Source organism: Chelon labrosus (assembly GCF_963514085.1).
Source record: "Chelon labrosus genome assembly, chromosome: 4".
In the NCBI taxonomy this organism is placed as follows: domain Eukaryota; kingdom Metazoa; phylum Chordata; class Actinopteri; order Mugiliformes; family Mugilidae; genus Chelon; species Chelon labrosus.
The window spans coordinates 16106030-16250208 of NC_140340.1; the positions used below are offsets into that span (position 1 = coordinate 16106030).

Sequence of the window (144179 nt, forward strand, 5' to 3'; positions counted from 1 at the left end):
GTTATTCTGCAGTTCCTCTGTTTCCAAATTAGGAGGAGAAGACCTCCATCTATTAATTTTCCTAAACTTCTTTGTTCTTTGTAATCTGTCCAAACCCTCTTTGACTTTATCTTTTCACCCTTAAATGTCTGCAGTGAGGATGGATCTGAAGCAGTAGAGGATCTGGAAGCCTAGCATATTTACTTGTTTGTGTGTGTTCATGTATCATGGGATTAACGTATCTCTGTTTTGTGCAGAGTGGTGTATATCTCTGATTTGCTGTTTTCCGTTATAGTCAGGAAACCAGCCGTCTTATGGCCCTGCTCGGGTGACTCAAATTAAGCGCAACACTTATCTGTCTCTGCCGACTGCCTGTTTGAACCTTCCGATACTGATCGTCGTTTTATTCAAAGGATTGTCCTGATCTACCAGAGAACCAAATCCAAGCTGGCTGATGAATTACAAACAAGTCCTGACTAACCGTTATGAAAAAAAACGACCCGTTATCATGACCTGCCATTTGACACAGCAAGAGAATTTTCAGTTAAATTCTGAAATTCGAACCTGTAGAATAAAGACGTCCAAGTACGCATAAATCAGGACACTTCACATTTGCGTGTAGCAGTCGGTCCCAGTGAGGTGTACACCGTAAGCGGCGATGTAACCTCCATCACTCACAACACAGACACTTCTGGAGATGAATGGCGGTGTTTAACAGAAGAACTACACGGTGTAATCCCTGCAGGGGATGAGTTGTGTTGCTTAAGCATGAGTGTATAAGCTCAGCATGACTTAGATTCTCATTAAAAGAGGCTTATTTATCTCTGCACCTCCTAAAGAATCAAGGCTGGCGTCTTCAAGTCTTTGGGCTGGCAGCAATTACCATACCTATCAAGTTGCTTTTATAACGCCTGTTCGGTGTCATAAGAGAGACGCGCCAAGCCATTACTCACTTTTTCACAAGGTGTAAGTGCTGAATGCACTCTCATAATGGATTTATGTACAGGGATCAGGTTCTGTGCATGGTAAAAAAAGAAAACTTCCATTTTAGAAGCTAAAAATATAGCTTTGCCATCTTTGCCTGTCTGGAGAAAAGGGAATGTTAGCTTGTTGTTGTAATTTGTTTAAACTTCAGTTATTTAAACCTCTTGTGCAGGGGATTCTAGCTGCAGCAAGCATGGTTTGGTTTTCAGCACAGTGTTGAGAAAATGTTTCTCTAAACTTGATACTTATCTTACTTACTTCCATATCCTTAAACCGCTATTTAATCGCACCAGGATGGACGTAGAGAGAGAGAGCAAATTAAAAATAAGAAATTTAGCAATTTACACAATCTCCACCGAGATAACAACCAAATTAAAACTAACCCTGCTTACCATGGGGCTCAGTGATATGTCCACCAATGACGTGAGCATTGCAGGACCATAAGATCACTCATTCTCCATTGAACACTTTCACTCTGAGCTGGAAATGATTCTTGCCGGCTTCTTAAACAACCGACATCATACTGGTATAACATCTTCAGTCCTGGCTCAAATCGTAGTGCAGTTCCCAAGAGAACTTGCAGAATGCTTGATAAATACGGGCTGTGATCCTATATGATGAAACTCAAAGCAACTCCTTGAGTGCTGGGTATCCAGTACCCAATTTAGCATATGAAAAGATAAATCCATTTATTAGCCTTAGCTGAGCTATATCTCTTTAATAATGCATACGATCCTCTAAATGTTCAGCCAGTGTCAGGGTCTGGTTGCAGAAAATTCCTCTGCCGATTGTGTTGTGTGACTTGCCAAAATACCCCACTGTTGCTTGGAGGGCTATTACTGTCATAGTAACCCAACAGGGTGTCATTATATGGCCAGCAGCTGCGACTCTTTGTATTTTTCTACATTATGAAAAGGAGCATGGACATGTTTTCATGTGCAGGCTTATGCGTGTGTGTGTGTTTATCATGCCTGCGCAGCATGTGTCTTTTCGTGCGTGCTACGTGGCTGCGTGTGATCTGCAATGCTCTTTTCTCCGAGGGTCCATAACTTCCCATTGGTCTATGATAAATGTGTTGTACTGCGGAGCATGTGTGGCCTTAAAACGAAACAGTCGGCTGGCCCCTGCGGGAGCGGTGCACTGCACGCTGTGGTCAGACACATCATTACTGGTATGGATCTATTGATGCTTCGTTTGTGTGTTTTCTCTTTCTTTGTGTTGTTTTGTATTCTCAGTTAGCTGCACCTCACCATGAATTAAACACATCACAAATCTATTTCTTTAAACTATCCAACTGAATGTGAAGCAATTTTATTTATTTATTTTTTTTTAATGTGATAGACAACCTGCGCAATTTTTTAGTGTAGAAATAAAAGTCTGCTTTGGTTGTTTTAAAATTAAACACATTTAATATCGCAGATGGAACAAGTCTTCCTGGGTAGCAGGTCAGGGTCAATGTGTGCACATTAAGATGGGACCTCCAGGACTGAGAAGTGCCAAAAACTACAGCTGGCCATTTGAGATTGGCTCCAAAATAGAGTTAATCCCCACAGACCTCCATGTTAAAAAGACCAAACTTTACAACAGAAATAAACATCCTTACAGTCAAGAACAAAAACACTTCTTTCATGTGAGTTTTGTGTATTACCCCCAAGTTTAAATTATATCAAGGCTATATCAAGTTATGATTAATGAATAATGAATTAAGTCATGCTTTATTACCCTCACAGGTCCTTCCCTGTGTCTTCAGGCACGACCCACCTGCCTGTGGTCCATTTACCTTTCATCTTTTTGCCCATTTTTTGGATTAGCCAAGATGGCGATGACGAGACCCACCCACATTGGACTAGAAAACCATTCTAAAGTAAATTTATGAGTGCCGTCAACACGGTTTCATCCAGCTTTATACGCAATCAATGATGGGAATACTAGACCGTTCGTGCTGTGCTATGTCGCAGACTATATAGATTTTATGCGTAATCATAACCATTGTCCTTCCTCAAAGGATTTATAAATCTCAAACAGTGATGTCCGTATCCCTTATATTCACACTCTTCACATTTTTTTTATCAAAGTCATATTTTGTAACCATGCTTTTCACCCCAAAAGCTCACCAGGTTGAGCAGGTGCCCCCATGAACTTCTTGTTTCTCACTGCTAACAGAAAGCCATTTCCCATGAATAATCAAGAATAAGCAAGAAAAAACAAACAAACCCGGCAATAAAGCGATAGCCGGGCCACGAGGATGACTACAGAAAGCACTTCTGCGCTGGCTGTACTTGTTGTTCTGTCACTCATCACTAGGTAGGGCAAGGCTGGGGCCAGAAGCAGCCAGTTACTCACTGCCTTGGATAGCAAAAGTCAACCCACACACTCTACTAACACCTGAACACCTTCAGGGCCTTACTGTCTCCAGCTTAACACAACTGCTTGGAACTGATAAATCATTTTTTTCTCCGCAAGAATGCAAGTGTCTCCATCGTTTCTTTAGAAGTATTTTCTCATTGCATGTGACATCCAAGATTTGAAAGTTCTGTTATAGTAAGTCTTTTATTGAGGGTTATCCATGAATGCTGTATATACATATACTTGAGAACCCTTAATGTATTTTTCTTGTTAAACAGATAATAAAACAGGACAAATTTCCCATTAATACAAAGCCAATCTTGCATCTCTTATCAAGCCTTCGTTCTTCCACCCCACCCTCCCAAAAAAAAAAAAAAACCTCCTGAACCTTGACAAGAGATTTTCAATTTCCAGCAGCAATCTCTGCTAACAACCCTGGCCTACCAGGATATATAAGGGCATTACCATTCATGGGAACAACAAGAAACACGGCAGAGCACAGGTCCCATAAGACTAACAGCGAATGCATGGTCTTGTCTCCTTGTGTTAAATCAGCATCACGCTCTGTTTAAAAATAATTTTTCTTGAAGCTTTGCTCCGGCTGTTTGTATCTTTGCTGCGTGTGAAATGTGTTTCTTTTTTCCTCAAGTAGGATCAGACGAGTCCTAATTCTTTATTTTGGCAGGGCGGCACGGCAAACTTAGAGGACACTGATTACTTGTGTCCTCCACTCTAATGCTCTTGTTAATTCTCCAATGATGTTGATTGCCACATTCAGATGAGCAGAGGGGGTTAGAATGGAAAACTGTTAGCGGTGCAACGAGGAGGTCTTGCGGCAACCTGACATTAATTCAGCTACGGAGTTGCTTCACCCCTCGTCTTTCCCGCTCGCTCTTGCCCTCTCTCCTCCTGCTCTGTCCCTTAGCCGCTTCACATAACGCTTTAGGAATTAAATTAGAGCTTGCAAAATCTACAGACATGCTTATTACCGGGCTGGCATTGTTGTAATGTGTCTGACCTTGACCTGTTAAGGATTAATCCAAGCAGACAGGGCTGAGCAGGCACCCCAGCTGATTCCCATGCAGAGCACAGACGCCCACTGTGTTTACCAATCTGAGATAGAAGCAGAGAACAAACAACAAGTACCAGCTCCTCATTCAGAAAGAGAAGTACGAACTCAACTCACTGTGCAACATCAGACAGCGGCAGAGGGACATTAAGTGTGTGTGTGTGTGTGTGTGTGTATGTGTGCGTTTGTTAATTATTTCAATTATACTTAGTATTGCCAAGAGTAAAACTAAAAGAACAGAGAGTCACATACATCCCAGACAACACATCCAAGTGAGCCACACTTTGGTTTTTGAGGGGCTGGCATTTAGACATGTATTTCTGGAAATGTGGTTTGATAATTGGCCCAGTGGGCCACAACTAAGAATCATTCTTACTTCCATAGTATTTACAGATACTTGATTTAAATCTGGAAGCAAGCTCAGCCCGAAAGTCAAGAAGGCTGATGACAATGATCAGGAGATGTATTTTGAACCATAAAAAACCCCCCAGACTTCCTGAACTGGATGGATGCACTCAGCTTTCTTGGTCTTTGTTAACACTAGAGTATACTGAACCATCTCTAGTTGTCTGGGAGTTTTACAGTAAAATAAAAAATAAAGACTTGTTCTTTTTTCCAAATCTCTGTTGGGCTTACATTCTTCAATATTTACTATATTTTGAACTTGCAAGGATTTAGTTTTGTTTTTGTTATTGTCTCTTGAAAGTTCATCAGTGGCACTGGGGTTGATGATTCATTGTTTCACCTGGGACCAGGAGATGTCAGACTTTCATTCTATCTTCTTTGGCAACAAAGATGTGATATAAGTTATCTCGTTATGCTGCAGTATGGTGAGAAGTTTCCTCTCACGTCAGGCTTTTGCTGCTTTTTCTTGCAAGCTGGAAGAAAGTATGTTCTGTCTCATTTTTCACAGCCTACCAAGCCACATAGCAGTCTGAGAGAGCATCAACTACTGTCTGATGATTTAGTCTCGGAGGTTTCAGTGTTCTTTGGTGCGTCCGGTTTAGCCAGCGGATGTCCGAACAGCAGCAGTGCAGTTGGAGTTGAGAGACGATGTCTAGGACAGGACAATCAGTTAACCGTTTAAATCCGCAGCATCACAAATTATGACAGGACGTTCTGCCCGTTTCGCCATCCCCGTGGGATGTTAACCTTGTATCATCAAACAGCGTACGAATAGCACGGCACATTATGTGGCACGTTATCACCACACATTTAGTGGTGTCCATGTTAAATCTTGTCCATAACTCCAACCCGAAACTTTTTGCGTGTCGTTTAATACCAAAAAATTGGCACACAAAAAGCTTAAAATGTGCAGTACGAGGGTGTCTTAATATATGTGTAACTCTAACTGTATTTAACCAAAGCCCACTCAAACATATTTATTCATTTATTCAGTATGTTACACGGAATAAGACCGGAAACCAGAGAGCTTCCACTACCCAAATCTTTTCCCTTACCTAGAGGTTTATAGTGATTGGATTATTGCTGTATATAAAGGAATTAAAGTAATAAAACAGTGACTGAACTTGCTTGATATAATCCTGGGTCCTTTTTTTTTGCTTCTACTGTGCTGTGTAAAGATCCCCATGGCTGCTCTTTTGTCATCAGGGGACATTCTGGCACACTACAGGAGGGAAGCTCATAGTACACAAGCAACCATGATCCACCGCTCCAAAAGCCCAGGCCCACACACACACACACACACAGAGAGAGAGAGAAAAGCACGACCTGTGGAAAAGCTTTTCACTCTATGTAATATTCGTGTAGAGGGTGTGCCAACATATTTTCCAGTCTCATCCTCGCGTTGGTCTCCGAATCTTATCTACGGCAAGCTTAATATAGCCTGACAAAGAAGATTGCCTTCCCTTAGTTTATTCTCTTTGTCCATAACTGTTTTCTGCAGATCAAAACCTTCCATTTTTGAGCCTGCCTCGTCTTCAATATCATCTCCGTCATTGCCATCCTTCTATTTTGTCCACGCGCACTCACAGCCTGCTGTTCTCTCTCCGTCTCTCAACCAACCCTTTCGAATGCCAGCACATGATCCAGTCTCGTTATCGAAGGTCCTCTAATTGAGTGCAGGCGATCTGGTTCCTAATTATTTCAGCTACACACAATGAACACCAACACAATGCTGGAAAGCTTGCATGCCATGTTAAATACATACAGTTCGTATTTAAAGTATTAGATGAGTCTGCATTACTTGAGTAGACTTATACGCCAAGTGCACAGGTGATGTTCAGCAGAACATGTGGCTCAGTGTCTGGAATCATTTCTTTTTGAGGATGGGGTTACTCAGATGGGTTTGGGATTATTAGGTCGTGAAGCAAAGTCTTTTAATTATTCTTTCAGTTATTATATTTATATTCCATTTGTATTCAGGCAAACCAAACCAGGTGAACACTACACATTTTGCTTTCTTGCCACGGCACGCAGTGGGCAACATGTTGGCACACACTCTCCTATGTGCTGAATACAGAGGAAACCAAAGCGGTTACAGAGGAACTCATTCTGTTACTGAATGCAAATTCCATTAATGATTTGAATATTGACAGTTCAGTATATGATACTGTAGAGTATACTGTAGAGATAGTGTGGAGTCTGGTTGTCTTTGGTTACTGTTAATCCCTAACTAAGGGTGCAAGGTGATGAGTTTCCCAAAGGGGACCGTATACTCTGCTTCTATATAGGTCGTCAGTTCTCAAAATCCTCTGCTCTCAACGTTTCTAATCGCTTGCCTAAATTTAGTAATCCAGTTGGCAGTGAGGGCATTTTCAGAGATTTCCAGAGTTTGGCTTCTGAGGAGCCAACGGAAATGTTGTCTCATTGGCTTAGCTATTTGCAGCAGCGTTAAATAAAAAATAAATAAATAAATAAATTACATATTAAAAAAAATAACAGCTGAATGAGTTTTGTTGTTTTGTTACCACGGATGAACTCTGCTCAGCACCTAGTGCTGTACACTGAACAACCTTTTTTGTGGTTTTGTAAGTGGCACAGCGGCTGCTGTGGTGACTGAACACATCAATACAATAGGTGTAAATTAAAAATCAAGACGATTGTCACGGCCAGCTTGAAGGGTCACGGCAAATAAAGGAAGAAACTACAAAGAGTCACTCGAATTGACAGGTCTGTTTAGAAAAATTGAATTAAATTGTAAAAAATAAATGATACGTGGAAGTCAGTGGCCAATGAAGTGGGTGGAAGCTGGTAGGAAGAATCTCTTTGAGAGGGCTGTGTTTTATAGTATCTGGCCACAATTATCGCTGAGCTCCACCCACAAGTTGCATGTCCTGGCAAGGGACAACCAAACAGGGAAGAGTTTTGTCACATAATAAACTTAAACATACTGACATTGTATGATGGGACACACATACGTGAGCTGAATTCAGTATTCATATTCGTAGCCTTAAGCAATTTAATATTACATCCTGAGGGTTAGAAAATCCGTTTGGGAGTACAAGAGGTGTAGATACAAGTTGATAAGTCTGAGGATGCGCTTGAGGGAATTCAAACAGTGGCATCTCGTAGTGCAATTAAAAAAAACACCAGTGTTGGTTTTAATTAGACCGTACGGGTGAGTGTGCCACACCATTTGGCACGAGGCAGTCCGTAACGGCTTAAAAACTGAAAATAACTTTTAACTGCTGGCTGTTCAAACGCGTTTTCAGTCATTGGATTTCACACTATTTAGTTGCATTCACATTTTCCTTAAGGTTTATCTGTTTAGCTCTGTGTTAAGTTTAGCTGTTGTGAACACTTATAATAAGTGCTTCCTATACAGGAAAAAAAATCTCATGTGAGTCAAATGTTGATTTAGAAAACTAAACGGCTGTGCCTATCACTTGTCTGCCGTTTCCAACCTACCCTTGCATGGTGTTAGTGTTTAAGTCTTCATCCTTTCTCCCAAACGCTCAGGCTCCAATTAGTATAGAATATTCCTAGGGTTTCCGTGCCGAGTCCTATCTGTAGACATATGGAAAAGGAATGGAGTTATCTCCTTTTCCATTCATTCCAACAGCAGCCAGTAAACTCGAGTCCCTGACCCCTCATTTAGACTCTCGTTTGGCCCTATAGCCCCTATTAGCCCTAAAAGAGTCTTTTCTCGTCTCTGTATCTTATGTTCGCCTTCCTCTTCTGTCTCATTGTCTCCCATTCCTCCCTGTAACTGCAGTGATTAATCCTCGCCGTCTCACTTTTCCATTTGTATTTCTTGACCACATTTCTGCGTCCCCGTGTCTCCGTGTCTCCGTGTCTATTTCTTTGTCTCCATTCCTCTTTTCTCCCTCAGCCGTGTTTTGTGATTGGCAGCTGAAGCTTGACTGCAGTGGAGTTAATAGAGAATAGAGAGGAATACCTAGAGGATTTACAGCTGAGTGGAGACGCACAAATAAGATAATGACTTGGGAATAACAATTTCGCTGCACTGTTTGGGAAGGCACTGGAGAGGGAGAAAGAAAGCGACGGAGGGAAAGGGGGGGGAGAAGGAAGAGGGGGACAAAGACAAAGTCTCAAAGACAGTGAGGAAGAGACGGAGGAAGAGAGGCAGACATAAGCGAACAAATTCCAGGGGCAGACGACTTAACAAGATTTCTCCAAATTGGAGAAAATAGTCAGCATCCCTGTAGGTTTTCTGAAAAGATAAAGCTTTGTATTTTCAGGCGAGTGGCTCTGATGAATGAAAAGACCCATTCGCCTTCCTGATGCATGTGTCGTGGTATGGCTTTGGCTGATTTCTGACCATATCTTTTGTTTCCTGATGAGACAGAACAGACACGCTGAATATTAATTTTTCTTAGCCGTGTTTGGTGATGTTTACATTCCTCATCTAAAACAATGGGTAAGTACCAATATGAAGACATTTTTTTCCCGACAATGGGAGAGGTGCCTGGAGAGGAGAGATAACCCAGTAAAATTCATAATGCCCAAGCATCCCTTTAACTTTGCCAGACATGAGTGGGTCACACATCAAAACCGTAATCTATAGTCGTTTGGTTGTCAGAGTTGTCGGTTGAGTTATGGAGGCTGGCAGCACTCAGAAGGCCTTCTTAAGGGACCTAATCTCAGACTGAAGACAAGGGCTCTTGGTGATATCATTTTCCCCCTCTTGCTTCACTGCTCTGTCCCTCCATCATCTATTTGACATCATTCAACGCTCAACAAAGTAGCTAATGAAGCAGAAGTGGAGAGAATATTTGCCCGGTAATTAAGAAAAATGAAAGGAAGTGGAGTTTGAAAGCTGACACGGATGCACGCTATAATTATCCTCTCCTTGACGTGGTAGTGTGTCCTAGGCTATATTTTTTCAGTTAACACTAAGTGTTTTTTTCTTTTTTTGGCCGAGGAGGTGTCTCTATCTCGCGGTTCCCCCATCTGCCTCTGTTACCTGCATTTATTTCATGCATTTGTCAACAAATTTGAGAGTGTAAAAATCAACTAATGCAGTCAGCTATTTTCTGCTGAACCTGTTCGTCTTTAACAGTCACTCAGGTTTTGATCGGTTTCTTCCGTAAGGAGTGACTGCTGAAATGTGACTTAAAGGTATTTCGTAGGGTTTCAGGTGTTTCCTCATAAACGGTAAACGGGGCACTGTTTCAAAGCCTTTACTTTAAAACCAGTTCTGGCGAAATTCACATAAAAGTCTGAAATGCTTACCTCAGATTATTAGTAATATACTACTCTTTATGCCCAGCATAAAGAGTAGCAGCAGGAAACTTCACTCTTGTCAAGAACACAGCTGGAAGTCTTGAAAAACGGTCTGGGAATGTACTATTACTAAGTGAGCCCCAGGTAACAGTTTTTCCACAACATTTCCTGACAATGCTGGGCGCACATTTTATGTGGATACAGACTCAGTTTCAAACACATACAAAATTGGTAAGAAATAAGCTACAATTTAGGGCAAATGCTGAAAGAAGTGCTATAAATCACCTGGGGCTGTGCCTGTATAGACTGCAGCTGAAGTTTTAGGTTTTTCTCTTTTCCTTCCAATCAGAATCCATCTATTAGTAGTCGACCAGAGGATTTAAGAGGCAAGTAAGGGATTTGATTTGATTCATCAGCTTACCTGGCCTTCATTAGAAATACGTGGGATATGTTTGGGCACTTTTATAAAGCGCACTAAATGTATGCAACACAGTCTAATTTAAAGCTACAGTGCGGAATGTTTTTTTTTCTCCCCCTTCTGGCAGAGAAAGGAATTACACAAACACTTGCAACACCTGCAAATGTGTTTGAAATATGGCTAAAATTCCCTATCTGTTCTCTTCATTTGGTGCTTTCCAGTGCGAAAAAGAACACCAGTCAAGAACACCAATGGGAATGTGCTATGTTTCCCATTACCATTTTAACCTTTTTTTTTTTTTTCTTCCCCCCCCCTCCTGGGACCTTCATAAAGTTTTCTTGGATGTATCTACGGAGATGTCAAATCCATCCACTCTCTTCTTCCGTTCTGGCAAACAGTCGTGGCTGTGGTGGATATAAAACACATTTACCAGTGCACCAGAGCAGAAATGTCACCACAGATGCCCACTTGTAAACTTTTGATAAACATGATAAACTTTTGATACAATTTGAATGTAACAGATATTAATGTATCTGTAAAAGTGCCATCTACTAACTTATATTAAGCAGTTAAAATGTGTGTTTTGACTAGTTTAAAATATGTGTCTGTGAATTTGAAACACGAGAGATTAGTCTGTATCCTCTTAGATTTGGAACAATTACCAGGTGCTGTGAGTCACATTGGTTATTAGTCTGTTATGGTTTATTTAGTCTGTGATTTTTATAGAGAGTGCCATTTTTGGCAGCGTTAAGGAGAAGATGGTACAGAGATAGTGAGAAGTTGTCATGGGATGCTGGGAAATCAAAGCAATTAATAATGAAGAAAAATCCCGGCCACATTAGTATATTCCAAAGGGAATGGTTTACCATTGGAATCTCCATTATGAAGAGGTTTTAATCAGATGACTAATTCACTATCAAGAGCAGAATTTGAACTTAGGTTTATACATTTATTAGCAATATATTCACATCTTAATTTAGCTTGATTGGACTCGTTTCAGGGTATTAGTCTGCAAATTGTGATTAATTATTTTTTTCTATTTGCATGCCTGTTATTAAGTAATGTCTGCAGTTCTTTTCCTCTTATCTGCTCATGAATCTTGTTAATACTAGTAAGTAGCATGTCATACAGACAAATATTTGTATTATTTTACACCTTCGTTTAAAAAAAACATACCAAGCATTGTCGGCAAGCTATTCTATTCTATTCTATTTTTACAAACCAGAGGTATTTTTACTTTATGTCCATATAAAATATGGATATAAGTATATCCAAGGAACTTACGCTCCTAAATATGTCCCCACCTTCTTCCCAGCACTGCCGCTGTCCTCCTGCTGGTCCACTCCTGGCCACATGCCGTGATTGTGATTGACTTCTGATAGACATTACTCCTTTACGATGGTAATAATAACTTCAATGCTGCCCAAATGATAGTGATCATAATGCTGGGAACTCACTCTCCCAATAGTGCGCTGATAGCTATGCAACTGCCTCAGCAGGGAGGGAGTCTTCAAAGGTGTGATTTACGTCACAGTGGAGTGCAGGTCCGTGCACCACATGTGGGTGGCTGTCATTTTCTTAGTGTACTTCTGTTTGATCCTGTAGTTCAGTATCAGTGCTACTCACTGACCAGGCGCTTGAGAAGTATGAAAAAGCCCCTAAAAGTCTTTTTTTTTTTTTTTTTAACTTTTTTTTTTTCACCCCTCTAGGGCATCAGTATATCTGTATAGTCCATTCAATAACACCATTAGGACAATCTTGGCCTTGCACTTTATTGCCAATTTGGATTAGACAGAGAAGGAAAGTTACACACACCTCATCTTGACATTAATATTGATCATTTTCGCCAGTAAACGGCTACTACTTTGCTCAGCTGCAAATTGAACCCTAACACTCCACTCCCTGCCCATCTCCTTGCAATGCTTCCTGTAATGTGCTGGTCATTTTCATGCAAAAGATGGCCTTTTTTCCCACGAGAAGAATACAATGAATAGATTGATTAGGCAATATCGTAATGGGGATAGTGTAATGAGCCTGTCAATCATACGCCTAGAGAGAAAATACGCCCAGGCAGCAGAATTACTTTGCCAAGTAGTGTCGGCATGAAGGGGGTCAAAAGAGGCTGTTAGGACAAGTCAAAGAAGAAACAGAAAAGTACACATATCCACGTCAGGGTGTTTTAATTCCTCGTCATTTATAATTCTTTTTGATCGCGTAAACCAGGAGGATTTGTATTCATGGAGAATATATTTATTAACTATATTAATTTCAAGTAAATAAACACTGATCTCTACCTAAATACCCAAAATGCACATCAAAGCACAACGCTTTTGAAATTCGCTACCAGTGTAATTAGGAGATTGTTAATCCTCTCGTGAAAACAAAGACTTCCCGCTGACAGGAAAGAAGACTTATTATTTAGAGGGGAATAAACTGACGAGTAGGAAAGGCGCCACGAGTGGATTTGCATGTCGGTTGCCTGTGTTTCGCTCTCCGTCCTTTTCTGAGACGTGAGCTAACCCAGAGGTCTAATGTAGTCAGTTTGCGTCATAAGAAGTGCATGAAGTCTCACAAGAAAGACAATAGTGGAAAAAAAAAAGTGGACCTGGAAGAAAATAAAGAGACAAAAGGCAGAACGTGCAATACAATTATACAGGAGTGTTAGTTTTCACCTATTGGTCAGCTATTTTTCTGTCACTTGTGATAAGTCAATGGGCCAGAAGTGCAATGTCATAGTGAGATTTTTATTTTTCACTTTCATTTTATTCAGATTTTTTCTTAAATTATTATAACCTCATGAAAGCTGGGATTCTCAACTGTGCATCTCGCTTTTAATCAATGACTTCCCCCTGCAAATACAAAGTCACAGGTGTGGGATAGACACAGATATGAATGATATAAAATGCCATCTGCGGTGCCAAGTCATTTCCAGTGTGAACGAGTGCATTAAAAAACCTGAAAGGAAAGAAGCCTTCTCCATGCCATCCCATTTGTTTTGCTGTTGGGCAGGAAGAGCAAACTCTCTTGTGTCTGAAGCTGAGGCAATTTGTTTTATTTGACTTTTTGCCCCATAAACTGTCAAATCTGGTTCCCCTAACCCAGAAGTGGTTTGCTGCAGAAAACAAATGGGCACCATAATGGCCCTCACCAGCAGAGTTCAGTTTTGGGGTGTGATCTATGTATTTATCCAAGAGCGTTTACAGTGTTTATCTATGCCTGGGAGGATAACTAGTGAGTTTCTCCTTGTGTGTCTCAGAGGCTTGCCCTTAATATATGTTCATGGATCCCATCATTTCCTTAGAGGGTTGTTTAAAATTGGAAACAACTTAAAATATTTGCACGGCTTCAGAAAACCTATTATAAAACTCAGTTTTTCAGATCCTGCCGTTTGTGTGCATATGTGTGTGTCTGTGTGTGCTGCAGAGAGACAACCGGAGAGGCTTTTTTTGTGCCTGTGTGTGTAACTATGAAGAAGTGAATGTTCAGCCAACTATTGATTTTGGAAAAGGCTCTCACCGAGATGATGAGGAGGTGTGTCCTGTGAAGTGGCTATTATGTGAAATCAGTTGCCGTTGGCTGATTTCTGTGCGCTCTATATTCATTGCTTCCAGCTCCCCAAAAAACAGCTTAGGCTGCATCTCCTCAGGATCCACCCAACTGCACTGAAATCCCCTAGTTTATAGAACACCCCACTGCTAATGGCCTGGCCTATGGTTTGCAGGTGCAACCACAAATGTAACTGTCACAGCTCTAACAAAGTCTAATTGTTTTGTTTTTCTTGGCCTGTTGGAAGTTAGGTTTGTATTGATAGCAGTCCTCTGTTCTTAAATTATTGAAAGAATACATGTGAAAGTGGTAATCTTTAGCAGTTACTGGAGATTTTCCATGATTACCAACTTTAAATACAGAATGAGAGGACATTTCTGTATTTTTTCAGATCATGATGCAAGAGGCACTATTCACTGAATAATAACTTTCATTCATTTTCTATAAGCGCTTGTCCTCTGGAGGGATGCGAGGGGGAGGGGGCTGGAGCCTATCCCAGCTGTCATTGGGCGAGAGGCGGGGTACATCCTGGACAGGTCGCCAGTCTATCGCAGGGCTAACACAGCGAGACAGACAACCATTCACACTCACACAATTTAGAATCACCAGTTAACCTAATGAGCATGTCTTTGGACAGAACCCAGAGAGAACCCACACAAACTCCACACAGAAAGGCCCTTGTTGGCCCCAGATTCGGCGCATACGTTAATGCTAAGTGTGAGTCAAGTCTTTCTCAACAAGCTAAAATCCATTCAGTAGAATGTAAATGAAGTGATGAAAATGCTTCTCACATGCTACAATGGTATGAATTTATAAAGTAAATAGTGTCAGTAACCGAGTTAAGTAATTGTATTTAATGAATTTTCTTCTCAAGAAACTTCCACACTGACATTTGAAAATCCCATAGATGAGGATTCAGACATCCTGTGTCTTGGCTGTTGACATTTGACATGAAATTCCTTCTAATTCCTGAGCAGCTACATAATAATTACTGCAGTTATACAACCTGTCCCCGAGCTCGGAGTCTTGACCTTTCGGCAAATAACACGTTCATTTGCCTTAATTTGAAAACAGGGATGTCATTTCCTATTGTGCTGCACAAAAATACAGACATCATCTCGCCAGTATTGCGTACTTGTCAGTGTGATAACATATTGTGGCAAAACCTTCCCATAAGCCATGTGTTTCTAAGGTGTAGTTTTTTTTTTCCCCCTTTAGTACTTTCTACTTTAGACTCTAATAATCATCCAGCCTTGGCCACCAGGCACTTAGAAAGAGAGGTATTTGAGGAGGTCTCCACATGCCATTTCACAACGCCATACACACAACCAGGGTTGTGGAGACTGAGAAGAAAACACAGACTTAGGCTTGGACCTTTCTGACCACAATCTTGCCTAATAGGAATGGCATGGCTGAGTGCACCGCACATCACATGGAGTCGGGATGTATGGCCACCTTGTGAAAGCATTCCACCTCCCAAAATAAACTACACTGAGAAGAAAACTAAGGGCATATCATGGTGTGGCACCATGTTAGTCAAAAGGATGTTAAAAGCAGAACACGTTTGGTGCATTTTTTGATGAAAATGGCAAAATACAAAAATAAAAAAACGTCTTTGCCCATCATATTATTATCAGCTGATGTGTGCATTAACATTTTTGCATTTCTGTCCTTGTTCCTTGAAACTCTCGAAGGACTCTAAGGCTAAGAGGTGGCTGATTTTAGTTCCTTCCTCTTCACAGACTTTCTTTTTGTGACCTCTAATACTTGCACTCAGTTTATTAAAGCGATGCATGCAAAGTACTTGCCACCTTCTGAAGGAAGCAATGAAACACGTCTACTGAGCTTCTTTCCTCTTTAAGAGGCATAAGAGTCCACAGTCTCAGATTTTCACACATATTCCCACTGTATGCATTCAGCTGGTAAATAACTGGCTGCGATATTCTGATTTTTGCACTAACATTTCTGGAACACGACTATTTTTGATTTCGCTGGCAGAAGAAGCGTCAGAATGCGGCGGAGGGGTAGCGGCGCACAATGTGTTCCTTGTTTTTACTTTGTACATATTTGCTGCCTGCTTTTGAGGCTCGAGACGCGCGGTTGTCACACAACATGTCAGGATGTACCCGGTGATAAAGACGAACGGAAAACAAACATGCTACCGCCTCTGAAGTCTCCTTGAAATGTTTATTCCTCTGAATATATTAAGGGCTTAGAGATCGTATGTAACATGATTACGGACAAAGCAGCTGAAGTGTGATCAAAGTGAGGTAAAAGCGCAAAAACAAACGCTCACACTTGCAGACATATACACAAGAGATGGAAAAGGTGAGGGATAAACAGAAATTATGAGGCGGATTAAGAGATTACTCCAGTGCAAGGTTTTTTGTTTTTTTTTTCGTTAATGAAAGCAAAATATTAGTAAGATACTGTACTTTGGAATGGGAAAAACATCAAATCCGAAAAAACACTTCTGCACTTTTGAGGTTTTGCCCATTTTAAGTTGTGAGAGCTGCTTAATAAATATCCATGGGACTCTCTGATGTGCTCTCACCCTGCAGTAAACAGTGCAAGCATTCATTTAAGTGTCAAAACATGATATGCTTGGCAAACCGTAATTAAGTGTCCAGTTTTGCTTTCATCAATATTTATCATTTCGAACGTGAATTAGCGGTTTATGATGGTATCCATAACAGCATGCTTGAATAGGATGAGGTTCAAATGCTAGAGCGGATTGGCCAAAGGAACACACGGATGGTCTTTTTTCAGCATGTTAAAGAAATACCATTCTGTTGTCTTTTGTGTTATTTCAGATCCCTCAGATGGTGATGTTTAAGAGTACAAAATGAAATGAAGTTCACTTTTCTTGGGTTTTAATAATTTTTAAGTGAACCACTCTTGTGATTTACACAAGCATGCTCTGTTTAGTTATGCTTGAAAATTTAATTGGCCGGCTAATGAAGGAAATGTCCGATGGGTTTCAATCTCTTAATTTGCATTTATTCACTTATCGGTTAGAGCCCAGTGGTGAATGTGTTTGGTATATTCATATTTTAGGCCAAAGGTTATCAGTTCCTCCCTGATATGAAATTACAGATGGAGAAGGCTGCGAGTGTCAGCTGCTGGGTTAGTCTCATCGAAGCCATTTCTCAGAATCCTGCACCGTTTACCACGGGCGTGATCATTCTCATCCATACAGTGTGAGCTTATGACTGGGAACTGACTTTGTGATACTTGAGCTTATGAGGATATGCCTGTAAATAGTATAAGCTGTGGGATTTGACTTCATTTACTTGAAAAAAAAAAAAAAAAGATGCAACTCTTTAAAGCCCTCTCTCTTTGGCTGTTCAATGCATGGCAGTTTCCCCAAACACACTTGTGAATGTATCATGTGATTATAGAAGGGATGAGCAAATTGGGAAAGGGAACAAATTGGATAATATAGTGTGCAAAGCCGAATTTACCCTCTTTACCAACATGTCTATTTTTAATATAGTTGAAAAATGCATCCTCAATAAACTACCTATCCACCTTGTTGAGTGTTTTCTGCACAACAAAACACCAGAACAGATTGCGCGGGACTCCGTTGCTCGCATACAACCCGAGGCTGGTGCACAAATCCACTGGTCTGAGTCCCTTCTTATCCATGATGCATCGAGCCTCCTTTCATAAAAAGCGCAAAGGAACCTGTCATACTTGCACTGCGAGACACTCAACTAGTTGACATCATTGCCATCTGTCCAGCTTGCTTAGATTTGTATTTGCATCGGCAAGGAGCACTTCTGCAGGCACCAGTGGTCTCTATTTGTCCTTAGAGGGCCCCGAGTATAGTCAGCCTGGAGCGAAGGGCAGAGCCGGAGCAGTGTGTTGACAGACACCGGCGCGCTTCTTCCATCCTGGGCCCATGTGCACTGACAGCTGTCAGCTACCTTGGCCATCACCTGTCTTTCACGAAGACACACGCATGCACCTACATGTATAGCGTGAAGGCCCACACTGACACGCGTAATGGCTCCTTTGCGCACATGCATGCACGCGAGCACACGTGTGTAAGCAGGAACACACTCGGAGTCACAAAGGAGCAAGCTGGATTTGGCTTTTACTCCAGCCTACCCCTTCTTTTTATTTGTTTCATTTATATGCCCCCACTCTCGCTCCCTCTTTTTCTTGCCATCTCTCTCTCTCTCTCTCTACTAGCCAAAGCCGGGGATACTGAGCACCAGCCACCCGTGAGATGAGCGATTTAGTAATTGTGCAGCTGGCAGTCCAGGCATGGGGGCCTGTGCAGTAGTGGTGGACACTGTGGCATGTATGGGCACAAAGGCCAATGGGGAGAGGGGGAGAGAAAGAGAGGCAGAAAGACTAGGCAGAGGCAGATAGACAGAAAGAATTTAATGGAACGGGGGTAGTCCTTGAAAGCGAAATTTAAGGAAAATTAATGGATGTGAGGACAGAACGAAAAAGAAAAAAAAGAGAGAGTGGGTGCAGGCTCATCTTGGTATGTGGGTGGAAGCTTTTGAGTTTTAAAGAGTAGCAGCAGTGTTGGCATGGGAGAGAGGGAACAAGGGAAAAAGTGGCGGGGGGGTGGGGTGCTAGAGATTTAAAGAGAAAGGCAGGGAGCGAGGGACGGGGGCGGAAAAGCAGCAATTAGTGTAATTAGGAGACCAGCTTTAGCAAGGCACTGACAATATGTCACCTCTCATTATAACCCATAAGCAAACACAGCAGCCTAATTCAAGGCAGCACCCATTCTCTAGACAGTTCCCTGTGTCAATGCAGATTGTTCTCCCCAGTCACGCTCAGCTGCATATCATTGACTTGCCAATACAACATGGGTTTTTGGACTCGGAATATAGAGTCCGGTCGAGGGGAGAGACACAAACAATAGCCAGGTCCAACTAGCATGCCGCAGGAGTGCGAGGCGTTTGGCAGGAAAACAGAAAGGGGTCCGAACCCTTGTTAAACGACAGTGGGATTGATTAATTTAGATGGATAGGATGCGTTAGATGTTTGTGCAGAGGTGCTTTGATTATACAGCGTGTTGGTGTGATTTGGAATTAATATTTGGACAGCGACAGCATAAGGACATTTTGTAAACACAGTGTATGATTACACTTTGAACATAACAATTCCCTATTTCTGTTTTTTTTTTTTTTTTCCTTCCCTAAAACAAGTACTGACGGCATGCGCTGCATAGTATAACAGATAACTCTGCAGTCGCATTTAACTGGAAAAATCAATATGCCGGTCAAGTTTACAGTTGGACAGCTGTGCACACAATGTATAGTCAAACATCTTTGTCATTATTAAATATTTGCCTCAATAGCAGGCTCATCATTTCTGCACAGTTCTGAATACTGAGTACTGCTGTTCCCTTGTTTACACAGCAGCCGTACTGTACCCGATAGCAAACTCGTATTTCTTCACGTTTCTCCGTCTCCCGGCACACGGCCCATTAAAACTTTACCATTGCTACGTAAACTCATTACAAACACAGGCATGTTTCCTGTTTTTCCTCTGGTTCTTCTATTTTTTATTTATTTATTTTTTTTTTCACCTTTCCGTGACATGACACCGTGCTGCTGAGCCAACTGACTGTGACAAATTGGGATTGAAAATGACAAAATAGGCTATTTAATAAGCATGGCGGAGGGGATTGGACTCTGGTGTCGGGTTCACTCGAATAAGCAGACTGTCTGAACTCCTCCTGGGCCCGGCTTTGATGGCAGCTTTCATCCTTCTGATGGGGAGATTCTGGCAACGGAAGATGGAGCCGCGCATGTCTCGCTATCTACAGCGCCCGTGTGTGTCTGTGTGTGTATGTGTGCATAGGGGAAGCTTTGAGTAAAATGCAAAATCAGCGCACACATCAGTCTGAGGCACAGATACACTGTGGCGAGTGAGTGGGCCCAGGGGGAGCAAATGTGGCCACGTGTTAACCTCAGGCTATTAACTTCCAAATATAAACTCCTTGCATCAGATAGTATCACTTGTGCGTGTTATCTCTCTTTTTTTTTTCTCGTCACTACAGCCCTGGGAATAAGAAGCTGTTATTAGAGAGAGATGCTGCGATATTCCCTAATGATACCAGGTTCCATAGAGTTGTCACATTTTTCCACTGGTGTGTGTTGATGCAGAGAGAAACAATACGATGTGTAGACATGTGGATTGTGAAGAAAACACGAGGTTAATCAAAAGGTGCGTGGCCGCTTAAATACACTGTTCATTTATTTGGAGACACTAGCAATATACATCAATCAGCCACAACATTATGACCGGTGACGTGAACGCCATTGACCATCTTGTGACAATTCAATGTTCTGATGGGAAACGTTTGGACTTGGTATTCGTGTGGATGTTACTTAGACATGTACCACCCACCTAGACCAGACAAGGCCAGGCATCCCCACGCCATAGCAACGACACTCCTTGATGGCAGCAGCCATCCCCAGCAGGATGCAGCCTGACACAGGCACACACACAAAAACGGTTTAGGAACAACTCAAAAAACGTGAAAAACAGCACAAGGTGTTGACCTGGCCTCCAAATTCACTGGATCCCAAACTGATCAAGTATCTGTGGGATGCACTGGAACAAGCCTGATCCACAGAGGCCCCTCCCCTCAACCCATAGGACCCAAAGGCCCCCACTAACAACATTCTGTTGCCAAACACCACAGGACATCCTCAGAAGGCCCATGTCCATTCTCTGATGAGTCACAACTGTTTTGGAGGCACAAGGGAGACCTACACAATATTAGGAAGGTGGTCATAATGTTATGCCTGATCGGTGTACGACATAATAAAATGTATTTCAAATAATAAAAGACTAAACTGATCAATACAGACAATTAGAAAACCACGACAAACCTGCAGAGGGAGCGATTGTCGAGCAGAAAATGAGCAACACCAAAACCAAAGAACAAATAAAAGTGACAGCGGCGCGCGCAAAGGCGAACCGAAGTGAAAGATGATGTGCATGGGCCGACAGCATGGAGAAGGTGTAACGACAGAGTGACAGAGGAAAGGAACGAGTAGAAGCCAAAAGAAAAGACATCAAAACAAACTGACAAAGGGAAAGAGGAGTGAGCGGAGGGCGGAAAAGCAATAGGTTTTAGAACTTGCTGACAGTGAGTTAGACACAGAGAGACACAGAGAAGGCAAAAGGTGGTGGATGGAATAGAGAATAAGGTGGTGAAGGAAAAGTGAGAAAGGGAACTAATGGTAGGATGAGTGACTAAGGAAAAGGCAAGGTGAGTGTTTGTGGTGTGGTATTCAAGCTTGAATACGTTGACAAAATCATCAGTCTATAGTTAAGTTTTGTACACATTTGTGTGGAAAAAGAGTATTTTTTTTATGTATGCATATTTTATATTGAGTGAATATACGTGCACTTGCATGCGTTACTTCTTATCTGGTGACCAGGAAGTGGAAAAAGTGGAAAGTGGAAAAGTTTCCGCCCAGTAGGAGTTTGGTGCAGTTCTGACCAGCTCCAACACACACTAATGCCTGTGAAAACATGAATTATGAATTAAAGCATGATATTTTATACTAATGCGCAAATTCAGTGCAGTGAGGCATTTACTTCCCTGCTTCAAACCATTGCATGGTTCAAAATTTGGTTGTGGGCTATGTATTTCTCAGCTGCATTCTTGGACAAATCCCGCTGAACTGTTAGTGGCTGCCATTTTGGGACTCAGACCTATACCTTCTTCTGCTATGAAGAGCTGACTACAGACTCTGTGCTTATAGTGCTATATAATATCAAAAGGCAGGCATGTTTGCTTGCCCATGAAGCTCAGTGGACCCGCAGGGATACTACAGCGATTCCAAACCCTGAACCATACTATTAGCAACAGTATGTTTTCCTTATAAGTGAAGGGATACAATTAATAATTCAGACACATTTACCTTCATTTCTCTCTTGAGTGAACCTCTTCGATAGCTCCTGTGGCTTTATATCAAAGCGATTAATCCGGTTTGTCCAAACTTTATATTGACAACCATGATTGTGCTGCAGAAATTTCATAGTTTTTAAAGAAACATGGCTACTGCTTCCAATGTTGTTTAGAAAAACAAAATAGCAGAGTGTGTATTCGTGAGGCTGCATTGAACCAAAAAGGACGGCTTTCAGCTAAACTCTGACGTCAGCGTGATGAAATGCTCATTGTGACAATGCTACGTACAAACTAATCTTCGATTGCAACACAGGTGTTATATTTACCACTGTCGCTATCATTTGCTATTTGGCAAATCTGCAATCACAAAGTGCAGCTTTTATAAAAGGCCGTAAAGATGTAGAGATGAAAACACGTAAGCTCCACAAAGTTATAACAGTTTATCCAACAGCTATGGAGACATTTCAGACTATGTGGTGCTGGATCAGAATTCCCAACTCCTAACCAAAGTCGCTGGAGTCCATTTGTGAATATATTTACCAAATCTTTACATTCTGTCCTTCGCCATAAGAAAAATCAAAAGGCTTTATTGTACTGGGATAAGGAACACCACAAAAATCTACTTCAGTTTGCGTTTGCCTTTATTTATACTGCACCTTCCCAAAAGCAAAGGCAATTTGGTGTCCCGTACACATGCAGCAAAGAATTATGCATCGTTGGGATTTAAAATATACGAATACAGAGGAAATCAAAAAAGGGGGGAATTTTCAAGGTGCTGGTAGGACTCTACTCATCTATCCGGATCTGATGAGTTGTTGTCAGCTACCTGCTTCGAGAGCTTTTGTTGTAGCCATGGAGTCTGTGCATTCATTAATTGCCACAGTCTTAAAAATGAGCCGGCTTGATCTGCTTCACTCTGAAGTCACTGACACAGCAGAGTGAGGTGTTTCCCTGGAAAACAAAGAAAAAAATTATATATATATATATATATATATATATAATTGTTTTCTTTGCTATACTGCGTGCACTCCACACAACTGTCTAAAATGGTATCTAATCTGATTGGTCAGGGAACAATAGATGCGGGGGAGGGCTAATGGCAGAGCACAGAGGGAACGATCACAAGCTTATCACAGAGTGGAAAAAAAGTGAGAAAAAACTTGTTTTGTAGACAAACTCTAATGAGCTGCTGACCAGTTATTTGGCCCGTTTTGACACATTTCTGCAGGTAACCCTTACTGTTGAGCGCTGTGGTAGCTGCAGGAGAATTACAGCAACAGCAAAATCTGAAAAGAAGTTCCATTCGGTTGTCAAACACTATATTTTCTGTGCTGTAATTAGGATTATTTATTTAATGTCTAATACAGTTTACGTACAAACCATCCAGATTTGGCTTTTTTTTTTTTTATTCAATGTTCACTTTAATTCAAAACTAATTAAACACACACTTCATGAGGGATCCATAGGACAATAATTTCCATATATTCTCCTCACTTCCCTGTATCTGTACTGTCCCCAATCTTCACTTTAAACCATATGCAACAACTTTCATGAAGTTTCATTTGTAAAGCTACATTAATTTTGTCAGACCATAGTGAGCATTATTACGACTAAACGGTTTCTGGCAAATATCTAAAGATCATCTGCCGTAGGGAAGGGAGAAAATGTTAATAGGCAAAAAGGAATAATTTCATGAATCATAAGACTGCTCACTGAAAGTTCAACAGAAATGTAACAGCAAGTCAGGGCAACCCAGGCCGCAAAACCAGTGATTGCTCCAAAATGCATTTCTGTCTTACCCTGGCTGCATAGAAAATTCACCCTCCCTCTGCCTCCCACACACCACCTACTCACATCTCTTCTCGCTTTTGTGCGTTGCAGTGATTTTAGTAGAGGTAACTGTTCATTAGCTCTCAACGACGAAAACTTCGGTCTCAGCCGCCATTACCTGACGTACACAGACAGACTCAAAACAGATGACTGGCTGCCAACAGACGTTTTTAGCAACATAATTACAGAATGACGCTGACGCGCCGGTGAATGAGTATAAATGCTTACAACGGCCTAAGTGTAGACAGCGGTAATCCAAGGAACAGAGGAAAGAGCTGTGTGTTCAAACTAGCGAAGTCTGTCATACGGTAGAAAGAAGGTGGTCCCTAGGGCGGTTGTGAAGTATTGTAATGATCAAACTGTAGGGTTGTACCAAAAGGTATCCGTCTGAGGGCCCTCTTTCTCATTATTTGTTTCACCAGGTCCCAAACAATTGCTTGGTTTGCCTGTCATGTCTGTGCACCCTTGTGTGCAGCCTATGGTGTGCAGATCCGCTGCAAAAGTAGTTGGTCATTCCACAGCATCACTGCTGAGCAAATCTTTCTGTAGACTGACTTACATCCCGTCATGTTACACAATTACTTTCCATCACAGCTTGATAAAAGGCTACCCCGCAAAATAATGAAGATAGTACTAGTTTATTTATATTTTAAGCCATTTTAATTGCCTATATTATCTGCCATATTTTTGTTTCTTTATTGTCACCATATTAATAAGTATGGTCAAAGCAGCATGTCAAACATGGGGGGCAAAAGGCCACTGATTTGAGCTGCTATGGCTACTCCCTGATTAAATGCATTGTAATGCGCGCACACACAGCTACGCTGCATGTTTGCAATGTGCGTGTACGTGTGTGTGTACGTGTGTGTGTATGTGTGTGTCACAGAGACAGAGAGGGCTGTCTGCTGGTCATTGGCCCCATGCCTATCAGTTTGCAGTGATCAGTCTTGCCTGGCTGTCGTCTGTCCGCTGCCAGCTGTCAAAGGGCTTGCTCTGGGCATGCCCACTGATGAGAGGCTGCAGCCATGCTCTAGAATCAATCCAGCACTCTAATAGGTCACGAATGGTTGCACAGTGTTTGCCAATAGCTTTGGACCGGAGACTGAGTAGAGCAGGGAGTGGAAAGAGATAGGAGGAGGAGGAGGAGGAGGAGGAGAGAGAAACACGAGAGATACGTCAGCCATATTTTTTTAATCATCAGCAACAACTTTTACAGCCTGCTACTGAAAAGAAAAGGGCAATAATTGACATGCCGCTAATTTGCCCGTGCCAGCAAAGGTTTCCGACTCCACTGCAGTGGTGGCCAAGTTTCACCGAAACCAGAACGCACTAGCTTAAATCACTCCTTCTCTGTTTCTCTCTCCAACTCATTAGAGTTACCCACTTTTAGGGCTAATTACAAGTAAATATGTACACACTTAATGAAACTCCCTCAGTACAGAGGCAGAACAGAAAAGGGAAGGAATGCATTCATGAAAATAGTGCGGATTTGGTTTTTAGATGTCGAGCAGTTGGTGTTCAGCAAATGTTTCAGTTTGCAAAGCAACTACAGAGCCAGAGAAATATTTGATACGAATGTTCTCCCGATTAAACAAATTCACACCGCCTTCCGTACTGTTAAGTCATCTACTGTGGGGAACGGAGAAAGTGTAGATAGGAAAAATGGAATTAATTCTATCCTCCCAGTTTGCCTTTGAGGCATGGAGGAATAAACAGTATGTTTTTATTTCTTTGAAGTTATCACTCTGTAGCTCAAACATATCTAATTGGAAACTTGAAAATAAGTATTTTCGATCAATTTAAGTCAAATGGGGACTTAAAATATATATTTTTAATCAACAGTTCAATCAACACTAGAGATTAATACCTTTTTACCTCATTAAACATGTATGTGTTAGATGTTTATTTGAACTGAGATGTCTCCTCCACAGTTTTCTGAAGCATGTTATAGTTGATTACAGAATGGATCTAATCTATTCAGTAATGATTATGGTTTGGGTGAAAAACTGCACCAACCTGCAAGAAGATATTGTTTTATAAAGTCTGAACCTTCTGTCTGAACCACTGTGACCGGCTAACACCAAGCAGATTACCTGGCATCTGTGATACTCAAAATAGCACTGTGTTAAAAACACTCAATAGAATACGCTGCTGTGGGCGTGCTTCCACAGGTAGCAGTGAGAAAATAAAATAACAGCCAGGAACAGATGCAAGAGATGGCTAAGCCTCTGGGTTTATCGCGTCCCTTAAGGGAGGCCACGCAGCAGGAAGACAGTCAGTGACGGATGGTCAGACTTTTTCAGACAGCTACAATGTTGGCGTATGGCAACTGTGGAGCTGGGGATGCCTAAATGTTGGAACTTGCTCTTCAGCCCGTTCACGGGTGTGGCATGGTTGCAGAGGGATGATAATATCGTGTCATCCTCATTGACAGGCAACAGGGATTGGCCATTATCCTCTGCAGGGGCAAGTGTTGGATTTTAGAGAGGGGCAGAGGGCAAAGTCAGACAAGCTTGGTCACATTCTGCCTCGCCACTGTCTGAGTGAAGCTCCATCTGATGAGAATGCTGGAAAATAAGCTTATCACTGCCAACAAGCAAACTCCTACTGTTAGTGCACATGCATAGTGCCAGTACACACAGTGCACCACCGGCGCTGGTCCGCCGTGCCAGACCAGTCTAGGGCACAGAGGGGAGAGTCTATCTGTGTCAAGAGACAAAGATTTCTTGACTCCTGAATTGTTTTTGTGGAATTCAGTGTCATGTCAAGTGCAGAGGGAAAGTTACTGGGTCAGGGCAGCCTATTTCTGCCCCCATGATTACCATTGATCGGCAGACAGTGAATGTGCAAAATCCACTTAATGGTTCCTGTGGTCAGGCAAGGTCGTAAGGCAGCACCACAAAGTGTCTGCAGCTGAAAAAGGATTCTCAAGCAAGTAATGTTTTAGGCTTGGTGAGTCCCGTATTGCCTTTGAAAGAGTATGATGTAATGCAACAGAAAAGACAAGAGGTGTTGGGTTTGAAGACCACTTTCCTTTGGTAGAAGCCCAACTAGCAATCTCGGGACATAGTTTTAGAAGGATTTGTGTGGTCTGGTTAAAAGATGCTCCAAATATGCTGCCTTACATGGAACTGTACGTGTTTCTGCAGCGTGACCTTTAATAGGATCTAAAAGTCTAGTAATCTAGTAATAATATTTGTGCTTTCATTTTTATAATTTCAGAATGAATTTCAATTTCAGCGTTGGACTGCTTTGTAAACCATGTTTATGTTCAGGCTACAATATGTATTTAATAATTTAGTACGTAATTGTTTTGTCAAGAAACATACATCCACAGTACTTTCACTTTGGTGATTCTCTTAACTTTCCCATAGATATCTCACCAGTGTTGCCAGATGGGAAATGAAGAAATACAGATTTATCAAAATATCATCGAAATGCAGTAACCTAAGGAATAAACGTGGAGGTTTGGTCATTTGAATGAAACAACTGCTTTATTCGTTGTCAGTCAAATGGCAAACTATCATATATTCTATATCTTATAGGGCCTCAGGATAAATTATGATACCAGGGGCAATCCACAAACATTTTAATTTGCACCATATTACAGGTCAATTTATATGTCATGTATTTTTGCTTATGACCAAATACCTGCTTTTTCAAAACATAATGTTAAGATCCTAACTTTATGGCCTTCTGTAGTTGTGTACGTTTGTCTCTTGCAAATTAAATAATAATGTTTCTTCAGGAGCTTTTCTTCGCGTGGTGAAGCAATCTTGCTTTCTTGAGGTTGTAAGTCCCCAACTCTATCAACCCCTGAATCACATGAATGAGTACACTGCAAGTACAATAACAATCTCAATATATTGCATGTGAAAATCCCCATATAGTTCCTCCATTAATAACACTGACTGTGCTGAAATGAATGAAGAGGTTGGAGCAGTTTAACTTGCTCCTGAACTGTTTACTCTGGAGATTGAACACCCCCAGAGCAGTTTCCAATACCACGGACATTGCCTTGACCAACAGTCTGAGAAGGAATTATTTCCGGAAGCTCCAAGCTTGCTGCCGGGAAGGAGCAGAGTGAGATTAGAAGTCCTCTCCCAGCCAGCAGAAACACAATAGGTTAAACCACCTGCTGGCCTGAGGAGCTTTTCTTCGCCTGGTGTTGCAATCTTCCTTTCTTGGGGTTGTAAGGCCAGAGACATACTAAATGTTATTGTTTCTCTACTTTTTGTCATCCGCCTTTTGTTCTGAATGTTTGAAAGAGACCATTAATCACGCCGAAAGCCACACACAACGCGGTGTTTTTCATTCCCCCTTTAAGTCTTTGACTCATTTCATTTTTCAGTTCTTTCTTTCTCTTTTTGTCTGGCGCTCTCTCCTTTCTCCTCTACCCCCATCTCCGTTTCTGCTCCGTCAGCTCTGTCTAACCTCTGTGCATGTTTCACAACAGCAAAGGACCGTGTCTGCTACCCCCTCCTACTCTCCAGTGTTTGTCAGAAGTATTAGGGGGATGTTGCCTCATTGGATAGAATTAATTGATTAATACTTTTATCCAATTAGTGTTCCCTCATGCAATTAATCAGCTGGCTGAGGTTAGGGCCGCTCCATCAGTCGGACGAAAGGCAGACAGATGCTGTGGGTCTGGTGTGTGATGAACAATGATCTCTCTCACTCTCTCTCTCTCTCTCTCCTTCCTATTTTCCACACACCTGGTTTCCTGTCCTGTTTTCACCATCCTGCCATCACTCTACTTCTTATAGCACATTGTTACAATTCTTGCTGAACACAAGAATTGCCGGTGGAAAACAGTTTCCTGCAGATAATCCCGACTAAATCAACACATGGTGGGTTTTGGGGGCTCAGGAAAACGGAGGTGAAAGAAAGGCAACAGTTTCCAATTTGTGCATTAAAGAGTTAATGTTAGGAAACGTAGGCCACTGTATGTTTAAGTTTGCTACTCAGGCAGCCCTTTCAAAAAAAACCTTTCCAGCTCCAGGTCAACTTACGGCGATGATAACAGCAATTTTCTCTTCTGTCTACAGGTTCCGTGTCTGTGCATCGCTGACGAAGCCGTCATAATTGTGAAAAAAATACCGAAGGACCTTTGAAGAATGAACTTTCCAAACCAATGGATTGTTTTGAAGGGCAAAGCCATCCAAGATCAAACGTAATCAAGGAGAGTAAAATCGCTTGGCCTTTTCCCAGTTCAAGGCTTCTGCTTCAGGAGGTAAAACCAATTTTGGCTTTTCAAGGAAGTGGACTACAGAAGAGTTTTCTACTCAGAAAACTTTAATCGAGTCACTTTTGGACAACTTAGCATTGAACCATCTGGAGGTGATATGGCAAAGAGCGAAAGTGGAAGCAAAGCAAGCAGTAAAAACTAGTCAAGAATGGATGGAAGCCATCACTCTTCTTTGGCAAGCTCCTCAATGCCACTGTATAACCATCATTGAGCCAATCTAGTTAAAAAACGTTCCTTTTGTTGCCTTTAAACTTTACTTTCAAAAAATACTAAATATCAGGAACCTTTCTACTACAAACAATCAGAATGACTGACTTTGTTGAAGTACATGTTCTCTCCAGTTGGTACAAATCCAGTATGGTTCATGACCTACCGTGTATTCAACAGATAACTTCAGCTTGATTTGTGACTCCATGGATTAACGTTTAAGTTCTGTCACAAAGACCTTTTACATTTTGCACCCTGCTGGAGTTGCGTTTGACATAAAACTACATTTTTTCCTTTCCTTTTTTAAAATCAAAATGGCTCCCGTTTGGACAACAGGAGCTCGGGCACTATTAGCAGGACTGGGTCTTCTTAGCTGCTATGCTTTTACTTGGTGTGAGGCCTCAAGGACTAGTGGTACTACCGCTGGAGGGAGCAGACAGGAAGATGGACCCTCGTCACTTGAACGAGTAAAGAGAGGATGGGTTTGGAACCAGTTCTTTGTGGTGGAGGAGTACACGGGCACAGAGCCACTATACGTAGGAAAGGTAAGATATATTTTGAAAGTAAGTGCTGATACAGTGAATCCAGTTGCAAGACTGTTACGACAGACACTATTCAGAGGGATTTTGTACAACAAATTTCCAAGTTGTGGTAAAATGACATTAACAGGAAGATGCTTTCCCAATCACATCAACTCCACATAACAGCAGACATTTTTTGTAATGAGCAGTTCAGATCAGTTCCTAGCAAAAACTGTTCTTTTCATTGAGGAACAGAGTAAATATAGCATGCAAATGAAAACATGTTCCACATATATATGCAAAGGAGCATTTAAATATTAGCTTACTATTTTAGGGGCTAAAATAGTATACACAGTATAAAGACGTGCGGCAGAAAAATAGCGCCAGTTTGGCCAGTGCAAGGAAGCGTGGAGACGTTGTCCATATTTATGCAGTCTATGGGCTTAATAAGTAGGGACACACAGTTTGTACTACAGCAACATTATTATTGACTGATGCTTGTATTTTAGTCTACTAATGTAGTTCAGAGGTTGCGTGATATATTTTATGTGTTGTTATATGCATTGGTATTTGAATTTCTATACCATCAAAGTAAATGCAACCCCTGCAGCAGACACATCCATCAGTGAGGCACCAGTTAGCTTCATTTTCGAATTTGCCATCATTTCTTCAGAGGAACCTGTGATGATTGGGTGTTACCACCGGGTTGGAAGAGTCAGACTTTATTGAGCTCTGAAATTATCATCAGTTCACCATTCCTAATGAGAATTCTTGACCTGCCTAAAGGGGCGTACGCACCAGCAGTGAAGTGGCAACCAGAGATCATGGGAATTTAATTGTATTCAGTGAGTTGCAGTGATGGCAGGCAAAAAAAGCTTTATCAGTGCAAAGTGGCAGGATTTTATTTTCAAATTTTACGTTCCGCTTGTTACATGGTGGGAAAAATAAAGGACAGTTAACCTTGCAACCTACTGCGATCAACTGTTTCCTGCAAGTGATGGGAAATAAGCGAAACGCTTTACATGTGGATGGGGCTTTACCTTATAACCTCAGTCAAGTCAGGCCTAATGAGTTTATAGTGTTCTTACCGTTTAGAAATAGAATGTTGCTCAAATTGTTGCACAAAATAAAAAATCAACATCACACAAATATGCAATTAAGGCTCATTTTCAAACTTTTTATCCTGCAGGAGTTTTATTTACTTAAAGTTTTACTTAAGAAATGAAGTTAATGAAAATGAGATGGCCAGTGCTACATGCACTTCAAGCCGTAATGTTAGTTTTTCATTTTTTCATAAATTAATTTCTCCCCATAAAAATCTCCTTCATTATCCAGTTTACATAATAGAGGGAATCATTTTACATTTCAGGGTAAAACTATGATTCCTGTCAAAGCCCAGCCAAATTAAAGTAATTTGTGACTGGTCTAATTATGCACCTTCCCTAATCAGCAACCAAATGGTGCTCAGTGCACCTTGGTATTTGCACTAAAAGAAAAAGATGCAAATTGACCAAAATAGCTGCCAAGAACGGCCCATTTGAATACACTGAATTGCTAAACTGACACTAGCACGACAAAAAAAAAAAAAAAAAAAAAATCCTCATAATTATTAATAATTGCTCTGTTGTTGCTTTTATGCTCCTGCTGCTTTTCTCTTGCATACAGAGATCTTGAGGTCAAGACCTTGACCTCACGGGTGTAAGAATAAAAAGCGAAAGATCAAGTCCCAGTGGTTATTTGCAGAGAACTGCCTCTCAAATGAACCGTCTCATCAGTGAACAAAGATTAGAGCTTTTTTTCCTTGTGAAGGTGTTAAAAAAGCAAAGCTCTGAATGCACAGTTGTGTCTTCATTAACTTGTCAAAATGCATATATTACTAAAGAATGCTGTACGTTTTTTTGACTAGCACAGTGTATGGCACGACAATGAAAATACTCATCGGTATCAGTGGCTGGTAATTCTTGTGCAATGTGGGACACTCTGTGGTTTTAAGATTTCTTTCACTCCCCCATTCCAGGCCTTGTATTCATTTAAGGACAGAAGCCTCCTTGTTCTCTGATGAACTCTCTCTCTGAAAAACTGTAGCCCACTGGCTGAGAGCTGAGTACATACTGGTCATTCTTCACATGAAAATCTCTTGATGTAAACTTGAGCACTGTGTGTTTAGCGGAAGTTAAAATTCTTCTAATTCTTCTAATACAATTTTAGACCCGCGATAGACTGGCGACCTGTCCAGGGTGTACCCTGCCTCTCGCCCAATGACAACTGGGATAGGCTCCAGCACCCCCGCGACCCTCCAAAGGACAAGCGGTTACCGAAAATGAATGAATGAATAATACGGTTTTGCTCAAACAGTCTGAAAATTGGCCACATCTAGATAAACTGATCTTAACTAGAGTCAATAAGCAACGAATCAAAAGTTGACTCGAAATACCTACGCTATATCCCTAACCTACTGAGCTATTCTTATATTTTACAGTCTAAAGAAAGCTTTACAACATCTGTTCAAGAGATGACTGAGGTCATCCACTAATTATATGAAATGCACATTGTTTTTGTAGCAGGGATTTTTATTTTTATTTACAAATTAGCAACTCAGTAACCTTACCTGTTTACACCAGAGGATAGTTGATTCCCTACAAAAATACCTGCTCTGTTTTATTCTGACTTTCTTATCATTTCACTGCGGAGCATGTTTTCACTTGTCAAAAACAGCCTACAGGCTGCGACAGCTTGCGTATATAATCATCCTCGTTGTAGACAACATACATGAACTAGACATTTAAATCTCCTAAAACGTATCTCAAACATAAGCACAACCACCATTAGATCACTTCTCCAATCATAACAGTCATTTTTAACAGTTTTTTTTTTTTCTTTACAAGTCTTGGAAACATAGCTGTCGTGATTACTTAGTTCCTGGAACTATTTCGTAGCCTTACTCAGTGATGGCAGCCTCAGCAGTGCCCTTCTCTTTGTCCTCAACATCTTGACACCCGAAATGTGATCACTGAATGTTATTTTTCTAATGCAATTAAAGATAATGAGTGCGCGTCACATCAAATCTGCCTTGTATGTATTTTGGAATGTTTTCTTCTCCCCCCCCCCCCCATCCACTCGTTCGCATCCCCTTCATCAGCTGTTTCTCAAATGAACCTCAGTGAGCTGATGAGAGTGGACAGCATGTACGATTCGATTGCCTTACACAGGACGTGATATGAAAAGACGGAACATTAATGCAGACAGAATGAGACTCAGCGATGAGTCACACACATCAATCATGTGATCCCCTTGTTTTGTAAGCATTTAGACATGGCAATTGACCAGCTAATATTGCATCTGCATATATTGATCTCTCTATTCTTACAAATGAATGGAGATGTTACTGAGTAATTATCCTTTGACCGTTATTGGTCTCCAGTTGTGGCAGTGATGCATTCCTGCTGGCAAGATCAACAACGCGCCCAACAGGCAGTACTGTTTGTCAGCCGGGAGACGGAGAAATAAACGAAACTGAGTGATACATGAGAAAGGGAATGAAGGAAGAAAGAAGGCAGCAAATGGAGACTGGGAGAGACGAGGCTTCCTACACTGACTCGTGATTCATTATAGGACAGTGTGCTAGGGAAGGCGGAAAACTGATATTAAAGAGCTTAAGGCAGCTTGGAGCAGGAGAGAAGGGACGAGAAACTATTTTATTAATAGCATGATCTAAAGTTATTGCACTTTATGTGTCCATGGACATCGGGCAGTGCAATCAGGTCTATTAATGGTGTGTATGGTTGAGGATGTGAATGCCTGTGTGTAATTCTTACACTCAGAGTTGGATTTTTGGTATCAACACTTTAATTCGAGTAATGGAGGATTAAATACAAGGAGTATGCCTCTGTGCTGCATAATTACAACAAGTGCGCATATTGCTTTACCCCTACTCAGCAAACTTGCCAAGTTTGCGTGGCCTCACGCTTTGGCTGCCACTACTCTGCCAATAAAAATCAGATTTCCCAATAAAATGGTCACTCACATGACATTAATCTGGCAGATTTGGTCAGAACTGAATAGAAAAAAAATCTTTTATGATAAGAAGGCAAGGAAGCGGGTCTTTGTAGGAAGCAGAACTGCTGTTGAACACAGATAATCTTAAATGATTCCTGTTAAAGGAAGACAAGAAGATAAAAATGACATGACAATGTCTTTCCACTCTTGTTTGACAAAAGCGGTCAGAAATAAAGTCACTGTGAGGCTGCATTTACTTGATTTGGGCCATGTATGTAGCGTGTGCCCATGCTTTTATAGTACAGCAACAAAAAGAGCATAGTTCAAGTGCTTTGTGTACAATTCCGGATGTCTTTTTATATCCGTCCAACATGTTCTTTAAGCCTGTATCTGGCATGGATTTCCTTTTCCTGTCCCAGCAGGAACAGCGAATGAGTGCTTGTGCAGTCCATGTTCAAGGTGCTTCTTTGTCCCATTGTAAGTCTCAAAGCCGAATGAAGCAGATGGACTCATCTTTCTGAAGAAGCTCACTTTGATTTATGACTAGGATTTTCATATTGTGTGGTTTTGAGTTTGACTGCAGCTGGGAAATAAAGCAGACTTGTGAAATTGTAGAAAGCTGATATTATTTTCATTACATCTTATTTAGTAAAGTGTTTCTAAAGTTGTACATGATACCCAGGTAGCGACAAAGCATCATTTGTGCACAATCACTATTCTTCCGGCCAGTAACTTCCCTTCCCCTATTGTGAGCACGTTCGAACAACATTCTATTATTTAGGAATAAATTGGTATTATTTAGCAAATGCCATTTCATATTTTATTGTGGGGAGAGGAGAGAGACGTATTATAGGAACTCTAAGAAAAATTGTTGAAGCCAGGTACGCCTCGGTCGGGAGTCAATTTGTAGCTATATATACCCAGCATCCATTGAAGATGAGTTGAGCTATGTGCTACATATTTTTCTAATTTAATAAAGAGTTTCTAAAGTTGTACATGACACCATACTAGTCTCATGCTATGTTCATACTGTGAGCGACTAAACGTTGCCAGATTCATTGTTAAAGTGTGGTATGGCTTGCCTTTGCTGCTTCCGAGAATGTTATTGTCCAGAAATACATTGTTAGAATTTAGCAAATGTCATTTCCCATGTAATGAAAGAGGGAGAAAAGAAGTTTTACCTTGATACCCGATAAACTTTAAGTTGTTGCTCGTCACAGTTTGAGGTGTCATAATCCCAGGAACATTGAAAGCGAGCTGTTTTTTTTTTTCCACTGAACACAACATTAAATGGCACAATGCAGATGTGTGTTTATGAGCGAGAGGAAACTGTTTACACACAGAAAAATGCATGTGCCATGCCTGTTCAGGCAATTTCCCTTGTCATAATGACGCGAGCTATAATTAGTCGAGACTGTATGTCCAACTGTGACAACATCACTCGGCTGCCATCAAAGAGGAACAGCTTAAGATTGGAAGACTGAAAGAAAGAGAAACTGTGGGGCTGCTGAACATGTTTTGAAAAGGAGGACACGTTTCCTCTTTTGGAGTACAAGAAAGCCTTTTGCTCATGTCCCTTTGACGAATTTGGGGTTTCTGATGTTATTGTACCTTTTGGATTCTTCTGTCTAAGCTTCATCTACCTGCATATGTGTTTTTGCCGTGTTAGTGATATATAGCCTTGATAATGGACTGAGTAACCCTGTCTTCACACAGTTTAAATGTGTTTTATGACATGCAGAATGTGCCTAAAAGTGGAACGCTGCTTATGCACAGTCTCTGCCTCCTATTCCGCACCAGTCAGTACCATCACCCCTTGATTTTAATTTCTTCCTCCGACTGCCATTTACTACCCTCCTCTCATCTCTGGCTCCGACTCTGTCTTCCATGGTCTGTACTCTTCCTTCCCCATAGCCGTCTCCACCTAGGCCGTCTCTGATTCAGTCACCTTGTTACCACTTTGAAGCTGCCAAGATCAGAGAGCTTGACAACTTGCGGTGAAATGTGGCAGGCCTACTCCTGATTACACAGACTTAAAAATAAGACAGCCAATTTGCTTCCACTTTGAAACCCTCGGTAAACTAAAGATTCAGTGCAGCCCACATTCTACACTGTCTCCACTGCAAATGTAAAATACCGCTCCACGAATGTCTTCCTTTTCTGTTCTGTTTCGTAATGGGTTTGAGAAAGTGGTATCTTTCCAAAAAAGATTTCTTTTTTTTTTTTATTCACCACCACTGCATGTACATTTATTTAGTCCTAGTTTGAGTTTTAACATACAAACTCAAAAGAGCTGACCGCCAACTACAAAAGCAAACTTCCGTCACTGCATGTGAATCACGCAATATGTCATCCCTTTTAGGAGGTTAGCCTATAGTGACAGCTTGACACTTTGTTATGACCTAAAGGTGATTCTGACGGGGCATACACAGACTCACTGTCCCCTGAGTCACCCTGCAGCCCTCCACTGTAAACCCCAGGGCGCGGCTGACTATTACTTGGATCAACTTAATGCCTGAATCATAATAACTGTTTAGCGACAGTGACAAATTCACACTTTTTCATAGGTTCAAAAGATAGGCTCACATGATTTATTGAGTATCTATAGGATGTTACTATTATATTCCGAATGCCTGATGTGCATTGAGAATTGCTGGTTATGGTAATCATCCTCTCTAGTAAGAGAAACCTGCATGAATTAATTAGTTTTAGTAGCTGCAATGATCAATAATTATAATAATCATATGCGCCGGTCAAAGACCGCCTCACAGGACAATGCAAGTCCTACAGGGGATACGCACAGAAAGTCGATCGTGCATTATGATAAAAACGATCTACATGGTTTAGCTCATTTGTCTTGCCTTCATTATTTAACAGACGCTCATGCTATCATGGTCGAGTCTGGAACTGTTGGCGCAGATGTAAACACAGAGTACTTACAATTCCTGATGCCAACTTATAACTGGATTGTTCTGAAGAGTAGAAATGTAATATTCATTGACAAATTCTGTAATTTGAAAAATGGATTTATAGAAGTCTATATCTGGGTTTCACATGATGGAGATAATGGCGCTGGCTGAAAGTGTCAGTCACTCTGTCATGAGGACAATTGTCTCCAAGGTTTTCTGTGTCTTGGAGGTCTTCAGTTCTTCTGTGGAGGTCTTCAGTTGCAGCTGAGCTGCATGCCCCTGTAAAAGGAACATATTTTAAAAGCTGCGATACTGAGGGGAAAGTTTACTTGATCAGTAGCTTAAATAATAACATGTGTAATTTGATTATGCATTTGAAAAGGGAATATTTGAGAGGGTAATGTTGGAAATATTATGTTTCATTCTGTTTCCAAATGAGAAATGATTGATGCCACTTGGGTCAAAGTGGCCGAGAACCCCCTTGAATGTCCTCCTTGAAAGGGTATAAAACGTACTGGATGATAGCAAACAGATGTGTCTGTTTTCATTTTACATGTAAACTAAGGAAGGTCAGTGTCCCCTTGATCATTTGCGGATGCCTCGAAATGAGACCATTACAGTTACGTGTATTTTTCTCATTCATTTAAGGTATTTTTTTCTACAAATACAATGCCTGCATGCTGATCCATCCTTTCTCCCATACGACCCATCATCGCCAGTTGTGACACACTGAGTTTAAAAATGTGTATATCGTGATTATGTGACTTTCAACTCAGATGTGAATGACGTTTTAGCAAACGGGCTGCAGTTGTGCCAGTGACTAGTAGTGTGTACCTTAACCTCATCGCTCATTTGTGAGGTGTACTGAACTTGTTGAATTTTTTTCAGACCAGCAGTGTGCACCATGTTTTTTGCCTTGCGCCTCTCACATATCCCCTTGGTGTGATGTTTGTTTTTACTCATACAGTTTAAGTAAATCATATGAGCAATAAATATGGATAGTGTCTGAAACGTTACATTGTTTTCAGTATTTACCCAAATTGAGAAGATCCACGCTCTATTGGCTGAGATTAAATAAACTCTTTTGTATCTGAAAGATGTGTTTCCTCTAAATATAATGTATTTATATGCATGGAAAAGTAACATTTCCTTCCAAAAGACTGTTTTCTGAGTAAAAATTCCCCCACTGCTTTGCAAGGTGGTTATAAAATCTTCCTCATAGACTGGGATCAGTGGCATTGGTAAGCATGAATTCAGCCTGTGACAATGGATCCCCGCGATGACCCATTTTCACTGTGGGGAAAAAAGTACCATAATGACCGCGGAAGATTCTCAAACTACACATCCTGCATTATAATCCACCTCTTTGCTGTCTGACCATGTGCTTGCTCTGTCCCCAACGTTAAAAGTGTTGCGTCCTAACTGAAGGAAGTGGTTTCCTGACTTCCTCTGGGCCTTTTGATTCTTCTTCCCTGCTGTGAAAAAGAGTCCCTTCTAAACACGTGAACTTCAGCTGAACAGAACTGCTGTTTCCCGTCTTTAAAGAAAAAAAAAGTCATTTGAAATATATAGTGTTTAGATGGTGTGTGCTCACGTCTGTTTTGAGCATTAAATACCCTTCTCAATACTAGTGACCTTGCCAAAGGAAAAGCTTACACACCGAGCTCAAAAGTGGAGGGTCTACATTTTTACCACATTGTTATTAGTGCATTACACTTGTGTATAATGTAAAACACAAAAAGCGAAGGAAGATGTGCTCAAAATAAAGTCGGAGATTTGTGTCGTTCCCATCATGTACATTTTTTGGGCACGTTGCTTTTTTTTTTTTTGTTTTTGCTAAGCGACGAACGTCCTGGCTCTGACCTTTAGTTTGCTTAGAACAACTTAGCAAAGCGTAGTGTGTGTGTGTGCGTGTGCGTATGCGTGTTTATCAAGCTGCCAACTTGAATCACTCCAGCGAGGACGGACTGACAGAAGGATGGGTATAGCCAGCCTGAGGGGGGAGAAACAGCATCATCCCAGCAGAATGATGGACTCACTGCTTGTGTGTGTGTATAAGCGTGCACAGTAGGTAGGGGTGTGTGTGTGTGTGTGTGTGTGGCTCGGTGCACACATGTACAGTAGGTAAGAGCCTGCATGCACGGTGCCTGCATTTGCGCAATTGAATTAGCACATGATGACAACATTTCACACGCACACTTGTCGGCACAATCCAATTTAAAAATATAGAGAGACAGTAAAAGAGTGAGAGAGAGAGAGAAAGAGTGAGAGTGTCTGGGGAAAACGTACCCACTTGTGAAAGAGTGCGCTCACTTTTATTGGATAACTCTCACAGTCTGGACGATTAAACTTTTTTTTGTTTTTATTATAACTGAAATATTGATACCACTGAAGTATCCAGCAGTATATTTTCTCTGGCCGTCCGTGTATTTGTCTTCAGGATGATTCAGGATGGTGAGAAAAGGCAAAAGAAAAAAAAAAAGACAGATAAAAAGGGAGGAGAAACCGAATGAGGGAAGCAATATCAAGGCACAGGCTTGCATTATTCTGGGGTTTTACGACAAATACTTAATGAAAACCCCCGCAAGGGTGATAGAAACCTGTATTTAATTAAGCCTTTATAAAATATTAACCAGGGAGGCCTGGGCGATTTCCCCTCTCCCCTGGTCTGTTCGGTAGATTGAACCAGTTACATTACATAGACAGCTCTGAATTATAATTTCAGATAGAAGGCGAATGAGGGGGAGAGAGGGAGAGAGAGAGAGTAAGTCTAGTGCTCTCTAAAGAGCCAAAGGGGAGCTTGGGATGGGGGACCGATGCTGCTACTATTGCTACCCCTGGAATGTCTTCTAATCACATTACAGGGAACTATAGCACTGATTTATAAGGGCTCCTTTAAGTTCACTTTTGAGCCACAGCACCTTTATGTCTCTACCTTTAACAATCTTTGAAACGACTTTGAGCTCCTAATTTGGGCGTCACATCCTGTGAAGGGCACAATGTGCAGAAAAGGTGTAAATCATCAGAACTGTGGTGTCCTTTTTCACTACAGCTATGACGGCTGGTCTATAGGGAGTTGGCTTAAGAGTTTTTTTCTGGTTAAGGAAGGGTCTTGGTTTTGTTTTTAGTGAGTGCTGACACTTCTGTATTTAACCAACTTACCAATTTCCAAAACCTTTACCTGAACAGAGTACCAAAACATGTCTAGAACATAACCTCTGTTATGCAGAACAGTCTTGGAAACGGGTTGGAAAAGGGAAGGAACTAAAAATACTAGCAGGTGATTGGACGAACCATCCATCTGTCATGGTCTAAACATAACAATCTACATTGTGGGCAGCTTTGAAAGCTAGCGACTGATCAGTGTAGCTAGCATGCTGGTAGAGGATGCTTGGCATCTCAGTTACCGCCGTCCCATCTAAATCCAGCCTAGTGACGAGTAATTCCAACTAAAAGTTTAGTTTCTCAATATTATATGAACATGATTTATTTTTAAGACTGGGTTACCATGAAATAGTAATAGTAATATTTAATTTCATGTACTCACTTTCCTTTCATGTACTCTCCATCAATTTGCAGATTCATACGGACTCCGATGAAGGTGAAGGAAACATCAAGTACACTATCTCTGGAGAAGGCGCGGGTACCATCTTCATCATCGATGAGCTTACAGGAGACATACACGCCACAGAGAGACTGGACCGAGAAGAGAAGGCTTTTTACACGCTTCGGGCCCAGGCCCGAGACCGGCTCTCCAACGACCCGCTGGAACCAGAGTCGGAGTTTGTCATCAAGGTCCAGGACATCAATGACAGCGAGCCCAAGTTCTTGGAAGGTCCCTATATCGGCAGTGTGGCAGAGCTGTCACCGATAGGTAAGATGAGAAACATGTCGTGCAGTCAGACGGGGACCATCTGGATAGCTTTATGAGGCTTTGAACTTAGGATGCCCCTAAGGTGCCTGTACTGATATACTGTAGAGAATTACCAGTTATACTGCAGCTGCATATCAAGAGTCTATAACATACCGTAATGCTTTGTCCTAGGCTCAAGGGACGCTGGAAAGTGCCAAGAAGAGCAATGTTCTATCTGATCTCCCCCAATAGTAGACATGGAAATATGGAGAAGCAGACATTTTAGAAGGAGTAGGATAGTGACATGGAGGTATAGCACCTTGGTAGGAATGGGATGGAAAATGAAAAAGACGTACAGGCATATAATAAAAGAAGAGCGAAAGAAATTACATTATTCCCAGATGAGCTGTGTGGCTGTGTTCTGAACTACTGTAGGATATGTCCTCCGAAAGAGTAGATGACAGCGAGGATACAACACATTTCCAGCAAGGCTTTTGACATTGACACCACAATGCTTTTAATCGTGACAAACGTGTTTTTATTGTGAGCAACAGTATTTAGCAGCACCCCATGGCTGTTTAAAATTCTCTGTGAAATGGAAGAGACAGGTGAATGGGGGTGTCGGGGGCTTCATTAACATGGTATTAATGTCAAAGACACCGCTGGTGTTTAATAAATAAAATTTGGCTGCCGTGCAATATCACAGTACCATGTGTGCTCAGAATGTGTGTGTGTGTGTGTGTGCGTGTGCATAAGCGGCAAATGCACGGGTGCTCCTTGTTTGAGTGACTCCAGGAGTGGTGCAAAATGGAGTGGCTCTTCCCTGTTCGAGCCTTATTGGAATTAATTCCTGCTTCCTCAGCATGATCCAAACCTTGGGCATTTCTGCCTACAGTGCTCTCTAAATCTGAATGGAGTGCCTGCATGTGGGTGTGTGAGAGAAAGTGAGGGAAAGAGAAAGTGAAAGGCAGCGAATACAGGAGAGAGATAAAGAGAATAGAAAGGATGCAAATGAGTTTTAGAAAACGATGCACAAACCTTTGGAAGCTAGAGAGCTATTATCTCCTCAAGAAACAGAGAGGCGGAGTCACGGAAGCCATGCTCAGTTAATGCTAGTTAATGTAATCTTAATGATCGCGACCCTTCCACCTCGGTTGCTACCCCCTTTTTTGACCCTGTCGCTCCTCCGTCAAATTACGCACTAAATGAGCATGCAGTTCATGTTTTAAACATCATCGTGGAGCAATAGTCCTAATGAGGTAAAAATCCTCTGCTCAGTTGAGCATTCTCTGGCCATGTACACGTTCCCTTTCTTTCCGCTGCCCTCCTGTTGAACACCAGCGAACACCAGCAGTGTTATTCTGGCATGTCAATGATAAGGTCACAAGTACAATGACAATAATGAAAGGCTGTGAGGAGAAAAGAAAGGTGCCGGACAGACCACTGCCACGTGTCATTCAGCAGCTCCTTCTCCCTCCTTTGAAGCTCAAACATTAGGAAAATGTCACCACCTTAAATTATCAAAGCGTAATGCGTGGCTCGTACTTCTGCATCAATACATGTAATAACTGCCGGTGCACATAAAGACTTCTGCGTCAATTTGACGGCGTACGGCTACTACCCAGTGGGCTGTGATTGGTCCGCTTGGTACACAGCGCTGACTAGACCAGACAGACGAGCGCACGAGTGTAAATGGCTCGCACCAGTGTAGGCTGTGTGCTTAGGTTATGCCATCTATGTCCCGTAGAGGTATACACCACCCTTAAGGCTTTCCATATTGTATGATGTTCTTATTGTAAAACAATTCACAAATCAACAGGAATTCACCCAACTAACGAGTATTTCCTGTGGCAACCAAAGCCTGCCTCTTTGCATACACTCATACACCATCCTGCTGCTATGAGTACTCACTAGAGCAGCAAATGTGCATGAATCTGAAACTAAAAATTCTCGCCCGCAGATGTACGTTTTCCCTCTCTTTGAATTATGTCTTTTCTTCTGCGGGACCCAGCTTTTGAAACACTTTTGTGACCTGTTTTGAAAGATTAGAGGCCGAGACCATTAGGCCGAGTGCAATAGACAGTGTTTGTCAGAAACCATTATTTGGAATTACTTACTCCAGATCCTCAGATTCTTCTATAGTTCTATTGTTGCATGCGTGGCATTCTGTCCTAATGATTTAATAATATCCTAATATCTACTGTACACTCCAGTTTTGTCTTTACCCTGCGCAAACACAGTAAATACTGAAAACGTGGTGCGAGTCAGCAGTTTTCTTTTTATGTCATTTGGACAGGCCTCTTGTGATGTGAAGCAGTGTTTTATGTCACGATGAAAGCAGGTTGCAGGCATAAACCACACCAGTGATATGCTCACTCTGCTGTTTTACGGCCAACCGTAGAAGCAAATCGCCTTGGAACACGTGAGGCCATAATAGTAAGAAAGTAAGTAATCAGTAGTGAGCCGCCTGAGGGATATTCATCTTTACTTATCACTCCTGTCATGTCGCCACACTCACTATTCCTGTCGCTCCCTTTTTGCAGAGGTTTCCTGTCTGTCTGCCCGCTCAGCGTTTTTTTGTTTTTCGTTTTTTCACCAAAAATGACACTTTTGTGCACAGTCTGTTTGTTTTTCAGGGTCGGTTAAGGGAAGGAGAGGGCAAATAATAGCAATGGCAAAGTTGATGATGAAATGTGAGGGCCTGAGCTCTGTGTTGTCCTGTGAAAAATGTGTGGCTAATGAAATTGCAGCCTTAAATCAAATTTGTAGCACATGGGGTGATTGAATGTTGCTTTGAGAACCATGCGTGTCTTTGTGTTGGGACAGAAGAGGGAGCATGGAGTCGCTCTGCAGAACGTTAAGTGTGTCCTCTGACTTGGGACGATAAAGGCTGTGTGAACGATGGATTTAATGCGGCGTCTAGCTAGAGGACATCCTGGACCGAGCAAAAAGCAAACAAACGGAGTTGACTAGAAGGTGTTGCTTAATCTTTACTTGAATTAATTACAACCCAAATATGCATTCAGTTTCTACTTTTTTGTGTACAATTTTCATATCTTGGTCGAAGCAAACTGAGAAAACCATCGCACCGTAGAAATTCAATGACAACCCACATTTCGAGCTAGTATTTTTGAGCAAATTGAGTTTTGGGAAAACATGCTTCACGTTTCTTTTCACATTCGCCTGTGGCAAAAGAAACATACACCTTACTCATATGGTGGTGTGTTAGAGTAATGAACCCTCTATCTGCCATTTGTTTGCCTTCCTCTCTTTGGCAAATTGTGCATTTGTCTTTTTTTCACGCATTTCTATATGTATCGGTGGTACTGAACAGCTTTTACTTTTATTCTTTCCCATAGACTGTATATAAAATCCATAGGTAGACTCCACCAATTACAAATAAATGTTGGATTATACAGTGTACTTATTGGGATGGCAACTTGTAGAGATCATGACGTCACATCCTGTTTCTATAGAATCAAATAACTAACTAAAACTAAATTTCTCAGAAAAATGGACACTTGAATATGGAACAGTATTATATTAACTACCGAAAATGACTGAAACCATTCTTGAAAAAAATTATTTGACATGTACTTTCATGTTTTAATTTGGCCCAAGTCCCATCCACTAACATGGAGGGAGTGGAGCTTATGACCTATACTGCAGCCAGTCACCAGGGGGAGCTCTACTTGCTTTGGCTTCACTTTTAAGGAGCTGTTCTACCGTCCATCTTTATACAGTCTATGCTCTTTCACTTCTGTGTCACATATTTCTTTGATTAAATATCTTAACTGTACGGTTTGGCTTTGCTGCATGCTCCTCTGCTTTTCCTCAAATAATTCTGCATGCTAAGTGCCCTAATATAAGAACAAAATCTAATCAGTTTTCACTGATATAAGTGTTTTAGTTGCCTTGTTTTAGTAATTTACTTTTTTTTTTTTGGTGTTATGTAGGCTTAATGGTGATAAAGATGTATTGTATTCTGAAATCCAAAGCTGTCCATTATAGGCCTATTTGATTAATGGACACTCACTTCCAACCCAAGAGGTCGTCTTTCTTTTCATGGCTCACTTTCCTCTGTATTTCCTAAATAAAAATGGACCCACCATTAATGTAAATCACCTGCAATGTTAAGGGCTAATGTTGCCTCTTGGCCATTTGTGAGGTAATGTCAGAGGCACAGGTCTGTCCATTAAGTACACCCATCCTTCCATTATAAACTGCGGCTAATTCATCTTTGGCAAAAAGCCCTGTGTCATTCTGAAAAGTCCCAACAATATTCGCTGAGTCTACTTAATGTCACATAATGGGACACGATACAAAAACCAAGAGATAGTAGATAATAAGGACGTCAAATATTAGATGTTTGGTTTATGAAATAAGGCAAGAGCCGACTTAAAAGTAAGAAGGAATATAGACAATAGTTAAAGTGTCATAGTATATGTGATGTAACGACAGTCATGGTTGTACATGTAAATATTTAACTTTAGAGTTAGAGCTGGCAACCGATTGGCTCAGCTAAACCATGATGACTACAAGCAGTGAGACTCAACCAGTAATCTGCCAACTAGGTCATCTAAACTTCAATGAAAAACATTTTATGTCTTCACATTAATACACTCAAAACCTGCAGCAGATAAAAGACATTGTGTTGAGTGTTTCATGCTGATTGGGTTATGTAATGGACACTCGACAGTGAGCAGTAAGTAGAGATTTCAGACACTAATGATTGTCATTTTGCAGTATTTTTACTTTAAGAATGCCATTATCAGTATCAGTTAGAATTGCACTGAATGAAAAATTAATTGTCTGACGCACACAGAAATCCCAGTCTCCCGGAAGAAGTAAGTTGTATAATGAAAATAATACACATCTGTAATATATCTGTGTCTTGTTATATTAGCCAAATCGTGAGAATCAGTGTGTGTATTTGTATGCAAGCGTACAGTATAGAGAAATGTAATGGATATCCCTTCTGAGCCACTAGTGTAAGTAAGCGAAACCGAAATTAAACAGATTAGAGAATATTTTGCTCCCATTTTTTGCATTGCCTTAGGCAGCGTGTGCTCTAATAGATGTGATAAGGATTCAGGACTGAGAATTTATCTTACCATATCAACTTTTAAGCAGTGCTCATATTGTACATTAATACAAGACGACTTACATACACTGGATGGCATGTTGGACTGATGTTTATATTTTGAAAAGCCTATTCATTAATATTTGACTTAGACCCATCTCTTTTCCCCTTGGGTTCCCCAGCCATAGTAACTGTTAAAATATTTATGTAGCTTTGAGCTAGGCCTCAAAAGTTTTAAAAACCCAGAGGCTAAAGTTATGTCAGACTGGTATGATGCTACATTCACAATACTACATAGTCATGTTATTTTGTATTTCCTACAGTGGAGCAGTGATTAGACTGAGCTTTAGATCCAGCACATATTCTGCAGAGGCATTATAGGCCGTGACACCCCAAGTTAATGCTTGTGCTCCACACGCCCAGCTAGTATTGAAGTAATAAAGACAGGCCTTTTCCGATTTGATATCACTATTATACCATGTTGTCTTTATGTGAGCTGAGTGACAAACTAGCACAGTTTGTTGGGCATGAAACCGTTCAGTCCCTGAGACAGCCGTCTTTCCCTTGCGCTCAAAGGTCTGGTGGAAGTGTGGCTGAGAGGGGCAGCTCTTAAGGGTAAAATCACGACGGGTGAAAAGTTTCCACAGAGCTAATTCTGTGATTGATGTGGTTCCATTAGAGAGGACCCCAGGACCTCTGAGTGGCAGATAGATGTGGCACGACACGACGTGTGCGCCTTAGCCTGTAACCTCAGGTAACACTGACTGATAAGTCACAGTGTCCAAAGAACATCAAGCAGGCAAATAGCAGCCTGATAGCAGGCATTAAGCTGGCCACTATTCACCGCTTTTATCCCCTAATGACACAAACTGATGTAGTGTGGAATTACCAAATACACTGAACAACAGGTTCAGTTTAAAGCAGCATAATAGCTGCCTCAAACCGACATTTATCCTTTTCCCTATCAAAGACACAATCAAATGCAGAAATCCGGGTTGGAGAAACCGGCAAACCACAAAGACCATTAAACAGATCTATACTATAAGATAATATCCTGCAATTTCATCTGTCATTGTCTGAGGCTTCCTTCCATTTTCCTGGTTATCTGTATAAGTGCAAGACTCTCCATTTTAATGATCGTTTTAATGTAAATGTTGCATTTTGGTGCTCTTGGGCCAAATATTTATTTGAGTAGAAGCTGCTCGACTTCAAGTGCCATGCACAGTTTGAAGATATCATGACTAATACACGGTTATGACAAACAAATACAAAATGGAGTGGTGTATGTGTATGGGCAGGTTTGTAACAGTAAAAGACATCGAGTTGACAGGTGCTTCATAAAATTCCTAAAGTACAGAGAACCGCGAGAGTGCTAGCCCAGAGAGCAACATAGCAGAAGCATTGTTCAATGCACTCTTTAAGTGTCTTTTTGAAGGTCATCACCCTACCTATCACTGTGTTCAAAAAATATATACCCGATGTTAGGGCTGCACACAAAATGCACAAAACAACTGGCATTTGAAGGATATTTATTGTTGTTGACACAGATAAAAGCACTAGGCAGAATGAAACTGCAAAAAGACAACCCTGTTAATAACGGTGTCGAAAAGAAATTGATCTGTTGACAAACGTGATATGTGCATCCCTTCCTTGTGAACATTCACTCAGAATCGAGGTTGAACAGATTCGAATTTGATGTTCAAAGGTCACAGCGACCTCACAAAGAAGGTTTTTGGCCATGGTTTAGGAATTAATTCGCTATTTATGACAATATTTAAGACAAATGTCGAATGGGACTTATGATGAAGTGATGGCATTTCGTATCCCAAAAGGTCAAAGCTCAACCAACGCCGTTATATTATAACATTATGGAGAAAAAAGAAAAAAAAGACTTGGATTTCCAATGCATAGAAAAGGTATTCACCTCCCTTGGATGGTTTCCCCGTTTGTTGCTTTTATACATGAAAGCATGGCTAATATAATTTGGCTTTTTTGACAAAATTTGCAAAAAAAAGAAATAAAAAATCTTCTCTCATGTCAAAGTGAAATTTTTTACAAACTAATGTAAATTAATTAAAAATGAAGTGTTTGCATAAAATATTCACCCCCTAATTTAACAGAGGTCCAACTGGTGGTGATAACCTGAATGCAGTTGATGTGTGTCAAGTAATTGTAGTATAAGAACACCTGTTTGTGGGAGGTCCGGTCTCTGGTTCATCAGTATTCCTACTACAATTAAAATATGAAGAAAAAAGAACACTTCAAGCAACTCAGAGAAAAGATAATTGAAAAGTGTAAGTCAGGAGATGGTTACAAAAGATTTCCAACTCACTGGACAGCTCACAGAGTTCAGTAAATCCATCATTAAGAAATGGAAGGAGTATGGCACTTTTTAAATCTGCCTAGAGCTGGCTCTCCTCACAAACTGAGTGACCAGGCAAGAAGAAAACTGGTGAGGGAGGCTACTAAAATATCTTCAACCACTCTGAAGGAGTTAAAAGCTTCAGTGGCCCAGATGGGAGAGAATGTACATACAACAACTGTTTCCCAGGTTCTTCACCAGTCGAAGCTGTATATGGGAGAGTGGGAAAGAGAAAGCCACTGTTGAAAAACGCTCACATGAAATGTCGCCTGGAATTTGCCCCAAGGTCAACTGGAAGAAGGTTCTTTGGCCTGATGAGACAAAAATTTTGCTTTTTGGCCATCGGACTAGACGCTATATTTGGCGAACACCAAACACTGCACATCACCACAAACACACCATCGCTACCATGAAGCATGGTGGTGGCAGCATCATGCTCTGGAGATGCTTCTCAGCAGCAGGCCCTGGATGGCTCTGTAAAGGTAGACGGGAACATGAATGCAGAAAAATATCACTAAATCCTGGAAAATCTGACTCAGTTTGCAAGAGAACTACAGTTTCAGAGAAGATTTATTTTCCAGCAAGACAATTACCCCGAGCATACAGCAAAAGCAACGCAGAAATGATTCAAAGACAACAAGGTGAAGGTTCTGGAGTGGCCAAGTCAAAGCTCAGATCTCGATCCAATCGAGAATTTGTGGCTGGACTTGAAAAGAGTTGTTGACAAACGATCCCCAAGCAACTTGACAGAGCTTGAACTGTTTTGCAAGAAACAATGGAGAAAAATTGCAGTGTCCAGATGTGCCAGCCTGATTGAGACATATCCACATAGATTTAGTGCTGTAAGTGCAGCCAACGGTGCATCAATGTGAATACTTTTTATAGGGATTGTAAATTGCAACTTGACCGGTTGACAGAGGCATGGTTGACAACCATGAGGCGGTATTTGTAGTTTAAACATTTTGTGGTGTATGCAGTCTCAATGAAGAACCGCAAAAAGCTTACAATGTATTATCACAACAGGTAAACTGAGGTCGCATGCTCTTTCAACACAATTCCATAACATAACTTCTGACACTAGAAATCATAGTTTAATAGACAAAATAAAAATCAAATTTTCTTTAGTTATTCTTCTTCATCTATTTTCCATTATCGCTCACACAGCAGGCAAGAGAGATAAATACCCTGTTCCTTTCTGTGTAATGCAAAAACTCCACAAGGGGATTAATAAGTCATAATCATTCTTCCTGTTGCTCTGGTCCAGCGAGGTTGCCCAGGAGGCTGCAGATTGCTGCCGTCGTCATTAGGAAGGCCTGGGCTTGTCACGCTAACAGCAGTTGAGACATTCAGAGCAGCAGGATCACAGGAGAGTGCAATGCGACAAGGCAGGAGCAACATACAATCAATAATCTCTGCCAACCTCTGCCTTTATGTATATGACCAGTAACATCCACCATTATGCGCTCCACCACAGTGCTTCACATAATTGATTTTTGGCTGATGTGTGTGTGTGGTCATGTGTACGAATCAGCGAGCGTGCGGGGGGGGAGGGGAAAGGCCATGAGGGAGATTGTGTGATTCAGTATGCGAAGAAGAAGATGTACATGACAACAGGAACACTGTGGATTTGCGATTGCAAGATTGATTAAATGAGCTTTTATTTTTGTCATTAGAGGAGCAATCAGGGACAGAGCATGGGTATCACCTATAGTGCATGCAGCATTTTGACATAGTCTATAACAATGCTGATATATGGCCTGCAGATACAGGATGTAGTCAAATCAAACTATTTATGTTTAAAGGCACATACCTGTTTGAAATATTAAACAGTTTCTGATATTTAACTTTTATTATTTTAGATCAAGGGTTGCATTTTCTTATTTATACAGATACAAATGCTTGAAAATAATGAGAGGATAAGATTTAAAGTTGCCACGCGACAGTGGCTCAAACATCGTCCTCAAAACAAATAATGATCCGACCTATTAAAAGACACGAGTTCAAGGCCTAACCGAGATTAGATTTACAATATCTGTCTTGGGAGATGAAAAATATCCCTAAATCCTTGTCGAGATCTCGAAGAGGATCAATGTAAGCAGACCATTGGCTTTTATGACATGGCAGATTTTTCTTCCCTTTATACTTCATTCTCTCTCTCACCTCCCCTTTCTCCTCTGGCTCGCTCTCCCCCACCTCTCTCCCGGGGCGTTTATGTGGATGAGAGGGGAATGAATCACAGTAGAAGTAGTGAAGAAATAACTTTTCATGTGAAAACACCTCAGCTTTTATGGCTTTACTAAATGATCCATAATGCGGGCAGGGAGCACTCAGTCCTGCAGATTAAGGCGGGTCGAAGTAGGGAAAGAGGCTCAGTGCTGCAGCTGTTAGACCCCTCCACTGAAGCCCGCGCCAGTACGGCACCAGCTGAGATAGGCACAAATCTCTTTTACGAGGCTGCCTCTTAAATAGCTGTCAGTCTAGTGTCTCACACGTGGCACACTTCTCCAGCTCCCTTCACAGTAATTGAACCATCTCTCCCAGAGTGCTGAAATGGTGTGGGAAGCCATTCCGACAGCCTGTGTTGATACCATTAAACCAAACTCGTGCATAAATCTAACTATATAGCCATCGCCAACCGCCCTCCACCGAATCTTCCACGCCCCAGAAACAACCCTCCTCCTTGCCCCATTTCGCCTGATGTGGTCCCAGGGTTTGTTTTCATCCGAATATTATTTACATTATCCTTACCTTAACACTTACTATCATCTTGAAACAACTGTTGCTACCTCCATGCTCTTTGCACCAAGGCAAAGTTACGACACTGCCAGAACCACTGCGCGCTCCAGTAAGAAGCAGCCTAGTAAATAGAAAGGAATAATTATTGTAACTGTAAGCTTATTTACTTTACTTAATTAGCTGTGAATCCCACCTACCCGGTGGGATTTTAAGTGCTTTAGAGTAGACAACAATAGAGTTATTGAAATAACAACTATTAAATAAAGATGAAAAATAATGTGCAGTAATTGACTGCCATTCAACCCCAATTACTGAGCCATTCGGCGAGAGGATTATATAGCTGTGCAGCAATAAAATGTTGTAACCCTGTCTAGTCCTCCGTGGTGAAGCAAGTCAGTGTGAGAGACGCCGCTAAACACTGCTGCTCTCGTGAATGCTCGGATGAACACCGTTAAAACTGAAAAATTGTCATTTTCCGTCATGATGATCAGCGTAGTAGTTTGATTATTATACCCAAATTCAGTATATTTGAGAATTAACATGTGAAAATTAGCATGAAGCTGGTTTCTTTTTTTTTTCTTTTCTTTTCTTTTCTTTTTTTTAAATACTAATCCGTAAGTTAGACCTACAATGTAAATATCGGCAGGCTGCCCGCACTGGCTTCACCCTCAGCAGAGGTGCTAAAGCCGCTGCATATTTATTTGTTCTGCAAGTGACACGGCTGCCTCAGACTGGTGTCAAAATGAAGGAGCTCAAATTATTCTGGTTAACATTTGTCCTTTTGACCTTTCCTCGTTTGAGCAAGTGCAGGTAGAAATGTGCCAACCCTGTTAGTGGGTGCTATGCCGTAAATTCCACTTCAGCACAGCGAGGTGAGAAAATCAACCGCTGGGTGTCAGCAAAATAATTTATTTTTCAAAAATTAAACCGCTGTTTATGATGGAAAAGTAGTAAGGCAGTAACAGGGGGAATAACTGAATGCGCCATTAAATTTTTATCAGTGGTGCCATTGTGCGGCTTCGCGAAGAATATTATATAAAAAAAATGTTGTAATATAACCAAACCAAACAAACTCATCCCAAACAAATGTGCCCATGCGGGGAGACAAACCTGTATATTTTGGTAATTAAAATTATTATTGCTACGGTGCATGCCGTCTCATCTGAGAGCAATTTGTGATTGAGGTTTTATTGTTGAGAGAAAAACAACTCTTTAGATAATGAATATCTGGAGCTTCTCTCCATTAGACACACTTGTCCCGTTACTGCTCTGTGCATTACATTTCAATCTGAGAAAGTCAATAATTTTTATTGAATTCCCACAAGTCCATCAACCGTCGAATCTGCTTAAGTGACGCCGCCCTAGCCAAAAGATACTGTAAGTAATGACTTCTCCCGCTGAAAACACTGATGCAATCCAGAGCTTTAATAACAACCCAAGTGCCAAACTCACTGCCTCACTTCTCTTTTTTAATATAAACACAATAAAGAAGCATTTGCATTTATATAGTTCTTCCAAACCATCTGACGTTGCTGCCAGCCAGTATCCAGAACCAGCTGAGTGTCAAACTGATTATTACCTGGGGAAAAATTAAGATAAGGGAATAATCCTATGGATGAAAATGGCTTTGTTGGACCGGCAGCAGGGCCAACTATATAGGAAGAATTAACAAACCCCTGCCTGTTGCCAGTAATGAAAATGCCCAGCTTCTATTCAGCGATAAGAATAATATCTTCACTCATACCCAACAGGTCAGCAACATATCTTGATCTTCTGAGGATCAGACTGCTGTGTACTTTTGCATAATCGGAACAGGTAACGACTATGATGCTACCCAAAATACGGATTAAAAGCTTATCCCAACCAGTTCGTTAATATGCAGTTCTTTTAATTCACTGGGAGTAGCAATATATCACAATTTAACCTGCTGTGGAGGAGAACCTGGGATTGTTTGATGTTGCACATACCGGAGAAAAACTGATGTATTAATCTGCAGCCTTACCGTTATTTATTTATTAAGATAACACATAGACTCAGAATACATGCAGCACACCCCACTCTCATTTATTTCACTAATATCACAGACCAGGAGGGATGCATAATAAGCTAGCTATATTTTAGCATGGAGACTGTCCACCTCCTATGGACTATACATGGAGCACTATAGGTGACAGGAGAATGATCTGAGCCATTTGATTTAATGGCCGGGTGACTTTAATGGTAATCCGCTGGCCTCCCCCCACCATCTTTCCCCCTTAGGAGTTCCACTGGATGACAGGAAACAAACAGTGCTCTGACACTTCCCGCTAATTAGCATCATTAGCATACGGTCATTATGTAGCTGGACAGTAGCATGACAGGGCTCTAAGAAAGGCTACAGTGGTGACCTTTAGTGGACAACACCAGCTGTCAGTAATTACCCATAGCATTGGCTAGAGGGATGGAGACAAAGACTGACTGCTTGTCCTTGAGGACTTGCGGTGCCTTGAAACGTCTCCCTTCTTATCTTCCTTTTCCTGTAAGTGAATATATTTATAGAAAGAATAAAAAAAAAAAAAAATGTGCTCACATGCTAAGAGACAAGTATGCAGTTGTTTTATAACCCGCAAATGAAGAACCGTAAAGTTTTGAAAGCTTTAGGCTGAGCTTTAACTAAACTGTGTGACTAAATGGAGAGATGCACCTTCATATTCGCTGCCAGAGGCTTGTGTATGCACACAGTTGACAAATTTACCACACCGAGGTTGAAAATAATGACTTAAACGCTGTTGCTCTGCAAATCCAAATTTTAGGATTTCCTGTGGAAATGAGTCTATTCTTTGTATTCTCTGCATGAGTGCCAGCAATCACGTAACGTAACTGTTTGTTGTAGATTTCTTTAGTCTTTGAAGATGTGTGAGTGCAACTGCCGTACTGATGCGAGGTAAAAACCACTCGGAGCACTGGTGTAGTGAAAAGGCAATTTGAAACATCAAAGATCTGTTTGGGAAACTATGCACATAGAGGTGAAATAGCAACCTGGTGCAGTGGTACCTGAATGCATTACTCTCCCTCTCCAAACTATAATCACAGACAAGTATGCATGAACGCACACGCAGGTGTGCGCACAAACTCGCTCATAAACTACTAATACTATACTTATGAGTCCCCCCTTATTTGTGTGATGCATTCCATAGCTCACAAACATAACTATGTGCCTATTATAACAACAAGACGTAGCCTATTTTCTGCTACACAAAAGAGTGACGACATGGTGTCCTACTTTTCTTTGCAAATGTCCTCAATTTCAAGGTCTGAACTTTATATTTGTCCTCACAGAACCGGGACCAGTTTCACACAAAAACCCACCCACATCACTGAGTCTGATTTAGATTTACATATTGCAGCGCTTGTCTATAGTATCTCCTGGTGGTATTCTCATTTTTGACATTACGTTGTCTCTATTCAACAGGAACGTCTGTTATGAAGGTTACTGCTTCAGACGCTGACGACCCTACGTACGGCAGCAGTGCTAGAGTGGTGTACAGTGTGCTGGATGGAGAGAAGTTTTTCACCGTCGACAGACACACAGGTAAGAGGACGCATGCAGCTCTCTCCCTGAACCCTTTATTTGTTTTTCTTTAAAGATTTTCTCGTGCTCCCTCTTTTTCTTTTTTTTTTTTGCTAAAAACATAAACTCAATTGGCCAAAACCAAACAAATTAAAAAACTTTTAGCTCCAACCGCTCAAAATACCACAGGCACATTTTCCTGACTCAACATAACATTTAAGCAAGAAGGTTCTGGGTTCCATCAGCCGACTGGGGCCTTTTTGTGTGGAATTTGCATGTTCTCTAAGCCTACCTTTGAACAAGTTATTGAGCCAAATATGAAGGCAATAGGCAACATACACATAGTATAAATAACATATATTCTATCACTGTTATTTCCACATATATATACATGTATGCTCTATTATTGATTGTTTAGACTCTGTGTGTGACTGTCAGACCAAATGCACTGGGTGTTCAGAACTTTAAAGCCTTAGCTCCAAGACAAGAATCATAAAAAAGTACAACCAGTCAAGTGTTGATAGAATTTGACCTCTGTGTACTTTTCCTACCTCATTGTACTAGAAGGGAATCTCCCCCAGCTATACACTGGATCACTGCCCATTTCCCTACAGGTATGGAGCTTATAGGAGCGCTGTGTCCTGACCCACACTCTATCAGGAGTAGCTTAGCATCAGTGTTGCCTACGAATGCCACCCGAGGGAAAAGGACTAAAGTTTTAATGATTCCTTTTTTGGTCTCCACCACTTTGATTTGGTCAGCCTGGGTGCCTGGATGATAAATGGCTCTGCCTTGGTGGGACTAGCCAGGAGACTTGGCTGGTTCAGTCAAGCTTCTGCTTCACGACCCCCTTTCCACCCGGCCCCTTTTCCCCATCTTGAAGGCAGGCGGGCCGGCCTAATAGGTGCGAGTCAAGAAGGTCAAAATAAAGAGGAGGCAAAACAGCTGTGAAATCTGCCTCATTAATATCACTCTCACTCACCTTGACAACAAACTCAATAAAAAGTCGCTGTTTTTTTCTGTTGCTTGTATGCTGCAGCCATGCTAGAATTATCTGTAGGGGATTTTGAACATGAGTCAAAGGGATTATTTTACAAGGGCTATAACCTTTGTACTAACAGAATTAGGAAGCAGCTGGAAACAATGCAACATGAACAAACAAGATGCAGTGCAATGCATAGATGCATAGAGAGCCACATATACCACCTCAAATACATCCGGAAAAGCACTAGTCAGGGAGTACAATGGCCACTGATTGTTCCACATTAATGTTTGGCTAATTTGGTATGCGCTAACAGTAGTCCAGTTACTTCCTATTCTGTGTTGTTCCAAAACACACCAGCCAGAAACAAAGCCTCTGTATTTTCAAGGCTCAAAAAAAAAAAACAATAAAACAAGAAAACACATAAAAAAAAAAAAAAAGAAACTGATTCTGTGTTCAGCTGTTGAAAGTCTAGAAGAAGTGAAGACATTTCGGTCCATACCACCGCTGCGGATTCGTCCACAGCGGTGTCAAAGTGCAACGGCACCTCCCGTGAAAATGTGAGCGCGCCAATATACATGGATCATCGGTTTCCGACTCACAGCGGCGGAGGAAGTGACACGGGACGGACACAAAATGCAAGCCGATACCTCAGTCTGCCAAAACGGCCTTTTTTTAAATTATTTTTATATCAGCCATGGCGGAGCCTAATGGCAGGATAGGTGATTTTTTTATGTACACAGTGAAATTAAATTTCCATTGCCTCACAAGATGAAAACCAATTGAGGTATAAAAAAAAAAAGGAAAAGAAAAAAAGATTTGAATGTCATCCTTTATTTTATGCTAATGTAATGAATTGCTATACTGAAGCCCTATGTCACAGTTGGTATACATCTTCCTATTATCCGGTTAAACTGGTTAATGTTACTTCTACGTGATATGCATTTGAATATAGAGCGCATCGACTTAACTGACTGCACTGATGGACGTACAGGTTCTGCTGTGATGTCGGAGCGATGATGCTGTACGCTCATGCGCAGGTTGGGCCCTCACTCTCGACAGCCGCCCTCATTCAGACGCATCTCCTCTGGCTTTTGGTGGACAAAAGAGGGACATTTAATCTGTTTCCCTCCTTAACCGCACTGCTGCATGTACAGTATTTTAGAAACTCATAGAACATGGCCCAGGGCTATATGTGACTGGAATCTCACAATGCAAACCTTTGGGAGTTAGACAGCACACCAAGCCCAGGAAATGCATCTATAGATTCTGATGTGGAAAATCCCAAGGGGTTCAGTGGAATTATATTACTACTGCAGAGTTAAGCAGCCACCTATTGATATAGCTGCTGATGCTGGGCCAATAGGGGGAATGTCTCTTTTAAACCAAGGAGGAGCGTGTGCTAGTATGTGAGAGTGTGTGAGAAATTTGTATTGAATTAAAAAAAATATAAATAAATAAGGACACCATGGTACTGACTTCGTACACAATCAAATACAGTTATGTAAACCTTACTCGTAATGTCACGGAATGGACAATATCATCCAAAAACCACATCTAACACAATATTTTATTGGCACTAGTCAAGCTGCCTTCAAAGAGGTGAAATATATTTGTTATCAAAATGGTGTGCAAATTTTTTGTTTACATTTCATAACTGTTCCTTAAATTGAAAGACTGTGGTTTAAACCTGTCAATGGCCTAGTTTTAACTGACACAACATATATTCGGTAAATTAAACCATTCCATTAGTTTTGCATCTCCCTCTGCTCTTCCTAACTCCCCCTCAGCATTATATGACTCTCTCATTCTTGCGTGATTTTCTCTTGCTTGCTTTCTGGATTTCCGCCTCTTAAGTGTGGTTGCAGTTCCGGGCAGCTGAGGCATGATTTCATTCCGACTCTATACATTATTCACTGTAATACAGCCGAGCCACAAAATGGTGTATGTGCAGAGGCGCAAATATGACACGATCTCTCCCGTCCAGGCCGCCTGACGAGAAGAAATGGAATGCGCCGCACTTATGCCTCTATAATAAAGTGCTTAGCAAAAGCTGATATTCAAACCGAGTGAGGAAATATAGTTGGTTATTGCATAAGTGCCACCCACTAATGTAACCTTTCCAATAGTCACACTTACAAACTACTCTTCTCCTGGCTCACTCCTTCAAACTCACCTCCGTCCCTCAATCATTAGGCATCATCATGACGGCGGTGGCAGATTTGGACCGCGAGACCCAGGATCGTTACGAGCTGGTCGTCAAGGCAACAGACATGGCAGGACAAATGGGTGGTCTCTCCGGCTCCACCACGGTGACCATTGTGATCACGGACGTCAATGACAACCCACCGCGCTTCCCACAGAGTGAGTGTAACCCCTCCTTTTTTTTTTTCTTTTTTTTTTTACTTTAAACTGAAAATGAGATGCTGAGACAGGAGGTGGGGGATAAAACTGTTAAATGATTGCAAGTAAAGAAAAAAAAAAGTTAGCGAGATTAGTTTTTTTTGAAGAAATTGAAAGACAAGACACAATATATTTTGCACCCCGCAGGCCGCTGACTCCATTAAGCGGTGGCATGAACGGCCTGCATGCAGTCCAAGCGAATCACCTAAATTAAATTTATGGGGCGGTGAAACCCGCAGCCCATAACGTAGTCTATCAAATGTGGAGAACTGATGCATTCCACTGCACATTTGATCATTATTATCAAGCAAGGCTCAAAAGAATACTAAACCAAAATGGGCGGTTGTACTTTGTCGTGTTATGGCTTTATGGGCGTGAGTTTTTGGGCTAAACGGCTTTTGGTGTGCACATGCTCCACAGGCAGTTTTAAATCATCACGCACTTAAAAATACAATCTACCTCACAGAACCACATAAATACACTTAACTCAGTTGAAGGATGCCTTCTTTAACGCACACAGATAAAGAGTCTGGACATTACACATATTGCACTTTTTTTTTTATTGCACCAACACAAGTGTACTTAGTGTATTCATGGTCCAACTACACATATTACATATTATCATGACAAATGCTAGTCCAAAGTGAATAATAATTAGACGTGGGATTAAAATAGTGCTTTTCCTTCTTGGTTTCTTTCATGCTCTTCAATTAAAGAGTGAAAGAGAATTAAACCGACACTATATCGTGACTCGTTACATTTGTTAAAGCTGGGGGTACAGCATCTCAAAGTCGATTGGAAGTCGGTCGATCGTACTTGATATGTCTCCATACACCTTTGCTTTTTTTTCTGCATAAATCCCTTTTTCATCACTGTAAATCGTATTTACTCAGTCAGAGGGATAAACCCTGCAGGATTATAGTCCCTCCACAGTAGGGTATTGGGGGAGTAGATAGAATTTGGAATGCATTTTCATAAATAAGATGCACAGGAAGATGACATATACCATATGTAAGGATGGTCGTGCATAATTTCCCTCTGGGGGAACAATATAGTTTAATCCTCTTTCTTTTGATCTAGTTCATAATGATGTCTGGCAGATTGTGTGCATTAATCTTTGTACAATGCAACTTTAGATTTAGAGCTGACTAGGAGAGTGAGTCTATATTCCATGCATGCCAGTTCATTATTATTATTACTCATTGAGATTTAAATACAGGAAGAGTTGCTTATTGTAAAGTATGACATTGATCAAACTGAACTGGAACAGGAGCAGAATGTAAATCCAGCATGAAATCCAACAGCTACTCAAATATGGTGACTCTCAATGTGATGTGAAGTCTCCCCCTTTCTATTCTTTCAACTTCATTTTCTATCATCTAGTCCTTCCCCTTTTTACTTCCACTACGCATTTTTTATTTTTTTCTCTTCATTTCTGCTCCTTATCCATCTCTTCTATACCACTAGCCTGACTTCCCAGCCTCCCTTTCCACCTACAGCCGTCCATCTATCTTCCCTCACGCTTCCTCTGTTGTTTTTTCTCTCCTTCTCCATGTTGTCTTTGTCGTCTATCCCTCTTTTGTGGTGACTTGTGCGCCCACGTCTGCACGCTTGTTTTAACCGCCTATATATCTGCCGCCCGCTCTTCTCGCCAGAGATGTACCAGTTTTCGGTGTGTGAGGGGGCTGCGGTGGGGACGCCAGTTGGACGTGTCATCGCCACAGATGCAGACATGGGAGAGAATACAGACATGAGCTACCTGATCAAAGAGGGAGGGGAGCTGTTCAAGGTCACTACAGATGTGGAGACGCAGGATGCTGTTGTCTCCATCAAGAAGGTATTGTTAAAGCGAAGCGATGCTGTAATACTGTCAGTTTTGTTTGTTAATGCAAGATTGATTTTTATCAGACAAAAACAACAACAACAAAAAAAAACAGATCCCACTTTTTAGTGCAAACCCAGCGTTCAGATTCCCGTTTTCTTTTCTCAACAGCATAACACCAGCAAGTCACTTCTCACTGACATACACAGATGTCAAAATGACCACGTCGCTGTTGTGAAAGGGGACTAATGGCTAACTGAACATGTTGATACTCAGCCAGGAGCAGTGTTTCGGTTCACTGGAAAACGTGGCACTGCTGATCATTTCAGCTGCCAGTTGTGATAACATAATCGTTAGCTGGTGCTAATAATACACCGGTACTGGTCTTGGCTGGAATCTGCCTTACATCAGTTTGTGTCTGTTCATCAGTATTGTAATTAAGCTTCCAGCTATCAGTGCAGTACTGAGCACCATGACAATATGTATGACTCCTAACTGGGAATAAAATTCATTTAAAATCTTGTTTGTTTTGTCTTTCAGCCATTGGACTTTGAGAGCAAGCGGACACACAACGTTGTGGTAGAGGCAGTGAATAAGCACGTCGACCCTCGCTTTGTGGACCTGGGCACGTTCCGTGACCAGACCATTGTCCGGGTGAGCGTGTCGGACATCGACGAGCCACCCATATTTCAACCAGCGGATGGCGCAGTCATGGAAGTCCAGGAGGATGCCAAAGTGGGGACGGTGGTCGGCATCGTCACTGCCAGGGACCCAGATGTGAAGAATAAACCAGTGAGGTATGGCAAGAAGTTAGTGTGAGGATCTAAGGCTAATCTATAGCAACTCCTACTTCCTGTTTCACTTTCAACAATGGCAAATTTGCTGAAATTTCTCTTTCTAAAGTCTTCTGAAGACGAGTCATACAAACGCTTTTTATCTCTGAACCTCCCCAGTTAAACCTTTTCTTGTTGTGTTCCATCTTTATTCATCCAAAACAATCAGTTCAAAAATTGTGGCGATGGAGAAGCAGCTGGAAATACTAAAGCGCAAATATGGTACTACCAAGCGGACCAATCACAGCTCTTGCGGTCTGCGTCGCGTAGTTACATTTCTGGGGAGGTGCACATCAGGCTACGGCCTTAGAAGTATAAACCGCACATTATACGTCGGTGATGGATTTTATAATCTCAAAGCATGAATTGAGCAAACTGTCCATTGTCCACACTGGAAAGCAAATTACTGATACCAAATATAAAGTATAATGGATAGGGAGGGCTACCGCTTTAAAGAGGAGAATACTGTTTCTGACACATACTGAGGTTGTATCATGTGTGATTTGGTTTGATAATAACATTAAATTTGTGTTGAATAAAAAGCCTTTCCACTATGTTAACAATGTGCACATAAAAGTAGATAAAGTCGTGTAGATAAAATTAAAGCAGTGTGTAGCAGATAACGCAAGGTGCATAATTTCATTTTTGCAACAGTAGGCAGCCTGATAAAATATTTCAACCAAAACATTGGCAATAAAACATTGGCCGTGGAACGAAAGCCTCACTGGAAAATATAAATGACATTACAATGCAAACTTTTACCTCAGTATGTGTGGCTTTGACAAGACACTGAAATACTGCAACACGGATAGTCATTCTGCAAGCCCACTATCAGGCTCTCACTGCCTCCTGCACCTACTATATTACATACATTTTTATCGGAACAAAATTCACGCCATGAAAAATGGAACTTTGAGAACTATAACTCACTGGTTGCAAGTAGATACACATGTAGCTAATGGGCATAAGAGTGGGTTCTTGTTTTTAACAATTCCTCTTGAAGATGGAGTAGAAGCCCAGGCTACTCTGCTACTAGTGCAATCAATGAAGGTGTTTTTCTCTCACATCACTGTGTGGGATAAAACAATATCATGTGGTAATCTCCATATCAAGACCTTCTTTGCTTGACAGGTCCTCAGAACAGCAGCTGAAAGGTGGGAGGGAATGTAGATAAGGGCTACAGTCTCGCTGACAGAGTATACATCGACGCACGCAAGGCCCTGTGCAAATTACCTCGATTAAAAATGCATGAGACTCACAGTTCCAGGTGTAATAAAGTACAATGCAATGGCTGCGCTGACATTTACAGGTTTCTTGGAAGCCCGCAGCTGACAAAGAATGTGTGCGCTGCGTGTGTCAGCATCCGAGTACGTCTTTGTGTTTATGTGGATGCACGTGTTTGAGGAAGTGGATGGGTTGGTGGTGTAAATATACGCACGGACCGTAGATCTGACCACCGAGACCACCTTAGTGGAAGCGACATTCATTGCACCGCAGCGGAATGAAGCAGCAAACGGCAGTAGTGAAAAGTGATTATGTGCATTTACTTATGTACGAGACGTGGTTATTGAATAATGTCACTAATGCTGGTTCAACTTACTGTACATAGACACAGACACCCTTCACAGGACGTGGCTACAGAAGTGGTTACAGAAGATGAATGAATGAATGAATGATTCTAATCCTTTGTTTAATTTAATCACTGAATAATAAGTTTTGCCATTCATTTTCAATCTTTTATTCATAAATTTTCTCAAAAAAATGTATGCAGTGTAGCCCTAATTAGGAATGGTGTTCACCCTATCGTCCCACCAATGGATTGTGCCGATTGTATCTGGAAATGCACCTGTTGCATTTATGCGCTAAGGATTGCTTACGCTCATAAAAATCTACGTTGTTCAGTTTCACAGGTCCGTATGCACGAAAGCAAGCTAAGACAACGACTCCCAAACAATGGCCCCCAACCAAGAATCAGACAAAACTCACAATTGTCCAAAAATATTACCCATATTATTAGGTCTCAGTTGAAATAATTCCCGCATTTTTGTTGAATCGGGTTCAGGCCTTTTTCAGATAAAGTCTAATTTTCAGTATTCCCACCACCGGGAGCCGCCGTAATTGTGAACGAGCGTAAAAATTGCGATGCGCCCACGTATTTATGTTTTGTTCAGGTGATGTATACGCGGCCTAAAATTTGCTACGAATTAACAAATTACAACATAAGTCATAGTAATCCAATAATCCAGGCATATGGAAAACTACGTTGGAAGTTTTGAACATTGCAAATGGTTTGAGTTTGTGCCATTTTAGACACTAAAAGCGGGGTTAAAATGCAACCCTCTCTCCAAATACGCTGCCAACCAAAGTTTAAGTAATAATAATGGTTGTGGGGAGATAAAAGATGAAATAAATAAAACAAGGAATGGTGTGGCACAATTATTGGCTTAGTAAAGAAGAACATTTCTACAGTAGAGTCAGGTATAAATGTAATACAGCCAGCCCACTTAAATGGGATGTTAAAGATAGATTTAACAGGGTTACACACTGAAAGACACCTACACATGCACTCCATGTCGGCTGTGTGTTTCTCTTTGTGCAGCTGTGCTTTGGTTCAGTGTTTTAAACACAGAGTGGTTCACTGCCAAGTAACCATTGTTTCCGTTTAAATACAGTGTTGGGTTATTTTGGGGGCAAACACTGAGTACAAAGAGAAGTAAACTGAAGAAAGATATTTGTTTGTCTGGAGTTAATCATCAGAATCGGTTTGATTTATTGAAACACGCTGAAGTGAGTGAAATACAACCAAAATGCAATTTTTCACCCTCGCTGTTTTATAAATGAATGCGTGATCAAAACCCAGCTTCATCCCAGATTTCTTTTCCATGGTAGACCAGTTTGACATGGGCTCTTGTTATATAATTGTTCATATCTTCAACATCTAACCGTCATTCACATGAAACCTGAAGAATGTTGTGAGAGGCTTTAAGAGCCAATAATGCCCCTGTTTTTTTTTTTATTGTTTATGAGGGTGAGAGAGAGCCGGTGTGTGTGTGTGTGTGTGTGTGTGTGTGTGTGTGTGTGTGTGTGTGTGTGTATTTGTGTGTGGTGGGGGGAAAGAAACTAAGAAAAAAAAAACACTTTCAGCAGATTTTTGTTGACTCACCGATCTTTTGAGAGGTCCAAGTACCCCATAGAAAGAAAGAAAGTCGTTTTCTGGAGTGCACAATGAAAATTTAATGTTTGTGGTTTTATCCTGAACAGGCAAAGAAAGATTCACTATGTGGCCATATGCAGTGAGTGGACACAGCACTATTATGGTCACAAGACCAAGTGTCTTGTAACTCCTTTTTCAGCCTCGGTTCTTTCTGTATAAACGTATTATCATAATTACTGTTGCCAAATGTTAACTCTCCGAGTTTCTGTTCAGCCTAAAAAAAGAAATACACAGACACCACAGTAGGCTGTATTCATTGACTTTTTCCTCTTTCGTCACATTTACCGTTTCTCGTTTCTTCTCGATCTCACTTATTTCTGTTTGGTGTTACAGGTTCTCCATCGATCGGACCACAGACCAGGAGATGATCTTCCATATTGACCCCGATTCAGGTGCCATCACACTGGGGAAGATTTTGGACAGAGAGACGGCAGGCTGGCACAATATTACCGTGAAGGCTGTAGAAGCAGGTACGGCACATCGCTTCCTATTCCGAATTTAGCTTGTAACACACTCGGGATTTGTATATCTCCACCGCGCTTGGAAGAGTGTGATATCGTTAGCGACAATATGTTTTGACATTTGGTTTTGACACACGAATTGTAACATGTCAAAACAAAGCCGAATATAATGGCAAGGAAATGAACAATTCAAGGCATCATTTTTTATAATCGTTCGCAACTACAATTAATGTAACAGCCGCATATCATTCTATTCTTCACATCACCGAGGTTAAAAAGTAAGGAAACAACTGAGCTTTGAGAAGTGTCAACTTAAAGTTTCAAAGAGATAGACTTTGGTTGGGTGCATGCAAAAGTAGGGGCTAAAAGTTTTCCTCACGCTCCTGCATTTCGGCCATTTGCCCGACAAGAACTGCCCATGTTCGAGCACATCAAAGACAAATTTTTTCGAACAAGCAAGTTGAAATCGTTTTGAGGATTGGCTAGCTTTGACTACACCCGTGCCTGCCAGTGATGGAGACAGTACAAGCTGAATTAGCTGTCCAACATTTGTCGACTCCCACTAGGGGTGATAAGGGGTGACAGACAATTTCAAACTGCTGTGATCATTAGCTACCAAAGCTCCTGGCACATTTTCAGTGGTAGTGTTTCGCAGCTTTTAGCTCTGAAATAGATGGGTAATAGGGAAGTGGTGTGCCGTAGAAAGACACCGCTTAAATGATATGAGGTTTTGTTGTAAATAACTTAGAGTTAACATTACAGTACAAGGGGCACAAGCGTCATAGAATGAAAATGTGCCCATACTGTAACTAATATTCTTAAATACTTATGAAACAGCATGAATTTGTGTAAGACAGAATTTACTGCCAACTTGTAGGTGACATTTTATGCATTAACAGGCTGATTATAGTGTTTACAAGTTTAATTAACTTTTATGGCATCATAAATAGCACTTTCAATTTGTCAATCCTTAACAATTCTTCTAGTCTAGGATCTGTGAGAACTTTGACGTGTCAATAACAATACAAATTGTCGCAAGACGTTTTACAAAATCCGGTTTGAAACCCCCAGAGCGACGGTGGCAAGGAAAAACTCCGTTTTAACAGGAAGAAACCTTGAGCAGAACCCAGGTCATGTGGAGGGAGCCATCTGCCTAAGGCCGGCCGGGTAGGGACAGAAAAGAGAGAGAAGAGAACAGCAGGAGAAACGAGATAAACATACATCTGTCATACATCTGACTGCAAGCGTACGTGTAGATCTGATGATAATACAAAAAGATATAGCTGATGATGTTACATGACAGTTTGAGAATATAAGAGGAATCATAGGCAGGTTGGAGAGTTTCCAGAGTAGTAGGAGTTCATAATCTCGTTCTAAATTTGGCTTTTGTCTACAGCAATTTTCTTTGAACACATATAGCATCTTTACTATATACTGAGCGGCTCCTCAAGGAAAACTGGGACATCAGATCAGTGGCTCGTAGCCAACTATGCACTATCATCTTTGGCGGGGGGAAATACAGCCATCATTTTTTCGCTTGTCTTTGAGACAGGCAAACACATTGCTGAAAATGAATGAAGAAGAGCTTCCTTTTTTTTTTTCATCTCACTGGGTCCTTTTGTCACAGGAAAGAAAATAAAGAATGTAATAAGTTGGGGAAGCCGGGAAGTTATTACAATACCATTAGAAGTAAACTTGAGAAAGGAGGAGGCCTGCTGTTCCTCACTTTTTCAATCTTACACAGATGAAGTGATTCTGGGATTGCAGTGAAAGTAGACGAGATTGGATTCTGCATCTAACTGGTATTCACCGTCGCACACAAAGGGAGGAAGAAAACAATGGCATAAACAAAGCTGATTTTAAAATGTCTTCAAATTTGTTCCTCTCATATTTCCCCAGACTGTGATTACTACAATAATCAATATAGCCTAAACTGAATAGTAAGCAGTCTCACTCAACACAAACGTGAAGACAAAATTAGACTTTCTGAGTCCTCCCAGAGCAATCTGGGCCCTTTTGTGCACTGCCTCTTTGTGCTTGGCATTATGTCATAGGCACATTTTAATGTTAATTGCACATTTAAAGTAGCCCTACACCTTTCAGTATCAGACATAAACACATGCCTGCACTTGAAAGATAAAGCCTCTCACATTGCCACGCGCAGGAACATCTGCACAGACAGAGTCAGTGGTCAGCGGCATCAGAATTCCCATCCGGAGTGTTTCTTTATCGCCCGTTAGCTCATGCAGTCCTGAGAGCTGCAGAAGCACAGGCTGGAGACTGAAAGAGAAAGAAAAGTAGAGAGCGAAAGAAGAAAAAAAGCCACGAGAGAGATGGAAATGGAGTGGTGGTTGGAGGCAGAGCATACCTATGAAGCAGCTAGCTAGAGAATTTTCCAAAAGGACTTCATTTTCTCCGTAATGACTTTGTTCTTCTTTTTTTTTTTTGTTTGGGCCCTCTGCTCATTAAAGCTAGGGAGTCACAAGGTCAACCTGTGTGACGACACTGTTAAAACTAGAATTTTGTGCCACAACCCTTAATTATCCCAGTCCATTACTGACCTCTGAACTGTTGTATTGCTTGCGTATCAGTATTGGACAAGTGACAACAGCTTCCTGACGACGCTTGGTGTCTGTGCCCAAGGATTAACCCGGGCTGCAGAACTGCAAAGCACACTAAATGTCAATTACTGCAAATGCGTCTGTGGGCTAAATAAATGTGTTTTGCTTCAAGTGCAAGTGCTATTCTTACACCCCAGCAATCTCATCTAAAAATACGTGCGTGCATACATAATATGTCTCCGAATTCACCCAATTAAAAGGTGCACCTACTCGTGCAGATGCTGTCACTGTAAAAGGGGAAATAGCCTCTCATCTGTACAGCGCTCGTCTCCCTTCCAGAGAACACGGAACCCCCCCCCCCCCCCCCCCCCCCCGAGTACAGGAGGAGCAGTTAATGCACTGTCACTAGCCAGGACACTCGTACCTCCTGACAGTCTTCTCCATAGAAACATATCAGGTTAAGTTGGAGTGACATATAATTTTCGCGAGCTGATAGCAAGTATGATATCAGCTTGCAAAACTGCTTTCTTACCCAGACAGGTAGGTGGAATAAAGAGCATCACCCCGAGGGCGAAAAGATACCGAAGTAGCTAGAAGTCTTTATCTCCTGCAACGTTGCAAGGAGAGACATTTTATACGGCGTAACTTTTCTCACTCAGTGTCTGGCAACCAAATGCACACCGTTTGATTTTTTATTTTTATTTTTTTTATGGCATCAGAACATTATTCTCTGCAACTCTTAATGAATCGCGCAACACGGCGAGGAAACATAAGTGTCTCTTTTCAATCAAAGTTTGGAAATGTGACTGATAAAATGGATCTCAAGAGCAAGGCAAGAAATGAAAGGTGGTCCTGTTTGCACAGCACATGGATCAAATTAAGCTGGGAGCCGAAATGGGGATGTGATTTTTGGAAATTATGCACAACTGAGAGTTTAATTTGTTCAGTTTGGATGAATGTAGCAGATGATGTTGTAGTGCAGAGCACATCTGTCAACGAGGACGGGGAGACTTGACAACGTGTAATGTGGGGGTGCAGAGTTTGTGACTTGAGTGGTGCGCCTCCTTCTTCTCCGTCACGTTATGCAATCACTCACATGTCCGTACTTGCCGTCAGTTTGTTTGTGGAGAAGGAAGAGAATGCAAATAGTTGTATGATGTGTCTCGTTTCCCTGTACTTGGTAGGTTGACATAATTAATTTGTCAAACAGCAGCCATGCATAGTGAAGTGCTTGTGGGGAATTTCTGGCACTCCAGGCCACAGTGCCGCTCACTTACACCGCATTATTCTCAAATTATTGTAAACATGAACGGTTACATACCCACTGTCACTGTTCTGTTTAGGTACAGATGTGTTTAACAGATTTAGAGTTTTCTCTTCTACAAAGATGAAGTGAACTACTACTTTACTACTTTAAATGGAACCTGTTAATGTTTTCCTTGATTATATAAGTGAAGTAAATGTAAACTAATCCATGTGAGCCAAAGCCTCAGACTTCAAACTGCTCTACTACTTTTCCAGCATTTGTTTCTTTTTTCATAAAAACAGGACATCAGATTAATTTCTTCATACGGCCATCTCCTCCAGGCACAGCATGCCCATGATGTACCTGCAGTACAGCTCAAAAGAAGAAAGCTTTTTAGGGAGGTGGGGTGAGAATGAGCTGAAGGCCCGCATAAAGGGTTTTTATAACATAAATATGATTTTATTATTTATTTTTTTTTACCTTGAATCATACAGAGCTACTCTGGTGGAGTCTCGTACTAAGAAATATGGAGCTTGAAATGAGCATAACCTTTCCGCTGTAAACCGACAACCATTTTGGTTTGAGTGTATGCATTACTTTCATCATCACAGGAAAATTTAAAAATTAGCCATTGAGATAAACCAGTGAACCAGTTTGGTTGGTATGTCTTCAGAAGCATAAGGAAAGGGAAGAAGGAAGCAGGAATTAATTAATTCAAATGAAATGTGAATAACTAATGGAAGCAATAATGACACATTTTCTGCTGCCGGCAACTAACCGTCTTGAAGAAGTAGCAGCAAATCTGAACAGAATGACGAATGGATCGACTGGAAATGTTTAGAAGAGCTGTCTTAACTCGGACAGCAACTTTCTGCCAAAACCAACAAAATTCGATAATTATATGATGAATGTCAAGTCGACTCCGACTAGTCGCTGATGACGTCATTAATAAAAACACAGTAGAAAGTAATGCTTTCTTGATTCTTGACCTGAACATATAAGCTGAGAACTGTGCTTTGCAGATATGTATAGCCTGTAACAAAACAGGCTGCGTCTCAGCACCATCAGTAGCATTTAATAGTACTCCACACCTTTTTTTAAGATGGGATAGTGAGGCTGGCTTAAACAAAAAACAGTATTTCTCAGAAGCTTTTTCTGTGTACAAAAGCTAAAGGTCTGTTGACCTGCAGCCGCCTTCTGTCTGTTACCGCAGGGCGTTTGGTGAAGTCGTTATTTGTCTGCCGTCGAGAGGATTCCTGTGCTAGCGTTAGCTGATGCCTTTTTTGGATGAGATTGCAATGCAGTAGTACATTTGTTGTATTTCAGGACTGACTTACGTATTTTTCATGTTACGGCTTCATCTTTAGTGAAGTATTTCCACACACTTGATGAACCGCTGCCAGTTTGCTGCAATTCTCGGAGGCGTACGTTTTGTTTTTGTCATATTTTGGACTAGTTGACATGATGCTTAAAGCGTCATGGCGCAGCAGTGAAGTCTACAAACCGATAAGTCGGCTAGCCTGTACCTGCTTTTAATATCAGTGAACAAAAGGGTTTATTCTTGTCTTACTGATACAATGAAGGAGAGCAAAGAAATAAGAGTATTGCTGAGTACATGTTGCAAAAATTGTTGCTGTTCCTAGAACAACGACTCTTCCTCTACCATTCACACATAATGTAATCTTGCAGATTACAATAAAGATTCAAATTTTTTTTTTTGTTTTCTTGATTATGTTTTATCATCTACATGTTGTGTCAACATGGATAGGAAGTTTGGATTTTCAATACTGCAATGGTTTGGCGATATTGTTTGTTCACTGTATCCTTTTTTTTGTCATGGGAATTACGTGAAAAGCAGCTAGTACGAGAACACAGGAAAAAAAAAATAAACTATGCATATGTTTTGAATCTCCTCCGTGTATCATATGTGTATTCCCACTTGAAAAACCTGTTTAATCTTGATGGTAGCGAAGATTGTTTCACTTGTTTGTTGGCTGGCAATTTTAATGGAAATGAGCAGCTCTCACTGTATATGAGATTTTATTCTTTTTTTTCCCCCCATCCTCAGTTGCTTGAGGGCAGTCATGGTCAAGCACATAACGCTCCTTAATTTTTCATCTCAAGTATTATATTTGAAAAGGGGTAATTATTGAAGATGGAGAGTTAAATTTTTAAATAAGCCCAACCCATATAGTTTTATAGTTTTACAGACTTCTTTAAATAATTTATCTGAATATATGTATATATGTGTTCAGAAAGTCTTGAAATCTTTATGTAACCGTCAGTTCTTAAACACAGAACATCTCAAACTACGATAAAGAGATTTTAACGGAGCTTGTGCACAACTGGATCTTTGCCACTCAAGGAAAAGTGACGGTAATACATTGTAGTCTGTGCCTGCATGGACGGACCTCTGGCTCAGTAAAGAGACGAGAAAAAGACGTTGTTGAGTACATTTATATCCTTCCTTTCCCCTCCTGACAAAAGTGGCATTTTAAATCAAACCGATTCCTCCAGCAAGAGGATGAAGCGTTTGGTCGCAAGTGACGTAACACTCCCTACACACATATGCAGCCACGCACATGTATGCAAAGACAGGGACAGATAAACTCACATCCTCTTTCTGTCTTCCCTGAAGTTATGTCACTGTAATTCACTGCCTGAGAGACAGTCCTTCTGTAAAATTCCCGACAGCTGGTGTGTGCCGCACAGATGCGGAGCATGCCAATAATCTGTTGAAATCCTTTTATTCTTCTTCTCTATCTGAAGACAGATTTAGAACAGCACCACTTGGTCCACATGAATGAACCTGTCTCACTGAATAAGTCTTTTTTTTTTTCTCTTCTGTATTTTTTTCCCCCCACTGAGAGAGTTTGGGTTGTGGAGGGGCGGGGCATACTCACATTGTTTCATGTGTTTTCAATTCTGGGAATTGAAATGTAAAATGTGTAACATCAGATGATTGCTGGTTTTCATTTTGGCACAGCGGGGACAGCAGCGAAATGTGAAGACGAAATTAGACGAGGAAGAAGAGAAGAGATATCTAGCGCTGGTGGAGCTCTCTATGCATTTATGTTCTTGCTGCTCTGGCAAAAAGCAGTCAATTAAAACGCTGCATTGATGTGGGGATTATGCTATTAGTTGAGACCAGCATTCTCATTAGCTGCTGTGCCACTGTTCGACAGAACTTGTGGTGCAAGATACAGGGAGAGAGCTTGAGAATTCCTCCGCTATAGTCTGATGATCATTGATTTGCTTTCTGTCTCCGCTAAATCTGAGTTCACTCGTAGTTTTCCTTTGTAGTTTTTGATGCCTGAAGTTTAAGTTTATCCTTGACATTATTGAAATCAGAGAAGGAGATGTGGAACATGTCAGTCTTATATATTCCATATATTCTTTAGGAAACAAAGTTTTCCAAAGAAAAAAATAAGACAAAAGGAGGAGAAGTGTTCATAAAAAAGACACTGACTTTACAGGGAGAAGTTGAGCATTTTTGAATGACCTCAGACCAGTTTAGGCCCACTGGATCACCAAGTGTCACCTATAAAAAAATAGCAGATATAATCATTAGTACCACTCGTAATGTGTTTCTTTCAGTTGCAATTGCATAAACAATACTTGGTTTAGAAGAGTATAGCTATTTTACTCACATTAGCTGAAACAAAAAACAAGTATTTAAAGGTCCAGAGTGTAAGATTTAGTGTCCTCTACTGGTTGAGTTGCAGACTGCAACCAGATTTATATTGCTTTCTTCAGATTCCCTGTTTTTCCCAAGGGTGCAGGAGGACCTACAGTGGATGTTGAAATGGCCATAAACCCCCATCTAGAGTGTTTCTGGGATAAAGTAGAAACGTGACAAACTCTGCAGAAGAGGTCCCTCTCCAGATTTAAAGGGCTCATTCTAAGCTAACAAAGAAATTATTCTTATTTTCAGGTGATTATCCACTAATAAAAAACATAATTATGCTTTCTGCAACCATGATAATAAGGTTTCCGTGAGCTTTGTTAAGTAGTTGTATTTGCATGTGAACGCTATGGTGAGAAAAGGTTTTGGACTTTACTTATCTATTATCTATTAAAAAATTTGCTCTTGCATATGCACTGTTAATTCAATTTACTGGATAGCTTAATAGTGTTATATGCCGCAGTGAATACTTGCTACTCATTCTGTACGAAGTCTATCAGTTCTGTCTGCCATATTTGCGTAATTACAACTGTTTAAATCCGCTTAGTGGCACTCTTTAAACTCCAAAGATGTATGTGTGTTTTTCCAGCATTGTCGGTGGCTGAATGTTGTTACTGTAGGGTGCCAGTCAAACGCATAAACTGGGTGGTGACAGCTGTGTATACCGATTTATTCACAAGCTGTGTACTCCGATTAACCAGATCCACACTTGATTCACTCATTTGACACCCAGATAATGTTCTCTCTTTCTCTCAATCTCACACTAGGGACCTCGGGCTCCCCTCTATACTGTACATAGTGTTTTATGAGCCAAATGGAAATTCCAGACATTATCACATGATTAAGAACGTGAATTAAGAGTCAGGGAGAAGTTGCGCTAATTTGAAGAGGGGGTCTGATTGTACTAATTATATAATCTTCTCCAGTCCCACGTTTACATTCTGGCCCATTAAGAAAAACATCCTGAGAGTGCATTTTGGTGCACCACTTCCTGTGTTAGTAACTAGTTTAAAATGGCACAAGAAATAATATTACAGCATTACTTTTACAACTTTTATTTATTTGTGATCATCATTTGCCGAGGTGTGCTGCTTACACACAAGACTATCAAGACTCAAGACAGGTAACAGCTCATTACCAGATAGTGAGGACCTGGAGACAAAAACTGAATCTTTGGTACCATTTTATGTCACTTACTGGTGCCAGAAAGCGTTATTGAGGTAATGGGTGCAATTTGAGCAGGCGTTAGATTAAAACCCTTCAGCACTTAGCCAAAATGTCAAACCAACTCACTGCTTCCTTGTGGAAAATTGCATACATCTGCGTCTTGTCTCACTCATACAGAAGGATGACAAGAAGCGCGTTAAGAGCCTTGTCTGTGGAGTCTTACACCTCATCTACACCGGTAAAATCTGCATGTCAGCAGCATCTCAGCAACAGCTGCCACAGTCAGTGTCCACATGGGTGTACTGAGCTAAAGTATTGCTGCATGTTCAGTTGAATTTGGGCAGTACTTGCAGCCCAATACGCAATCCCCGTCGTTACATACAATTCTGAAAATAATAGGCTTGAAATGTGAGAATATGCTTTGGGTTGCAGTTACCTGTATAAGGTTCAAGTGCAACGTGGGCCTTTGTGAACAGTTTTATTGGTTAAAGTAAAACCACATCTATATTGTTGGATGACTGAAAATGTGCACAAGAATGGCATAAGAGATACAGGATCTGCGATAACTCTCAATTTTTCTGTATTGCTCCTCCGCAGATAACCACACAATGGCATCCCACTCAGCAGTGAGCATTCGCATTCTGGACGTAAATGACAATCCTCCTGAACTGGCCACGCCGTACGAAGCCTCCATATGTGAAGACGCCAAGCCGGGCCAGGTACGTTTATACCGATGCAAACTCTGAAGCAGACCATTCCATGTGTACATGCACAGAAAGAATTTAATCTTTATGAAGTCAAAATGAGATGGGCAATATTCAGTCAGGATCGCTGCTGGCTCAGCAAGATGTTGTGATGGTGCAGTTACTGTAGCTCTACAGACGGACCTTCGATTTCATTAGTGGTAATGATGATAAAGGCAGGAGTCGGGAAACTGTGTTGCACCAAGGCACTAATATATTGCATTAAGGTTAGTCGTAATCCCACAGAATTATGTGTGTTTCTTCAAGTTAAAAGTCCAGTAACAAAAACAACGCACAGCCTAAGCTAGGGGCAACACATTTATTAGTGAAAAAAACTCAGAGCTAATTATTGATTGAAGTGAACTGAAGTGTTTTTAGCCTTGAGTACTGAAACACCAGTGCTTTTGTCTCTCTTTATAGACATGAGTCACTTGCTTCAGGAGTCCAAATAGTCCACTTGCAGATATATATATAGGAATTACATACACTAGCTCTAATCTGAATATTTGACAGTATAAATCAAATTTAAAAATGCATTTTTTCTTTATTGCGTCTGCCAGACAGCCTGGAAACAAAGACAACATTTTCAATTTAAAGTGTCGTTACATGGAGGAAATGTTTTATTCAACATTGATGAAGCTGTCTGATTCTGATACCACTATAAATTGCACTGTGACCTAATTTGATTTGGAGTAAATTAACAAATTTCAAATGGCAGCATGATCTCAGACCAGGCTTTAAATTGGAAGCTTTTACTGCTCCACATACAGTATGTCCTGTATGGTTGTTATAATTATATGCAGCGAGTGATGTATGCATGGTATATTCGTCGCTTCAGCATTGATCTTATATATAGACGCAGACATGATGTTCTCCGGGTAATTTGTGCACTAGAAAGGATCGTGATTGTGAAATAGTCATCATAGAGACATTAAAAGAGACTCATCTAAAATAATAAATAGTACGTGATAAAAATGTGACCGAAGGAGAACACAAGAAATATTTTAATGATGCATAAAAGAGGTGGTCACACATCCATCCTTGACCAAAGGCACAATTTACAACCTTAAATCACATGGTGACACCTGAGTGAGTTCTAGTTGCTGCAGAAGTCCATGGTAAAACCTCGTAACATTTTAGTATGTATACAATATTTATCGCCCCCCCCCCCCCCCCAAATAATCTGTTTATTTTGCCGCTTGTCACTTCATGCTGGATGCTGATTAAAAAGTCAGGAAATCAGTTATGTGTGTCTGGATATTATGTTTTAAGGACTGGCCATTTAATGTAGTTTGACTTGAGGCATTTCAGTTGCTGAACAATGCCACAGAATAAAAGTGCATGGGTCACATCATTTCGTAAATAACGCTAGTAATGGTGATTTGATAGCAGTCACTATTTTGATTCCTCCATTCTTCTTCACAAGGATTTGAAATGATACATCCCCCCTGTTGGAAGTGGTTTCACTGTGGGAAGGGAACTGAATGCTAATGGTTGATAGAAAGATGTCTTCTAATACCAAGAGGCTTAAAGGCTAAAGATAGCACAATACTTGAATAAAATTCAGTCCATTCATTGATTTTCTAAATGGCCAACAAGTGAACGCCGGGAGAACAGCAAGGTTAACTAAAGAACAAAATCAAATCCAAGAATATTTTTTATTAGCATCATTACCCAGCGCCAGTCAAACAGTGGGGGTCTGTGAAGACAAAAGACCCTTGCTGTGGTTAGCTCCAATCCAATTGGAGGCAAGGTCTTCCCACCGATCAGCATTAAAAATGGACAGAGTCATTTGGGTGTTTTATTCACCTTACATAGCCAACAGGCCTTGTGCTGAGTTGGACCCGATTATCATGTGCAGAGCAAAGGAATAATTAAAACAGCAAAGCTCTAAAGTGGGGCCTCCATGCTGGAAGCTGCATTTACATGTGTAATGAGGCTCAGGCCTCTCCTCCCCTTGATCCGCAGACTTTTAACCACTTATAGCCCCCATGTGCCTCTGCAGTGCCCCCAGCCTGCGCCTTTCTCGAACGATGTCTGGTCTGATATCCCTCACTCCCACCTCGCGCCTTCTCCCATCTGCGAGAGCCCACATTAACCTTCAGCTCCCAATCACACAGCAATGATTAGTCTTCCAGCAAAAAAAGATCATTGCAGGCTCCCAGCATTGTGAAAGAAGAGGCTTTTAATGTTCTCATTAGAGAGGAAGGCAGTGAAATATAGCTCACATTGTAATTACGAACCAAAAGAACATACATGAGAATATGACAGAATGGATGTATACATAGACAGAGACAGCAAAGCTGACACACTATCATTCCAGTGGTTGGCGACTCCATGTCTACCTATGAGGAGTTGACAAATGACTAGGGCATCTGACAATCTCTGTTCATTTTTCATTTCTTTCTTATTCTTTGATTTTTTTATGTCAAGTTTTAATATGTTGTGTGGAGCTCCGTGCGAGCCAGTTGCCAAGATTGACTGAAAATGTTCAAGCCGTGGGTCAAAGGCTTTCTAACGCTCATTTTCAGCCTCTGGGGTAACCACTGGGGGGCATGGGGGATCCAATTTTTCTCCTCCTTGTTATTTTCATAGAGTTCATAAAAACTGGTTTCTTAGTTGTCAGTCACTGCGTCACGAAAGTGGCGGGAAGGAACTGCTTTGGATTTGACATGTGTCAAAAACTGTTATTTGTGGCTTTTTTCTCTTATTAATGGAAAGCCTGAAAGATTCTATTGTTGGAAAAAATGTAGTGATAAATGTGACTTTATAATATGTCCAACTTTTGATTCATAATACCCTAAATGGGTGTATGTGAAGACAAGAAACCGTGAAATGGATCTCAATGCTATGGTAGGCGAAAAAAAAGCTTTGACTCTGTGGTATATAATAAATGACCCGAATACATATCTTGTCATACTTTCCACTTTAAAGTTACATAGGAGCAGAAGAGACACTCGCATAATATGCATGTCTTCACGTTGCAGGGCTGACGCTGCCTAATTCATTATCTGTAATTACACATCCTTTCTTTATTAATTCATCAGTGCACACTTAATTATGCCTAACAATATATTTGAGTAGTCCTTATTAAACTGGTCTGTGCAATCAGACACAAATCCAGGAGAGGAGAATTGTGTGTGCCTTTCAAACAGGAATCAGGGCAAAAGCCAACACCACAGCATAACTGAAACTCTGACTTCAGTTGAACATTTTGCAAATGTAACCTATTATTGCTCAAGTTCTCAGTTTCGTAGGCAATGATTTTTACATTATACATGCCTAGAATATAACTATTAATTGTCAATAATGCCCGGTAAAATGAAATCACCATTTAGTTCTTAGTTCAAGTTAGGTCTGTTCACACAGTTACAGTTGTGGCAGAGCTTGCAATTATGACAATATATGCCAAGTACAACTGGAAAATAATTAATTTTTTAATGTGAAGCTCGTTATAAGTGACAGTTTTTCACTGTGGCAGAAAAAGGTTCCTCATTTATAAGAACTTCTGTGATGTTCTTACCTTGTAATGTCAATGTATACAAAATGAAACGTAGTCTTCTGTTGAAGCAAACTGGTTTTGCCTAATAGGTTGAAGCACTTTGATGTGCACTGCTTCCTCGAGATGCGCTTACAATTTATTCAGTAAAATAAGCTTCCAAAGGAGGAACCCAAATGTATGAACATCAGTCGACAGATGTTGGTGTGTAAAGCGAGCTTTAATTTTGTTCTGGTTTCCCCAGAACGTTGTTAATCAATTTTGAAACTTGGACAGGCCAGTGGCTCTCGGAAATAGGCATAATTAAGACCATTTTTCTTTCACCTGGAATACGGAGGCATCCGGCATTGCCGTGCTGCCCTCCTTTGCCGAAAAGCATGTGCCTCTCGATGCTGAGAATGTGCACTTTGGCCATTGCGTCTGACCTCTGTGAAAAGGAAGTCAAAAGTCAGAACAGGTTATTGTTGCTTTGTTGGGTGTCTAGCCTGGTTCACCTTCCTTTTAAGGACTGCTACACGGGCAGAATTAATTAGAGCCCACGTAACAACTGTTCAACTGAACTGATGTCAAATTGCTTGGTTCAAGATTCAAAACTTTTCACAGAAGTCCGCTCCCTTAGTCCCAGGTCGCCATTGCAAAGCAGCTAAGGCACACTCACAAGGCATTATTTGTATCACATGATTGATAGCAGGACTTGGCTGTGGCTAATTATAAGTGAACACTAATTAGTTTTATAAGCAGATCTTTCAGGCGAGACGTCAGTGGAACAGCAAGCCACATACCAAACCATCTATCTATCCTTTTCAACTGAACGCATTCCCCTCGTTGTGTTTACCACAAATTATATCATTTTCTTGTCCCTGCGCAGACACATGCTACAGTGAAATAACGGCATGCATGCACACGCCCACACACATGCTGTACGCACACAGCCTTCACTGTCACACTCTTAATGTGTCAGATCAACCCCCGGTTTACTAAGCTAATGAGGAACGTTGCATTGTCTCTTGTTGTGTGCCGTGTTATCACCCAGTCTCGTTCATGGACTGTCAGCTCCCTGGCTCAGGTCTAGCTTTTGGTGGAACCACAGAGAAAATCTGATTAACCTAAGCCTTTTAACTGCGGCTGGGTTTGATCCCATTTGAGAGCTGGCAACACAGCCTATTTTGTTTGTGTTTAGAGGGAGAATGTGTGCAAAGGGAGGGAGAAGGGTTGGCTGAGAGGTAAATAAAAAAATAAATAAAAAATGGGTGACACAGGCTAAGCAGCCTTCGCTTGGGGACACAGTTCAAGCCAGGGCCATGACACAAATTGGTAAATAGCTTCTCACTTTTCATTTACAGGACCCTGCTTGGGGGCTTGTATGCAGGTCGATGTTCAGAGATTAAAAAAAGGAAAACAAAATAAGTAACTTACTAAGATAGAGAGGGAGAGAGAAAGAGAAGAAAAGCAAGAAAAGGGGTGCATGGTAAACACAGTTTCATAATACTATCATATTGAACACATGTGCACATGCATGCCAAAGGGAAATGCATTCTTAATCCGTTTCTAAAATATCGGTTCCAGGTTCATCTGCACTGTAATTATAATTGTATTCTGCATTTTTGAAAACCACAAAACCACAACAATGGCAAAATACTGCTAAAGGTTTCTGCCTGAAGAGAAATCGTTGGCATGCTGCTATCAGTAAGGTAAGGTGTACGAATTTAACAGATTTTTCACACAAGCGGAACAGTTTTTCTTTTTCTTTTTTTTTTTACTTCCTCTGTAAATGTGTTTAGCTTCCCTTAACGGTTTGCAGCCCAAAAATATATTGATTGTAGACAGAAGAGACACCTTCATTGATATTTTGGGAAACAGTGAATTTCTATTAGACTGAATGTCAAATCTGAAAAAGGGATTAAGAGAAAAAAAAAATGTTAAGCAATGTTTTATCATTGTCTGACAATAAAAACTTAGACAGTTTATAAAAATATCATCCCACTTAATAGCATCTTCAGTTGAAAATATGTCTCCTTTTATAATCAGCAGTTCAAGAAGTGACTTATTCTACATTTCAATGACTAGCTTCACGATAGTATAACAAATGGGTAATTTTAAGTATGTACGTATTTACTTGTGTAGTGTTCGACATTAAACAGGGTAGCGCGCTGTTTAAAGCTGAACTGGGCAAGTTGTGCACTCACCGGAAATGTCGACAGCAGCATTTGATGGACTGATCTACTGCGCAACGGTGGCATATACATTTTATATATATATAATTTTTTTTTTTTATTATTATTATTTTTGTTTATGTATTATTATTTTTTTTTTGCAAATTACATAAAAATACATAAACAAAGCTAGCAATGGAACAATTTAGTGGCATACAGATCACTACCCAAACACTGAATGGGTCGTTTCTAAATGGGTCTTAAAGGTTTTCGGATGCAATGAATTTTTTCTACCGTTTGACAATTCATCCATGTCAGACAAAAACTATACAAATCTCAGCTTTTATGTTGTTACTATTATTATGGTTTACAAGATTTGAAATCCTGTCTTGATTTCTGCTATTCAGGATCCATGTCCTGATTTGCACTTTTCCCAATCTGCTGCACCTACCTGACTGACACTGAACACAATCTTCGTCTCTCAGCCCATTTCTCGCCCACCTTGTGGTATTTATCTGACTGAATGCAGAGGGACAGATATCATATAGCGCCACGTGGGCAGAAAAAAGGCTGGGTGGAAAGCCAAAGTATGGCCTGGGGTAACAGAGGCCTGTCAGCGCCACTGTGCCGTCTCACAGCTGGCTGAGTGGGTCACTGCGACAGATCACCTCAGTTTGGCTGCAGCACCGCCAACCTCCAACCCTTGGGAGAGTCATTTTGAAATGGCTAAATGTTAAGCCTGTCTAAAATGCACACACAGTCACGTCACATACACGTGAGCGCAAGTCTTACTCATCTCATGCGCATAAAGAAAGGATGCTAGAACAAACACACACACACAGGCATACACAGAAGTAGTGGAAGAAGCAAACCAACACAGACAAGGAAAGAGACCCAGACGGACTCACAGTTTTGCCAGACAGTATTTCATGAGTAGGAGACTGGAGTGAGTCATTTGTTCTACTCACCAAATGCCTCTTCCCTTTGTCTCTCTGTTAATGTTGAATCAGACAAAGCAGTGGATGAGACAGACCAAAATATGCACTGTTTGCAGCAACACATTTTTAGGTTAACACTTTCCATTTGGGGTTTCCAGGGTTTGTCTGGAGGTTAAAGGCAGTCAAGCCTAAATGATGGCTGTTTAGACTTGGTAACATGTCAGCTTCAACATGCTTACACTTAGTAAAGGCTGCCAGCAAATGTGTGATTTAATATGCAAACTTCTGGAACACCAAACTGACATCAAACTACGATCTGCAGCAAAAGCTGACTATGAGATCTCATGTGCCTGCACATACACCGATCAGCCACAACATTAAAATCACTGACAGGTGAAGTGAATAACACTTCCTGTGACAATGCAATGTTGCGCGGTGAAACAAGACATGTACCACCCACCCCGTAGCAATAACACTCCTCGATGGCAGCGGCTATCCCCAGCAGGATACACACACAAAAACAGTTTAGTAAAAACTAAAAAAAAAAAAAAAAAAGACAAAAACAGCACAAGGTGTTGACCTGGCCTCCAAATTCACCAGATCCCAAACTGATCAAGTATCTGTGGGATGCACTGGACCGAGCCTGATCCACAGCGACCCCTCCCTTCAACCCATAGGACCCAAAGGCCCCCACTAACAACATTCTGTTGCCAGGCACCACAGGACACCCTCAGAAGGCCCATTCTCTGATGAGTCACAACTGTTTTGACCTACACGATATTAGGAAGGTGGTCATAATGTTGTGCCTGGTCGGTGTAAATTCTGCACCTGTTTAAAAAGAAATAACTCCTCATACCAGAAGGCGTTAATAGTCTGTATTCATCTTTCAAAAGGGGAAACCAAGAAGAACTATGATTAGCTAGGACCCTAGCAAAATGAGCTGATCTAATCATGGGATGAAATTAGGGGATGAAATAGTTTGTCTTATCTTATTGTCTTTTTACACTGTACACACAATAAGAAACGGCCACAATGGCTCCCACAATATTTAATTAAATTCCAAGCAATGCATTGAGACATTTTTATTCTCCTCAGGATATGCTTTTCACCACTCCACATAAGGGATGCCTTTGAAAACAGACCTCTGGTGCTTACAGTGCATTCTGGGCTTCAGAGATGAACCTTTCACGGCACATTTTAAGTAGTTATATGTCTGTATATTCATTTATTTATTCATTACCTCCCCGCTGCTGTCGTGAAAAGGCTGATTTCTGCTGCGAACGGGGAAGCCGCCTCACTCTCACAACCTTCACCTTTGAGGCACCTCCAATGCAGATCGGGCTGCACTTTTGGGAAAGTCTCCCCTTCTTGCTTTCCAGAGATGCAAGAGATTTAAAGGGGTCAGGAAAGGGGACAGCTAGATAGAAATCTAATTAGGTGATTGTGCTTGAGGGAGCTTCGCTAGATGCTCGATAAACTCCCACACACTCGGTCTCCTCCGCTCCCTTTCCCTCTCTCACTTCACTCCTCGTCTCTCTCTCTCTCTCTCGCTCCTCAGTTTGCAGTCATCCTGAGATGCTGCTGTAGAGTTCCCCTGCTGAGGGCACAGTCACAGAAAGCGAATCATGGCTCTCTTACTACATCTTCACTGCTGTTCACATTCTTCAAAGATTCAGCCCTCGGTTTATAATAAAGTTACTGTTCTTAGTGTCTTCTCTTTGCTCATTATTCTTTCACCTTCAGACTGAAATCAACGTGACAGGGCTTCAAAGAATGATGAGGGGAAAAGATCAGACCTGTTTTGGCCTACAGCTCGTGCAACTGCATTTTTCATAGTTCACCATGAATGTGTGGGGGTTTCTGTCTCGTGTCGTTGTGAGGGCTCACGAAGAGGTGTCGGATTATGTTCAAAATGTATCTTACAGCTTTGAAGACCTAATCTAAGAAGGCCTGAATTGTCTTTTCATTTTGAAATGTGTTCCCTTCTTCTTATATAACCAAATTTAATGGGTTGACTGAATTTTAAAACAACGTATACTGTATTTATAGAAATGATCAAGGATGCAGTATAAAAAAAAAAACGGCATAGCTAATAGGTGGTTTAGACTTCTATGTCAAATTGACGCTGGGGCTGTGATTGGTCCGCTTGGTAGCAGCGTGTTTCGGCTTTAGTATTTCCGGCTGCTTCTTCATCTCGGTAATTTTGAGGAAACGTTAACTGAGGAGCTTCGGAGATGCAAACATCTGTATGAATCGTCTTCGCCAAAAGTTCGGTGAAGGTTTCAGTTGCCATTGTTGAAGCAGGAAGTAGAAACAAAAATTACCCCGGCAGGCAAGAAAGACACAGCGCAGACTAGTGTTCTGAGTGCACAAGTATAAATGGCTCACACCGGTGCAGGCTATGTGCGTGGGTTACGTCGTCTATGTCCCGCAGTACTTTAAATAAGCCTTAACAGTATAATCATGCAGAATTTAGGTATATTTCACAACCTTTTCACCTACAAATGTGCAAACTACTGAGCATATGATCACAGCAAACCCAGCAGTGCTAACCCTAATTGCAAACACACAGCGGTTATGTCTTTCATCACCTGTGGTCAAGATGTTCCTATCCAGCTTTCTTGATCACTGACACACTTCAGTAGTGAGAAACAGTAACCCATCCCAATAGTGCATTACACACAACTTAAATATTTTGCTACTGCCAAGCATTGTATTAGGATGTGTTTTGGAGGTACAGCTATAGTGTAAATATCAAAGCCATCACCCTTGCATGTGGGTATAGAGGTTGCGATTCCTAGCTCATCTCATGTGTTTCTCGAGTGCAGATTTTGCAGCGCACTGAGGAAGAAGCGTGTGATTTACCCTGAAATCACGCCGTAGCAGTTTGTAATTACAAAGTAAGCCATATTATCCCAAACAGCCTTCCTGAGCCGTGGGTATGACTAAGCCTGTTCCGTGTCTGTGATGCAACGTCAGTGCTGGGGAGCTGTTTATTGTGAAGGTACAATTGTGTCCCGGAAGTGTGCTCAGCAGTAGCTTAGTCACAGTAATGCATAGCCGCCGCTCGGGCTCATAATTCGCAGTCGTGCGCGGTGTCACAAATGAGGCTGGCTCAGAGACAGGCAGCGCGAGCTTAAAAAAAAAAAAGAAGTCGCACAATAAAGCAGATGTCTTTATGTGTGAGAAAAGGTGTGGAGCATATCTTGGGTATGACTGTTTGAATAATCAATTTGCAAATGGATGATGAATGAAGGACACATTTTTCTGGGAAGGACAAGGATGAAAGTGACATGCATTAGACAAGATAAATGTAAAGGACACGGTATCAGAGGAAAAGGAAATCGCAGTGATGAATAGAGAGAGCGAGCTGAAAGGGGAAAACAGAGAGACATAAGGGTTCAGTTCAGTAAACAGAGATGCGTTTAACATTTCCTAAGTATGCTGCACCTGAAAGAGGAGGCTGCCACTACAACAACAGAGTAGACGTTCGATGCTTTTCCCTCGATGTTATCTGATACTATGAGCTTTTAAGAGACCACAAAGGGAAATTACAGCCATTGAAAAGCATCCTGTAATCCTTTTGAGATGTGCCTTGATAGTTCTGGGGGTTGTTTCTCTACTAATTTTGCCTCTGAGCTGTATGTGCCAGCAGCCTGGTTGCGCTAATGCTAGTCGCCGGCTAGTCAGTTGTGTTGCGTTTCTTTGTGTACTCCATACACTAACAACTGGAACTAAACAACAAAACTCGTTGAGGTTGAGACAAACAGATATCGAACAATGGTATAGAAATCACTGCAATCCTTCTTACACAACTCATTGGAGATTGTTGGTGGTTTAAGTTTATTATAAGGTAATGTAGAATTGTGTAGCTGGAAGATCTGCCAAGACTGAGAGCCCTTACGAACCGGATAATGAGAAAGGCTTGTGGTGTTTGCAGTGGGAGTGATGCTGCCAAGAACAGACTGAAACATTACTGTGGTGGAAAGGAGAAGGGGGGTTGGGGGGTGAGGGGGGCGAGTTTTAGTTTGAAACACTATTCATTACGTTTTTAACACTTGTCTTCGTATTTCTAAACGGACTTTAAGGCCCTGTCCACACGTAAACCCAAATACGCCAAAACGGAGGTTTTTTTAATCGTTTTGGCCGAGCGTCCACACGTATCCTGTAAACGCATAGCCCTAAAACGCACTTTTCTGAAAACGGGTCCCAGGGTGGAGAAATTCGAAAACGCAGCTCCTGCGTTTTCTTGTGGACGGGGAAAACGGGAAAACGATGACGTCATCGCCACACTCCCGAGCAGCCTTCCACATCCCGCGAGACGTCTTGTAACAACATCAACAACAATGGCGGACTACATGCTAGTTTTCATGCTGGAGACGATATTGAGCCTATTAGGTTTACTAGGGCAAAATATCATGCTCCTGTGCCACCACGCTGAGCAAAAAAGGCGATTTGTAAACAGCGCTCAAGCTTTGTGCGCATGCTCCGCATCTTCCTCTCCATTTTTGGTGATTTTCTGAAACCGAAACAGCGCCACTTATAGGCCTGGAATAGGAAGTAGCGTTTTCGGTCGAGCAGAAACGGACCCGTGTGGACGCGGATATTTCTTGAAACGATGACGTCGAAAACGGAGAGGAAAAAGATCGTTTTCGTACGTGTGGACAGGGCCTCAATGAATTGTTTTGCGCTCACCCGCTTCCTGGTGGAGAGCTTGATGAAAATATGTTACTATTCAGGTCCGTATGGTAATGAGCAGCCAATGAGCATAACTTAGCACAACATCTGGAGACGAGGGAAAACAGCCTGACACTGCAAAAAAAAAAAAAAAAAAAAAAAAAAAACACCACCACCACCACCTCAAAAGCTCACCAATTAACACAATATGTATCTTTGTTTAGTCAATTAAAAATCTTGGAGGGGAAAAGTCACAAAGTGATTTGCGTCATTATTCCTTTGGATGGTTGCCAGGCTGTGGATAGTTGAGCAAGTTACTGTGAATTAGTGAACTTTACTGGCTAACTATATACAGGCTTTGCACAAAGTTGACAGCTACTGTATCACTTTAATTTTCACCATATCCAAACAAAGGAGTCAACGCTCGGCATCATTGTCTTTTTTTTTTTTTTTTTTTTTTAAATCAGTGACTTACCAGTTTTGTGAAAATAATTTCATTTGGTGCTTTGACAGTCTTTCTGTCTTTCTGTTTCACAAATGAGGACATCCTCAACTCACTTCCTTGGCAGCTCTGAAACTTTATATCTAATGCAAAGTGCAGACGTTAAGCTCTTCAGGTGTGCAGCGTCAGGTCTAGAGGAAGTGACATCAGTTTCCAAATAGGTTTGGATTAAAAAAACAAACAAACAAAAAAACCAGCTTCACTATTGGAAAAAAACAGTTTAAAGCCTATCTTGGTAAAACATGTTTTATTCATATAGAAAACAGAAATAGAAAGCATCCTTAGAAGCTTAGCAGAAAGAATGTGGATTAAATATGACTTACAACTAAAAAACAAATGACAGTTAACTCAATAAAATGTTGTGTACTTCTTTAGACGGGTGGTTTTTAGTTTTAAAGCTTATATTGTCTTGCCAAAGCATTCCTGATATGTCTTGCTGCACTCACATTGGTCAACTGCCTCTTCGCCATCCATGTACTTCAGAGGATTTTGGATATTTCAACTTCTCCTCCCAGCGTCTCCTCCCTCGTATGGTTTATGTTATCCAGCTGCGTCGATGCAGAGATTTCTGTTTTTGTTTTCTGCTGTGCCGTGAACAAATGTGAAGGTAATCTTGAGAAGAATGCGGGCTCGCCCGTGGGGAAACGAAGCCGACAGGTGTGATGTGAAAATATCATTTATCAGCTTGTGGTTTGATCCTAGCTGCAGATTTATAGGAAGAGAGGAGGATGAATTGTCACCCAAAGCCTTGTGTTAAGGTGAAAAGATCTCCGGGGGCTGTTTGATGTCTTTTCAGCTCACAGTGAATCCTATCTCACCTTATTGTGTGCACACTGAGTTCTCAAAATTGGATCACAGTTGATTTTATCTTTGAATGTGTTATCACTATTATTGCATTAGATAGGAGGACTACACCGTGCCTCTCTGTTTTTTCTGCACATTTCCATTTCGACTCTGCTCCTTCGAGCAAACATGACAACCCCACAGAATGGCTCAGTCCTCCTTTGTTCAAAGCTTTGTATGTTTTACATTTCTAACATTAAAACATTTTTCATATTGCCGTGTCAACTTTGTGGAGGAGGAAGGTTTTATCTCTCCGTGGCTGTCACCCCTTTGAATTGCTTTCATGGGAAGCCTTCTCACTCGGTTGAATCCAAGCACACTCACCGCATTTGAAATGCAAAATGCTTTTCATACTAATTTTCCCGTTTCTTCTTTCTTGTCCCTTTGTTTTCTTCTGCTTTGTCTCTTCGTCTTTCTTTAGTTAATTCACACCATCAGTGTGGTGGATAGAGACGAGCCTCAGTCTGGACATCGCTTCTACTTCACCCTGGCCCCTGAAGCCTCCAGCAATCGACACTTCACCTTGTGGGATGTCAAAGGTGAGAGGCCAAAGATCTTATTGGATTATAGGTGAAGAGACATATCTGAGTAGCTGTGCTGATGTCATCATCGGGATAATTAGATGTTCAAGCTATGATGCTAAAAGCAGGAGTCCAGTTGTTATATTTGTTGTGAGTGGTAAACCAAAATTGTGCTGAACTGACAAAAGTCCAAGACCATGATGACACTCAAGACCGTAGGGTGAGTTTGGGGAAATACTTTTAGAATCCGACTCCACAGATACAGACCGTAAGTTTGAGAGACTGAAACTCCAAGAAACTTTGTGAATGCACTGAACAATATCTTAAATGCTTTAATCATCTCATTTGGGTGCCAGATGGTTTGACGTTTTTAACGTCAGACAAATGGTAAAGTTCACCACCTGATGATTTTGAAAACTGCAGAAGACTCTTGTTTTTGTTATTATTTTTGGAGGAACACCACCTGTTCTGGTCCTCTTAGCAGAGTAATATTATTAGAAAGTATTTATTGCCACAGCATGCCCATTTCCTTGTTATTAAGACAAATTCTACAGTTTTGCATGCTCCGTGTTCAGAATACTAACTTTTAAATTTAGATTCAGTCGGGTACTCTTGGTGTTATGGACAAAAAGATCAGAATAAAATGAGAGAGGAAGTGAATTTAATAAAGACATTTTAACCCGAGGAGTGCTTCGGTTTGCAGAGCTTTTTATTCTTATTTTTAATTATTTTTTACTTGCTTTATTTATTAACCAATTCACCCATCCTGCCTATGAGACGTTATTAGCAAAGTTAGCCAAGTTTGGCTAACCAAAAAAAATCTCACCTGCAACCAGTTTTTTGTTAGGATTTAGATTTCCTTCTCCTTGATAAGGAATAGGGTACAGGAAGATGTTGCACTACAGTCGGTTTTGTCTAGACCCCTTCCTTGTCAAATCACGCGATGTAGTTAATTAGCGAATGCCTGAACTGGCACAATAATCCAAATAATATCCAGTAGTGTAGTGTGTGTTGCACAATGTCTGTGAAGGTTCTCAGTCATCCAGGTCATGGTATTTCCAAAAATCCACTCATCCGAGCAGCTTCTTCAGTTTTAAGGGATTGGCGGGAAGTTGAGGTTTAAAAAGGAACATATGTGGGAAACAGATCAGAAACTTGCTTGTCTTGTTCCAGAAACTGGCGCGAATGGTGTCCATTAACAACCAGATACTTACTGTACCTGTCGTCGAGGGGGGACTGGTTGTGCCTGTCCTCTCTCCCTATGAATGGTGCTCTAACGACCAATTATCAGTAATTTTATAGTGATTTCATGTTTAAGATTACAGGGAAGAATGTCTGTAATTCCTTCTCTCTTTTGTGATGTTCAAGCTCTTAAAGCCCGTTATCTGAGCCCTGCTTTAGATTACCACGTACATAGGGCAAAGTGTCAGGAAAATTTTACCAGCACATGATTTTTGCATGTCCGCATAATGTAAGAGCATTAAAATCCCAGCGTTCACCGCCACTTTGCTTTGTCAGGAAAGATGAGTTTGTTTCTTTTGCTCCATGCTCATCTGTGCTTTTGCAAACGGGCTTGCAGACCCCTCGTTTAGAGATGTGTACCTAAGTGAATGTGACATCTGACTAAATCAAGATTGATCTGACACCAGGAAAATGTCAGGGGAGCAGGCCGAGCCAGGGAAATGTCACTGTGCGAATGCACCGAGGTCTGCTGCTGTCCCACTTGCATCCATATAAATGGAAAGGCACATAGCACAAGGCTGTAACGTACATACACACACACACTGTATACGTACATTTTCTTATCCCTACACAATATGTCCTATTTTCTTTTCTTTTTTTTCTTTTTTTACTTTTGACCACTTGTAATTATGTGTTTAGGAAGAACGATACATAAATTCTTGAATTTAATGTTACTCCTCCAATCGTATTTCCCCAACACACAAATGTAAACCTTTTTTGACCAATTTGAATATATACCATTTGTAGTCCTGCTCCCAAACGCTGCTTTTTATATTTTAGTGAGAGGAAACAACACACCACCCAGACTTTTTATCCACTTTTTTTATCGCCTTTTTCCCCCCACTCTGTTGTCTCTTTTCATGGACACATTTGTCAACCTGTCACTTTCAATCTGTCACTTCTTATTTTCCTCATCATGGCCTCACATTGTGTTCTGTCGCCAAGCCTTGACACGCTATGATGAAAAGGCTTTATTTTTTTTTTTACCCCCCTCCCCCATGTTGTTAAACTCTTTGAAGTTGTCGCCGTCAGTCTGTAAAGCAAAACCTCATCTCACTGCCAAAGGTTTGCCACTACATGACAAATTGCCGCCGCGTTACCTGTGATATCAAGGAATCTCACAATACAAAAAACTGTAGAAAGACCTAAATTAATGTCGAGCCTTGTTTTTTGCTGAGGTTTGGTCGGCCAGTTGCAGAAGTGCCAAGGGATACGTTGTTGCGTGCGTCACTGCAGGATTCATCTATGACTAGCGAAGCTAAAGGGAAGATAGGGAGAGTCATACCTTGGAAAACAGTACGCAGAATACTTTATAAAACACACACTTTTAGAGAACTTGTTTTCAGCTTTATGCCAGAACCCTGTTGTGTTTGTTTGGATTTCCAAGCGAGGCAAACAGCTACTTTGAGATACAGTAAAGGTTGCCGTGGGAGGCGTACATATCACCAAGTTTTCAAGTCTATTGGTTTCGATTCAAAACCTACATAAGATGCCTCCGTCTATATGCATTTATTTATATGTCTGGAGAGAATCGTTTCCAAAAGCGAGCAGCTGCGTTAAAAGTCAAAAGGACAAACTCAGGGGTGTAACATTCCCGTACGTAAATGGTAATATGAAAATTGTTCGATACGTGCCAGAGGAGCTCGAGGGCGACATGGGTAACAGTGATATATGCTCTGGGAGATGGATTACTTGCTATCCTCCATGCAAGTCTCCCCACAAAGCACTCTCGCTCTATTTGTCAAAGCCTCGTCCTGTGTTCTGTGTTACATTTATCTATGTCTCAGACAGAGAGCTCATATATATACACACACACACACACACACACACACACACACACACACGGGTGAATTTTAATTTCGAACAGTCGCTCTGGCTCTTTTTTTCCCCTCTCCTGCACCTTTTTGTTTGCTTAAGAAAAAAAGCATGATAAATGTTAATGACACAGAAGCAGTTTGCTTTATAAAATCATTTAACCCAGAGTTACAATCCTTACACTTCTTGTCTACAGTCCTTGAACTGTGCATTGTGGAAAATTCTTTATTCTACCGACTATGTGGAGGGTTCTTGGTACTCTGTCAGACTTAATCGCTAGAGCACTCCACCATTTCATGAATAAGGTATTGTAACTGTAATCACAATCAAACATCTTAATGGTTTTCAGTACTATGACTTATTTGTGTGACATTTTAGTAATGCTGTTATCAGCCCGCGTGGTCAGGATTTGTAGTTTTCTTACTTCAGTCAGTCTTGATAAAAAAAAACAAAAAACAAAACAAGAATGATAATAAAAGCACACTCCAGATTGACTTTTATCGAATATATACACGACAGCCCGGGAAAAACAGACATTAGTGAGCAGACAAAGTAGAATTGTTCCTCAAATATGAAGCTGCTCATGTGTAATTCCCTGCTTTATCTCGTCCCTCTGACCCCAATCCACCCCCTCCTCCCTTCTACTAACTCCCACTGCCCGCCCAGACAACACAGCCGGCATCCGTACCCAGCGGTCAGGCTTCAACCGGCATGAGCAGAACGTGTACTTCCTGCCTATTCTCGTAGTCGACAGCGGGCCTCCCTCCCTCAGCTCCACAGGCACCCTGACCATCCATGTGTGTGGCTGCGACACAGGTGAGAGCTACTGTAGGAGCTGCACCATTACAAACATTATCGTCACTGTCACCATCAGCATCGGCAGCCGCAGTACCTTAAAAGGTCATCTGCATGCCAGTGTTTCGGGCAACAAACAGTTCTTATCAGCTTCGGGGAAGTATTACATCTGCAAGGCCACAATTCTGAAAACAAATTACCTTGTGGAAAAATACATGATAGCTATGTATGTAATAATGTGCGCTGCATTGTCCCTGATAAATAAACTAATAATAATAATAATATATATTTTTTTTTGTGCATAGTCCTCATCCACTGAAATGAGTAAATACGGTAGTTGAATCTGTATTGTATTGTATTCTCATTTTTCTTTTACATCACAGAAGGAGCCATCCAGTCCTGCAATGCCACAGCATATGTAATGAGTGCAGCTCTCAGCCCTGGGGCACTTATAGCACTACTGGTGTGCATGCTCATACTCATAGGTAAGCAGATGTACTGTGCGTATGTATGAATGGATGTATGAGGGACAAATGGATGCATGCACGATGGATGGGTAGGAAGATGGACAAGTACAATTCATTAGTATTGCTTTTTTTGAGGTCATAGCCAAGTTCAACTACTCCAGCAGGACCATGAGGGACAATCTGTTCAATAGTTGGATGTTGCAGTGAAAAGGTAATCCCGAAGGCTACACTGCTGAAGACGCTCCATGTCTTCAGCCCATAAAATCAGGCAACCAAGCGTGGGTCTTTTAATGGATTGACTACTTTTAGAAGTTATCCATATTTCACGAATGATAAATTGCACATGCAGTGGCAGGAGAAAAAAAAAAAAGGTGAAAGATGAAAAAATGATTCTGTCTTAATGGCGCTCGTGTTTCTGTTAAGGATTCTGTTTCTGCTTTTATGAGGAGAAAGCTTCTGTTTAAACAGAGGTGCAGATGATGCCCGGTTTTATGAATGATATCAAGCCACTTTGATTTGTAGAACACAGGAAAGATGGAATGAATGGGAGAGAAGTTGGGGTGGGGAGGGTAGAGAGTGCAAACAGGCAAAAGAGCTGCCTCAGCACTCGTATCCCTCCAGAGCAGCAGCTTTAAATAGACAAGCCTTTCCAGACATTCTCGGGGTTTTTATACACAGACATACACATGCATGCACACGCTCACCCTCTCAGAAACCGAAGATGTTTTGTATTGTCACATTTGAAAATTTTATGAGTTAACTCCTCGCTCTCCACCCCACCCCCCCTCCCCGCAGCAGTCTCGGCGCTCCACTCCTTAGTGACAGCAAGAAATGACAACACTGTCGCAGTGTTTTGTCTCGCTCACCCGCGCCTCTTCGCGATGTTTCACATTGTGCAGGCTGTGAATGATGGATGGTGTGACACTGCGCAGCTTTAAATGTGACTAACATTCCTATCTATTCCTTTTGAGAGCTTTCCTAATGAAAGTTGTTAAAGCTGTCTCCATTAACCGGCCCATCTACTGCGGCGGACTTCAAAAGCAGAGCATCATTTATTCATCGTGGTTTTAAAAGCCTCAACAAAAATGTTGTGTACAAATCTGATGCAACCTCAGCTGGCTTTAAAAAAAACTCTATGTTTGCAGTGGTTTTGGTTCGGGGCTAGACGGCATCCCCTCAAAAGCCAGAGTTGCAAACAATCCTTTGGCCTTTACACTAAAAAGCAAAAGCCTGTGCCAAAAAAAAAGTTTCATTGTAGAAAGAAAATCTCCATGGCAGCCACTGTGAAAGAAAGCCAACTTTAAACAACTTTCTCATGTTTCTTCTCATAATTAAATAATGCGGTGTTGACTCCAGTGGTGTCAGGAGCTGTAAACGGCGGCACTTACACGTCTCTCTGGTAGACTGACTGTTAGAAAATGGATTCAACATCAAAGCCCAAAGGCCAGATGAAGTTGGAGGCACCTACCTTCTGCTAGTCGTCGCGTGGGCCGTGAATTCTCAGGGCTGCGGTGTTTGGGATCAGGGGGATGAGCAGTGTTTTCACAACTATCATGTGGTGTGAATAACAACACTGGGGCAGGGCATGTGACAGCAATCTCACCATTTCCGCTCCACAATGCCCAACACTTTCCCTCTCTCCCTCGACATACTGTACCACTTTGACACATACATACACACACACACACACACACACACACAAATTGTTCCTCTACGCTGCGCATAACACGCTTAGTCAAATCATTCCACGTCTCTTAACTGCAATGCAATCCATTCATTCTCTGCAGCATTATTGTGCGCGCATCGCCTCTCTCGCACACGCGTGCGCCCAGGGACTACCTAACCAGCCAGCTAACACTCTCTCAAGAGAGGCCGGACCACCTCCATTACATCAATTGCTGGATGATGAGAAAAATGAAAACAAATTTCTGCCTAATTACCTTACAAACAAACAGTCCCTCCATCAGTTCATTTATAGGCCTGATGTGATGAATCCATTCCAGTGCATCGCAGCATCTGCATGCATCCATTCCAATTACCTCCCATCTGCTTGTGATGAACTCCCGCGTGGGGGCAACCATCGCAGCCCAAGGGTAAATTAACTGTCTTGTCAGGAACGCTTATTGCAACATCTGTACACATGGGGACCGGCTTTGCATGTATGGAACTAAGCCTAACGCAGGTACATATGCTTCTCGCAAAAGTAAATTGTGTACGTGGTGCTGTATAAACATTTCCTAAGGCATGTTAGCCTCGTAGTTAAGTATTCAGTGCAACAGTAAAACAAAAAAAAAAGTGAGGTGCAAGTGAGGTTATCAGAGGCCTTTACCTGCCACACACTCTTTAACACTATTTGCTGAAGAAGTGGGTGATCTGCACATGGGGGAGTTCACAACAAGTTCTTTTTTTTTTTTTTTTTTACACCGCCTATTACTCATCCCCTTTGTTTGACTCCTGAGTAATTGTCTTAGCACTTGTTTAGTATGCGCGGCAGTGTGTTCCTCAGTTTACGACAAACCGTGACTTTTTTCCACAACCCTGTGGCAATTAATTTGCCTCATTCATGGAGGAGAAGAATAAACACAATGGTTACAGACACTGCTTCCCCAGTGGAGCCCAGCGAACAATGTAAGAGGAGAACAACTGTACATTATCAGTCACAGATACTGCACAAGAATCCCCATTCAAGACCAGCACGGCTTTTTTTTAGCTCTTTAGCTAAAGACCACAGGGGGGGTGTTTTCACTCCACAAGTTGATCATAGGACATTTATATCAAATGAAGACAATTACCAGAAACGGCAAAAAGTCATTTGAGCAGATTTCGTCAGTGTTTTACATACAGATTTTTTGTTGTTGTTGCTGTTGCTGTTTGTTTATCACCTTCCTTATGAGAAAGAAATGACTTGGAGAAGGTGGCGGAAAAGGTGAAATACTGTGCTTTGTAGTCACATCCTGACTTCCAAGGTTGTTTCGACATATTTGTCCACGGGCATTTTTCATGCATACTAATATTTCGGCTTTAACATACAGGAATATCCTGAACGCAGCACGTAGCGTCTTGACATCGATTCTAGCTTGACTGCGAAACAATGTAGCCATCTCTTTTCCCCGCAAAGTGTAGATGGATGTTCCGTCGGGTTCAGAGCATCAAACAAGCGGTGCCATCTCAGACAGCGGAGGCTCCATTATAATTGATAGTCTTTTTATCTCTTTGGGCTTGTAGGCATTTGTTTTAGGCAAGAGGCTATCTGTTCCCGAAGATGCATGGTGCCTACTGGTTAATGATCTATCTAAAGCCCCTTCACTGGCATCCCTATAGAGTATTTCCTCATTGGGCCAGCTAAAAGAAAGAAAAAGGTATTCTATTTGTGGCGGTGCACTCCATAGCCATCCACAAAAAAAAAAAACAAAAAAAATTACTTAAAAAATAATCAAAACCCAGTAACTAAGGGCAAGTTTGTATTCTTTACGCTAAAAAGTGTTCACAATGCTTTTAATAAAGAAACATCTTTATTTTGAGGTAGCATGTTTTTTTTTTTATTCGTTATCTTGATCAAAACAAATACCTGACCTGCCGTCCCCGCAGTTTGGAACAATTGCTAATTTCTCTCCAGTTTTGCAAGTGGCAATGCTCTCTGAAACAGGACAACGGCCCCATGGGTAACCTGTAAGCAGTGCTCGCACGTTAGTGTCATGAAACAGACCCCTGTAAACTGTAAATTCACAAAAACAGACAGACACATCATCATTATTATTAGTATTATTAGTTTTTAGTTAATGGGCTTTCCTCCCTTTTTTTCTTCACAATTTTAGTGACAACATTTAAGATCCTTTTCTAAATTGGTCGGTATGTTTCCCATGCACTGTGCGTCAATCGTTGTACAAATACCTCTTTGGTAATTAGTTAATCAGAAAGCGGCTAGACTGCTGAAAATGGAGTCGTTCATTGTCATGTTCACTCTCCCCAGTGAACGGCGTTCATTAATATCCAGCAGTAATGTGTTTTTATCATCACTGAAACTGACATCTGATGTCGCCGCAAATCTGAGACAAATCTGGTGAAGTTTCAGAGGGAAACGTGCAACCCCGAGGAGGGATGACGAAGTCAGGGGGCGGGTGTCTAAGCTTAGTGAGACTTGTCTAATCACGAATGCGGGCAGTAATTAAAATAACTACGCTGAAATTAGAGCCTCATTGATTTATCTGTGCGTACAGCCTTTGTTTTCCGCTCGTTGTCTCATTAGTCTATAACATGATCCATCTCAAGTGTTTACCCCTTTTATTTTATTCCCAGCTTAATTTTCGGAGGCATTTCTTTCTTTCTCTCCCTTTGTCTAGGCCTTGATTTTTAAGTTGAAGAACTACAAAGTCATACTTTCACTCTGCTTGGATGAGTATTGATATACAGATTGGCTTCCATTAGGCTTTTGGATCATATTTCTAGGCAAGCCAGTCAGGATTGTGAAAAATCAATGCTCATGCATTTGAAATGTAAAACTTATTAATATATTATATCTTCCCCCTGCTGTGCCTTTGCTCCGAGAGGTGAAATCAAAGTTACAATGGGTGTATTTAGAAACTTTCATTTCAAAGTATTTGCAAATCCATCATCAAGAGTGGGCTGTTTGACATAAACATTTAGTGCAATTATTTTTTTTATAGTACCGTCGTTTGCTGCGCTTTGAATCTGGGTTCAACTTGTCATTTTTCCTGGCAGAATGAAGACGAATTACATTTTGCCATGCAAGCTTTTTGAAGTGAGCCCCGTCTGCTGTGCGAAAAGAGTGTTAAAGTCACTGATTTTAAGAAACTTGCTGGAGAAAACTCTTTAAATTGGAACTTGTCGATCTACTGGCTGTTATCTCATCTTACTCTTCAGGTTCATCTGACAAATTCATATTTAACTTTTATATTCCGTTGTGCCAGAACATGAGGACGTAACATGTGCCAACACTACCAGTTCATATATAAATATATATATTTGACGTAATGTGGAATTACAATTGTGGTCTCTTTTTCTCTGTCTTGTTCCATCTCCCTCTGCACCAGTTCTCGTCTTGCTGATCCTAACCCTGAAGCGCCACAGGAAGGGCCAGAGGATGGCAGAGGACGAGGAGGACATGCGGGATAACGTCATCAAGTACAATGATGAGGGCGGAGGGGAGCAGGACACTCAGGCATATGACATGAGCGCTCTGAGGAACCTCTATGATTTCCCGGAGGCCAAAAGCTGTGACTCTGGCCCGGACATCCGCTCACTGCCACAGTGGATACAAGCTAACCGAGTGGGTGGCGGCGCAGAGGGAGCTGCTGCAGCGGCGGCAGCAGACTTCTCCGTTTTCAAAGGCTACATCCGAAAGAAGGTTGAACAGGCCGACGCTGACCTGTCGGTGCCGCCATATGACTCTTTCCAGACATACGCCTTCGAGGGCACCAGTTCGCCTGCACTTTCACTCAGCTCCATCCACACGCTGTCTACCACCTCAGAGCAGGATTTCTCCTACCTCAGCGACTGGGGGCCACGCTTCAGGCAACTGGCGGGATACTACGCTCCAGGAAACCCCGAGGAGGAAGGGTCCTAGCACAGCTTCTCGTGTGCATAGATACATTCAAACTCCCTCATCCTCCCCTTTTTTTTCTTCTCAATCTCCTCCTCTAACCTTCTGGCACTCCTCTGAGATCAGAGCCAGCACTGTGTACTCATTAAAGACAGAGTACCACCTCTTTATCGCTTTAGGAAAATTCCCAGTCTCAGACTTTGAAGAGAATCTTTCACGCGGCTACGTGTTTTTTTGAGTTTCCATACTCTGACTGAATACTGTAGTGACGATGTGAGAACAGGGAAAGAGAGGGATATCCAAAACTGCCATTGAGACATGTTTTAAGGAAGAATATGTTTCTCTCCCTAATGGGAGCCGTAATTATAAGCTATGAGACTGATTCCAGTGAGTATCAACGCGACATTGGTGGAGTTAAATTGTGGCAAGGCAAGCCGTCTGACAAACATGTATTTATTTAAGGAGGAAATATTTATGTATTTATTTCTTTTTATGTATTTATTTATTTATTTATACATACTATGATCACTATGGTAACTGCAACAGTGAACTCTGCCGAAGCGCTAAAGGAGATGCGAGGGGAGGAGGACATGATAACAGAAACAACATGAAAGGACGAGGGAACGAACACTGCAGCAGAGGACTCCACACAATACTGATGGAGAAGTGACATCTGGGTCATACAAAAATTACATTCTGGAAAATATTTGTATTTATTTTCTATGAACAATTTTGTAAAATACTCAACAGATATATGAAAAGCAAAAGCCAACAGAAAGTGGGAACAAATGGGATGAAAAGAATCGCAGAAGAAAAAGCGCTGACAGTTCAGTATGAACAACTGAGATTGACATATATTTGTTGTATTTTGGTGATTTATAAAAAAAAAATGGGGGGGGTTTTGGAGGTCACAAACTGAGGACAATTGCGCGCTAACATTTTTTTTTTATCCTCTCCACAGCCATTTATAAGGCAATAAGGCACAAACCGCAACAGTGATTTAAGACTCAACAAAATGACTTTTTCATGGAGTTGGCCGGTGGCCAGCTTTGTTCCACGGGGAGCCAATCTTCATTCCAGATTTGTGTGTGACTGTGTACAATATGTTCGCTTCATTTTATATCCCAAGATGTTTGCTTTTGCTTTTTTTTATGTTCTCTTGGTGAGGGAGAGAGAGACAAAGAAGAAGAAGAAGAACAACAACAACAACAGGATGGTGGCATCAAATTAAAAGAAAGAGGTTGACGTGATGAACTGGTCACATACACCTGATACCCACAACTTATTCAGTGTTGACCTAAACTTGCAAATGTATGGAAAATTTTAAAAAAAATTAAAAAAAAAAGATGAAATGAATAAATATTTAATTTTTTTTGGTAAAAAGCCTTCATCTCGCTCTGTACAATAAATAAAATTACACAAATGAGATCAGTGATAAAGTAAATAGAGCATCCGTGTTAGTAGTAATTGTTTGCCACTTGTTCGCTGAAGATGTCTCCTGAATTATGAATTATTATGGCGCTGGCTTTTGTTTACACCGGGGGTAGATGCGGGGAATAATCAGAGATGGAAACAAACAGACCATATGACAGGCCGCGGCCAAACAAAGCCTCTCCTCTCGGCTTGTCTCCCTCCTGGCTGCCTTCTGCCAAACTGTTCTAATTGTCGACGTCAACCAAGGATGTTGAGGCACACGAGGCTGCTTTTATCTACATGATCTGCTGCTAAAACTGCCAGTCCAAGAGTGGCCAGGAATCACATTCAGCTGCTTTCATAACATCCCATCAAAGACATGTCCGCTTTTTTTTTTTGGGGCGGGGGGGGGGGGGGGGGGGGGGGGGGGGTTAGTTGAAGGTCCGCCGTATCCACTCGTAGCATGCTGAGAACTGACATTGTACTGTGTTCCAAACATAAATTATCCATCTCTGCCCGACTAAAAAAGAGGCTTCATCATAATTTTTGCTCTGCCATGGAGCTGAAGTGGCTGCAGTTAAAAAAAAATAAATAATAATAATAATAATAAAAAAGTAGTATTGGAGCTGTCACACTCTTTTTTTTTTCTTTTCACAAGTGATGCCACAATTACTGTAGCAGCACAACTCCAATTAATGGTATTTCAGTTCCGCATTGGTTACAGGTCTTCAGTATTTTCCAATAATTATTGGAACCACCATCTGATATCTGTATAATTAACTGAGGATGTACATGAATTGTCTGGGAAAAGGTGTAGAGTAATTAGGTTAGATTAATGAAGAAAGCACCGTTATCAATATGCGGCACACTCGATCATACTGTATTGACCTATGCTGCTATCAGTGTATGCATTGTGTATCTTCGAGTGGAGTGGTTCGGCCATCCATTATTAATCATAGCTCTTAGCCCAACAACATTTGCTCACTGACAAGAAGCAAATGTCACGGTCTGGATGGATGTACACAAAATGTAGGTCAGCATGAGCTCCACAGACAGTCATACAGGGAAGGTTGAAAATAAATATACGTCCTTAAAGAAACTCAACACAGCGCTGTCTGGATGGCCACAGTGACGCTGTGGGATTTGACGCTTAAAACGTCCGCGCGTATCCAGGTGAAGAAAGCTGGTCACTTCTATATACTTCAGTGCTTTCTCTCTGCAAACGAGCGTTTCGTTCATCTTCCATCACTGTCAGAGGAAATGTCACTCCTTTGTGATGACTTGCACATGTGAACATACAAATGTGTTGCCATAAATCAGCGCATTTCCCCCCGCAACTCCAAGGGCAACAAGAGGCCGGTCATTAGTTATGCAGACAGACATTTGGTGATTGACAGTTCTCTAGGGGAACAGCCGTGTGCACATTAAATATCCTCTTCTCTCCCTCTACTTGGCTGGGTAATGACAATTGATTAAACACTTGGGGGAAATATGAATGTGAACGGCAGAAAATATCAATCACATATAGCCTAATAGCCGAATAGCATTAGCCATTTCATTTGCAGACGCACTAAAAACAAGGCTTTCACCTTCAGCAGGCGGTGTAACAACAAATACATCTAGCTGAAATACACCGCGTAACACTGCAAAGCAAATGCGGCACTCTTGACAAGCTGAATTAACGAAATGTGTTGACCATTATACTTAGATGACCATTGACTCTTTACATAAACCACACTCAGGTAGAGAATTGCGAAGAGTGTGTGTTTTATGCACGGAATGACACCTTTTCCATGCCAGACAAGCTTTTCATTGAAAGCCTGGATAATGGCCGTGACTTTTTCCTTGTTGTTTTTGTGACAGTGCATTACCAGGGTCCTGCAAAGAATATTACATTTAATTTATTACAAAGACAAAAAACAAAAAACAGGAGCATTTTTGTGTGTAGTACTTTTAAAACTAATGAAGTGAAACAGCCTTGTCAGATAAAACATAAAAGGTCAAAGGAAAACAAGGGCTGAAGCAAATGAATAAATGCATCAAATAACAACATGCATCCATTTTCTAAACCACTTATCTTTTTATAAGGTTGCGGAGGAGCAGGAGGCAGGCTGCACTCTGGATAGACGGATCCTTGGTTTGTCACAGGACTAACAGATATACACAGACCCATGGGCCGTTAATGAATCCTCCTCAGCTAACCTCCCTGCCTTTGGATTTTGACGGGAATGTGGATCCGAATACGCGAACGCCACAGAATAGAAAGCACTCGTGACCACCGCGAGGCCACTGACAACTAACAAGATCGACAAAAACAGGTTTTAAGACTTTACAATGATATTGAATCTGATGCTGCCTGAGCACCTCAGGCAGATCGTCCTGATGGAAATAAAAAAAAAAACTGCAGGTACCCCATCTTTTGAGTCTAAATGTTGAATTAGCCCAAGAGGCCCTGCTGGAGGATCAGGGGTTGTGAACCGCTTCATGGAGTGATAAAGTGAGTGCTGTATAGCCATGGGCAAAACCTAACCAGGTCTCCAAATGTATAACTAAAATTTAAGCAAGAGCGATGATACTGCTTTTTGAAGTCTAGTGATTTGTTTATGGTCCGAGTTTTGAGCTGATTGAGTTAACATTATCAAATCAAAATCAAGGATAAAAATGGTTCAACATGTCCAACTAGTAGTATTCTTTGTTGGCACTATAGTGACACAGATACTGCTGATCCCAGTAGGAAAAGCTTTGTGCATGTTTTTCCTGCTTGTGGAAAATTATTCCCCCAAGCATGTGACAAAATGTCAAGTATCTGTCCTTGATGACTGGACCAAGTGAATGCCTTGCCGCTCTTAAAAGAGTCTCCGCCGTGCGTGCACAATCTACATCAGCCTGAAGTCAGCACCAAGGAGAAACTGGAACTGGATAGTGTGTCCAGAGTATGTTCAGCCTGATTGAATGTTTGGTTTTCGAGGGGGCTGGAGGATTTTTTCATTTGCTGGTGTTCTCAAATGAAAGCCAATAACACAGGTTTATGAAAAAGCTTTCGTGAACTGTTTTTCCCAGCGGCAAGCAGCAAAAAAAAAATAAAAAGTTTATGTTTAACCATGACAAAATTACTTTAGTTTTTCCCATTAACCAAGAAATTGCTTCTTTCCTCTTGGTGTTCTGGGAGGGCTGGTGTGGTGCACAGGTGCACTTAAATGTCCTCTGGTCCACCAGGTGTTGGTAATTTGGACCTGACCAAGTTGGATTTGTTTGGAGGGGTGTTGAGGTAGGTACTTTTTTTTGTTTCTGTTTCAAATTATTTTTTTTCTTACATTAAGTGTGAAATGTTAAATGCAATTTTGCAGACTAATTGTGCGCTTATAGTTGTAATGAAAACGGCTTTAGTTGATTACTTTGTTTAACTAAATAAATTTCTAGGTGGTTTGGCTCATGTGCTATTTAAGGCTTCTGTTTCACCTGTGACAGTTTTCTTATTTTGTGGTTGTGTTAGCTTTAGTTGCTTTAACTCTCTGTGTCTCTATTTCTGCGCTCAAATTATCTTTCTGCAAGAACTTTCTGAACTGTTTTCTTCTTCTTCCTGCTCTTAGCCTTCAAACTTTTTTTCCGAAGTAACTTACCAAATGTTATACACTACTCAAGTCTTTAGTCATATTAAGAAGTTTTACATGTGCTTTAATGATGAATTTGGGCTTGACACAGAGAAAATATGTCGCCCTCAAACTGTTGGTTGAGGACCAACAAGCACTCCTTTTCAAAGATGTTGTGGAAGATTAAGGTTCCTCCATGATATGTACCCGCTGTTTGTTACATACCCAGTTATTTTGAAGCATGTAAACCTGATTTAAGGACCAGTGGCGACTCCCCTGTAACTCAATTGGACACTGGCAGTGTTGTAGACAATTGATTTGATGCGTCTCTCTATTACTACATCTGAGGCTGCCTTCACAGCATCTCTGTCACTTTAAATAAAGAAAGACATTTGACTGGGGCCTCACTTTGCAGTGTGGAGAACATTAGTGCTGTATAGACTATTGACGTGCAACGCTGTGTATTCTTGCACCACTTTCGATGCATGAGGAAAAAGTCTAAAATGATTGAATGCTTCAAGTTATATTTATATGCAAAAATAAAAAAAAAATAGGGAAACAAATGTCACAGTATTACAGACAATGTTTACTCCTGGAAATCTACAAGCACAAATCACAAATTCTTGTGCTGGCATTTTTTGTTTCCTCCTTTTTATATGGGACTCTGAGCAAAAACGTTTAATTTTTATAAAAAAAAAACAAGTTCCGTAACTTGATTTGTGATTTTGATTAAATAAAAAAAGAATGTCACACATTTGGGTGTGTGTGTGTGTGTGTGTGTGTGTGTGTGTGTGTGTGTGTGTGTGTATCACAGTATATTGATATAGTGATAAATATGATTCTGTGCTCCTTACCTCGTCAGCGTGAAATTATCTCATTCCTGAACCAGGATTCTGCGGATTTTCTTTTTGACTGAGTCGTTTTATTTCTTTCTATTACTTTCATGAGCCGGTGATCACTTCCCCTGATTAATTCCACTACGTAGAAAACCACTCCAAGTTTACTATCCAAGGTTAAAGGAACTTTTATTAACTTTTAACAGTGTTGTCAAGAATGCCAAAGCTACATTCTTCAGTGCTAATCTAATGTCATCTGAAACCAAATTCTCCAACCATCCAAAGCAAAAAGATTAGTTTGACACTGTTGGCGGTGTTGCTGTACATTGTGCCTTATCTACTGTTCCAGTTTTATGATTGCAATATTATTTTCTCTAAGTTTCTTTCTGAATTAGATCAATAATGTTGATGAATGCCATCTCTTCACTCTCTTCCTGTGCCCTAAATTTTATGTTTAATATTTCTGCAGTATTATTCTCTAATCTCACAAATTTATACAACCTAAACTGTATGAATGCCTCACCTTGTCCTTTCTTTGCCAAAAACTACTATATATTCCCACGTCTAATGTGCCTTTTTGTAGCCAAAAATCTAGAAAAGTGAGAGGCAAAACGGCTCTAATGCTTTTAAAATGCATAATCTGTAATTGAGAACGAAGTGATCTACAGGGATGATATGAGGTCTTTAAGACCAGATGGAGCTAGAGCCTTTGAGGGCCTTCTACGTAAGGAGCATTTTATCAAGGGGCCTTTGAAAAAGCTAAACACGATCATTTTCGACGTTGTCATCTGAGGAATATTTCTACATTCAGCCTTTTTTTTTTTTTTTTTTTTTGAGACTGAAATGATGATTCATGATTTTGTCTTGCCCAGCTATCGTAACTATCGATTCCATCACCTTAGCATCTATTGGTTGTTAAGCTAAGGACACTCATTTTTAAAATGGGGTTTGAATATGACTTGAGTAGATGCGTATCTCTCGCCAGAAAAACTAGTATCTCTGTCAAAGTGAGGGTTATAAAAACCTTACCTGTGAAAATGATCTTGTCCCGAGAGTCTAAACAAGACATTGCTATTTTTCTGCTTGTTATGTCGGTGTATTTCCATTTGCGTAGTGTTTTGAATTAAATACAAGATGCAATGCAAAGACAAAGGTAATGGTGGTTGTTGCTTTGCTGGAAGCCAATGTAATGATATGTTTGCACATGATGCAGTGATGTGTGCCGATTTTACGTTCAGACACAGTCCTCTCATCAACTTTGTTCACTGCATCAGTGGCAAACCCCCAAGCTGAGTGCGTAGCTTTGTTTTTCAACTCACTATAGTCCATCAAATTGTAAGTGTTGCTTGGCTTCAATCTCCTACTTACTCACCGGTTTCATTGCTTTTCACTTTGGCTCTTGGCTATTCATGACTAAACGCTTATTTGTCCTGCCATTACATGGGCGAAAATTGCAAGCCAGTCTGTCTATTCAAGTTAGTAGTTGAAAAACGGATTCTAAGAACCTGCTTAAGCAATGTTTATATGCTCAGAACTTTTTAGGAATATAACTTGAGCACACTGCCGGCAATATTCTCACAACTAATTGTGAGGATGAGTCTAAGAACGCGTTTGATGGATTTGGTGTTACGTCAATTCCACTTCACGACGACTGGTTCCCCATCAGAATCCAAATTCAGTTTAGCATTCTTGTGAGTGATGGTGATCACTAGTAGTTGATACAAGCTTAACTCACCTGCAGGCCTCTAAAATCATGATTGGTTTGTTCCTCGTTTCAGACTGAACTGAAGTTGAGACGGAAATCTCTCCGGTTGAAATCAGCTGGAGACCATATTTTAGATTTTAGATATTTCTGTATATATATATATTTTTTTGTTTTGTCTTTTGTTATGAGGTCTGATTTAGAAAGATGCTATATAAATAAATATAGCAATGGAATGGCATTTCTAGACACCATGCTGTGACGATAGAAATGTATTATTCCATATTATGAATATCACTGGGTGACTGGGTCTAAGAAATAATGACTCACCCAAATATTACTGGGTTTTTCTGGGTCATTTCTGGCAAGCCAACAAAGCAATCTAGCAAGTTTACACCGTTGAAAGGTAGCTTGATCCTCTCTGTCATCTCTTTGTAGATGCCCTTGAGACCATATTTCTGTGGACTTGCATTCTCCAAGGCTCTGCCAGAGCTGTTAATGCCTCACCCTCTAAGAAAATCACTACCCCTGAGCTGACATCAACCATCATCACATCCACCATAAATGTTTTTGAAAAAATATCTTGTCACTTAACAGGAGCCCCCTTGAGGCATCAACCTTTAAAAATAAAATGCCAAACTGAAACAGCTGAAGACAGTCATGTTTGATGTTGTCATATGTCCTATAACAAAAAGCTACTTTTGTTTGCCCTCCAAATGCTGCGCTGCACCTGCAGATCCAGTTCTTGCCACACAGATTGCATACTAATATTATTTAATCCAGTCATTTAACCACCACCTTGCAAAAGCTTATCCACGGAGAGCCCTATACCTACCTGTCAAAAGTCCTCTTAATGATCGTAAAGCAGCTCATCAGAGGTTCTCAAGCATAAGATTTATGGGTAAATTAATGGGTGCCCAGGCAGTTGATCTCTCTACTGGGAGGTGTTTCAAGCATGAGCTTCTTTACCCACACAGAGGTGGACTGAGCCCCTCATGCCTCAAGCTGCATTGTACTGGTCTCTATGTAATGGTAGGAAGACACAGATGGAGCATATATCACTGCAGAGGTATTCTCACACCATCCTACGATGTCTTGCTCCGACTGGATCAATTGTCCTCTTAATAGAGATCATAATTCGGCTCAGGGTTGACAAAGTACCAAACTCTTCAAGGGCAGGAGTAGAGCTGTCCCATTGTGTTTCTCAAAATGTGTCTTTTTGTTGAATTGCTCAGTAAATCACCTTGAGTTTGTAGGTCTGGATGCAGTTTGGAGGCGTACGATTTATGTGTGAATACTAAATTTTATTTTTTATTTTTTTTAATTGACAACAATGACCCATCACTTGAACTGGCATTTGATATACATTAACAATCCAAAAAGAACTCCAGTAAATGGTTATTGAACAATGATAAAATGGGCTTGGATTGACAGGTTGATACAGCCGCCAAAGTACGCTTTCTGTACTTTGGCCATAAATGGCATTTGGCACAACAGATGCTGTTGCAACATAGGAAAACTAACGTGCGAGTCCCTTTTGCGTCTCACATGAATGAGCATTCCACTATCAAAACTTTGCTTCCGACTTTGTAAACAGAAATGCCATTAGTGCTGTTATGATCCATTGATATTCATGAGCAGGAGATGTTGCAAGGTCATCTCAATAAAAAGCACCCGAGTCTAAGAAGGGGCTACTTCAACAATGGACTATAGAGCAGTCTGCCTTACCCTCACTCTTTTGATTAGATCACATGTGCTTGCAATAATAAGAGACAATCTAATCTAGGCGTGGTAAATCCTGTGCCTGAACAATAGACGTGCTCTTTAATTAGAAAAGGGAGCGATCCTGTTTAAAGAAAATAAATGCCAATATACAAAAGGGCTCCACAGGGTTAGCACGTCCTCTCACTGGCTAGATGCAGCCTTTCTGGGTTGGATTTTGCACGTTATCATTATCAGTGTGTTTTTTCACGGAGACAAAAAACACACAGGTGTGAATGTGGTTGTCTAAAGTGTTAGGCCTGAGATTGACTGGCTGCCCCTCTCATGCCACAGTAAGATTGAATGGATTTGTACCTTTGGAGTACAGAAGCTTTCGGTTAGGACAGGAGTGAAGCCAGATCATAAGAGTCCTTGATCATGATCTGAAGCCACAAGAACTTTATTCGAAAAGCAAAATGAAAAAAATATATATATTTGTGGGGATTCTTTGAAAACATGGGGGGGGGGGGGGGGGGGGCATCAGCACAGCCGTTAAGCACCTCAACAGAGAACATCTGCCAGCTTTCCGACCTCAAAACAATGAGATGGCGGCCAAATGGCAAATTCGAATCCTCAAAATTGAAGCCCATGAACCAATACTGTCTTAAAGACCTCATAACGTATCATCCTTTCTGATGTCAAATCCTTCAGTGAACCAATACTATGCAGATTTAGGATATTTATCATTGAACATTAAAGTTATTTTAAGCACTAGCTTGGCATAGCCACAATTCTTGTCAGAATATTAGCCTCGTAACACGCCATTTGGATTTCATTAGGGGGAATATTTAAACCAATACAGGGGGGGAAAAAATGTCTCCACGTACAATTAGATGTTTGAGCGTTAGTGTTACTCATCTGTCTCAAATCCAGACAGGACGAGCCCAGACTTTCTGCCACAAAATGTTTGTGGGTGGGTGAAGGTCAATAAAGTCCTGAAGAACTTTGTTTTTTGAGTGTTAAACTCTTAACTATACTATTTTATTAAAGGGGTTTCTTCGAAAAATAAGTACGTGTTGCTGAATGCATGTACGGAGCTTGCATTGCTGCTTCAATGGTGTGTTATAAGGAAATGTATTGTTCGCGCCTCCTCTCTGCTTACCTCTTGACATTTCAGCAGACATGGAGACTTAGCCTTCATACATCATTAACTACAGCATAGAGGAGAGGCCCCGGTGGAGAAAATGGCAGCAGGACTCTCTAACAGTCCTTTGAGATGCTTTCATGTCATCTTTCAATGACTAGAGTTGAAGGGAAACTGCCAATACAGGAGGAAAAGAGGGGTGGAGAATGATCCATGAATGATTAGTCAATCACAAATCCCTTCATTTGACAATAACGTATCCTCAGCAGTAGTGTACAAGGCCATAGAGAAAGAAATATCCATTAAAACCCGCAAAGTGATCAAATCCTGAGAACACAGCTCACAGCAAAACTAATTGAACTACCCTAAATTTGCTAATGGAGGATTTATTCATATCCCATTTCCCCATGTCTCTTAGTTTTATGTCAATATTTATCGCACCCAGACGTATCAGAATCAAAAGCAATCCCACACCTTAGAATGGCACCCAGAACAGAGCTATAAAAACTAACGGAATAATTAGATGAGATTCTTTGTTGAAGGTTGCCAAGCATTAGCATGAAAATAGAAATGTAATTAGTAATAACACCTAAAAAGTGGAGGCTGTCACTAGGGTTAGCGACATTCTAATTCCCTTTTTTATTTTCAAACCAGCGATTAGACAATTTGCGGCGTTGTAAGGCTCGCCACGGCTTCGAATGAGCCTTTTTAGCTTTGTCGAATGAAATAATGTGAACCGCCTATCTGGGTATTTTCGTACGTGCTGGAATTATGGGTTTATTGAAGCTGTATAATTGCATTTTATTGTTTCTTTCTTTCACCTCTCCCTTTCTCTTGTGGCTCATACCCCGTCCGCCCTCAGAGGAAAGTCCTTTTTATTTCTATTTTACTTCCATACAGCAAATTTGATCTCCTTTCATTATGCAAATCAATTTAATTTCAGCTGAAACCTGGAGAGAGTGCGAGTGGGGGAGACTTTGCGAGAGAGGAAGATGAATTAGAAAAAGATGAGAAGGAAATACAACAGAATGCATTTAAAATGAGGCATTAGATTTTCCCTGGATCTAATTTCAATAGATTAAACTTTACATTTTTATTTATCCCCCACCCCAGTTTGGCGTTTTTATTCATGAAGCGTTCCGCGTTGATTTAAGTTGACACCTGTTTTGCCCTAAAACAATTGAAACTCCTTGCCCGGTGTCGGAGGGTGAGAGACAGATGGAGCTTTAGGATAAACTGTCTCAGTGATTACCCTCTCTGTCTTGTACAGTAAGTCAACGTTATAAATCTCAGCAGAGACAGTAGAGCACTACCGGCCAACTCTAAAAGGCAATTACTTGTTTTCAATGACCTAGCTCATGTAATATTTACAGCACAGTGAGGTGCACGTACTTCAAATCTGAAACTGATGTGGCAAAAAATATCACTTGGCATTTTGAGTGTATCAAAGCGCGATGTTTTACAGACCCATGATGAAGCATATTTTTGTTTCGTCATTTCATTTCAGATTTGATATTTCGTCAAGTTTGTTCGTTTTGCATATTGAGGATTTTCTGAAATTTTCGTTTTTTTTTTTTTTTTAAAAACGCTTTGATATTTAATGCAGACCAAAAGTGTTTAAAGTCTGACATGTTTACCATTAAAGTAGCTTTAAAATTGCTGGGGTTTTTTTTCCTCCCACAGCCTTAACAAATTCAATTACTATTACCAAAGTGTTCACAATCAAGCAGCTTGCTAAGTGATGTGAAGGCAACAGGCCAGACCACATGGTGAGAAGGCTGCAGCTCCTCTCCACATGGAAGCATCCAGAGTGTGTGTGCACTTTGATGCGCGCGTGTGTGCGTGTGTGTTTGCGTACATGTGTCTAAGTGTGCCTGTATGAGGCCACACAGAGGGTGGGGTGTGTGTACAAGCTGTCTCAGCTGGCTCAGTCGCTGCCCACGTCAAGCAAATGGTTGCGCACACACACGTATCCTGGGAACACGCATGCGCGCGCACACACACACACACACACGCAGTGAACGCCACTGGCAAGGTTATTGCTCAGTCGCATGTGTCCTTACAATCCACCCTCTCTTCTCTACTTTCTGATCTAACCCCCTTTTTCCTATAAAAAATAATGAGGACGTCACTGCAGATGCATCAGAATTCATTGTCGTGAGTGTGGGAGGATTTGTATTTTTGCTGAATATAGTAAACACAGTGCACACTTGTGTGTAGCTGACATTTGGTATGCCTTTCCTGCATCTGAGACATCTCTATCAAACGTCGCCACAGACTCCGAAATCAATCCAGGACAACAAATCTGAATACTGGCAGGATAAGCTCCACCAATGTATGCCTGCAAAAGTTGCATGAGATGGCATAAAGTTGAACTGCGTTGCGTCCCAGTTGCCCCTCGTGTCATAAGATTTTTTTTTTCTTTTCTTTTCAAGAAAACGACGCTGATTAAAAAGTTTGACCTAAAATGCCAAGTGGTATGTCACCGAGGTACACTGTGCACGAAGGATGCCTATTTGTGGACTCTGTTTCAGGTCAAAAAAAAATTGCTGCCTTTACTCCCTTTTCTTCTTGCTTTCATGTGAAAATCTGTCCTTATAAGGAGCAGTATGATGTGCTTCCTGATAAAGGTGAGGGCTTTTTGTGGAACACCTTTGTTCACACTGACATGAGCATTCATTCAATGAATGTACTTACCGAGTGGAACACTCTGATTTATAATATATACACAGCTCAGTGTACTGTCTATACTATAGCAAAGGCCGGTTTCTGGAGATAAAAAAAAAAAATAGTGCTTGGTGCTATGGGAGAAATGAATGCGTCAACAAATTCCAAATTATGTAAACTTCTAAATGTTTTGTAAGCCCATATTTATTTTTTCTCTGCAGTAGGCTGTGATCCAGAGATGGTGGAGGTGTTAATGCTGCTCAAAAGCGCAATTTTGTGGAGTACCCTACATGTTTAGACATAACATATTTCATTTCACAGCGTCCAAGTGGATTCAAATTGGATTTCTAATGCAAACATATTACTTTTTACACAATCGTGTAAACCTGGCTACTGGGGAAAAAAAATGCAGCACTGGTGAATTTGGATTTTCAAGCCATCTCTGGTGTCCTTCACTTCAACATAAAGAATCATCTCCTCTGTCTTAAAGTTTTTGCTCAGTGCCTGTGTGAAGGCAACTGAGGAGGACGATTTCATGAACACAAAACTTCCACATGATGTTGGACTAGTATTAAATGGGTGCCGAACAAATCTTCAATACATTTCACATAACACGCATATTTAAGCAGATAATTGGTGTCTGGATCACACAGTTCCACACTTGCATCACATTTAGCCATAAAATTGACAGATGGGGAATGTGTGACATAATGAGCAATTCATAAACATGAATGTATTTTTGCAAACTAAGCCAAACGAACATAATGTTGCTATATATTGTGAGCAAATTTTATTCACCATATCCCACAGTACCTTGATGTGCGGACAATGCCAACCAAATGATGCGAACCACGGAGAAGACCTTCAGCTGAAATAAATCCCCCGCTATTGCTCATACAGCTGGCTGTGGCTGACCAACAGCTGTGCATATAATATTTATTTCAGTTGGTGGTAACATCTGCTTCACTCCGCTCACTGACACAATTAGTCTTCACGAGAGCATTAGCTTCTGTCAGTCAACATGAACTGACAGGTTCGAGTAGAGCTTTAAAATAACCCTGCGTCGGTAGCAATCGAACACTAATGGTTGTCATGTCAGAACATGAGCACAAAGTTGGAACTTTCTTAACTCTGATGCCACCGTGTGTTTATATACCATTCACTTGGGCGACGTTTACATGGAAAATATGTGTTCGCCTTGATTAAAAGTATTTCTGATTATATATGCAATATATCCCAAATGCACCACAGAACGCTACAGGAGGTCATTCCTGCCTGTGGCCATCAAACTTTATAATTCCTCCTGCTGAGTGTTGGTCACTCTTAACACTGTCAACACGTCAGACCCTGTTAATTTATTTGCAACCTCTTAACTCTGTATATTGTGAATACTTGTGCAATATTGTTTCTTTTACTTTAAATGCATCTTACTTTATTTTTTATATATTTTTGTATTACTTTTATTCTATTGTATTTGCTCTGTTAACTAGCAGCTGTCACTTTATGGGAGCAACAGCAACAAAACAAAATCCTTAAAGTATTCTGATTCTGATATTCCAACCTTAATGTTTACATGGACTCTAATGCAATGATCTGATATAATACATGTGTTTACATGGCCCATAACATAAATCAAAATGTGCTTTGTCCGCCCACTAAGAAATAAATGTGTTGGAAATGCAACTGCTTACTGAAAGCACTGAATTAATGCAACAGAAGATGACCGACGCGGACACAGTTGCTGGAACAACTCGTCCTGTCTCTTTTTAAGTAATATAGTAAAGAGTCAGTCCAACTGCCACTTTGTAATGCAGACGTAAGCTGATTCAGAGATACACTTCCAGTTTCATTGATCCCAGTATATCATCTTTCAGACAAAGCCATTCTTGGCTAATTTGTCATTTAGACGCAGAAGGAAAGTTGATTATTTAAGATTACAGAACAATAAAGGGGTTCATTGTTCATTGTGACATTTTGCTTTGGCATTATAAATCTGTAACAGTTCACGTGGACACGGTAAATGTGGACAAAACAAAATGCACAATTAATGATTACTTCGAAGCTCCAGGAAAATACAAGTCACATGGGAAGGATTTTAATAGACTTTAATGACTTTGCAAGAAATTTGATAGCAGACAAGCTATTGCTTGTAATGGACCAAAATCCTTTTCGCCATTGAAACTTACTCTTTAATCCAGTGTCGATTCAACAAGGCGTTTTCATTATACACACAGCTAGCACATGCAGCATTTGCCCTTTGCTGAGTAAGCTGGTAGTGCATGAAAGCAGATATGCCAAACAATTAATTATCAGTGTTTGTATATCATTAATTTTTATTAAAGCCAGCGGCAAATGTGAATGCAGTGATTCTCTCCATGCACTGATACAACAGATAAACAGATCGTTAGTCTTCTCCGTGTCCAGAGAGAGAAATGTGTGTGCTTGCGGAAGGGTAAAAAATAAAATAATGAACTCTAATCAATGTTCCGTAATGTAAAGACGTCCTGAATAATTCTGAATTGAAACATAATGATGTCTGGAAACAGACCCGGAGTCAGACAGAGTGGACCTCTTTAACTCAGCATAGGCAATCAATAATATGCTTGTCAAAGTGGAAGGGTTGGTTAAATTATGGACAAGTACCGATCATTAGCATTAACTGCGTGGTTCATTACCCAGTATCCTCCATGTCATTTCATTAATTTCCAATGCTGCTAATTGTACATGCTTCCAGTGTGGTTACACCCACACATGTTGACTGAGATTCATAACCTACATCAACTGTCTGTCTATGCTTTAAAGTCTGTCTATGATTTTCAGTCTAAAGAACCTTGAAGCTCTGCAAATGTGACTTTAGTGGGAATGCAAGTGTTTTATTATTGTACTGTAGAAGAAGCTGTTGCTTTATAATGTAATCTTTTTTTTCTTTTACGGTGTGCGGATGGATCATTTGAAAAGCAGTATGACATCCAAGGTATAGCAGAGATTAAATCATTTAAATAATTGTATCCCAACCATCAGTAAATTAAATGCTGCCAACACCATCCACAAAAGCACCTCAGGAAGTTACCTCCAGCATCCTGCTGTTTTATTTGTATTCCAATGGGCCTGTAACAGCCACGATAAGTGCAATTAACAAAGCCTGGTAATTGCCTCTCATCTCCCTCCCTCTTTGTGTTTGTCTTTCTCCCTCTCACAGTCCCTTCTCTAATGATCCTCTCATTTTGGTAGACAGATCTGTAGCAGATTAGAATCTGGGACCAGGAAGACAGCAGAAATAAATAATAGTCATTAGAGCGTGTTCAACGAACACAGCACTGAGAAGTAACTTGCTCATTTCCTGCGAAGCCTCCATGGCTCCCTGGCTCCCCCCCCCAATGAGATTTATAGATGAGTAAAAATAGGGTTGTGAATCTGATTTATCACAACAAAGCTCTTTGGCTGGATCTCTCTGCCACAGTGCCCACGGTCCTCTCAGGAGAGCTTCACCTGGCACTGGGCCACCAGCCACTCCGTCTCCCCCTCCCTCCGTGTTTTTATGGTTCTGTGGCGCAGAGCTAATTTCAGTCAATTTCTGAAAAGCACTCAGTTACACAGTGAAATGAGTCTCCAAAGAGGTCATAAGGGAGAAAGTTTCTGGTTGATGAGATGTTGTTCTGTGTCACAACATTTGTAAGATCTACTCAACGAATATTGTAACCTTCCAATTTTCATAATGTCAACAAACAACATTTCACCTTTTGCTGGTTCCCACAAGAACTGGCAAAGTAATTAATAAGGCATGGAAGATTTATTGGCAAGATGCTGTTGACAAATTTTTGTTTCTATATTTTTATTAGAATTTTAGCCTAAAGACTTTAGTGTCTTTTTGTATAGCTGTGGTCAAGTACCAGAAAAGATCAAGGAGAACACAACTTTGTAATATTCAGTCACACTTAATAATAAATATTAGAAGCAAAATTTCAATGTATTGCAGACCAATTGAATAATTAGTTTTACCTTGCAAACACAGCAATGCATAAAACAATGCAATAAAAAATAAAGGCAGATTTAAAAGTATATAGAAATGAGATAAAAGGGGAAATGGGTTAAATAGACTAAGCTATTTTTGAGTCTGGATTTGAAGGTTGTCAGAGTCTGTGTTTTGGATGTCAGGTGGGAGAGTGTCCCAAATGAACAGATATGGGAAGATCTGAGCGTAAGGGAGGGTGGGTATAATTGGAGAAGTTCAGACAGATAAGATGAAGCTTGGTTGTTAAGGTCCTTGAAGGTGAGTTTCAGGATCTTGTTTTTAATGCAGGATTTTATTGGAAGCCAGAGGAGCTGCTGAAGAACTGGGGTGATGTCGTTTATAGAGGGAGATCGGGTGATGATATGAGCTGCAGCGTTTGGCACCATTTATGAAGACATTTGGAGGGTGGACCAAAAAATACAGCGTTACAGTAACTGATGCATGACGTGACGAGCGCGTCGACAAGTATGGCAGTGGTATTTCACGTTAGGGATGGGCAAAGTTGATGTTGCAGAAGTGGAAGTAAGTGGACCGAGTGACGTTGTCGATGTGGGCTTCTAGAGATAAAGTGCTGTCAAGGATGACACCCAGACTCTTAACGTGAGGAGAGGGAAGTACAGTGGAGTTATCAGTGCTTGGTAAGAAACTGTTGACTTTGGCTAAAGTGAACTTGGAGTCAACCAGGAGGACGTTGCAGGAGAACCAGGATTTGATTTCAGTTAGAAAGGCGTAAAGGGCTGAGAATAAAGGGAAAAGTGAAGGTTGGCTTTGGAGACAATTGGAGCTGGGAGTCATTCGCGTAGGAGTGAAGATGTACCTTGTATTTACGGAAAATATTACCAAGAGGAAGAAGGTAAATGATAAATAGAAGTGGACCTGGAATGGAGCCCTGTGGGACTCCTCTGGTGACGGGTGAGATATGAAGTGTTTAAGCTGAACAAACTCTGTGCGGTGGGAGAGATGCAATGTTAACCAGTCATGACAGGTGCCGGCGATACCAATGGCAACAAGCCGTTCGAGCAGGATGTCGTGGAAGATGGTATCAAAGGCTGCACTGTTTCCTTAAATTTAGGGGCCATCCACACGGAGACGCTTTTTGGTTTAAACGCAGATGTTTTGCATCGTTTTGGCCGATCGTCCAAATGAATCCTGTAAACGCATTGCCTTAAAACGAACTCTTCTGAAACCTGGTCCCAGGGTGAAAAAATTCACAAACGCAGCCCTTGAGTGTTCGTTTGGACGGCGAAAACGCATACTTGCGTTTTGGTGATGTCATCGCCACACCCCTCGAGCTTAGCCTTCCACCTCTTACATCACACGAGACGTCTCATAACAACATCAACAACAATGGCGGACTACATGCTCGTGTTCCTGCTGGAGAAGATATTGAGCCTATTAGGGTTTCTCGTCTTCTTCTCCTTGAGTTTGGTTTCTTCTACTGCCGATTTGTAAACAGCGCTCAAGCTTTATGCGCATGCTCCGCCTCTTCCTCTCCGTTTTTGGTGAATTTATGAAACTGAAACGGTGCCACCTATAGGCCCGGAATATGAAGTAGCGTGTTGAGTCGTGTTGAGATGGATCCATGTGTACGCAAATATTCTTGAAACGATGCCAGGGAAAACGGAGGGGGAAAAGATCGTTTTGGTACGTGTGGACTTGGCCTTAAATGAACTATGGCTTATAAACCTACAGCAACAGTGAAATTTAAATTATATTTTTGACTTTGTACAGGTATTTTCCAAAGTCAAAGCATCAAAGGCACTTTTGAGAACATTTTTCTCGAAACAAAACAGAAGCATGATAGTTGCTACTCAAAGTGCTGACCTGCCGTGGTGTGCTCATTCAAACTGGGGAGGGGGATGCTACGGTAACCATAGCAACACTTTTCTTCTGTCATCCATCAATTTTCAAGAGTTTTTTTTTTAACATGAAAATTATAATGATTGATGCTGGCAATGTGCAAAACACATAAAACTATCTGATTAAAAACGCTGAATTACATATTTAGAAGAAAACAGCTCGCCTGAAATGTTATGGCATGAATCATGATTTGAACTGAGTCAGTCAGGACACGTGTAATTCATAAATGATGAACAAAATACTAAAAGTGTTCTCTATGCTAGATTGTGTAGCAAAAATAAGACCACAAGTCCGAAGAGCTGAGTCGCTTATAAGCATGGCTTCTCACATGTTTGCAGAGGAATAATTACACCATGTGTGCGGGCCTGGTGGGTCTCTCAGAATGTGAGACATAGCTGTGTGTGCAGCTGGCTCGTCCACAAACAGACTGTTGGTGACTGATTGTGAGGATGAGATACACTTCATCATTGGTCCTACAAACTGCACAGAAAACGAAAGTGTCAGGGTTTACTTGTCGCTTACTGTCATGTTCTTTGTCTTTTTTTTACACATACAGATTTACATTGCGTATAGACATGTGAAAAGCTTGTGAGGTAGCAAATTGCATTTCATTCAATAAATACCAAGCGACAACCACTGAAGCTGAATAATGAGTCAACACTAAAGTGCATTCTCTGGCTTCCGTAAAGTGTCTTGAGACAATTTGTACTTTTAATGGTGTTATATGAATAAAAATATGTTTATTTTTTTTGTTTTGTTTTTTTTGTAAAACTCAATTGCTTGAATTATGTCATAGTTTAAAGTTGTGCGTAATTAGGACAGGTGGGTGCTGTCTTCGGTTGCTAGCTTTCTGTGTAGGCTTCCATGGCAAATGTGAAAAATGTTATTTTATCCAGCATGTCATCATTACTGTACAGTAAAAGTTAGTTTTTAGTGAAGAAGTTTGTACGGTAGTGGATGGTGCATACTGAGATTCATCTGAGTTTCTGCTCTTACATCCATGATTTTGGGATGCTGCTCCAGGTCTGATTCCCCCCCCCCCCCAGTTTAACAAGGGTGAATACACATGTTGGAAGTGTTTTTCTCAAAGTCTTTTTTTTTTCCACTCACTACACCATCTGCCAGTGCAGGAAAATCTTAGAGATTTCAGGGAAACAGGAAGAGCAGAAGGCACATCGTCCCTTCATGGTAAATACAGAACTATCGATCTTACAAAGCGGCACTATTCACATTTATATACCAATCCTTTCAAACGAAGACGGAATTATCTTTCACTACGATGCTGTTTGTTGTGTGACAGTAACTGCTTGGTTAATTTGGGACTTGAAAAGCACGGGCCGTATGTCACCACACAACAAGCTATGTAAACAGTACTCTAGTCACATATACTGACCCAAGAGAGTGCAGCAAGGATGAATGACTGTGATAATACAATTGGTCTCCCAGCAACAAGGAAGCGGTTCCTTTTCAGTAGATAGAAGCAAGGGGATGAAAATCTATTAAGTAAATTAATTGAAACGACCCCCCCCCCCCCAAAAGAAAATAGGGGATAGAAAGATATATGCAGACGCTCCTGTGGGGAGATGCATCGAGAAAAACGCGGGCGAGAAAAACTAATTTGCTCTCAATTATGCGTCAGGCTATTGTTCCACTGACAGTTCGATAGAACATCAGAAGCTTGGGACTGAATGTGGGATCTCTTCCAATTATTGTCTTCTGACAATATTATTTGGTTCATCCATTACAATTATTGACCAAAAGCGCTGTGTAATTGGGTGACACACAAATAAATACCAAGACAAATATGTATGTTGAGTTAAAGACAAGGTACCGGTGCTTGAAGAGGGTTAAATGTGATGTGAAATAAGTTGGTTCCACCACCTGGATTCTGCTGGCTTCACAAACTAATTTGTCATTCTCTTAAGAAATTAAGTTTTAGCATAGGCTATAATCAAACCTATCCTCCAATTATCCACACGTTACATTAAACAAGTGAAAAGCAATCTATAACACATTGCATTTTTAGACTAACATGGATTGTCATGTCAACACCTTAATCCATTATTTTAATGCTGTTTTAATTACGACCAGCAAAAATAAGGTATGAAATTGCCTAAAATTTGAACAAAAACAATTGTATTAGATTGTTTTTCTTGTCCATCAATCACCCATATACTTCAAACTGGAATATCAATAAAAAAACAAATAAAAAATGTAATGTTGCAGGTGTTTTCAGAAGCCAAATTTCCAACAGGCCAGGCCAGGGGGTTGGATTTAAAAGCAGGGTTGGCTGCTGTAAAATAAGGTGGGAGCAAATTGGAGGCATTTGGAACAACAGCAAAGATAACACAAATTAAAAGGTAACCACAGAAAGGCCGTGTCTATCAGTGGCTGCAGTTTCAAGGTAGAGTGAAGAATTTGACTGACACGTTCCTTGTTATCCTAAACTGAATGGTTGTGGCTATGCTTGGAAGTAAAATTTGATTTTAAGCTGATATTTGTTTGGAGCCTGTTTTGATCACATTTGGTTCGATACTGTCTCATTTTGTCCTTTGAACAGCCACCTGACATGAATTAATGCAGAGACGTCACATGACAGAGGCAGAAATATCAGCCCTGAGCTCTATTATTATAATTTTTCAATCACTGTGAAGATTGGTATGTTGGTGGAGAAAGCCTTTCCTCTCTTCCCTTCTTATTCTCTTTCGCCTCTCCAGGTCTCACTGACTCCTTAGGCCCATGAAGAGGCTGGGTGGCCCCTCATTAAGCACATTCTGGATTACAGCTCCTGGCTAGAGCTATTTCCAACAACATGCTAGTGCATTGTAATGAGCCTCTCTGTGTGCTGCGCAAACACACTCAATCTCCCACTTTAATCACTGAGGAGGAGATAGGCTACTCCTCGAGCCCTCAACAGGAGCAGTGAAAGGAAAGGCGGATTTGCAAGTTCCTCCATCCTCTGATGACACATAATCTCCTTGGGAGATGAGTGTTCTGTCTCAGAGCGCTGATTGACATGTCTAGCATTATATGATGGAGTGAGTTAAGAGGAGACACAGAGAAATGGCACAGCCAGGAAAGACGAGGTTGCAACGGTGATTCTTCAACTGTCTCTGCATTCAGGTGGCTGTGTAGGTGAAGATCATCTATATGTCAAACACTGAGAACATCATGTGTAGTTCACATGGGGACTACATTATGAAACCCACAAGGCTATAAAGGTGTCGACATACCAAACAGGCATCAAAGAACTGCAGGCCACGGAGGCCGACTACAACGTTGCCTCACATCACCTGTGTCTGGACAGAAAAGATGCACTTGAACTTACCACAAAGACTCATAGAAGAAATAATTTTCATACCAGCATGTGGCAGTAATCTGCGTTCGTCATTCAAAAAGGGAAACCAGACAGTGCAACTGATAGCTTGGAGTGGAGGGACCTATGGAAGAGCTGTAAACAGAATGATCCAGGAGAGGCCAGCTCTGTTTGACTGAGTAGTGGGTCAACAGTTTATTCATTCTAGATGGTGTGAAAGTATTTATGTATTTGTATTTTCAGATGAAAAAATGTGAATAGTCTTCCGCATGGGCACCATTTGTTTACTTTCGGCACTCTCACTAACGCACTATGCTCCTGGACCAGCTGAAAATTTGCTGACAGGGGTCCAAGTATTGGCGACGGTGCAGGTCACACAGCAAAAACCAAGGCCACAGACTCTTACCGACGGCTCAGCACCAGCAAACGGCTGACTGTCCGCTTGGTGTGTCACAACATCAAGCTGAAAACATGTTTGTTGATGCGGCCAGAATGAGAATAGCGAAGCTGAGACTCGTCAGCTTTATTCCATTGCGTTGGGAGCTCGGTGTAATGATGAAAAAATAAATTGCTACTGAAAATATAAAACCTTAAGTCTGCAGTAGAACCACATAACTCTTGATTTGCGGTCAAACGTGCCTGGAAAAACATGAATGATACTTGTGGATCTAAAATATTTGGTGTAGACTTGCTGAGACAAAAAAAAAACAGCCTGCGGGCACAATGTCTGCAGGTTGCCATGAGGCGAGCATTGAGTGCTTCTCAGTACCTGAACAAATTGCTCAACAATGGCACTCCAGCATTCAGTACCAACTGCCAAGATGAGGCAAATTTGAAGTAAAACAGTCACTGAGTCACTAAATCACTGAGCGCTCTCGGGACACTAAACATGGTAAAGACTTAAACATGGTATAAAACTAAGTTAGTGGCATCTTTTTTTATTTTTTATTTTTTTTATTGCCTTTAAAGGACATCATCTAACCACCTAGCTAATAGCCAAGGAAGGACGAGAAACACGCACATGCTATTTATACATGTATACACATGTCATCACAATACATTATTGGCAATAATCTACAATCTCCGTGTTACTGTAGGAAAACATATTAGACGGTTAATTATCATGCTTTGTAATAGAAATATAAAATTGATGGCTCCCGTTTATATGCTATTATAAATGTCAAAAACACTGACAGCAGAGAGATCTATGTATAGCTCTCCACCTCTGAGCGTTACCTCTAACAGATACACTGCTTTGAAATTCCCTTCATCAAAAAAAAAACACCATTCTGCTTGACTTGCTTCGATCTAAAGGGCCTGTTTGGGCTGATGAGAAGCCGAGCACAGTCAACTTTTGACATGAGCCACATTGAGGACGCCGGCTATAGGCATTTGTTCTGATTGAGGGCCTGTTGCTGTCTCTGTAAGGCTGAAGAGGAAAATGTAGCAGCCATGACTGACGCCGGAGCCTAATGTAGTATGAACGCCAATAAGCAAAGAGAGCTCTGCATTGTAACAGTAAATCCAAGTGGCGGAGCCGTACAGGAACACCTAGCATGATCATTTTTCATCATTCTCAGAAATCTGTGGTGCTGTGCGATGTTCACATAACTCTGTCCTTCCTCGTACAATATCTGGTGGAATAATGCATGATATCATAAATATGTGGCTTTTGGATATAGAAGAGGAGGAATTATGGTGGTTTTATTAAAACGGTAAATCCAACACTCGCCCGTGGTTTAAAGGCAGGGCAACGAAAGCGAGAACGGTAACGCGCTCGTGTCTATTTCCAGTTTGCTCTTCAGTTGACGGCTGCGTTTGAGTTCATTTACAGCTTGTTATGATACGGCTGAGAGCTGTGAGTTTTGTGTGTTGAGAGGAGGCCAATATAATCTGTCTTTCAAACAGGGAATGACACGGGGAGGAGAACGGAGGAAAGCTAGCAGAAGCAGCTGTATTACATTCCACACAGGCAGCACTGGTGATGGATTGACGCCAGCTGGAGAGAGGCAGTCCTGAATCAATTAAGGTGAGTTCATGAAATTGAACAGAGTTAAAACCTGGGGGGGGGGGGGGTCCTTTTTTACGGGTAATTTGATCAAACCCGTGTTCCTTCTTAAACCCAAAGTCCTAATGGGTGATAATGGATGGCAAGTGCATTAGTTTGTGGTGGAACAGAAACATTCATTCCAAAGGTTACTATTTCAACTCATTATCCTGTGCATTACTTAAAGTCACTGGACCCTGATATGGGTTGTGATAATATAAAGATGGTAGGAACAGACAGGGACTTGAGTAGATCCTGCGATTTCTCTCATTAATCTGTCCCGCTCACTTCCATTCTCTTTGCCCCCTGATCGGAAGATAACATTTTGATTGACATTTACGAAGGTCAATGGTTAATTATCAGTAACTCTTCACCTTTAATTACGCATCAGTGGTATTATGTACATGCGTATTTGTTCGCGACCCCAATTGGTTCAACAACATTTCTCATGCAAATTAGACAGCAGTTATCTTCCCCATCAATGATGCACTTGTTTGGACTTGTTTGTTCCTAACGACACTGTTTGCCATATTGAGCGAGTCATTAAGCCCTTCCCTGCAAGGATCCTGTCAGGGTGACCCACCCCTTCAGTGCCTCTGCATCCTCCTGCCCTATAGACGGAATAACTGAACAAAGCCTCTGCAAGCTCAGACATAGCAACTTCTCAACGATCAGGGTAGGATTTGTAGGCATGGAGCAGTGTATCTGGACCTTCGCTGTGCACAAACATCCACATTCATGCTGCTGAGTACATTCTCTAGGAACGAATACATTTGAAAGGTAGTGCCTATACGGAATTGGTTATCTGCGGCTTTAAAATGTCAGGAATGCAATTAATATCTTTGAGTATGATTGTGGGTTTCTGCAGACGCACTGGCCAAGAGCTGTACTTGAATATATGATTTAATATGATATTATATAATGTTAGTCACTACATCGTGGCATAACTAAGTAGCAAAATTTAACTCTAGGTCAAATTAGTTCTACGAAAATACCCATTGCTTGAATTGCACTATGGAAGCTTCAGCAATTTCTGAACAATTTCATTGTACGGAAAGAAGCGAAGCAGCTGAACCATTCCTGATTGACGTTCTTATTGCCTACTTTACAGCCGTTCTTACTGCTAGAAAACAAACACTGCACTATGTTCCACTGGCAGTGAAGGAGATGGCTTCTAAAACTGAAAAAAATAAAATAAAATAAAATAATGAATAAAATTAATAACAATATCCATTGTCTGTCTTCCAAGGGCAGTATGTGAATGGCTAATTATAAATGCCAGCGTAAAAGCCGACAAAGCTTGCCAACTTTATGAGAGTTCACTGAGCCTTAAGCAGAGCCAGAGCGACTCACATTCTGCTCTGAATATAAAATGTTAATTCACGCTGCAGGGAATCCGGAATTGGGTGAGAGAGCAGTAGTGTTGCCATGATCTCTCTTTCTTCATCTCGCTGTCTCTCTCCAACTCTGCGCGCCCCTATCGTGACACTTTGTGTTGCTTCTCCCCGTTTGATACATTTCCTGTTTACTCACACACTGCCACTGACCCGAGCCTCTCCCCTTTCCGTCTGACCGCCGGCGAGGCTGATGATGAAGAACCCCGCGAGCCCTCGCAGCCGACATCCGCGAAAATCCATATAATTCGCTGAACATATACTGCAACAGCAAATGGCCCAACCACTTGGCAGAGTAAAGAGGCCCGGAGATTCAGGCTGTAGTTGTCAAAAGTCATTAACATGCAATGGGAAACGTATCCTAATTGGGAATAAAGGGGTGGGGGAGGAATACTGGTATAGACTTTTGTAAGCCTTGTTACCACAGTGTAAAGTGTATCCACTGCCTCAAACCTTGCCACGAGTCGGTGAGACATTTTACTCATTAGTGGTGTTAGTACATAAGTACGTACAGTATGTTCCTATTTGCCTAGTCAGATATTACAGACGTATAATGTACTTTAGGCGCTTTGTTTCGCTTCACCAGCTGCATATGGAAGCATGTTCCCATACAATGTTATCAGATTTGTGTTTGAGAAAACTTTATTTTGCTCCGACCACGTTTAAGTCGGCGCTTGCGTAATACTGGTAAACTTTGATTATAAAACAAAACTCTGTGCCCCCTTTTCCCGTCGCACGCGCACGCACTCGCATATTGAATGTGACGCGCCCGTGTGAAGGATTCAACTCAATCCCTCTGGAAAATTGCAACCCGCTAAACGACGGCGAAAGTGAATTTCATGGTTAACTGTCTGCCAATCTCACACCTCTTCCTCCTTCACGCAGCTTTCAAGAGTGATTGATAGGACTCAAGTCCTCCATCTTCGGACTGTGTGTCTTTTTGCGGCCGACATTAATCATCGCCGCAATTACCGCGCAGGGGTCAAGGTCATGCAAATTTAATCGGACATGCGTGTAAACACCACAACTGCATCCGTATGTCATAGCTGTGTCAGTCACAGGCTATGACAATGAACCATAATTATTATTAAAGTAGGTGTGTTTGTGCTTGCCAGTTGTCAGACCATGCACCACCAGTGCACATTTTTTCCTGTGTGTGCCTAGAAATATCTGTACACATGCACCAGGCGTACGTGTGAATGATGCCTGTTCTGAGTTTATATCTTTATGGATGGTGTCCGTGCAAGTCTTCCTTCCTGCAATAAAGCCCAACAGAGCTACACTAAGTGTGGAAGTGACAAAGTGTTGAGTCTGCAGTCCTTTGACAATGGCAATCAGCCTTTTGCCACTCTGCAGGGCTTGTAAATTGTGTGTGTACGTGTACGCATGCTTGTGTGTATGGAGGAAAGGGTGCTGTTGAGATGCGTTTGTCTAATAGTTTAGTTTAATAAGAGTAGTTTGGTACAAGGATTAATTAATCCATCCAGAGCTTACTCCCGACAAATAAAACAAGTACTTTTATTCTAAAACTTCTCCATCCACGATCATTAATACATTATGCATCAATACTGAGAAAGTTATAACGGTTTTAACCACTTATGCTTCTACTTTTCAAGAGTATTAATATTTACAGCAGCCAAAAACAGGTATTCCAATATTGACTGGACAGTTATAATTGTCCCACATACATAATTTAAGACTACAACTCATAACTGTAAAAACTTTGTTCTGATGCCAGTCGCATGGCACTACCCTTCCACAGTTAAGCATCATAAGCTTATTGTGTGAAATAAGGCAAATAATAAAATTACACGCAAGATAACAGTGGGTTGCATTATTGGACAGGGTTATAAGAAGCAACAAAGACACTACTGTAGGCCACTGAGCGATGTTGGCGAAGACAATGCTCTTATCTCTCCTCAGCGATTCAGCGCTCAGTTCTGGGTACTCGCATGATTCCCTGCATAATAAACATTAGTATACTTGAGTATGCAGTATATTGATTGTGATGATATTTCAATATCTATGAATTATTAGAATTTGAACCGTCGCTGCTTTGTGTAACATCGGATGGCTGCAGTACTGTGAGCAATAAATAAATACAGATCCTACTCCTTTTATTCCGCTCTGAGGATTTCCAGGCTCCCCATTAGAGGGGGTATGTATACACAGGATGTAGGATGAAGTAGTGTGGCAACAAACAATAAAAAACTTTAATGATGTTCAGTGAATTATAGTGATAATAGACAAAAAAAAAACTTGAGCTGAGCCAGTCTTAAATTAGATATTTCCCTTTATTTGAGAAGGAAACAGCCTGAATATACAATATGTCCACTAGCAACCAAGTGTAAGCCAGTGATGGATGGGCGAGTAGTAAATCACTTTACCGTCTGTAAATCTTCCACTGAATAACTGGAAACTAATTACTTTGATGTGCAGCTATAAGGAAACGGCAATATTCCGATATTTTTTCTGGTGCAGATGGACACCAGTGTGAAGGAAGACTGTGGCCATGGCTCCCCGTTTCTTACTGTCTTTGCTTCCAGATTCGACCATTTGGGTTAAACCAATCAAACTGTGCCGTAACTTCTGCGAGACAATCGCCTCGCTGGTTTCAAAATTAAAAAACGTCTCCTTCCTCTGCTGCTGTCATTTCGGCGCGAGATTGATGCGGCCCTCCTCCCCGCCCCGCTCACCTCCAGTTTCCACCTGAATCAGCATACACGGGTCCTTCCACTGACCTCATCATCGGGCCCGCTCCACATCACATCCATCAACATCCACCAACATTACTCTCCAGCTCATTCGCCACCACCACCACCAGTGTCTTCATACTCCAGACTCCATCGGGGGGGTAGTCTGGAGTTCGGATGTCATAATTTTGAAATTATGACATCCCAATGGGTGTAATCGATGAGGGTCTAAAATAAATAAATCAAAATCACATATTTTCCCTTTTCTCTACTGTACACTATAAATGTATTGAATCAGTCTTTAAGCCTCTCTCTTTTACTCTCTTTAGACTCGAGACACGATTTTCTAAAACTGAATAACATGCTATCTTTTGAAGGCTTCTTCATGAAGTGTCATTTGGGCTTGAGTTATGTCTTGTATTTGTGTGTATACAGTATATAGTAATAATTACACTTACAAAACAATACAACACATGCTCAAAAAGATAAACCCCTTTCTTGTGTCCCTAGGCTCCCTGTTTAGATTCTCCCGTCCATACAGTTGTCCATTTTGCTGCACTCATCTTCTACAATCTCATGTTACTTTAAATACCCTCTTCCCTTTGTTATGTTCCATCTGCTTCCTTGCTCTCCACTTTCCCTCCCTCTTTCTCTGTGGCTAACTCCCTTTGTCCTCTGTTGTCAACCTTCCCCTGAGACAGCGTTGTCACTTCTCTTTAGTCTGGCTACTCAGTGAGTCTGCGCAGCTGTAATGGTTTTAGATTCCAGCGAAACCTTCGGCTAACTGTGATCGGGGAAGTAAGGGTGAAAACTGGGCAGGATAAGTGGAGGAAGAAGAAGAAGAAGAGGAGGAGGTGGGTGTGAGTGTTTGAAGGATGCAGCCATCCACACAGGCAGTTGATGACTTTGAGGACAAACCTTCTGTCTTCTGTCTCTGACCCTGGGTTATGCATTTTCTTCCCCGTCACTCCTTTTCAGCTTATTTTCCTTCTCTTGTTTTGTATTTTAAGCAGCTCTTACGGGGACATGGATGCATTTATGGAGGGTTTTTTTCTGTTATCTTTTTTTTTTTTTCTCTTTTTCCCTTGTCTTATCAAAGAGATGCATTTAGGGCATAATGGTATTCCTGCCCTCTCCCTCTCTTGCTTTTTTTTCTCTCTCAATATTTCCTGTGACAGTGTAGGCCCCCTTACAATGTAGCTTTCGGACATGGTGACTGATGAAACAGCGGAGGCTGAATCACAGGCTTTGGGCTTCAGGCTGTGGGTGTGAGCTTTAGAAGGTTACCATGTCAGGGATATGTAATACTAAAAAGGCTTCCCTTTTAACATGAGTCTCTCACTGACGTTTGCGCCCCTTGCGTAACCCTGCAAATCCTTCAGCGACCATATTTAATGAGTTTTGCATTGCGATTTAAAGTGACTTGTATTCACTATTCTCTCTTTTCTATTATTAAACATGACTGAATTTCTCAAAGCAGCGGGGTGTTTTTTTTCAAAGGGATATTGTTTGAGGGGAGCGGAGCCGTCGTAAAGTGGAGAACTAAATTTTATCGACTGTTTTGTGCCATTATATTCCCCAGATTAAAGTTACTGATGTCTGACCTGCACGGGTGGCATAATGATGCGCTAATTAAACTGAATGCATGTTTTTTACTACCTGTCCACCGTTTTCTCTTCAAAAAGGACGGCGTATACTGCTGCCTGTGCCTCTGCGGTGAAGCTAAATATTTCCACAACTTTCTAATTTTGAGTGGGGGAGGACCTGATGCCTGAGGAGCACAAGATAACTAATACTCCTGTAGTGCATGCATTTTTCAATACATGTCATGGCTTTGTTTTGTTTTTTTTTCCAGACAGATTAGTGCATTTAATGAGTCCAGATGATGATGACAAAGACTTAAAACACTGTTACAAACACAAGTGTCTGAAGGGTATCTTTATTGAGTATGATAATTGGGTTGAAAAATCTTAGCACTTCTCTGAGCATTGAGCAAAAAAGTTCATTATTGCAGACCTGTAATGTTAAATTGACACTATGTTTTTTTATTATTAAGGTTTATATCGGACATATAAAAAGAGTTTTTGTAAATTTTGTTTAGGGATTGTAGGCACCGTATCCATTCAGTATCTATATGTAAAACATGCTGGTCACTTTATCACATAATCATATTGTAAATAACAGTATTATTTAATCAGAAGGAACTTACTAACATATTGTTAGAAATATGTGTCAAACAACTACAAAACTGCAGTATATGATATTAAACATAAAAATGTTTTCAACCAATTACAGTTTTTTCCAATTGCTTAAACACAATTTTGCAAACGAGGCTGGTTTTATCAAAATACTAACACAATTCACCAAACCACTCACCCAAACTGCAAAATACCTCATATATCCCGCAAAATGAAGCACTTCAACCAAAATCAAACTTTTGAACCAGATGGCACACACTTTTTTTGTCTTGACACATTTTTGTCTAACCAACTACACACTGTTGGGCATAATGAAAAGCACTCTCATCTTTAGTATGCTTTGCCATAATACTAACATAGTTCAAACTGTAGAGAATTCTTCAGATTGTTCACATGCACAGAAATATTTACAGATACACTCACGTGCTATTGAAATATTATATTTTTTTTAATTTTTCACCAAAGTCAGTGCAACATATGCACAGCAGATATATTTACGTTGCAGTGAACTAAAATATGCTCACAACACAGTAAGCTGAAAAATACAATGTGCAGAAAAAATGTGCAGATAAAAATAAATAAATAAATAAATAAAGAGGAAAGCAAAATAATTAGACGGCATCTTGCCGGACAGCTGGGTCTGACCACAACGCCTCGTCCACGTTACATTCTCATCCTCCCTCTTCCTCTTCCTCTTCCTTCCTCAGCAATGTCTTCCATTGTTGTTGTAAAAGAAAAAAAGATGCTCACCTGTGGTCTTTAATTGCTTACTTCCTGATTGAAGTGTTAACAATTACATAACACCTGTTTGGCCAGGTAGCACATATAGTGGCCAATGAGCTCATGTAGTGCGTCATTTTAAATGGCAGTGTTTTGAAATCGCAAACATGTGACTTTATGTCAGATTGTTGTGTCTTATGCCGAGAACCGCGTTCAGTACTCTTAAAAAGTGTCATTTACAATTGCAAAATGTGTGTAAAGCAGAAAATGTGTTTAAAGTTTTGGAGATTTGAGATGAGGTTTTGCTCCCTGTGTGTCAGTTTAAATATTTGTGCTATCCATGTCATTTTAGTGTGTTAGCAACTGGAAAAAACTGTATTGGTTTGCTTAATGTTTGGTAATTAGACATGCATGTTACCCAAAAGTTTCGCTTTAACCTCACAGTTTACTAGTTGTTACAGCTCAGACCTACATGCACTGTACTCTGAACTATTCAGACCTTCTGCAAGTTATTTTTAACACCTGAACGATGCTTGCAAGCCACTTCCACATATCATACATTCACATGCATTCATTTAACCCAGCAAAGCTGTTGTAAAGAGTTGGCCAAGTTTACCCTGCAGATGTCAAAATTTAAAAAAAAAAAAAAAAAAGGGAAGGTGATTTTCTTTTTTCTTTCTGACTGAATCTTTGCTTCATAATCCCCTGCGCTCCTGGAAAGGTTTGAGACCTTCCTAAGCCTGTAATCTCTGCCTTCCACAACTTCACAAAAGTCAATGTGAAAGACCAATTACCAGTATAAATACAATACATTTCCTGTCTTGTAGATACTATAAATAATAATAAAAAAAAACTAAGTGTGTGTGTGTGTGTGTGTGTGGATGAGCAGGAAATGGGGATTTCCAAAAAAAATGAATCCGTCAACTATGTCTGCACCAAACTGTGCTGATAAAATGATGCCACATGTCTCGTATTGCTAAACAGACATGAATGCTTAGGGGAAAATTACATTAAAACATATGAAGGATTGCTGTGTTAATAGCAACACATTACTTCTCAAAATCCGATCTGTGAAAATCTGATCGTCTCCCTGTGAACCTCTTACAGTGTCATGTTTTTATCTGCCTGTATTTCCCTTTGTCTCTGTGGACACCCTAACCCTGTCTGTTTAATTAAGTAACGTTAGCCTCAGAACCCGACTGGGAGCCTTCATTAAACTCTCTCCATTATGCAATTTCTACATCACTTACTACAAGGGCTCCTTCAGTGTTTGGGTAGCTGGTTGTTCTCTCTGCACACAACTCTTGGAGAGAGTTGTGGGGGAGGGCCCCAGAGGTGAAATCAAATCAATACGTTCAGGCAAGGGGAGCTAACAAGGTCTATCTAGTGTTGTGCTCTGCTTCTAAGTAATGTCGGGGGACAAACGTGCAGGTTCTCTCAGTTAGCGTATCACATGTCTAATGGAGTTGGACTCTCCCTCTCTCTGTATATGTGTGTCTGTGTGTTAACTGCAGTGTAAGGTGAAGACTTCATCTGTTCGAAACATCCCTGAGATAAAAAGCCCAATGTTAATTAACCTATGAAAAGCCCTTCATAGGATATACAGTGAATATTCAGAAGTACTGCTTTAATGTTTCTCAGAAACCAGTTGTGCAGCCTCTACAACCCAACTCTAAAGGAGGATACACACAGCTGCATAAAATCTCCATGGTCTGCTGTCACCACATCACTGCTACACTCTTCCTGAGTGAGGCAAATAAAAAAAAATAAAAAAACTTTGGCAACTCGAAGTGGGCAGACACCCATTTGAAATAATCACAACTTTAAGATAGAGTTCTCCAAACTTTTGCTGAGAGGAAACAAGCTTTGGTTTCCAGCACTTCACTGACGTCAAAATGGAAGAACCGCTTCTTACTGACTTTGGCATCGTTAGCCTTCAACAAATCCAAACTTTCCAACCACACTCACAAGAACTGAAAACATGGTGGCTGCGTCCGTATTTCTGAAATCCCCAGCAATACCTGTGAGTGTACACTTGTGTTTAATTTTGTCCGTTATGCTAGCCGTGGAGAAAACGCAGGACAGCACGATGGAAGAATGACACCTTGTAGGGGCTTTGAGTGGTGCCGCACGCAAAGTCACGGGACGTGGCTTCTCTGATCACTTTAGGATAAAAATATAAAGACTAATTCACCATGCTGATTGCAGGGCTGTAGTGTTGGGTGAACTCAGATGGAGATTAAGATGTTTGTTGCGGTTTGGAGGAGGAATTAGAGTCTGGACTATCTGCTAGTGACAGATGAATTTATTTAGATTTGATGAGATTCTTAGACAATCATCACTTTTTATATTTATCTCACAAAACCATTCTTTGCACATTGCAAAAAAAAGTCAGAATTATGGAACAAAATTAAGTTTAAAATGAAATGTACTGTTATACTATTGTAAGCGTCGTGGGTATAGCGTGTACTCTTTAGGAAAAACAGACACAGGAGCTCTTTCTCGTAACTTTTTAGTGCCGACCGTTTTCATCCACACCACACAACCAAGCCCTAAACACAAAACTTTTCTCCTTCCGGTTTCCGCCCCCAAAACCAAAACCACAAAAAAAAAACGGAAGTCGCTCTTCTTCTCTGAACTTTAGCCACATACGTGTACATAATGCATCAGCACTAAATAGAACAAAATATTTTAACCAATTATCTGTAAATTACACAACTGAACTGTCATTAAATAATGTCTTACACTATTCTCCTCGCTGCTGTGTATACCGCTGGTGGCTTTGTAATCTTTTTGAGAGCAAACAATAATGAACCACAACCAGCAAAAGCAAAACAGGAAGCAAGATTTCCACCAGGTCATGTTGTCCTTCAACCGTATGATGGAAACGCATCAACGTTCTTGATACACTGCCTGGCCTTGGTCATTCTATTGGCGTGTGTGAACCAGTTCCCTGGCAGATCGAACTCTCGTTGGCTTTGGTTAGCATTTCCTGATGGAAGAGACCTCCGATTACTTGTGCTCTTTAATTGCAGCGGCTCGTGTTCATGTCATTGTTGATGAGAACAGAAACGGTGTTGTTTGTCGGCTAGTCACCTCACGATTATTTTGTTTACCCCTTTTGTGCCGTGGCCCAATTACTTGGCTTCATTTCTGTCCTTTACTGTCGCACAGAAAAGAGAGAAAATTACAGTCCATACAAGAATATGTCTCAGGTTGGAAAAAGATTTGATGCAGTTTGTCAAAAAATTAGGGGGCATTAAAAAAAAAAAAAGTAAAAGCTGAGCTGATTCTGTTTTTGCTATGACGTAGATGTAATGGGCACATGAGTAAAAGCACTTCCCAAAAGCACAATAAAAAGCCTTTCATTGCCAACAAATGCTGTACATTTAGTGTGATTTGCATATATATACATATTATATGGTGTCAAAATCTCTGCAACACAATCTACTATCATCCATTTTAATTAGTGCCTTTCTGGCTGTTGCTATGTTTAAGCCATTCTGCGTTCCACAGCAACAACTTTTCCACTCGCGCACTTAATTGCTTTGTTTAACAAAGTGGCAATCAATCATACCATTCACTAGTTACCTGTCATACTATCCAGCCGTGAAATAGCTGAGGGACACCATTCCATCTTATCTTTCAACCAAATCACTGTTTCCTTGCTTCAATAATTATTTTTCTTACAGTCGGTGAGGAGAAAAAGTATGGAATTTTCACAATTTTATTATCTGTCAATCCTCATTTTGTGCGTTTTCACAGTTCACTCCCGAGTAAATGATTTAAAATGTGCTGAAGAGAACTGAATACTAAACAAATGTTTCGTTGCTACGCAAACAAAAATATGCGGATCAAACTAAATCTGTACTCACCTGTATGTATGTACGTATGTAAAATGTATCATGGGGAACATAAGAAAAACTACTTTGTACTTATAAAGGTAAGCTGCATTATCCGTTCAGTTCACTAGAGGTTAGTACCTTTAGTCCTGATCGTATGCAGTACTTCATATAGGGCAGGAGAAGGATGTATTTCAGTGAAGGTTTCTGGGAACTTTATCACTTGATTAATGGAGCATTGATATGCATAGCTTATGAAATGAAAGGATGGGAAATTGCTTTCCTATCTTGATGTGCTGATAATGTGAATGGGAGGGGGGGGACTTGCCTAACTCGGTCAACAGCACCTGTCATTACACCTTTGGTCCCTATCAGCCCAGCGATCTGTCTTATCCTAGTCTGCTTCAGAGGGGTAATCTCACAAAGCAATTAGGACTTCCTCTTTCTCTCCACTGTATTTAAATGGCAAATTATAATGCACCCCTCCTCTCCAGCTGTGGTAGAAGCAGTGGTTGCAGCTGGGTGATCGCTCAAGATGTTCAAAGAGCGGAGAGGAGCCGTGGCTCATTAGTTCTGGTGCTGCGCATGAGTAGCATGCAACAACATTTCATCTTGGTGAGGTTGCATGTTAGTGTAAACATCTGTAATGCCTCTGAAAATGACAGTTTTTGCACAGAATGACAACATTGGTTAACACTTAAGCGTGGTGTATGCCTCTGCGGGACTAGATGCCGTAACCTACGCACGTAGCCTATGCCAGTGCAAGCCATTTGTGCGCCCATTTCTGGTTCACTCTGTAAAAACGCTAGTCGGCGCTGTGTCTGTTTTTGTCATTCAGGTTCATTTTTGTTTCTACTTCCTGCTTCACATTCAACAATGGTGACTGAAACTTTCGCAGAAATTTCACAGAAGACGGGTCGTACAAATGTTTCCTCAATGTGTACCATCTTTATTGATCCAAAACAATCAGTTTGAAAATTTCTGAGATGGAGAAGCAGCCGGAAATACAAACGGACCAATCACAGCTCTCACAGCGTTGCCACAGTTACATGTCTAGGGAGGTGCACGTCAGGCTACGGCATTAGGGTTTATGTAGGGTCTGCATAGGGTCTGGGCTGTCACCGTATCTATGATGTCAAATTGACGCAGAAGCATAAACCACCCGTTACCCTGACCTCCGAAAGTTGGAGGTTCTGTGACAAAAATTCAAAAATCGACAATAGCTTTTGGTGATTAAAGGGGTTACACCTCCATTTTCATTCAGATAATTGTTACCGATGGTGTGATCACACGATCTTACCTGAGCACAGAATTGGGTTACAAAAATGCCAAGACGGTAAGTGAACTCCTGTCTAAAGTTTATTTTTGAAGACAACATCTCTCTTGTCACATGCTGCTTCTGTGAAGGGAAAAAATAAAACAACAAAAACTTGCTGTCAGCAAGACGGGAGCAGGTGGGAAACTGGAGCACAAACGGCACCATAACTATTGGCTCTCAGCAGGTCAGTAGTCGTCACTCCAGCTAGTGATGGTGCTGGCTGGCCAAAGCAACACAAGCTGCTGTGGTGTTTGTTTGTTTTTTTTAAATGAGTGACTAGTTGGGAACTGAGATGACAAGAATGCTTTTACCTTTCCAACAGAGTTATTTCGTCTGTCATGTAATAAATTAGATGGAAAATAAGTGTTCGGAGGTGTTCCAAAGACTTGTGTAACGTCAGACAGAAGGGCTCTGGTGACTGAATACCACTGGCCATTTTGTACCAGAAAATTCTGTAACTTTCAACAAAAGTAAATATTTTGTTGACCGAGTTGTCCTCACAAACCAGTAACATAAATTACACAGTACAACAAATAGACCATAGCCACAGTACTTCATACTAAAGGGTATGCTTCTCAGCGGTAGAAATAATGTCTTGATATTATTCTATTCTGTGACATTACTGATGTCTTTCCTAGTGTTCCACTCCAGCAGATCCAAATCATGTTTTAAAGATAAGAAAAAGCTTCAATTCAATTATTCAAAACAACTTATTTGATCGTTATAGGACAATTCTTTCTAACGGCTTGTGACACACAAATCACAGAATAAAAAAAAGGGTAGAAAACGCATTTCAAATGTGATGCTTTGGGAATATCAGTGGTGGCACTGAAAGCTGAATAAAAAGAAGAGTTCATTTGTTGTTTGTTGATTGTGTGCCGTATCAACTGTAATAACACTATTAATCCTTGAGGAAGGAACCTGTGTGTCTGCAAATTGTTTTGTTGGAGCGCATTCATTTCGGTCCACTTATCCAACCACGCTATACTGGCATGCCAAGGATAATCGGCAGCAAAATGAATGAGAGTATCTACTTAAGTACATGTCCAATGAGAAAGAGAAGCCTTTTTCAGGGTTAATTAATTTCACTGTATGGTTCCGTTTCAAACTGGGTTTGCCCTTTAACGGGCTACGCAGGGTTGTCCGTTTTATCATGGGAGGCAAGGCAGTGAAACTTGCAAGTATCAGTAACACCAGAGAGTTGTATTTCCATGCCACCGGTGTTACATTCAGTTGACACACAAGCTAGGAGTTATCTTTTCAAAGAAAAACTTTGACAAGGTTGCCTAACAGTAATGTTGCGTATTATTGTATTATAATGGAAACTGAAATTGTGCTTTAACATAATGTGAATAATATGAATTGCAACAAGTTCTTCAAGATGTTTGCCATTGTTTAACAATGGGCTGTGAATGGTTTGATAAATCAGGTTTCCCTCTGCGCTCTAAGCATTCAAGTAAGTAAATGTTATTTATATCGTACAACTATCCTATAACTACAACAAATGGTTTTGCCACGGATATAATTCCTGTAATACATTATTAATCACATTTGTTGGAAAGCAACAATATATGATTTTAATCTTATGGCAAAATTAGGAAACAATGACACGTCACATACATTTTGCTGTGTTGTTAATAATCTCTTAACTCCCCAGCATTACAAATACGTCTGTGGTCATTCCCAGTGTTTCCACCATTTGAACAAAGAGAAGCTTTACTAGGCTACGGTAAACCATGGTCGTCCCACTAAATCATCCCAGCACTGGCTGTACATCTGTAGAAGTACCGTATCCCGACTTCACTTTTTTTTTTTTAAAACAACTAGTGGATGACGGTGTCAGACCCCAGCTTCTGGCAGTGTCGCTCCCACAATGGTTCACAGCTTGACTTCCATCCGTATGATAACATAAATCTAGAGAGGGGAAGTGTGCCTTTGTGTAGCAGATCTAACTCAACGTGTGTGCCTCCATGGCTCTCTGCCCAGTCTTTAGCTCAGACTGAAGTTGTTGAGCTGCTGATGAGTATTGTAAGGATCATTGAAGTATAAGGCCCTATAATACGTTTTTTTATTAGAATTACCAGAATCATATAGACCTGCTGTTGCTGTGTCTTTGTCACCACTCACAAGTTTCTCCCCATAATCAGCAAAGTCCAGTAAGTTTGTTCCACATACATGGACAGCTGACTATCGCAGATACGCTGCATCCCCACCCTCTCCATGTCCTAGATTTTGTACGCAGGTGGCTAAGGATGATTAGTTGAGGCATGTGTTCCACCCACAGTATTTTTTTAGCTTTGTGTCTATCTTGCTAGGGAGTGTTGATTCCATTTTTCTATTGCATTCTCTTTTTGGATAGCCAGAATATGTCTACATTTTTACCCCATTAATATTGTTATTGCTGTGCTGCTACGCTCCTCATTAACACTTGTGTCGTACGGCTCATACAGTTTTTGTTTTTTTACAAAAAGAATTACTTATAGTGGCAAATGCATTTTATTTTTTTTGAAACTTAAGAAAAACAGACACTTTTATATGCATTGATAGCGTGCAGTAGTTCAGCAGACAAGCAACTGGAAAGGTCTGGAAACCAAACAGATTTTGCCTTAGCATCTGAAAACAGATGCTAAGGCATACATGCTGTATGTATGTTTGTTTGCTTGTCTGTTACAAGCAAACAGACAAATAAAAAAAAAAAACTATAATCATTTCTTTTTCAGCATAAACAATGTACTCGACAAAAGCCGTGCATTAAATCAGTGTCATAATGAGCTCATTTACACCATCTGCTTGGTCTGTGAGTCTCACTGGAATATAAATGAGACCTGCAGTTATTCTCTGAAGTGCAAACCTTAAATTTATAGTGAACAGCATAAGTCATGCTGAAATAAACAAGGGGATCTTTGAAGTAAGTGGAAGAGAGAGTTCATTTACCTATCCAGACCTTCAGAAAGCATGGAAGTTTTTCTAAGGTTCAGCCACAGCGTTTCTCAATGCTTTGGTAGGGGTGTTGCTATACTTATCTTACTACATCTAAAACATGTCAGGAGTGTAACCTCTTTATGAGGCCACTTAGGTGAGGCATCTCTAAGTTTTTTTTATAAATCACAGTACGCACAATCTGACGAATCTTCCAGGGGAAATGACACAATACACAACTGCCATCCAGAAACGCATGAGCATTTGGTGGGGCAGTTTGTCAGTGGCATTTCTAAACCATTTAGAAATCATGTCTAAGCATTGCATATAAACATAGTGTGTAAGGTAGGCACAAAAAGAGGTCAGGGTTCGGGGAAAATAGTGGTGTGCATTAAAATAAGTACATGTTTAAGACTGGAAAAAGGTTACAAGAAAGACAGTGTAATAATCCTCAAAGGAGATGATTGGATGGTTCAAGAAATTTCTGTCTTCCCCCTTGACTCCTGGTACACAACAGTCCTAATACCATTTCTTTCTTTTTTCTGCATTTTCTGAACATCTGATGGTCTACACTGTCAACTAAAAATTGATCGATGGCCTAGTTGTCAAATAGATTCTTTATTGTCCTTTAAGGAAAGCTGTCAAGTGCATTTGTGAATAATATTGTACTACTCTAGAGTGGAGTTGTGGGAGTCCATTTTAGGGCTTCACCTCTATGGTCATAGAGCTATGGTTATAGAATAAATCTTTTAACATTACTCCAGGGTGGAAGCGTAATCTGCAGGCAATAGAGAAGAATGACTTTTCTGCATGGCTGATTTGGCCACAGCCTGCTGCCCCCCACTGTCTTGTCATCTTCTGAGAGCTAAATGTCTCATTTTATAAATAAAGATTTCTGTGAATATAATTTCGTCCAAGCTGTTGACATTGCCTCTGACATCAAAGTCATTTCTTCTGGCAGTCATGTGCCAACTGGGGGGGGAAAAAAAGGTGTTTTCATCAGGATGGAGTGCACATAAACGTGGCTGTGCATCCCTGAAAACTGTTTACCAAGCTTCAACTGACCTCTGTGGGGAAAAAGACGGGATCGTCCGTGTCATAGCTAAGACTCTTAATTCTAAATCGGCTGTTTTTAGTTCTTTATTTGATCTAATTAGCAAACCTTTTAATTATGATGTAATTGTCATTTTACGTGTCCATGGGACAGGAAGTGTAGTGAGGGAGTAATCTAATCATAGGTCTGCAAGCCTGGTTGAGAACATTAGACATAAATTCAATAATGCAAGATTTGTGCATGGACAATTGGATTTTGATTGGCATAATTGACAATTACCATTCACCGACATGTAACGCAGCCCATTGTTCAGCGCATGAGATTCATTTGTTGTTGGAACAAATGAGTCGGTGTGCAATGACGAACATCTGATTTGTCCTTGATTACCAAGAATGTCTATGCACTGAATGTGTTTGTCACCGTTAACATTACGGTAAAAGGTCAATAATAGACACTGTAGGGAATATGTTGCGGCAATCTTCTCTGGAGCTGCTTCATGTCTGTCACATAATGTTTCATGTAAATCTGTAATATTTTTTAAAGAAAACATTTCATTTCGTTAGGAGGACACACAGTACATCACACGTACGATATTTCACTATGTGTTAGGCAAAGTGAGTGACATCACTTTTCTCATGGACAATGTATATGTAGAGTAACTCTCATATTGTGTTGGTCATGAAGTTAATCATTCTACATTTATGACTTACACGGACTCACAACGGTGTTCTCCAGATTGCCCAGTTTCATAAAAAAATATGTAATCAAGTGATCACTTGTAATGATTGAGAGTTACAAGAATCCATTCTATACTCAATGCCTCATAGTAGCAAAGCAAAACCCATTTTTAACTGAATTTATTTTCCTGAAAGTATTTCGTTGTGACACTCCAGACCCTAACATCACTGCATTGATGGGAGAACTATTTCACCAGGACTCCTTTAATAAGGCCATTATGGTGAAGCAGACAGTAAGAGACAATTGACAATCTGCCTGGAGTTTGCTTGCCAAAGTTAAAAGATCTCCAGGTCTCATGGAACACCAGGCACTATTGACACATCCCAAGCATTGTTCATAACCTGACCATGGCCAATCTAACAGTAAAACATGCTTTTAACACCATGAAGCTATGGCTTTTTTTTCTCAGCCGTAGGGACAGGAATACTGGTCAAAGCTGAGGGAAGGATGAATCCAGCCAAGTACAGAGAGGTCTTTGAAGAAACCTCGCTCCAGAGTGCACACAACCTGAAACTGGAGCGACAGTTCTGGCGAACAAAAGCATTCAGCCAAGACAACGCTGAAGTGGCTTCAGTACAAGTCTCTGATTGTCTCTGTAGTTCAGGCAAAGACTTAAACCCCATCAAACATCTGTGGACCTTAAGATGGAAGTTCGCAGACGCTTCCCATTCAATCTGACAGAGTTTAAGAGGATTTGTCAGGAAGACAGGGAGGGTAAACTGCCCGGATCCAGGAGTCCAAAGCTTGTAGTAACTCACCCAAGAGGAAAAGAAACTGTAACTGCTACTAAATGGATGTCTATAAAGTATGGATTCAAGGATCTGAATGCTTTTTGAAATTAGACATTTGTGTGTGTGTTTTTTTTTTTTGTTTTGTTTTGTTTTAATAAAATTGCAAAGATGTTAAAAATCTGGGGGGTTTTTTGACTTCCATGTAAAGTCAAATCAAGAGCACAATTCAGTTTTCAAAAAGTAAAGTGGCTGAATCCTGAACTGAATTTGTGCGAGTAATTACTAACATTTCACAAAAATAATAAAAAAAAATCTTTTCAAATGTTACCATGAAAGGTGACTGACACATAGATGAACAAAAAAAAAAAATTCAAATAAAATGTATTATCTTTTTCCCTTTTATTCTGCTTTAGAAGTATAACATCCAACTCGGCTCTGCCTACCAAGTGTGAGAGCTTAGTTGAATAGGGATAATAAGGAAGGCATAAACTTATTTGAGTTCCTCAACCTTGCCGGTTTTGCTGCCATCAAACCATTTATCTTCCTTTTTTATTTTTTTTTTCTTCCTTTGGTTGTTCGATGCTCATTAGTCTTGGTCTAATTTTCTTTTTCTGTGCCCACTCACAAAAGGCATCCAATTAGGTGTCATCTGTAGTCCCTCTCCTGCTTCCAACTGTGTGAGCACGTGCAGACTCTTGGTGATAAGAGAGCAGCTGGACTGAAATACAGAGTTGATATGGAACATCATTTTAAAGCTTGTGTTGTAGGAACTTCAAAAATAGGAACTGTGGTTTTCAGGGGAGTTGAAGGTTTGTAAGAGTTTGCTGGGTGTTTCTATATTTATGGGGCTATACTGTGTTTTCTTTTTCTTTGATCCAATATTTACTTACTGTCACATGTTCTGGTTTGCAGATGATTTGATAAATATCATACTCTTCATATGTCACTTAGTTTAGTTTAAAGGGGAACTACTGTTTTTTACAACCTGGACCTTATTTCTGGCATAAAATACGATCGTTTACTCACCCATATAACTTTTGTGTTTTTTTGGTGTCGTTCAGCAGGTATTTACATCCACATATATCCATATAGTGGGAGATGACATCATCCAGGTCAGAGGTTAGTAGGTCAATCTACAGACCCCGGATAATGATAACAGGTAACTCCGGACTCAACGGGAAATAGCACCTAGCGCATCATAACAAAATATTGGTGAAATAAACGAGTTTCGCGGCAGATTATTTAGAGGCTGCGTTGCGGTGCCCCAGTCACTCCCACTATATAGATATACGTGGATCTAAATATCTGACGAATGACACCAAATAACACCAGAGTTATATGGGTGAGTTAAATATCGTATTTTATGCCAGAAATAAGGTTGTAAAAAAACCAGTAGTTCCCTTTGGACTCAACGTTTACCAGAAACAGAAAATGCATATAACATTTGTACCGTGTATTGTCCATATCTTCCTGCTGCACATAATTTGAGATTCACCACAGAATATTATGCAGTGTGACAGGGACTAATAAGCACGCCATCTGTGGGATACAAGTATCATAAAGTGCACTTGCTAAATAAGAGGACTTTCTAAACTACGGTACAGCATATTAAGTAGAACTAACTGATCTCTCTTGACAGAATCTATTAGTAAAACTCTACATCTACTGTGTTGCTTAGTCAGCTGCAGCTGAAAAATAAATTTGGAAAAATCACAGTTGAGTGCCGAAAGCACTGAGTGGGGAAATATTTTTTGAAATATACTGCATCAATTCAAACTTTGCAGTCAAGGTAAGTTAGAGAATGAGTTAATATGCTTAAATGTTAAGTATTAAACACAAACAGTGCTGTAACTTGAAGTCATGGCTATTCTGAGCTCTCAGAATTAGAAGTGTTTAAATGATTCTGACTCTAAAATCAGTGCCCAGATAATCACCAGCAAGAAGTCATTATTCATCACTTCAGTTTTGCAGAAAAATGTTTCTGACAACAAGATAGAGGCCAGTCAGTCCAGAAATGCTGCATGACAGCTTTATCCCTCCAGTATTCAGCTGTGGTTTGTGTGCCAACATCACAGTACACATTGTAATGTTTGTAAAATGGACGAAATTGCATTGTCAATGATTTCTATAATAAGCTGAATTTTGGAAAGTTTATCTCTTAATCTTGCATACAATCTATTTCATGTTCTTTTGCAAATTGCAACAGTTTTCCTCAATGCTTTTTTTATATAATCAAATGAGCCTTATTTGCCATGTACTGTATGTACAGTATGTACACACATACAAGGACTTTGTTCTCTGCATGATATTACAGTGGCCACTTCTTGATTTCCTGCCCACTGCTCACTTGGATGGGTTAAATGCAATCTGTTTTGATATGATTTTCTTTTTGTTTGACCTTAAACATTCAAATGTGCCCATGATTAGAGTCACTCTGATGTTGTCATATAATAAGGGAAACAAATTAGCAGTCATTCATTCACTTGCCAGAGCCGAGTCACGGCCAGAGTTATTACAGCTCTCATTTTAAAACAGTGTAGCTGAACACGTGGAACTTGGCTGCAGGTCACCTATTACCTAAGAGTCTCTGTCCAGCTCATCTACATGAGGAAGCTACAGAAAAAGATGCTATCTTGAGAGGAAATGAAAGTCATTCTCACCTTTTACTAGCATTTTGAATAACGAGAGTGAGACCTCATCATTCATAATGACACTGATCATCTATAACAGTTTCAGATATGATAAAAACCCCAATCTCATGTAAGAGGAACCTCTTTTCCAATTCTGATTTCTATGGATCTGCTGGCTTTAACCTTGAACAGTGAAAGATAATAGGTTTGTCATTGGAGAGCTTCCCCCTTTCCACATAAAGAAGCATTAAAAGAGATATATCTCTGGCCTCATGCTGATGAAGTCTGCAGTGTTTTGGGATCATATCTCTATTCATTCTCATTTACCATCATGCGGGTCTCTAATTTGAATGACCCTGACAGGATCATTAAAATAGAACTCTGTCTGCAGAAGAGCGGTGTCCTTAGGCATTGAGAACTGGTCACCCTTTTCACTTTCACAGTTACCTGGAAACTGTGTCTTTCACAACATGTGAGGTCTATAGGGAAACTGCACGGTGGGGAGTGTTAATCTGCTCTAATCACAGCCAATCAAAGCTCGATGATATAACCGGTTTGGTTCATCATCTAGTCTACAGTAGTGGTCTTTGGCTCAGGTAAATAGTGGGCCCTTGAAATGTGTATAATAATCTTTCTTTTTATTCTTTAAAAATGATAAAAGAAGTTGCTAGGCTACTAGACATTGTAAAAACATTTGTGAAATCCAAGTGTATTTGGATTGCTACTTTGCTTGCATTCAAACACATAATTAGTAGCACAATTTCTTGCAGTCAGTGGATAAAATGGATGCATGTGATGTGAATGCTGCTGTTTGTCTCATCTTTCAGTGCATTCTTCTTGTTGTATGGTTAACACTAAGCAGTTAAAGTAAGAGGTATTTTCTCCAGCTGCACATATGCTCATGAGAAACTTAACTCCAAATGGATGCCAACTTTGCCACTTATCCACTTAATGTATGAAAAACCGAAGGACTGTTTTTGCCACTCCTTATTTGTCCGTTACATATTAGTTTGACGAGTGAAAATGCAATCATACTGTTTAAACTCTTAAACAGTATTTTCTTTAGACAATCAGACTAACTGATTTGATGATAATTATTATTTGTAAGGCTGCACGCTGGTGTGTACATATAAATAAAGTAAGGATGTGAAGAAGAGTGAAGAAGCTATTAGGTTTCACAAAAGTGTGAGGAGACAGAGTGGGACAACCGGAGATGGGGGATCTGAACATGTGCCTCAGAGTAGAAAAGATGGATATTAAGGTTCACTGTACTATACACTCCAATGTCCTCTTTAGGATTAGCATACACTGACACAGAAGGATATTTCTGAGTGAGTTCTATTCTCAACAAGACAGAGACAAAGACAGAATTATATCCAATCCCGACAGCATGAAACTGAGACACTTCCAGTGCTGCTACACTGACCTTTACACTAGGCTACTGGTGCAATTAGGGTATGAAGACAAACCTGCAAGGCTTTGCGCTTTTTGTGTCAAAGGGCCAAACTCTAAGGCTGCTCATGTGTCAATGTGTATATTGTTAGACCTCACAGAAAGGGATTTTGTTGAGACCGTTTGGTTCAGCTGCTATGACTACTGCCGTTCTCAAGTGAGACCATTGCCAACATGACGAACTCATATGATTTCAAAGTGATGTGCAAACAGACACACTGGAGACCAGGGAGATCAATCCAATTTCCTTTTAATTCTTCACTATCCATTACGCTCCTCTTATCAGAATCCAAAAGTGTGAATGTGCATATGATTAATCAGTATTTGAGTCATTTAAAAGTAAAAAAAAGTCTAAAGTGACCTTGTTTCTCTCCATACTGCCGATGCAAAGTTGATAGCACGGAACAGAGAGAACTATCTTTTCTTCAAATGTTGTATGTGTTCCTCTTGACACGTTTTGTGAAAGGTTATGTTTTATACCTTATAGAGCTTCTGGAGAGAAATTACAGAGCAGTGCATATATTACTATCCATATCTATTGTAGGCTACTTTTGACCGCGAAAGCTATGTCTGCATTTTCTTTTTCTATTACTTTGCCTGATATGAAGAGCAGCTTCACATTACAGAGCTTATGAATTGCAAATTACACGCTGTGTAGGTTGAAAAATTGACTGAATTCCCATGATAAACTCTGAATAAAAACTTGCCCAAGACTATGACTTGTAGAATAATGAGATTGTGTCTGGTATAAAGGCTGTTTTTATGTTATGGTCTTACAAGATAATTACAGACCGATCTAGTAGATAGTTGGTATTACAAAAACCCAAAGCTGATATTCATTCATTCATTCATCTTCTGTAACCGCTTGTCCTGTGAAGGGTCTCGGGGGGGGTGGGAGCCTATCCCAGCAGTCATCGCGCGAGAGGCGGGGTACACCCTGGACAGGTCGCCAGTCTACCGCAGGGCTAACAAAGAGAGACAGACAACCATTCACAGCCCCGACATATAAATTCTAAAGGAAAAATTGCACTTGTGACTATGCCCATGTCTACAGGAACAAAACGGCAAAACAGTGAAATGTGCTTTCGGTGCCGTGCACCATGTCATCATTAGTTCTCAACATCTCAAAGGCAAACGGTTTTAATTCAGCTCGGGCAGATCCTTCCTCATCTTTTCTCAATCTGTCATATTGATTGGCAGCCACATATTAGTGCCTTTTCATTTGTTTCTCCAGCTCAAAATGAAATGTTCTCCACACTTCACCCTTTGCTAACCGCATAAAAGCCACTTGAATGAAAACAAGAGGTAGGCTTGCGGTTTTCTCAGTGTGGGATATCTTGATGGTGCTCCATAGGCCAATTTCAATCAACGCAAGTCTACCATTGGTTGAGCTTCTTGCATTAGCTTTTATTTGTGTTGTTTCCTCTCACTTTCTTTCTGATTGCTACACATTTGTCAACTCTCCCTATATAAGAATAAGAAAACCTTTATTTGTCCCACAATGGGGAAATTGCAGTTTGCAACAGCATGCAGAAATGGCAGAGATAGAATAGATAATAGACATATTGCACAGACTGGTGTTATTACACCATAAGGTGTAATAATATTGCACATATTAGGAGTGCTTGTTGTGGAGCCTAACAGCAGCAGGAAGGAAAGACCTTCTGTATCTTTCCTTCACACATCGAGGGTGAAGCAGTCTGTCACTGAAGCTGCTCCTCAGTCCTGTCAGGTCACCATGCAGGGGGTGGGACTCATTGTCCAGCATGGATGACAGTTTAGCCAGAACTCTCCTGTCACCCACCTCCCTCACTGAGTCCAAAGGGCAGCCCAGGACAGAGCTGGACATTCCTTCAAATGTTAGTTCGTAGCCACTCAGTATGGGGATCT

General features: G+C 40.8%; 1 protein-coding gene across 1 annotated transcript; it reads left to right on the forward strand.

Moving 5' to 3' along the window:
* Positions 1–29487: 29487 nt before the first annotated feature.
* cdh22 (cadherin 22) lies at positions 29488–96336 on the forward strand (the record flags this gene model as incomplete). The annotated part of the gene is made up of 12 exons (XM_084542273.1): positions 29488–29718; positions 40179–40473; positions 54085–54204; positions 57362–57529; positions 59224–59405; positions 59931–60187; positions 63771–63907; positions 73155–73276; positions 86334–86451; positions 90157–90306; positions 90669–90770; positions 95804–96336. 12 exons carry the CDS (start codon positions 29488–29490, stop codon positions 96334–96336), a joined length of 2415 nt encoding a protein of 804 aa, XP_084398399.1.
* Positions 96337–144179: the final 47843 nt, after the last annotated feature.